A 131,023-nucleotide genomic window follows, 5' to 3' on the forward strand; every position below is an offset into this window, starting at 1 on the left:
CTTGGATGTGTGATGCACAGACCTTTTCCTCTGCTGTTTCTGAGCCCAGGAATTCTGTGGCTTAAAGGAAACCAGGGCACAATAGATGCACTTGGCAGAAGAGGTGTGTTCTCCTTGCCTTGTACATCTTTTTGGCCTGTATACTGGGAAGTGTTACGAGCACCCCTTGTGAATTAAGGATAACACCATCTGTCCAAGCCCCAAATGCTGTAAAGAAACTCTTTCTGCCTTGTTCAAAGGTTGAATTCATGTTTCTGAATGTTGACAGCAGTTATGAAGAGCTGTTTGTGCTAATGACCTTGGTGCTCCTGCATGAGTCTAGGTCTGCTAGCAGGATACAGCTAATGCCTGATTTGTGCTCAGCAGCAGGTGCTCTGCAAGACTGTTAAAATGCCATGACCATGTTGGGTGAGGAGTGTTATTTGTGACAGGTTTCTGGAGTCTTCCTCAAATAGGGAAAAAGCCACAGACAATGGCAATCACAATTAAATCCTGATGCTCACAAAATGGTAGAGAAGCTCTGTAGGGCCTTGTGCATGACCTGCTGTGTGGATATGTGGCATTAGAAGTGTCATGTGAGAATAAGGAACCTTCCTTATCCTGTTTTCAGGTCAGGGATGTAACACACATTTACCTACTGAATATTTGGTTTTCTGATTTTTCTGGTTGTTCCATTACTTGCTGTAATGATTATTGGACAAGCTGGAATACTTCATTTTGAAGTAGATTGCAAGGGTTTTGAGGATAGATCTTGTTACATAAGGCAGTTGATGGAGGCTGTATGTCAGAGTTGAAAGCCCTCTAGGTTCAGCTATTACCCTGAGGTTTGGAACCATCCCAGATGCTGACCCTACACAACTCTGCCTCTGGATCAGCACAGGAGCACAGCATTGACACTTAGGCTGCAAACCCACTGTAAAACAGCATTCTGAGCCTTTCTTCTGGCAATCTTTGCTGTAAGATCTTCAAGCAGCAGAGCCCAAAATCCAAAGAAAGTTTAACATAGGTACAGTTAAACATTTATGTCTGGTTTACAGTAAAGTTACAGAGGAGTTCCCAAGTTGTTTCGGTGAAGACACGTTTTTTTTTTTGTGTTTGTACTTTTTTGGTAAGGAAGCTCCAATAACCAGTAAACAGACAATGGTTTCCAGTTCTCTTCACAGTCACTGGGGAGATGATTCACATAAGCTTGGAGAGAATATCACATTGCAGTGGCAGGACACACTGGATATGTTTACATTGTAGTTGTCAGATCAAGCAGGTTTTCAGCTAATTTATTGATTGTAAGTTGTCCAAGCTCTTTGCAAATGCAGTGAGTTTCCCAGACCTTGGGAGAGAGGGTCCAGCACAGCACAGTGTTTATGCTGCAGAATAAAAGGATTGACAGCTCAGAAGCAGAGCAAGCATTAACAAGGGGAGGACAGGAATAAGCAGGAAAACAGAGTATGGAAGCCAGGATTTCTGAGTGGCAGAACAATGCCCCACACCTGCCCAGCACAGGCTGTTTCCTGCATTGTCACATGTGAGCCACTGCAGAGGCTCAAGGAACGTGTCTGCACAGCAAACCATGGTAAGTAAAAGAGCTGAGCCTGAATGCTGCAGCCCCTTGGTGTGCTTGCTTCTCTTCTTGAGAGCTTAGATGGCAAAAGTGTGCTGCCAACAGCAGGAGATAAGCTTTTCTTGATTAATGCTTCTCTTTGGATGCAGAAACCCACTTACAAACTATTTTTTCAGGAATTGGTTATGATTGAGTGCTATTGTGGGCCTGGGTGTGGATGCAAATCTTGTCTGTCATTGCTGAGTAACTCTGCTTGTGTCTGCACTAAATGCAGACTAAGGGTGTTTACAGTGGACAAATCTATATTTAGACAAGCCCTGGGTGTCAGCTTGACATAAGCTTAAAATAACCTTCCCCCATTGTGGGATCTTGCTTTCCCTTTGGTCTCTGCACTCACCAAGTTTGTCTTGGTAGTCAAAATTAAAGGATGTGGAGTTTTTTGGGGCTTTTTACAGACATTTGGAGTGATTAATTGTGAACTATTTCAGCATGTGCTGTATTGCCAACAGATCAATGCATGAACATAACCAGAAAACTGAGTGTAATTTGGGAACCTGATCATAGCCTGTGAGGACCCAACACTGAGCTGAGGGCAGCATTAGAAATAATGCTACATCTGAAGTGGCAGGACTGCCTTATACAGAAAAAAACCTGACAGCCTTTGCACTGAAACAAGATAGCAGTGAAATGAGTTTAGGTTTCTGGCTGTTTCGTACTGCTGCTATTATCCTCTCCATTTAATTGACAGGAAATAGATGCCTTCCTTGATACTTCAGTATGGTTAAATAAGAGAGGGAAAAGCTAACTCAGGTCTATTAAATGAACTTAGTACTTGAGCAAGATGAAAAGAGCATGTCTGTACTCTGCAGAGTGTCACAGGAATGCATTGTGCTGCTTCCTGCCCTGGTAAATGTGTGCCATTAAACTTCAGTACCCTCTGTTGGCAAGAACAGATGAATTTTCCACAGGGAATAAGCAAACACTGCTTCTGAGGAGCCATCTCGAGGATTGATGCTCTACCTGGTGACCACCTCAACAGAAATACTTGCCTTTGATTTGTTGAGGTGGCAAACATGAGCCAAACAGATGACTTCAGCTCCAGAGCAAAAAGATGTCAAAGTCTTTTTTGTATAGTCTTTGCAAAGAGTAAAAGCCACCCATGGGGAGAGAACCGAGGATTTCTGGAGCATGTGACTGTCCCAGCAGTGAATGGTTTGAGTCCCACTGGAGCAGCAGCAGCGTGTGATGTTGGTAACAGCCCCCTCCTTGTCATGTGCCAACAGGGAGAGCCTGCAGATAATTCTGTGTAAAACAAACGAGTCATTATTTTCCTCTAGGATGTTCTTTAATGCCTTTCAGCCACCTCACCATGCCCTCTGCCACAGCTCTGATTGCTGCAGCCTTCACTGGAGTTTGGGACATTTGGGATTTGCCTTGTTCCTGATCACAATGCTTTTCAGCAGTGCTAAGGACCAGTTCTCTATTTTCTGTCCGTCCACTGCTGAAAATGAAAATATGTTTAACCATTTTGGATCATATTCTTCCATAGAAGTGGTTATTCTAGCCCATTAAAGCATGAAGCTAATACAAAATAGAACTCAGAAAGGAGATTTTATATTCCAGATTAAGAACAAAAATGCAGAGATAGCATAAACCAGTCTGCCTCCCCCTAGTTAAACAAGCCCTCTATGTGCCCTAAATACAATAGCTCAGAAAGGAGTGTGATGGGGGAAAAGGGTAAGTTACTGAGTTGTTTTCTGAAAAAGCAATTTATTTATGTACTGTGATTTCTTTAATATGCTGGTACTTTCACTGTCATCTGGTTCTCTAATGTAACCATACATGCTCATATATACAAGATTTGCTGCTGTAAGAGACAGCTCTGACTCTTGCCTTTCTCTGTAAGGAATCTTCTGATCTCTAAAGAAGACGGAACCTTTTCCTAAAACAGTGAGTGCTTTCTTGAACTCTCCCAGTATGATAATGCACCACCCTAAATGGGGATTAGCTTTACTGTGAGGGGCATGTAACAGGATCAGGAAAGGGAAGTTGGGGTTGAACAACATAAACTTTGTATCTCAGTAGAAATAGCATTTGTGGTTTGTACTGGCATTGATCTTTGTGAATTTATGGCAAACCTGAAGGTCATGAGGGACCTCTGCCATAATAAAAATATCCTGCTAGATATTTCCTGGAAGAAAATAGAACTGATAAATCCCTTTGCTTAGAGATACAGGGCTAATTTTATTTCCATTTTTACACTCTGAGCAGATGTGATTCATGCTGTCAGCACTTACTTGTCATTACATGGTGCACTTTTGTATTTCAGTTGAAGTGTATGTGATTTTTAAAATAGCTTTAAAACAATGTGATTTTCTCTAATGTTCTAAATATGGAAAACTTCATTATTTGCCAAATCCAAATAGTTCCTTTATCAGTTTAGGGAATGCAAATATATGCAACAGATTAAGAAGATTATGTTGCATAAATATTGTTGCAGTTCTCTAGTTTGTTACAATGAACTTTTACTAAGAAACTCTACCTCAGACATCTTCAAAAAACATTCCTTGCAGCTGCATTGGTTGGTTGTGTTGTGTAGCAAGAGCATTGAAGTGATAAGCAAGTTAAAATTGCTTTGATTAAATGGCTTTTCCCTAGTTTGGTAATACCCTCATGAGGACATACAGGTGATGTCCTCGTTACCTACATGGGTAGTGTAAGAACCTAAAAAGCCCTTCACCCTGTTCAGTCATGTAAAAGTAAAGAAACAAAAAAGAAATTATAGACTACAGTTTTTTAAGCTAGATGACTGCTGCTTTTCTTTTGTTACAAGCTTAGCAGGTTTGCATGTGAGGTTTATTTTGCACATATGCGGACTTGAAGACAACATGGGAAACTGATTTACAAAGCAGCATTTGAATCATAGGATGGTTGGGATTGGAAGGAACCTTGTAAAACATCTAGTTCCACCTCCCCTGCTATGGGCATGGACACCTTCCACCACTCCAGGTTTTTCAGGGCTCCATCTAGCCTGGCCTTGAATGCTTCCAAGGATGAGCATCCACAGCTTCCCAGAGCAACTTGTGCCAGGGCCTCACCACCCTCACAGTAAAGACGTTTTCCCTATTATCTATTATACACCTCCCCTCTTTCAGTTTTAAGTCATTCCCCCTTGTTTTGTCCCCACATGCTCCTGTACAAAGTTCCTGTCCATCTCTCTTGTGTGCAGCTGACCGGTTTGTCAGACATGGTTAGACTGGGGACACAGTTCATCTGACCACACACTTCAGGCCTTACCCATGTTAGGGGAGCTCTGCAGAGGATGGTGGTGTGGAAACCTTGGATTTAATGTTATCAGTGACAGCCAGCCTGTGGGAGGGACAATTCTGCCACTATATCTGCATCTTCCCGGACAAAGTAGGAAATATTCCGTCAGTGTAGCTGTGATGGCACCAGGGAGCTTTGTGGTACTTTATTGGCTTCTCCTAGGAAATCTCTGTTCTTTGCAGCTGTAACAGTCTTCTTCCCTTTCACACAGATCTGAGAGAAGGTCTAGTGACCCTGCTTGAAGTGGTCAAATAGCACTTGACAAACCTAATGCTTCTCACCTCTCACATGAAGGGTTAATTTATAACTTCGGAAGCGTTGTCTTCTGTGGCTGCTGGAGACAAATGAGTGTCCTTTAGACTCTGTGAGTGCATCAATATTTAATATGTCTGCTTAAATTAAACTCCAGTCAGACTACTGATTATTCTCCTCACCTTGTTCCCCCTTCAATCATTAATGGACATTTTCCACAAGCAAGTTAACAAAACAGCTACAATGGCCTTTGCACATGCTGGCCTTACCCTTTCACTGCACACTCTGTCCTCCTATGCTGATTGCGTAAGGACTGCAGAGATACAAAAGGATGCTCCCCAGCCTGGACCACAGTTTAAAGGAGAATAGTTGATCAAATATTTAGAATTGGGTTATGCTTTGAGATTTTCCTCCACTGCAGAATCTGGACCTTTGTTAAAATCAAACAAGCAAGCAAACAAACAAAAAAACCCCAACCAAAACCCCCCAAACCTGCTGCCTCTCTACCCCCGGGTGATAATCCTTTTGATCAGATTGAGGGTGTTCAGCACCAGCTACATTCCTTGCTGGGAAGGACCCCTTCCAAGATGGCTGTTTGAATACCCTCTAATTTTCCTCTCTGTACCTTCAGGAGCTGCTGCTAGTGCACTGGCTGTGAAGTAGAGAACATTCCTCGATCATCTGTTCACTGGTACAGCTGCGAGTGACCCAGAACAGCACATCCTGCAGCCATGGTGTACCAAAAATCAGGTAAAATTTAACTAGCTGCTGCTCTCATCCCTGGTCATGCTACACAAGTACCTTTATCCTTTGGATTCTTAGACCCCACAGGCTGAGGGGAAAAGTGGCTTATAGAAATTATTCTGTATTTTACTTCATTTTCTCTTTTTAATGAGGATTTAAGAATTCTGGTGATGTGTGGGATGGAAGTGTGGTTGTGAACAGTGCAGTTATAGCACTGTTACAATTCACTGGGCCTTGGAAGGCCATGTAGGAAGGGTTTCTGAAGGGAAGAAATGAGAAGATTAACCAGTGATGTGTAATCTAAGCCAAATGGCAGTTGCCAAAATACTGTAGGCCAAGTGAGCAGAAACTTAGAGTTGAACAGAGCTGCATTGCCTGTTATGAAACCAGGGACAAAGGAGACATGGAGGAGGGACTATTTCCTCTAACCTTGTTTTCTGTAGCTTGTTTTCCCAGTTCTGTTCCTTCCCAGCAAGGTTGGCCTCTCAAAATTATGGTATGCACTTGACTGGCATGTTCATATTAAGAATGGGTTTAATTAAAACAGGGGACTTGTCATCAGGAGGACATCCAGAGAAGTTAGAGTAAAGCAATTAGGGTCAATATGTATTCACTTAAAGTGCTTAGTTATTCTCAAGTGGGGCTTCTTGTTCAGGGCCAAAGCTGCCTGTGATCTGATCTTGGTGTGGTTTACATCTGACTGGGCTTGCTTCCTCTGCATAAGGATCCAGGGAGTGCCAATGTACTCCTGCCACTGATGTGCCTTAACTCTTTTTCATGTGCCTTAACTATTCTTGTACAGCTAAACCATTGTGAACTTGTGAGTACACTAATTTTTTTCAGATGCTCATGACCAATTTTGCTAGAATGAAGTATTTCATTTTACAAGATTGTTTTTTAAGCTTCTGTATCAAGCACAGATACTTCTGTATCTGTAATGGGAACTGGAGCTTTAGATGCACTTGTTTGCAAAAAGGTTTTGTATTGAAGTGTAGGAAACAGCATATCTTGGACAGTTAGTTCAGAATTGTTTTTTCCCAGCCATCTCTTGTGTGGCTATGGGAGGATTTCACTTACCCTTTCAATTTCAGCCTGTGTCCTGAAGCCCAAGAAGCAATCAAAGTAAACAGTGGCTGTTTACTGTCTGGGCAGCTGTCTTCAGTGATTTGTTTCAGCAGCTCCAATGCACATGTTCCCAAAATGCTGTGCTTCCCAAAGAAATCTGTGCAAGCACAAGCTAGCCTAGCTTTTCCTAATATCTGTAGCAATTACCTGGGGTTGGAATTTAAGCCTACTCACCTCTTTTACGTGTCTAATGCATATATGCAGAACAGTTCATTCCTTTTGCTTCACAGTAACCTCTTACAGTTCTTGAAGCTCTATGATGTTTCCCCCGTTCCTTCTCTCTAGGTTAAATGCCATTTATTTCCGTTCTCGTCCCTGGAACAGTTTTCTAGAGCTCTTGGAGTTCCTGTTCTCCTTTCTTCCCCCGCCCCCCCCCCCCCTTCAGCTGGCTGCCCTTTTCGACATGAGATACACAGCACAACCCAACACCAGCTGGGATGTCTTAGAAGTGAGGCTTGAGTTTATGTCATTCTTCTCTCAGTCCTTCCAGTAGCAAGCATTAATTTTGTTATTTACCTGAATACTGTGAGGTGTGGATCGAGACACTTTCAGAGACATTTGAAGTTCACAAGCCTTTGTAAATATTGCATGAAGGAGTAAGTCTGGATTGCGGGTCTGAAAAGGAGAATGATGGCACACCTGTAGGAACTGCAGAGGCTGTGAACATCTGAGGTTGCATCAGAATTTCAGGTCTAGGAATATTTCAGCTCTCAAAATTTCACTCAGCTCTGGGAATGTTTATATTTCCACCTGCAGTGTGTGGGTTACGTGAGCTCTAATTGGGTAGAGGTAGCAGCAGAGCTGTCACCCTGAACACGCCCGAGGTAGGGGCTGGTACTTGCTGGGTGTTCAGTCAGCTTCTGCGGCAGCCTTTGCAGTCTGGAGGGTGAACATCGCAGGTGGCTGAACTTGCGCGACTTGACGACTGCCCTGCCGCCTGTGTGACAGCGCTGGACGTGCCATGCACACGGATCCGGGCCGGGGCTCTGATGAGCCGGCCCCAGAAGGCAGTGGGTGCGCTGACACACGAGTGAGTTGTCTCTCCTCTGAGCTGGCAGGCTGGGATAGCAGTGCCGCATGTGCGCTGCCTGCATCGCTGTCTGCAGCGCAAGTTTGCGGCTTTTTGGCACGGCTGGCGGCGGGAGCCAGCGCCCATGCCCGCCCTGCGGCCGCTCCGCCGCCCTGGGGACCCGCGCGGGTGCCCGGGGGAGCCCGGCCTGCGGCTGCCTCGGGGCAAGGAGCGGGGGATGGCGCTGGGGGTCACCGTGCCCCGGGGCGCTGACAGTGGGGGGCTGCGCTGGGGACGGGCACCCGGCAGGACAGGGCGGTGAGCGCCGCTCCCCCGCCGCTCTCGGGGCTCGGGGGCGGCTCCCGCTCGGCTCCGCTGGGGACGACCCTCGGCCAGGGACGCGTGTCCGCCTGTGCCCGGCGGGAGCGGGGCAGGGCAAGGCAGCGTTCGGCGGCGGAGGTGAGTCCGAGCCGAGCGGCCCCGCCTGCCCGGAGGGGCGGGGGGTCGGGGCGGTCCCCCCGCGCCGGGGCTGCGGGCGGAGGCGGTGGCGGCCCCCGGCAGCTCCTCCCCCGCCCGAGTTACAACCGGTTCGTGCCGGCCGCGGCCCGCCCGCAGCGCCGCGATGCGGGGCTGCCCCGGCTCCCCGGGGGCGGCTCCGGGCCCCCGCCCCACGGGCCGCCGGCCCGCAGGTAACGGGGCCGGGACCCGCGCTTCGGGCGGGGGGCGCGGGGAGCGGGGCGGGGGCCGCGGGGGCAGCCGGACGGAGCCCCCTCAGGGGCCGCTGCCCCCGCTTCGGCCCGGCCCGGCCCGGCCCCGCTCTGCGGCGGGAGCTGCCCCGGGGCTGGGGCGGCAGGGCCAGGCCGGGGGCCCGGGGCGGCTCTGCGCGGTCTCCCGGGAGCGGCTTCGGGAAAAGGAGCAGGAGCGGATCGTGCTTCCCACCCGGGGCTAGCTCATCCCGTGCGGTGCCCATCGACGACCACCCCTCGGTGTGGCTGTGGTGCCTCCTGGTGTGCCCTGTTGGTGTCTGGTGGGCACTGGGCGGTGTGCGACATCAGCACCTGCCGCGGGCACATGGCAGCGGGTGTCCGTCGCCATCGGTGTGTGCCCATTGCGGGAGCCCACCGACCCCGTGTGTGCTCATTGCGGGCTCCCCGTGTCACCTCGGCGGCTGCCCCGGAGCGGGGCACTGTGGCTCGGCCGTGTGTGCCATCGGCACGGCCAGGGCGACCTTCAGTCACCTCCTGGAGCGCTCCAGTCACTGCGCGGGTGAGCGCTTCCCGTCGGGACCGGCCTGCAGCTGGAAGGCGTCAATGTGTAACGCGGGGCTGTGGGCTGGTCCCCGAGGGCGTGGGGAGAGGCGAGGCGAACGAGGGGCTATAAGAGGCCGTCCATCCCCACGGAGACCCTGGCCGAGGGGCGCGCACGGACTGAGGGAGCAGATGCTGAAGGGAAGCCTCGCAGGTTGTGATGCGTAAGGCGGCGCACAACATCGTGCTCTCGTTTTGCAGAGGAGATCTCTGGTAAATCATGTTGGCTGGTGGTTTCTAGCAGCGCCGGCTCGCATCTGCCTGCATGGATGCGTGCTAGTGACCGACAGGCTCTAAAGTTGTGCTTTCGGGGGGTTTCCATCCGCTCTGGAGCAGTGAGGCTCTGGGAACAGGTAGGACTGGTTCTGCTGAGCTGACAGATTGTACAAAGCTGACTGGTTTATGTGCTGACCCACTGATGCTTCTTAATGTAAACTAATTTTGCACAATAGAAAAACATTATTTTGTTGTTGGTAAGTTTTGTTCTGGTGTTATGTTTTGTTTTAAATTTCACACTTCCGTCATCCGTGAGAAATAGGAGGAAACATTGATATTGACAACTCTCTTATTTAACTGACAGAAAGGCAAGTAGAGAAATGTGACAGGCAGACCTGAATATTGAGATGTAGAAGGCAAATAGATATATGTGTTCAGTGTCACACAGGCAGCTACTGTACTTAGAACACCAGTTAAAGTCAGATGTTGTGGAAACAGAGATGCATCTTCCAGTGAATTTAATACAATGCTTGTGCTGTAGAGTCAGTACACGTGCAGCTGTTGGAAATGATGAGCATGTTAAAAGCACCTATAATGCACCAGTCATGCTCTAGGTGTTACTTGCAAGCTAAGGGTAGCAGAAGTTTCGGATGATAATTGCAAGAACTTGCCTGAAAAATAAACAGAAATTTACAAGAAGTCTGATTCAGCTAAAATGAGGGATGCTACTTTTCTGGCTGGTACCGTCTTGATTTGTAGCAGTGCCTTGCAAAACTTGAGGAGCCCAGTGTTAATCACAGAGTGTGTCTGCTGACATCAGCTCTCTCTGCAGCCATGTGCTGCTCGCAGAAAGCAACACGCTTCCCCGGGCTCTGGCTGCACAAAGAACAAACTGGAAACAATCACATTGCTACTGTCTTTCTCAAGATTCCCTTTGCCACAGATTAATACAAGTTGCTGTGCTGAGGGCTAATGTTTCAGTGGTGCTCATGTTCTTTTTTTGTGCTCATCTGTCATCTTTAAGCCAAATTCTAAGATTTATAGGAAGGGAGTTCACTGTTGTGATAATGGTGCTCAGAGCAAAGCAAATAGTTGCAGCCAGACACTTCTCTCTTTCCACATTGAAACTGTTGTTCAGTTTGTTCTCTAGAGTTTCTTTTTGTTGTGGTTGGTAAAGGCTTTCATCGAGCAGCTCTCTTCCTCTGATTCTTATTCGCAGTGAGTACAACTCACTGAAAAGCTTTTTCTCACCAAATTTCAAGTTACTATTCAATTCTTTATGCTTCGTGTCTCTTTTTCAGTATTTTTAATTTAATTTGGTTTCCTGGAGCCTGAAACAGTATCCCTAGGCTGAGTGAACAGAACGGTTTGTGAAACTGCTCCCACCTGAATGCTGAATCTTAAACAGTTGTTTATCTGTTACCAGGATCACACAAGTCTTCCTGGTTGGTTCTGAGAAGAAACCCCACAACTATTGACTCCCCTCACTCCCTTCTGTGTGGGCTTCTGCTTCTTCGTTTTTGGTGCCCACATTTGTCTTTACAGTTTGTGTCCTCCTTCTGCACAGACAGAAAATAGTGAAAGGCACTTTGGATCCCTCCCAAGTCGATGCACAGATTTGGTGTCCATACAAATGAAGGTTTAATTCTCACTGTCAGTTCTTTTCTCTGCTACCAAGCTATTACAGTACAACTTACCCCTTTTGGAGAAGCATTAAATAATGTGCCAATAGAAAGTTGATATCTATGGTCCCAGCAGTGGCTTGGTTGTGCAGGACATCTTTGATTATCATAGCAGAGGGCTCTGGGGAACAGGCTCTTCATGCAGCTCTGGCAGCTCCCTGCTCTCTGTGGCCTTGAGCCTTCAGGGGAGTTAGAAAATGCCTCAGTTTAGGTATCAGGCACACAGCAGGGCGAGATGAAGGAATAACCTACAAAAACAGGAGGAGAACGGAAGGGAAAGCCAGGTCATTCAAAACTGACCCTGGGATTTTATAGACCTGTTATACCCCAAGGATGATTTCTAGGGAGGAAATGATGGTGATTTTTACTTTTTGCCTGACAGTTGTGGACTGTAAATGGCTTGGAACATTGAGAGAATAGAGATGGTTGGTACCTAAAGTTTTGTTATTTTGTTAAAAGATGCAAAAGAGATCTGTGATGCAAAATAGGAGTTGTCAGCATGTAGGAGGTCAGCACTTATACTGCTGTAAATTTGGTAGAGTTGGTTAAATTCAATTATACTCTGCATCATTGCAACAGGTGACAAACTAATCCAGAGGTTTTTAGTCTTTCTATTAGAGGAGACTACGTGACCTAAGTCTACAAAACCTTTTTTCCTCTCCTGCCCAGTCCTTGCTTCCTTCCCATGAAATGTTTAGAATAGCAGAACTGAACTCAAGAGTTGTCTTTGTGCTAAATTTTAGGGCACCAATATAATGGAAATCAATGTAACAGCTAAAATGTGTTTGTTTTCTAAAGTTTATTTTTAAACAAATATGAGTTGGGGCTATTCACTGTCTACCTCCATTATTGTAAAGTTTTTCTGAAAACTTCCTTGCTTTGTCTCATTGTCTGCTTTTAAAGCTGTTACTTATTTCCACTATTTTTTCCTCTAGGCAGGGACAAAACAAGCCAAGTGAAAATTACTTAATTCATGGACAGATGCATAGGTCAGCTCTTGGGGACTGCATTCAAATAACTCAAATATTTCATGCAGAAATACAGGGATTCCTTTTAGTGTAAAGGGTATTGTTATAGGAAAGTGCCTGTAACTTCTGGCTATCCCAGCTGCCACCCTTGCATCTCACAGGATCAAGGGACACTCACCAGGCATTGGAGTGAGTCAGAGCTTACATTTATAAGGTGAAACAAGTAACTTTGTAACATTTGTAACTGGGAATGTTGTATCTTCAAGGACAGTCAGTATATTAAAATTGTAAATCACTCCCAAAGGACCCAGGATGTCAAAATGTATTTTACATTAGTGGGCGATGGTTTTGTTATTTGAGGGCTCAAGGCTGCTGTCAGAGGTTAATTAATTGCAGGAGATCAGTACTTCTCCACTGAGATAACTTGTTTGCTTCTGAAGTTCCTCCAGGAAGATTTTAAAAAGAAGAAATTTCATGTGAAGCCACCATTTTTTCAGAGTTGTGTTAACTGTTGCAGTGATATGTTGGCTGAAAACTTGCTTTGTTGTTTTTCCGCAGGTGGTTGTCACATGAAGGCACATTTATAGGAAGCTGACAGATTTTTGCCATCATCTGTGAGTATCTACCCTCAAAGTAACATTTAAGTGCATTGTAAACTAGAACTGGCCTTTTTCATGTCTCAAGACAATTCCTCAAAATTTTATACTATAGTGTTTTTGTTAAGTTTTCCATGCAAATTCTTAAAAATTGCCCAAGAAAAGGGTGTGAGGATCTCAAATGGGAATTCTGTTATTGTCTGCTTGTTTTCCCCTTTGCTTTCATACAGCAGTAATTTTTTTACCATTTCCTCTGGGTTCCTAAGTCAAAAAGGCAGTGCAATGGATTTATTTTTCTGCTCTGCCTCTTGGGAGTCTCCCAGAGCAGAGCTGTTACTGCAGCAGTCTTAATGCTTAAGCTGCAGTGTGGAGATGGTCCTTGAGAATATTTCATAAAGGAAACAGGGTAAGATCTTTCCTCTTTCTGTCTTCCAGGGTGAAGGAAATGAAACTGTTGAGAATCACATATCTGATTAGTGGCAGAGCCAGGAGCAGAGCATGTGTTTTGTGTTCATCACTTGGGCAGATTGCTCCCTGTAGAGAGGGAGGGCAGACTGGCTGTGTGCACAGGGAGATTCCAGAGCAATGTAGCCTGGAAAACCTCTAAATATTCCAGATGTTAGAAGTATTGATCCCCACATTCACATGCTAGTCTTAAGAAGATGTGAGGGTGGTGGGTTATTTAAAGCCATAGATACACAGGTGATGGGTTGTGCCATGCCCAGGAGCAAGGTGGTGCTTCTGGGGTCCAGACAGTGATTGCCAGTTTGGGGAAGGCTGATGTGTACAGAGGGCTGACACTCTAACAGGTTATAGCAGATTTTTGTGTGCATGTTTGCTGCTGTCATGCCTTGGCATATGAGCCACACCTGTACACAGTCTTAGAGCTCACTTCACTAATATATTCAAAGTGATTTTTGGATGCAGCTCTCTACACATCGCTTTGTTGACAGAGCAGAGTACTTAACTGGTACTACTGCCAAAATGTCAGTCTTCCTCTTGATCTGCCCCTCTGAGAGTGCACTATCTAGTGGCAAACACCTTGGTAAATGGAAAGATACTGTGCTGAGAGTGGAACTGAGTATAGATTTTCTGCTCCTTTTTTAATATTCATGACTTTAACAGCAGGTGACCATGGGGCTCTTTTGCTGAACCGTGGCAGATGTTATTGCCTGAAGTTTTCACAGGGCTTATTTAGCACTCAGCAAATGAAATGCTTCTCTGTCATGCAGTGCTGGTGTATGTACAACTCGTGATGCTTTAGGTGCTGCTGTTCTGCTATCCAGCAGAGGTGCAGTGTGGCAGCTCCAGCTCCCACTGCCTGTGTGCTGCAGCTGTTCCTGCAGGATGGCTGAAGCCAGCCCCTGGCTGAATGTGCCATCTCTGCACAGCTCCCCTGTGCTCACAGCCCTGGTCAGGCACGTTTCTGACCCTGCTCTCTCTGGGTTTTGTCTGCACAGGTGCTGCCCTGCCTCTGACCCAGCTGCCAGGATGGCGTTTCGGAAGCCCCCAGACGGAGGCTGGGGCTGGGTGATCGTTGTGGTTTCCTTCTTCACCCAGTTCCTGTGCTATGGGTCACCGCTGGCGGTGGGAGTCCTGTACCTGGAGTGGCTGGATGCCTTTGGAGAAGGGAAAGGCAAGACTGCTTGGGTTGGATCACTAGCCAATGGAATTGGATTGCTTGCCAGTAAGTGCAGAAGCAGTATCTGTCTTAAATTGAAATGTTTCCAGTTGATGCTTTCGTCTCTTGGAATTGTATCAAAGATAGCTGCAAATGAGGGTGCTGCCTTTTTGTTTTAGGTTTATATTACATTTATAGTTTCCTTTATAGTTACATTTATGCATAAACCAGAGGAATATAGTGATACAAAGAGCAAGAAAAATATGCCCTTTAGAAAATTCAAAATTATTGTATTTGAATAAACTAGAAAAAGCCACACTCTGAGAAGCTGAACAGTAATTTTCTTGATGCATTTTTTTTAATGAGACTTTAAGACTAACATTTACATTATTGTCTTAAAATCAGAACAAGCTGTTAGTCCAAAATTGTTCAAGTGCTTTATGAAAAAAAGTCAATAAACGAGTTGCTAATTTTTCAGCTCTAGCTGTAAACCTACCGGTGAGGGTGAGTGAGGGCTTCTTTGCATTCTTTATTTGAGAAAAAGCTTCCTTTGAAGGCTGGAAAGTTATGGGTAACAGTAGCACTAAATAAAGCAACTTTCCCGGAAGCTTTTCTGTAGTAAAGCATTGTCACTTGGAGAGTAACAACAGAATTTTAGGGAAATAAGACCCCACCTTGAAAATTCCTAGGTTGTTGTTTTAAGATCAGGCATGGGTATTTAAGGGGTCATATCACTAACTTCTGTTTTTCAAAGATTTACCATGGGAACTATTATCTATTTGCTGGATCTGGAAAAAATTTCTTGTCAGCAGGGGAGCTGCTACAGGCAAAAGCAATAATGTGGTTTAATGGACAAAATGCAGCTCAAGATTGAGGAAAATCTCCACAAAAGAAAGTTGATGTTCCAATAGCAATACAGACCTGAATAAAGAACACTGCTTTGTATGGCCCTGGAACTGATCAAATACTGGTGTCACACCTGTGTTAGGGTTTTTTACCATCAGGCAGAAGAGAAATGGACAAAGGCAAGTGGATCACTAAGCACAAAAATACTCTGTCAGTCTGAGGGTGTTATTGGATACAGGACTGTAGATTGCTCTTCCATCATCCTTTTTTAATTTTCCTGTATTATGGCTATTAACTCCTGCTATTCATCAAGACCTAAATATACTTGAGTGAAAGAGTGAAGTGGGGGAAAATAATGATAAACAAGGTAATTACTGAAGGAAAAACTAGGCAGAAGGAAATTCAAGAGAACACCCTTTTAGGAGACCAGAAGTCTCTGGCTCTGTTAAGAGCCTCAGTCCCCTCTCCCTTATGTCAACATCGTGCTTATTTCCAGATGTTAGTGCCCTCTGACTTGCTGCTGTGAGCAATTCTCAGCAGTGTGCTTTGTAGCTGGCTGGCTTTTGGCTGGGGTAGAGTTTATTTTCTTCTCAGTGGCTGTGTTTTGGATATGTGCTGAATATAGGGTTGATAATGTAGAGATGTTTTTCTTATTGGTGAGCAGGGCTAACAGAGCCAAGGTGTTTCCTGCTGTTCCTGCTGCCAGGCTGGTGAGGAGACTGGGTGTGCACAGGAGGTCAGGAGGAGAAACACCCAGGACAGGTGACCCCAGCTGACCACAGGGATGTTCCATGCCATGTGACATCATGCTCAGAATATAAACTGGGGGGAGAAGGAGGAAAGGGGGGGATCTTCTGAGAGATGGCATTTGTCTTCCCGAGTCACCATCACATGTGATGGGGCCCTGCTGTCCTGGAGATGGCTGAACTTGCCCTGCCATGGGAAGCAGTGAAGGAATTCCTTGGTTTGCTTTGCCTGCATGCAAAGTGTGCTTTGTTTTCCCTATTAAACTGCCTTTATGTCAGCCCAGGAGTTTTCCAGCATTTGCTCTTCTGTGTCTCCCCATTCCTGCTGGTGGGGGGAGTGAGTTCGTGGCTGCGTGGGCCTGGTTGTGGCTGAGGTTAAACCATGACAGCAGCTATAATAATGATGAATAATACAAATCAATGATGAATAATACAAATCAAAGCTGCTCTTGTGACTGATTTTGGTATGGAATGATTAAATGAAGGTTTGACAAGTTAGGAGAAGTGCTGTCTGTCCATGTGATTTTATTCTTTCAGTTTGGCATTCAGAAGCTTAATAATCATTCCTACCTCTTATGCCTTCAAAAGAAAGTACAGGGAGGGTCCTTTAATTACATTGATGTTATCAGAGTTGACTGAAAACAAAAGTCTATGTTCCCAGCTTTACCTAAAATGAAAGTTCCCACCGTTTGTCAAGCTGGGATCTGACCCTAATGATAAATCTGCTAAATTTCCTCCTTAAAAGTATGCAATTTTATGATACAAGTTGTTTAGTTTTAGTTTTCAGCTGATGAATAATGTTATCTTTAAGTGGTATATTTTGAAGTGCCCCTTGATTAGTGTGATGGATGTCTAGAGAATGTCATCAAATTACTTCTAAATTTTCTTTAAAGCCTGTAACTTGATACAGTCTTTTTGCCAAGACTCCCACACTTTTAATTGAGACTCTACTGGAGAACCATTAAGACTCTTCTGTGGGCTTTCTTCAACTTAACATCACCTTTCTGAAGCTGTAGATGCCAGACTGGAAAAGGAATGACAATTATGGTAGATTAGCAGCCACAGACAGGAAATAAATCAGAGTCCATTTTCTTAGGAAGACTTTTCTCATTAATAGCACTGGCAATCACATTCACCAGCTTCTGTAACAGAGAAAGTTGGGACCAGTGACTCTGCTGTATTAGTACTGTAATTTTACCAAACCAAATAATATATATATAACATCTTGCACAGAAAAAAGTTCTCTGTCTTCTCCCCTTCCTTCTGCTCGTGTAATCTGAAATTTCTTTTTAAGCAGCTGATGCTGGTGAGCACTTTCATGTTTGCTGCATTGGTATCCTTACTAAAATGTTTACTTCTGACTTATGTGAGAGCTAAACTTAGACTGGAGACATAGAAACCCAGAACAGCACCTTGTTTATTTGGATCCATTTCCTGGGCACCTGGTGTTCGATTTCTGTCCTTTTGCTCGCAGCACAGACGGTGCTGCTGAGGCCAGTATCCAGCCTGAGCTGAAATGTTCACCTCCAGTCAGCTGGAGAAGGGAATGGGGCAGGGATCCTGTGAGCTCCTCCTCACAGGATGGCTTGGGTTGTGACTTTCTGTGATGAAACCTTTCAGAGCAGTGCAAGAAATGTGCCTAGAAGAGTGACAGACAAGCATCAGGGTTGTTGTGGAAGGCAGAGGTGAGAGCTGCCCTGCAGAATTAGGTGTTATGACATTGGTCAGGCTATGGTAGATGGGACACATGGCTCCAGGGCTTGTTTGACAGGAAGAAATTTACAAAGCTTAGTAGGTTTCCCTTACTAAAACAGGCCAGAGGAGGATATTTATATATACTCTTGAACATCATGTGCTTCTTCTGCACCAAATGTTCTTAATTTTGCATCCATTTGGAGCCTGAAATTAAATTTAATCCATGTTCCACTTGTTAAAAGCAAAACAAAGACCTTGGCGCCTGTAATTGGCACCACAGCTGTTTATAGTAAGAGTTGACTTCACAGTCCTTGGCATAGGAGGAGCGATGTCTCCATTGCCACTTCCCTTCATTAATGGAGGGAGAGCAAGGGCAGGATTCTCTCTTGAAAGGCACGCCTTGATAATTTGATGGGATGTTTCTGCTGATCTGAGGCAGTGCTAGATGTGTAAAAAGCTTAATTTTGTTTTTTCAAGCAACAGTTTTACTATGCTATAACTGCTTTTGCATCTACATATTTTTGAACACAAACCTCACACAGCCATGGCCCCCACTGTAAAGTATGGATGCTGTAAATAGCTTGTGCACAGGAGAGAAGGGTGTCCCCAAGATTCCTCTGAAGAGAAGCCCAGTTCATATAACAACTTTTTTTAGAGGGGAACTGTCTTTCCAATCAGTTGGGAGTGGGTTGCTGCCCAGTGTGAAAAGCCTTTTTTCTGATCTATATTCATATCCAAAGTACAGGCATTTGGAGAATGTTGTGTTTATTATAACCAGCTTTTAGAAATGCGTTTAATAAACAAAACATATTCTTGTACTCTGTCCAGTGGATTTTACATGCAGTCCATGACCATTTTTTCTACTCTACAGTTTCAACAAGCTCGGACAGATGCCCACGTAGGGTGGGTCAGATTAATGCAGATGATAAGAGAAAGAACTCAGTTGTCCAATATAGTTTGTTTAGCAAAAGATTTTGTGTATGAGGTGAAGGAAGGAGGATCCTTGAGATTAGTAAGTGGAGTGGAGGGAGGGAGGGAATGTTGTTTTGCAGGGTTTTTTTACTTTATGTGAAAATATTGAGGAAGTGTTAGTTCTGGATGTCCATAAAAAAAAACAACTTTGTGCTTGTCAGGAGGACAGCACATTTCTCTAGGTTTAAGTTCCTGAGTGCAGCAGTTGCCCTTGTTTTCGTGTCTCAGGAAGGGCTCACAGACATGTCCCCATCTCATTGAGGGTAAAGTATTTCATTCAAAATAATTTTAATAAAAATACCAATGTACAAATGATCCCTTCTAGGCATTCTTCCTCTTTGGTCCCTCTGTATGAAGATCTCCTGTGAAAACCAATCTTCATTCTGCTTCCCATTTTGTCTGGGGATCTTGTTGACTGCTCCCCTGATAATTGTGTTGCTGACTGCGAGCTGTGACAGGTTGTGTGCAGAAGAGCATTGTCTGTTCCTGTGCTGAGTCTTTCTTCCTAGAGTTAGCTGTCATTCCAGTAAACTGTGCTGCTATCTCTTTTTGATTGAGTTTGTTCTAGTTTTAAGATCCATCATTTGGAAAGGAAAAAGCCCTAGGGATTTTATTTGTAAAAGAGGTAAATATTTATCAATGTCATAAAAGATTATACTAGTTCCAGTGCTAACCCCTGGAGCTGCTGGCAAACTGAAGAAAATGCTGGCTTAAAAGCTATTTCTCATGCTTACTATTGAGGATTGCCACTGGGAATTTTTTATGTTGTTCGTATTATGGTGAGAGTCAGCTAATGAAAACCCTTATGCTGCCTGAAGATCTGTTTCCTATGTGGCTGTATGCAGACTCCTGCAGTCTTCAGAATGGCCATTTTGAGCAAAATCCACAAGACAGGTCTCAGTCCTACTCTGTGAAAAAGTGGGAAAATTCTAGTAAAAATCCAACTCTGTGAAAGTTGGATTTTTACTAGAATTTACTGCCTTGAGCCCATTTTTCTTCAAATATTTGTAAAGAATGACAAGTTTGTGTACAGTCAACTCCTGTGCAAATACCATGGTGATAACTGAAGGTGCTGTGCCTGGTGGAAAAAAAAATGCCAGTGCTATGGGAAACAGAGAAGGGGAAGCAGTGCAAGGAGGCAGAAAAGGACAAAGATGCTGCCTATCCAGGGGATTTTCTTTTGTGACTCATTTTCTAGCAGTGTGATGAGTGTGAAAGTCGTGCCTAGTGTGAATGGGAAGATGGAGCTGCTTTTCAGCTCAACTCAGAGACCTAAAATAATTATTTTAATGTTTACACTGGCGCTCCTTCTTATAAACAGGGCCGTTGCTGAGTTGCCAGATGTCTTGCTGTGTGAGATGGCAGATTAATACTGAGCTCTCTGGAGCAGGTTCTTCACTTTAGTGCAGGTTGTTTTCCATGTCAGAGTGAAAAGATCTCTTTGTACTCTTTGTTCTCCTTTGGGATTAGATTTTGCAAGTGGAGAGGCTGGAAGAGCATCTCCTTGGGCCTTGTCAGGGATGCTTTTGTTCATGTTCCAGTGGAGATGTCTTGTCAGGTTATGAAGGCACATCCTTCAGCTCTGTGTCTCTCTTGTTCTGGCTCGGGGTCAGAGGGTCCAGTTTCACCTGGGATGCTCTGGTAGGGGTCAGTGACGTCTGTACCAGCACCACCACCCCAGACTGGACAGACACCTTCTGAGAATAGCTGTGTCCAAATATAGAGAGCAAGTGAAGGGAAATGCGGTTTGTTTTAGCAAGGTAGTAGGTCAGAAATAAAGAATAGAAAGAGTGCAAATTCCTCTGCTTAATTGTATTACATTAACACTGCCTTATGTTCTTTTAGTGTAGAAGAATTCTTTATACAATAGAGAGTCAATCCTTTGTTCATTTTTAAATCCTGTGGTTTTAGGAAACATAACAATCTTAATTTGCCAGTTCTAGTAATTAATTCTAAGAATCAGCAATGTTCTTAGCCTTTGTTCTCAGCATGTTACCCTGCCCAGGTTATGCTGGCCAGCTTTCATTCCCACAGTGTGCTGACTCTTGAGAAGCAGTAAGTGCTTAGATCTTCCTTTTTCATTGCTTCCAAAATCCAATTAAACCTTTCTTTCCTGGAATATTTTCTTGATTCCTCTGTAACTCTGACTCTTTGCCTGGATAAGCACCAGCTCAGACTCACCCCCCTTTATGTTCCCTGGGCAGATAGCTCTAATGTAGGGCAAAAGTTCTGGCCTGCCTTGTCTCTGAGGATCATTTCACCTGCTGACGAGTCTCTGCTCCTGCCTGCCTGAACTGCTTGTCCCATGGCTGGCAACCACAGGAAAACCTTGCCTGCATTCCCAGCTGCTCTCTCCTGTCTACAAACCTAGGCAAGCACCATCCCCAGGCTCCAAGTGTTTACCTCATATCACCTTTCTGGGCTCACCTCCCATCTGCTGGGAATCTGTTACGTGACTCAGGGAGCACTAACCTTGACAAATGGCAGACTCCAAAATTACTGCTTGTGCAGATTGAATCGACCATGGCGTCTATGTGCATCGCTTTACATGAGATGCAGATGTTGTAAGGTGGTTTTTTTTTGTTTGTGTTAAATAATGGCATTCAGCTCTGCATCTAACTTCTAATCTCAAAGTTGCTGAGTTTAGAAATGAGGCTAACATCTGAGTTTATGTGTGAAGGTTTGGGACTGCAGGGTTTCAGATAAGTTGTCTTTGCAAGCCAAGTCTCTTGCTGGTTGATTATTTATGCAGGGCACCAAGCTTGCACGCTACTTAAGACTAAAAGGTGTATTCCAGGTCACACAACTGAGAATAAGTGCTTGTTCTACAATTTCTGTGAGGAGAGAACTGGCTGAATAGAGGCAGGGTGTGAATTCTGCCTCACTTGGTTCTTGTTTTGAAGAGTTAAGAGAGCTAAGAACTGAGAAATATTGGGGAGTGAACTTGAATGTTGTTGCGGCTGCTCCCAGTAAGTGACTTTTATTTTTTGTAGTTTTACAGGAGAGCAGAGATAGGTAGTAAAGTGTTCTTTGGTAGGGACACCTGACCAGTGGGTATTTAATTCCCTCAAAAATCAGGGTAGAGAGGTGTTTGTCTTTGCCTGGTATGCCAGCAGAGGTTCCCTCTGTGTAAGCACCAGGTGGCATTCTTGCTGTGACCACGATCCCCAGTGACTGCTTTTCCATTCCAGTTTTGTACATCACATACCAAGATGGATACAGATACTGTGTTTCTGAAACACAGTTTTTGTGCTCTGGCAAAAAATACCTGCTTGCTTAAGGCCTGGCTGATGGTCTGCCTTGGTTTTGTGTTTCAAGATGGAAGATTCTTTTCAGAACCTTTGTACACCTTAGTTCTGTGATGACAGTGTTACAGTCCAGTATGTTTTGGATCTCCCTATGTGTAAGGAATGTTTCCCTTGCTCTTTCCCTCCCAGCCCAAGGACCCTTTCATGGCCTTGATGTTCAGTTTCTCCTTGAGAAAAATTTTGCAAGCCTGACCATGAATATTTTTATAACTGCTTTAGAGAACCCTGTGAAAATGAGTACTCTGAATTGTTATCTAATATAATTATACGTGTAAATAGTTACCATAAGAAACGTTTCCAAAGATTGATATATTTTTAGAAGTTCTTCCTGGTGCTGATGTTTACTTGGAATGTTTTTCCTGTTTTTTCCCTCTAGGTCCTGTCTGCAGTATATGTGTATCATCTTTTGGAGCAAGACCTGTAGCTATCTTCAGTGGCTTTATGGTGGCTGGGGGCCTCATGATGAGCAGTTTTGCACCAAACATATACTTCCTATATGTTTCATATGGGATAGTTGTTGGTAAGAAACACCTTCTCTTCATTTTGAGACTTACTCTTCATTATTTTGAGTGTTGCTTTATGAATAGGAAATGGGAAACTGAATCTCAGGGGCAGTGGTAGTCTGGGACTTGATTTATCAAGGAATACTTGATTTTTGGGCAGGGAGGGATGTTGCACGGGCAGGCTGTTACCATGTAGTAAAAGATAAAAATGATGTAAATGTTCATGAGCGTTTGAAAACAGTTTATCCTCTGTTGACACAATTTGTAGAGATGGAGAAGCTGAGGTTTTACCTAAGGCCTGGAATCGAGCAAGTCTTCTGCTGGCATGAAATGCCAATCTTAAGGGAATAATATCTCTTCTGGAATTCTGTCATATACTCATTCTAATTTGATAAATTAGGGATCATTATGGAGCAATGCTGTTCTGCCTAGAACTGGATTGAACATAAAATGCTGTGCTGGAGGCATGAAAGTGCTGCTCTCCTGGCAGGTGGTGACCTGCCCTCTGTGCTGCCGCGGGTGGCTGATCAAATTAACTGTGTCAGGCACTTGGGCACCCCTGTGGCCAGCAGGGCACTGTGCCACGGGCAGGCAGCTCTGCCCAGTGGGCCAGCCCTGGGCTCAGAGCCCTGTGGCCATTCCACAGAGCACGGAGCTCGGCTGGGAGCTCCTCAAAGCCAGCCTGCTCCACCCTGCTCAGCAGCAGGGACAGGGAGGGAAGGGAGGTGAGACAGTGCTGAGCAGCGTTAAAGGTACCTCAGTACCCAGGGCACACCACGGCATCACCTGGGGGATAACAAAGGGGCATTCATTCCTAGAGGGTGTAGCATGTTTTATATCTAACTCTTTTTATGCAGGTCTTGGATGTGGCCTTTTGTACACTGCAACAGTTACCATCACGTGCCAGTACTTTGACAAACGCAGAGGCCTTGCACTTGGTCTGATTTCAACAGGTAGGACTTTTGTCATTCTCTCCAGCTTCTCAACTCTGATACAGCCACCCTTATCCTGGAAATAAAAAACCAGAAGATTATGTTTTTCTCAGTAACTTAAGAAAGTTACTACTTTCTTAAATCAAAATACCAGTAGCAATGAAGGGAAAAACTGAGGCTTCAGATAAAATAGTAACTAGACCTGCAGGTTTATGTTATGGGCATCAATATAGATGAGGAAAAGATAGTCACTGAAAACAGACTCATATAGCTTGGGCTGTGTGCCATGGATAATGAGGAGAAGCATTCCACAGTGTCCTCTTTTTCCTCTTTGTTCTAACCCAGGAGCAGAGGTGAGAAAGAGGTTGGAGATGCAGGATATAAATGCTGCATCACTTTTTAATGGCCTGAGTAGGAATGGTTACAGATGGCCCTTGTGCCATGCCTTGCTTTCTGTGTGCCATGGAGTGCCTGCTCTGACCTATTTTCTTGAGTAGCTGTCAGTGAGGAGACACAGGATCAGTGTAGTCAGTGGTGTGAGATACTAATACCTCATTCACACAAGCTGAGTGAAGAGGAGCTTTGCAGAAATGTTCCTTGGGATCATTTTCAGTGGCTTTGTTTTGGATTCCAGGTAGGTTGCCTTAAAGCCTGATCTTATTGTGCCCTGGTTAATTTTAATATCTGGAAGGCAAAACAAGCAAGGATTTTGTAATTGATTTTCCTCTGTTTAGCACCAGACAGTCTTCAGCAAATAATTTTAAAGTTTGTCATATAAATTGACTTGAAAACCAATGTTCTGTGTTTGTGAGAGGACACCCACTAGTTAAAATGGATATGTGCTCACTTCAAACAAGAACCTTTTCTTTAAATTACTGGGATTGCATTAAATTCTTGTCCTCCTAGTAATTTCTCACTCTTCAATGTTTTCTTCTGAATGGCCACATTTCTCAAATGCATGTGTAGTCCTGTAGAGCTTCATGAAATGCCTTTGGGGTAAACTCCCACCAGGCAAACCCTGCTCCTTAAACACCAGGCAGTCAAGGGCTGCTTCTAGGAGGGGTCTTGGTGAACTCCTGGTCCATTTCTGCCTGGGAGGAGGAAGGTGGCAGCAAAGAGAAGAAAGGGGATAATGTTGGCGTGGGAAATTCTAACTGCGCTAACTCAAAATGGTACCTGAAGGGATACTTGTATATGAGAGCAGGGCAGAAGGGTGGCTTAAGAGTTCTTTGATATTTTTAATCAGATATAGTATTGATCCTGCTTGTTTATGAAGCGTCTGCTAGTGTTATTTGTCACAAAGTGTTCAGATATTTTGGGACTTTTTTTTTTTTTGTTGTGTGGCTACTCAACAAAGAAACTGTAACTTCAGGAGGGATGGTGATTCACTGGTTCATTAAACTTGGGAGAGAGGAGCACAAATGAATTACCATTCCTGTGGCACTGTATTAATAGCTGCTGAATTGTGGAATTTTGTTAGAGTTGAAGAATGGTCTTGGTTCTTCAGTTTAAACCAAACTTATTTTTCTTTTACAGGCTCAAGTGTTGGACTCTTTATATATGCAGCACTGCAAAGAGAGCTTATTGAGCTGTATGGACTGGATGGGTGTCTGCTAATAGTTGGTGCCCTGTCTCTAAATATATTAGCATGTGGCAGCCTAATGAGACCTTTGGAATCATCCAGTTCTCCTCCACCAGAGAAAATGTTTGTAGACAAAGTCCCAGATCAATATTTTGTTTACCATGAAAAGGAAAAGACTGTTGAAGAAAACATTAGCATCCTTGAAAAGGGCTATATTGATGAAAAATCTGTGAACAATGTGCCTGATTGCAAACAGGATAGCATTTTGAATAAGAACACATTGAGCTCAATAAATGTAAATGAGAAAGACACTTACAAAAAGAAAGTTGTAGAACAGACAAACTTCTGCAAGCAACTCGCCAAGAGGAAGTGGCAGCTCTATTTGACCTACTGGAAGGAGACCATGGTTCTTTTCAAGAACAAAGTATTTTCAGCTCTCTTTGTTGCCATCTTGCTCTTTGATATTGGTGGATTTCCTCCTTCTCTGCTCATGGAAGATGTAGCAAGAAGTGCAAACATTAGTGAAGATGACTATTACATGCCCCTTATTTCCATTATTGGCATTATGACGACTGTTGGCAAACTTATTTTAGGAATACTGGCAGATTTTAAGTGGGTTAACACTTTATATCTCTATGTAACTACCTTATTAATGACAGGAGTGGCCTTGTTTGCAATTCCATTTGCCAAAAGTTACCTTACATTAGCGATGCTTTCTGGGATTTTGGGTTTTCTGACTGGGAACTGGTCCATTTTTCCATATGTAACAACAAAGACTGTGGGGATTGAGAAACTGACTCATGCCTATGGGATATTGATGTTCTTTGCTGGACTTGGGAACAGCCTCGGACCACCAATTGTAGGTAAGGGCAAGGAGTAGACATAAACCGAACATGAGCTTGTCACAACCAGACAGAATGCTTTTTGCATGTCTAATACTAATGGAAAGATAAAATTGAAATCTGTAACAAAAAATAAAAGTTGTTTGGCCGATTATGTTTGTAATTTGTCTTTGAGGGAAAACACATTCCATGTCTAAGAGGTCAGACAGCATTTTAGGTTCGGCCTATTTAAATTAAATTTTATTTTGTTGTTTGGGTGTTTTTTAATTGTTGTTTCTCTATGTTACCAGTGCTGTGTTACATTTCACTGATGAGCTTCTCTCTTATCCCACCCCCAGGCTGGTTTTACGACTGGACGCAGGAGTACAACACTGCTTTCTACTTCAGTGGCTTTTGTGTCCTGCTGGGGGGATTTCTCCTGCTGTTGGCGGCACTACCCTGCTGGAATGCCTGCACCAATCAGAGCTCCAAGCTGCCTCCAAATACTTACTCCTACAAAGTTGCATCTAACACTTAGGTGACAACTGGAAAACACTTTGCGCCTTTTTATATTATATAGCAAAGTATTTTAGTAATTTTCCACTTATTTATGAAGCCCACAAATCCTCTTTCCACTAGAAAAATTCCATTGTTGCTTGTTGTTCAGTTTCTTTTTCTTCTTCTATTTCTTTTTTTTAATGTTATTTTTAAAAACAGTCTTATTTTGTGTACTATGCACCGTGTTTTCAGCCTTTGTCTACTGTAATTTCCTTTCACCCTGTAAAGGGGGTGTTCTGCTCTATTATCAGCTGTACTTTTTTTTAAGGGGGGTTGGTATGAGGGGTGAACACTTTGAAGCAAAAATGAAGGCCTGTTCTTTATAGGAGAAGGCTGGCATTTCTGCCTCCTTCCATAGGTCTCCAAGTTGCACAATTAGGCTTTACAAAACAAGAATTTGCCTTATTAAAATGTAATACTGTGGCAAGGTGCTTTTAACTTCATGCTTAGATTAACTTTTTTGTCTTTTTCACGTTTCTCCAATTTATGATTAAGTGCCAATTGTGGGAGGGAGAAGAGGGGAAACAATCAACCTTGTGTTGCATAACTGAAGTGAACATTATGATGAAAGTAAAGATTCTTATTACCACTGCGACTAAGAACCATGTTTATAAATACTGCACATTTTGTGAAGCCTGTTTATAAAACTGTTGAACCAAAACCTTTTAAAACCAAGGAATAAATGTGATTGTTGAAACCGTGAAAGGAAATGCTGACTTGGTTATGCAAGTTCATAATCTTTTTATCAAGGTTGGAGAGATGCTCACTGAAGCCCACAGGTGAGTGTTTCTAAGCAGGGCACCCAAATTCTGGTGGTCCTGGGAGCCTCTCTTGTTGCACAACCACAGTTCAGTGGGTTGAAGCTGCTGCAGAAAGCTTAATAGGGCTTGTAGGGCTGTTAACAAGGTAGACCTGACTAAAAAGGGGAAAGTGTGACAGTAATATGTTATCTTTCCTTCTTTGGAATGGATATAGCAAGGAGAAAAGGCAGTAGCAGAGAGCAAGAAAAAGCATGGGGGAGGGCTAGCAGAAGAGGTTCAGAGAAAGCTGATGGGGAAAGAATTGCAACACTTGAACACCAAACAAGTCAGTGAGAGAGAGCCCTTGGAACCTCTTGTCTCTGTAGCTACAGGCCAGCCCTCCGTGCATGTTGGGTTTGGCTGGGGGAATGCTGTGTGATGATGAAGCCTTTCCTGAGCCAGGCAGGTGCTCCAGCAGAGGCAGGGTGACTCTGCTGCCTCTGCCCTGCCCCATGTGCCCTGTGCAATGGCTTTTGCTTACAGAGCTGCTCTCGTGCCAAGGCTGTGTCTGCACAGCAGTGACAAATCTCTCCATGGGTGGCACGTCCTGTGCGCTCTGGCTTCTCACTGCAGGTTTGACGTTTTGTGGGGCGTGTTGCAAGGCTCTGGTGGAAGCTCTGAGCCCTGAGTTACAGCCTGCAAATGTCCCAGTAGTTCTCAGCAGTGCTGTGGGCTTCAAGTGTGTGATGTGATTCTGGCTCATTAATAATTCTCAAGGTAAAAGCCAGGCATGTAAGGAGCAATGTGTGTTGTTGAAGTGCTGTGTACAGAGTTATAGTGTCTGCACACCTCATTAGGCAAGAGGGATGCAACATCTGAGTGGGGCAGACCTACGTGCAGAAATGTTCCCTCCTCTGGTCCAAGGCAGGAAAATCCAGCTTGGCTTCAAACAGTTTTTGCTGACTTTCTGGGATTCACTTATGTTCGTTTGTATTAAAACATGACAAAGATGCTGTTAGTTTGTCTCTTTTTTTTTTTCCCTTCCATTTGTCAGCTGTGTGTAACTACTGTGTGGGTTTTCTTCCTGATTTGCTTTTTCAGTGCATGTAGAAAGAATATTGAGTATTCTGGATAGCCATAAATGCAACTCCAGTCCTAAATTGGAGTCCTGGGTATCTGATTTGGATTTGCACCCATTTTATGTGCTCTTATGGCAGCTGTAGTTGTATTTCACTACATTTATATAAAAGTAATACCATGTTTTACACATCTTAAAGAAACTGTGGAGATATCCTGGGTATGATCAGGGCATGTATGCCTTCAGATTCTTCTTTTAAAAGCTCACTTCCTGCCAACAATACATTCTGAGTTCTTTAAATATGAAACTGATGTTGAATTAGTGGTTAGTCTGAAAAAATGCAGCTGGAATTAATGCAAATGATTAGGTGGTACGTAGCACACTCTTGCAATGGAAATGGAGTCTATTATTAGGCAGCCTGATATGTGTGGAAATATGACTAGTGATCTGTAACAGTTTCCTGATGTAACCCTACCCAGCAGTGAGGAAAGAGCCCTGACTGTTAAAGAATTTTATTTGCCACTGCAAGCAATATGTGCTAGGACTCCTTGCCCCAGCCAGCTGAGCACTGTGATTTTATTTATCTTGTCTTTAACTGGTAAACAAGACCCAAGATTTTAATGTTTTGATTTTCCTGTTCTAGTTTTGCAGGGCTCTTTTCCAAGAGGATATTTTCAGAGATGCTGGAACTTACATTTTATCTGAGAGCCTTTCCTTCTGTCTTCATGCTTCATTCAAATCATGAACCCATAGGTTCAAATGTGTTTTAGAAGGTGGCAGGACAGGTACAATGTGATAATCTGTGCCTTATTTGCTTGAAAAGTAGGTCATCAGCATTGACAGAGTGGTAGGGGTAGGTAGAGGTGGTAGAGGTCGGTAAACAGTTCTGCCATGCAGAATTCTGGATTGTCTTGAGTTGTATAGTCCCTGACAAACAGATCTGGAACAGATGGAACCAGATGCTTAAGTAATTACTCTTTATTGTACAAGATAAAGTTATTGTTTATTGCATAAATTATTCACTTACTGTGGAGTCAGTCATGAATAGAACGTTTATCTACTTCTTTGCAGATCCAATGAAAGTTTATCATAGTTGCTGAAACACAAGACAAATGAAACTGTGAAATATTATTAAAGTGTACTCTGTGCCTTGCTGAATTGATGGGCTTTATCATTAGCTGCAGAAAGAGATTACATTCCTTTGGTGGCTGTTAATTTGTCTACATCATGCTGATCCTGTATTCCTGCATCCAGCACTGACATTGAACAATGTGCTGAGTGAGGGCTATAAAAATTGATGGAGATGTTTGCATAGCATTAAACTGACATGGAGGTATTTTTTATTGGAGAGATATTTCGCTTGAGGTCATTCAGGAGGGCCTTTCACATATACATATGGTGAGTATGTTTGGCTGAGCATGCTACCAGCCAGATTAAAAATGGCAAAATTAGAAATTATGCAGAAATCCAGTTCAAGAGGACAGAGAAAGTAGAAAAAGTTGGTTTCCTATGAAACAGAATTTCTCAAACTCAGAGGACTCATTTCAGTGATGTTTTGCTGTAGACTCAATTAAGTTGAAGAGCGAAGGTAAAGACTTGTCAGTCTTCATACAAGAAACAGTCTTTAGAGATATGTCAATATGCTCTCTGATTACCACAATCCTTTTTTTCTTTTTTTGGATGAAGATATTTGTTCTTTTAAACGTTGGCTTTTAAGCAATCAAAACACTTCACAGGTGATACAAACATGCTCAACTTGAACTGTTCTGTATCATGCAATGATTTTGTTGCAGGAACTGAACCAGGGAATGATTTTAGTTGAAAGGGACCTTTAAAGATCCTCTAGTTTAAGCTCTCTGCCATGACATAGTGATTTCAAGTTTCTCAAAGCAGCTACTGTTCCTGGTTTGTTGTCACTCCCATGGCTCTGTGGGGAAGGATTGACTCCTTTCTTTTATGTCCTCATTTGGGATGTCCTCACATTTTCTGCAACAGCATCTCATGTTAACTTTCTTTAGAGTGTCCATAGCTTCTTACAACAACTCTGTTGGTCAGGTTTAACCAGCTGTGTTCGATGTGGAGTACTTGCTTGCTTGGGCTTTTCTCATCAGTGTTAAATAATCTCATCACTCCAAGCAGACTTTATTAGCCCTAGTGCCATTTCATGTTTTCAGAAACTAGAGGCCCACATATCTGAAATGAGAAACTTGCTGAAATTCTTGGCCAGAGCTATATAAAGAGAATAAAATATGACTGGTATGTACACAGATTTCTCTACTTTGCAGATGCTCAAGGCTTCATCTGCTGAGGAAAGGGAGTCTTGTGCATGTGTGATAAAGAGGAGCTGAGACAGGGCAGATCCTGCAGCTCTCCCTGCTGTGCTTTCTTCTCTTTGGGTCTCCTGTGTCAGGTCCAGGTGTTGTGCTGTGTTTGCTGCAGTTTTGAGGGGGAGAAGAGCACATGGCTGGAGTGTGAGGCTGAACACACAGCCCCATCCAGTCTGCTCACTTGGTGTGCAACAAGGAGCATCATGGAATGCTCAGGTGCTCACTGTGTGCCTCAGGAGGCTCCATGTGAGCAGCCCTGAGCCCAGACTGACTGAGTTCCCATGCTGCTGTACAGGGATTGGGTACAGTGGTTTTCCAGGCCATAGTTTTGCGTTTTCTGCCAGTCAAAGTGCTTGCTTAAGGCATCCAGCTGCATTGTCGTGGGTGCATTGCTGTAAATGCACTCACAGAACCTCAGAAAACCACAGAAAATGCTTTCTTGTTTTGTCTTCCCCAAGAGCAGCTGGATGTTTCTGTGGTGTGAGCTCAGGTGTAACTGCTGGCACAGTGTGCTGCAGTGTGCTGCATGGCTGGGAAGGACTCAGGGCAGCTCCTGTGTCAGCTGCTGTGCAGCCATGGCCCCGTGCAGTGTGACTGCAGCAAACGCTCCTCTCCTCTGCCTTGGCTCCAACCTTAATCTTACCTGGTCACAGTTAAACTTGCAAACTCAATTTCACTTAATTCAAATTAATCTATTTTCCTCCCTTGTTTCTCTCATTTCAAGCTGCAAAATTATCTGCCTAAACCCTTTTCTCCTTTCCAGTGTCACACACATCTCATGATGAAAAGTAACCACGTTTTCAGTGATTAACAACAGAGACTAGATGCAGCTGAGTAACAAGATGAATACCTACACCCTGTTTTGTAAATGGACAGAGCTCTGACCAACTCTGTATTTACAGATTGTATCTAAATTGTGTGGGTTCTTGTGGTTATAACTTTAAATTTTGATATGTGACAGGTATATCAGGATGGATTAGGTCATGCTGCCTCTCACTGGAATCCAATTACTTTGCTTTTTAATTAAAATGTCCCTGGGTTGGAGTGGCTTTGTCCCTGCTTTGCATTACTTAGGGGACCATCCTCCCAAATAGGGATAACTGAAATCATCTGGCATGTCTTTCTCAGATTCGGTGAATTACAATAAATGCTTTGTACAAGGTTGTGCAAGAGATCAGAAAAATGTTTAATTAAATAACATTTGCTTCCAGTTAAACAGAGTCACATGGAGGTACGGGGAACAAGTAGGGAACAAAAAATATATTTGTGAGACTAGGTTTGACAATCTGGTTCCTCCCTGATGTATCCATGATATGAAACTATTAAGAAGTCACTCTTATGGGTGTAGGAATTTTAATTACCACAGAGATTCCTGGGAGAGGGAGATGGGAGGATAGAATTCCCCCTGAGCAGACCATTACCTTGTTGTTTTAGAAACGGGAGACCTGAATTTTCACATGACAGACTGAATAACTCCAAATAGGGTTTTATCATATCTGAAACTGGGAAGATTGATGGAGATGCTGCTGCCATCTCAGTTCCACTGGGGGGAAGGTCTGCATTTTGAGATTCTTTCTTTGAGTTTTCTCTAATTTTGTTCAAGAATTAGTATCACAAAACTGCATAAAGCAGAGCTTATTGAACATAATAGGAGCAACTCTTTTGAAATGAACCATAAGGAATGGTTCTATGCCATTGGAGAACTACAAAGGAAAAACTGCCTATGCCTGACTTTTACATGGGCTAGGGCAGTGTCCATGGGGCAAGAGGATGCCTTACTGAGTGTACTCCTCCTTTTTCTTTTCTTTTTTTTATCCTCACCTCAGGTGCTGTGCAAGCTAGAGCCAGAGAGGAGGCAAGGACTAATCCTGTCTTACTTCTTTACAGCTCTTCAAAGAGGCAATTTTGCGTTGAAACTATTATTTATGAAAAATGGTAGCATATGGTGCCAGAGATAATTGCTTCAGCAAGAGATTAATACCCCATGAGCTGTCTGGAGCTGAAGCTGGAAACTGAGTCTCCCTTCAGCTGTGGGAAGCTGTCAGAAACCAGCAGCAGTTTGTGGATGGAGCCTCTGGGAGGTCTGCCTTCCTGGGAGGATGATTTGGGATGCAGAAACTGGCCTGGTACTTGCAACTTTTGCTGAAACTAATCCAACATTTCAAATTCCCTTTGAAAATGAGCAGACAGGAAGCAAACCACGATTGCAAAAAAATTGTGTTCCTTTGCGTTTTTCTTTTCATCTTTCTGTTTCTTGGAGGAATTAACCTGAAGTCAGCCAATTTCGTGATATAGACTGAAATATAATAGAAATACAGACTTCAAATAATTTGTAGGGCCTGAAAAAGAGCTCTACTTGCTTCATTATAATAGTTTTCAGCTTGTGGCTATTTTTGCTGGTGTTCTGCTCTTTAGCAACAACAACATGATAGCGCCTTTAGATAATGAAGCAATACTGCATTTCGAATGCTGACTTGTTTTCCCTGGAACAGCATCAAGAAAATGAAGAGGTTTAAGTGCCAGGTGGAGATTAGTAGAAGAAAATGAGATTCAAACCAGGAAGCAGAGAGAAGCAGGCTCCAAAACAACCTTCATGACATTTCACTCCAAGAGAGGGAATATTGGCTGTTATTGATCTCTTGCCTGCCAGTCACTTTCAGTTCCACAAAACTGCCAAGGAATTGTGCAGCTTTCTGCAGGCTTTTCAAAAGCCTTTAAAAGAAAGATGATGCCAGAAGGTTTAATGGGCTGGGAAGACCAAGAAAAAAAAAAAATAGGGCCAGCAAGCAGTCTGAGCTTTTGCCTCCCACTGTTTCATTGGGCAGTTCTCCACATGCCTGTAATTCAGCTGCCTGGAAACAAGCTCAGCTGAGCCACCTCAGGACACCAACACATCCCCTGCCAGAGATGGGCTCAGATAGAGAGAAGCAGCTCCAAGGCTGCCAGGTGCAGTGTCTCCAGTGGAAGGAGCCTTGCAGTGACTCAGGGATATGTGCTCAGGCACAGCTCTGCACTCGTGTGTGCCTGGTGGTGGAGAAGGGGCAGCTCCCCTGTGCCTGGCTGGCCCTGGCTCTGCAGGCACACCCTTCTCTGTCTTCAGGCATCCACTTCCAGAGAAGACCACCTGAGCAGCTGTGAGCAGAAAGCAAGTCAGAGGGGACGCTGCTGGGCTGACAAGGGCTTGCCTGGCAGGAGGTGTTGTGGTCTGTGTGCTCTTCCCATGGGCACAGCAAAAAGCAGTGCAAGTAGTAGCAGGGGAGAGCTGCTTTCTTGTCAGGACAGCAACTCTTCCTTGCTGATAATTTAACTTGGCGAGTAGGCATGGTTGGCAATCAGATTGTTGTGATGAAGGATGTGTGGCAACCAGTCCTTATGTCTCTGCTATGACTTTTACCAGCTAAAATGTAGGAAAACTTATATTGATACTGTAGTAATCAAGAGAGAGATGCCTCATTTCTTGCCAATGATTACCTAATATGAAAGGCATTTTTCCATGTCTACTTCTGTCTTGGTTGTAGCTCTTATTTCTATTTTTTCCTTTTGCTTGAAAAGCCCTATAGTTTATCTATCAGGTCCATATACTATAAAATGTGCAAATTTTCAGAACTTACCAAGTTTACTGTTTAGAGTGGCTCTGATGAATTGGGATAAAATTTACAAATGCTGTGTGAGATGAAAACCTGCTTTGAAAGCCAGTAATACAGGTTTGTCTGAGAGAATCTCAGCCGTGTGTATCATCCCTGACTGTTCTTCATGATAATTCTGGGATGCTTTTATGGGCTTAGCTCCCAAGGGTTCTCAAGGCTGAGGTGGTGCAACTGATGTATCACAGCATGACAGTGCCTCCCCAAAGCCTGCAGCTGGCATCAGCAGAGCTGCTTGCCCCAGTGTTTGCTGCTAACCCAGAGCCACCAGAGCCTCTCCAGCTGGGTGTGGGCCATGGCAGGACTGTCCACATCACATCCCTGGGGGCACGCACTCCCTGCTTGGCTCCTGGGCTTTCTTTCCTCCTTGCCTGGATGCTTGGAGACTCCTGAGGCTGAGACAGAGATCACCAAGTTAGCAGAGCAGGCAGCTTGCAGCTTTGAAGGAAAACTTAATGAACCATGAAGCCTCAGTTAATTATTTTTCTTGCTGCTATTGTTTTTTACTGCTGCTGACAGTGGATTTACCTCTGCCCTCTCCCACAGGGATCCTGCTGTAAAAACCTGGTTTTCTAAGGAGCACAACTAAACTTTTCTGTTTTCCTTTTGTGTTTATCCTTTCTCTTTTTGAAACATCAGCAATCCTCACAAGTGGCCCATTCAGCAGCTGGAGGAGCGGCCCCAGTGGAGAGAGTACAAAGGCAGCCCCTGGTGCTCGGCCAGCCCCTCGCACAGCCAGGCTGGGGCACTGCCTTTCCTCACAAGCCTTCCCCTGGGCAGCAGGGTGCTGCGAGACCAAAAGCTTTGCTTTTAATTTAGACGTGGCCCTTGAAGTCAGGGTGGCTCCTCAAAGCACCACACATCCTTTTCATACATCTGAAGTCCTGGAGGGGCTGACTTTGATCCCGAGGTTGTGGAGGAAGGGTTGGAATTTCAGCTACACAGTATGAGCAGTTATATGTTTAATCTGCGCTGCCTGCAGCCTCCTCCTCTTTTGTACAGCTGCGATGCGAGGAGAAATCATCCGGAGGGATGCTCGGTGCTGCTCAGCACGAAAGGAAAACCCTGTCCAGGGTCGGGCTCCTTGCCTGCCTGCAGTGGGGCTCGCAGGACCGCCTCTCTGCAAGGCTCGTGTGCCCTCTAGCTGCTGCATCCTCCGGGAGCCCTGCCCGAGCTGGCAGGCAGGACTTGGAAGCGAATTCTTCAATAACTGAAGTCGCAGGAACAGTCGAGACCAAGGGGTTGATTGCAGTGGCTGCTGCCTTGTTATGAGTCAACAGATAAAATTTGTGTTTGCTGCTCAGGGGGAGAATTTGTTGTTTGAAAGATGTTTGCCTACAGTTTACACGCTGAGCTGAAAGCAGGGGGAAGTGACATGTCAGCAGGATGACTCCTGTGGCACCTAGAAGATGGAAAATCAGAATGTGAATCAGAAGTATGTACTGTGGGGCAGGTAGCAAAGATTTAGAGAGTTGAACATATTTTGTTTCAATTTGTAGGTTTTGCACAGGCATTTTTGCGATGTGTTTCTCTGCAGAGTGCAGATCTCTGCAGGCTCACAAGCAGTCAGCTAAGGTGACTGAGTGCTTTGGTCTGTCCCAAAGGGACCCAGCAAAGGTGGGGGAGCTGCTGGTGCTCCTGCAAACACAGCAATTAAGGGTTCGAGGGCAGGGAGGCTGGGCAAGCACTGCTCAGGGTGGCTGCAGGGCAGAGGAGCTGAGCGCAGCAGGGAGGGGTTGTCACACCAAAATGCCCCCTGTGCCCTCAGCCATGGGCACAGAACACCACACTGCTGTGAGAGGGCACTCACACTTGCTTCTCTCTTTTGTCACTCACATTTAGCAGTGTGGGGTACAGCACCATCAGCCCCAGGACCTCCTGTGGGCCCAGCAGCTTGAATAGGCTGAGCAGCTGCAGCTGTGGTGATGGGCACAGCATTTCTAACAGGCTAAATTGCCACAGCTGAGGTGGTGGGCACAGCATTTCTAACAGGCTAAATGGCCACAGCTGAGGTGGTGGGCACAGCATATTTAACATGTTAAATAGCCACAGCTGTGGTGATGAGCATAGGCGGAGCTTGTTTGCAGAGACAGTCCAGGCTGAGAGGAGTATGTGGATTTTTCTGGGGCTAACTCCATAGGTAGAGGAAGGAAACCCTGAGCCACAGCATTTTTCAGACCATATTGTGGGATCTTGTGGAGAGGTAAGTGGGCTAAAATTCTGCACTAGTTTTTAAGTGGTATTCTTTCTGCTAAGGAAGAGGGATCTATGCTGTCTGTGCTGTACCAGTATGGTGTTGGAGTAACTGCTGCTCTTCTAGTGCTCCACCGAGGAGGTGTGGCTCAGAACCTCTGCCTTTTTTTTTTTTTTTTTGCCTTATGTGTTTTCATGTGTTTTGCTTCTGTTTCACATCTACCTGCTAAACTTGTGTTAAAAATCTCCTTCAATTAAATTTTACAGTGCTTCTTTATGACTTATTTCCCAGGACAAGGCTTTGTATCTGAAACAATTATAAAGTGTGTTAGGCTTAATTGGATCTTCAAATTTTAAAATAACCGGATGAGTCCTTGCCCATGTGTTGGCCAAAATGATTGTGTATGTGTTATATAAAAAAAAGTGACTGTAGTGTGTATACAGAGGGCCACCTCATAGTATTTTCCTTGCTGCTGTAGCAGGCAGGAGGGACAGCAGGGCAGTAGGAATATCTGCAAACCTGCACTGCAGAAACCCACTCAAGAGCAAATATCAGGCCCAGGATCAGTGTGGCTTGGGAAGCTGTGGCATTGTGTGTGGTAGGTGCCATGGAAACATCTCCTGGTGGTAACTCAGCCCTCAGCTTGTGAAAGGTGCCTCCATGGGGAAGTGCTGGCTGCAAGGAGTCCTCTTTTACTATGAGTTAATTTCCACCTTCTGCCGACTCTGGAGGGAAACCACTGATTAAGGCGATGCCTAGCAATTGTACTATGATAAGTTAATTGCAGAGGAACAGCCCTATGGCTGCAGTGAGCTCTGGCCAGGCTGCACGGCTCTGTGGAGGGGAAGAAAGGTGATGGTGTCTTGGAGCAGCACAGCTGAAACACTGGCACTCTGCTGCAACCTAACATGGGAGCGGGTGCCTCCCTTTCCATCTGTGTAAGTGAACTTAAATCTGGCTGCTTCACTCCTTCCTCATACCCTTCCTCCTTTCTGAGAAGGCTCAGCTGCATCTGAGAGGGGAAAGGGAGGGATTTACAGTCATGATGCACAAATATTTTAGAGGCTTTTTGTAACATCTTATAGCTTATATACAGAAATGCTGTAAAATGTGTTTGGTACATGCTGATATTTGTTCTTTTTCTGTAACTATTCATGCTGTAACACTAACATCACAGCCTAAGCTTTCCTATGTACTAAAAGAGCAAAATGGCCTGGGGTGTTTCGAGTGCTGTGTGTGCTTTTGCCATGGCAGCAGGGCTGGCCTGGAGCTCCAGCTCATGGCTTTGCTGCAGGCAAAGTGTGTGAAAAACAGCTTCACTAAGGCAGCTCGGCTTCAAACCCATAGGAAAACCTTTCTCTTTTCCTTCTGAAAACATAGTAATAAAAACATTGAAAAAGAGGCTGGTTTGAGATAATGCTACCAAAAAAAAAAAAAAAATCCCCTACAGGTACTGTTTAAATAGTCCTAGTGCAGAAATGGTAAATCCGGGTGTTCCTGGTTTGGACTTGTGTTCTCCTTGCCTGGTAGGAATGAGGATGGAATGCAGAAATTCCTGTGGGCCATGGCACCTGCCTGTCAGGCAAGCAAGGGGCATTGGGGAGCTGGGAGAGAGGGCAGGGCAGCCAGGACTCCTTTCAGAGTGCCAGGCAGAATTTCCCCTTTTTTAAAATATTCCTGAGGGATATTATTATTAAATATAGAGTTATTATATTTATTTTTAAATGTGCCTGAGCATCTATTTGGAAGTATGTTTTTAAACAGCCCCAGGTGGCCCTGAGGGCCTGCAGAGCCGCTGTGCCCGCCCAGGGCGGCCCCTGCCCTCACAGAGCCCCTCAGCCGCCCTCAGGGACAGGGCCCCCACCAGAGCCCACAGACTCCCCAGCCCACGCCCCGCAGGATGGAAAAGCAGCTTCCTCCATCAGACAGCATGAAAAGTGCAAGTTTTTTGTGATTATTATTTTTTTTTTTATGCTTTTGCATCAGTTGTTGGGGTAAGAAATTTGGAATAACTGGGCGAGCAGAAAGGAACATCTTCCACGGCTTGCACCATGGCTGCCGCTTAAATTCCACTTCAGGTTCCTTCATAATCTTGCATTTTTTTATCCTGAGGAATTAGGTAGAAATTCACAAATTTCATAGAGTTGGAAGGCTGTGCACCAGCAGGGGGTCAGCTTTTTCCTGACCTTTGGGGCTGTTTTGAGGGGTAGTGACCCCTCTCTGTCCCAAACAGACCATTTGCCTCAAAACAAGGCCACTTTTCCCTGACTGTAGGGTGAGGGGGCTTTACTGGAGTTCACCCCATCACAGGTCTCACCTCAGCTCTACAGAAGAATATTAGTAAGAATATGCAGTAGAAATAAAATCTGTACTAAGATGCTACAAAAAAGACAATAATTTTGTCCAAGCTGTAGATCCTTGGAGGTTAAAATAATAAAAAGCAGTTGATATTTACCACTTGATTGTTTTTATTCCCCAGCAATCATCCTCTTCTATACAAGTTAGGCACACAACAAATAAGGTTTCACCAGAGCTACAGTTCAGCAGAGAAGGAGGCACATTTGGTGTTCCTCTGGAAACCCTTGTAGAGGATGCAAAGCAATGTGGGGTTCCTTCTCTTGTGACACAGATGGTGGAGTACCTGGAGGTATTTGGTAAGTTCATATTTTTCCTGCTCAGCTTCTGGAAACTGATATTCTTTGTTTAAGCTTTGCTTTTCAGCTGTAAATGCTGAAAAATCCTTATTTACAATTATTGTGCTTTCTTAAAGGAGCTCTTGCTTTTTGAACTCCAGTTCTCAGCACAAAGATGTGGTTAAGTAAACAAGCACTGCTCACTGTTCTGCATTTCTTACACAGGTCTGGAGCGTGTCGGTATATTTCGGGTTGGTGGCTCAGCAAATAAAATCAAGGAATTGAGGCAGAAGTACAATCAAGGGGAAAAAGTAGACCTTATTAATGATGGAGATGTTGATTCTGTGGCCAGTCTCCTGAAGCTGTTTCTGAAAGAACTACCAGTGGCTGTTTTTCCAGACAATATTTGTTCTGGCTTACTAAAAACTTTCCAAGGTACAGAATGGGCACCTTCCAAGCTTCTGTCCATTCTCTGACAGTGACAGATAATGTGTTCATTACACTTTCTATAAACAAGGTTTTGTGTTTCCTTAACCTGAAGTTGATATTTAATTGCTTTGGAGGGACCAAGCATCTACAAACTTTTTTACAGTCTTTTTAAAATTCATTAATTCTTTTGGGTTCCCTTCCTTCCTGTGGCAATGAATCCTGCAATCCAATCCTGTTTTCTTTGAGAAAGCTCTTCCTCTGCATGCTTTCTTTTTTAAATTGTATACCATACTAGTTACTGAGATAATATTTTTAGTTTTAATGCAATCTCCACCATAATGCTGCTTGTGTCTTTATATAGCCACTGTCTCACTTGTCTCTTTTCCAAGCTGAAGCCTCTTTTTTTATTTAACCTTCCCTGTTAAAGGAGGCTTTTCTGCACATCGCTGTTCTTCTTGAGAACTGTGTTTTTAGTTAGCATTTATTTTTCCAGTCCTCTTATAATCTTGGACAGCAGTGTGGAGCAGGATGCAAAGCCCACCCAGAGCACCGCAGCAGCCTTCTGCCTGTTCCCTGTTCATGCCTGCAGTGGTTGAGCTCTGTTCTCAGTCTGACTGCTAGCTAATTCAGGTGTTTGCATACAAATATGTGGGCTTTTGTGGGTTACTTTGCAGGCTGCTTTTATTCGAGGTGCCCTAGTAGAAGTTTAAAACAAAGAGAAAGGAAGCAGTTTCATGAGCTGTGAAAGTCTGTGCAGAACAACCTATGGGGCTTTTGCAAGCACCTGTTTTTTTCTACCCTGGACAGTCTTGCTGTTATTTTTTAAAGTTATTTTTACCTCTTTGTCCCCCTTTCCATTTCACTCATTAATCAGTTGAGCACCATAGGCCTTGGCCTGTGCAGAATGTGTTTTTAAGGGCTATAATTACCCTCAAGGGCACGATTTGCTCATAAGCAATGTCAAAGCTACGCAGATGTGTCCTGGTGATCTATGGCAAATTTGAGCATCAGCTGCCAATTATTGAGCAGTACTGTCATCTCAATTCTAGTAACCAGGAGACTTTATCTTACTGATAGGGAACTGCTGATCAAATAGAGTTGTTTGTGAACCCATTTTCTGCCTTGTTACCCTTCTTTGAAGAATAAGAACCAAGAAAATGTTAAGTATCCCCAAATTAGAATTTTAAGCATCTCTTGTGTAACTGCAGTTGCATATTTATAGAGCAAAGATGTTTTGAGTCTGAGAGCTACCAATTAGTCAGGAAATGAAGATGATGTGGGGCTGAAAGGCTACAATTTCTCATTCCTCCTAATGAGAATCATACAGCATGTGTAAAATCTCTTGGGAGAGTCAAGGCTGTCAACCTTGCACTGTCTTTCAAGGCAGCTTTGAGGATTCAGGTACATGACTCCTGCTTGCAATTTCATCAGGAAAGCAGCAAGTGCTGGATGATTCTGCCTTAAGAGGAAAAATATCAGAAACAGTGAGTGCAAAACTCAATATCTGGAAAACCCATGGTTATTAAATATTTGTAAGTGAAAAACATATGCCAAAATTTAGTGTACAAAATCCTTGTTTGGGACCTATTTATTCTTCACATTGGTCTAATATATTTTAAAACTTTCTTTCTTACTTATATCTAATGTCTGTGATGAAATTGTGTTGGTATGAGGAATGTCTACATTATAAGTTTGGGTTTGGTTTTTTTTCCCCCCCAGAGCACAAAATCAACACAACAGAATGCATAGAGAACCTGAGACAGTTGCTCAGCTGCCTGCCCAAAGCCCACCAAAACCTTCTTCAGTTCCTGTCTGCTTTCCTGTTAAAGGTGTCAACCTACAGTGCAGTGAATTTCATGACTCTGGAAAACCTGGCCATCGTGTTTGGACCTGCTCTGTTCAAGTGAGTCCTCTCTGCTCAGCTGCCTCAAACAGCACAACAAGGTCACACCTCCCAGGGAGGCTTTCTGTTGTAACTCTGGGTCCAATAGGCAGTGGAGCATTTTGTAAGTTCAGTGTTTATATGATGTATTGTGGGCAGATGTGGCAGGTTCTGAGCTGGCTGATCCCTTTCATTCTGTTGGGCACTGACTAGACAGGCAAGCCTCAAGTGAGAAACTATATGAAGAGACATGAGGGATAGAGAGCTGTTTAATGACAGCTGCTTCTCTTTTCTGAGCCAAGATAAGTGCTGGCTGTGGGGGCTACTTAGTTGGATTTAATTCTGAAAAGCTCACCCCCACTTTGGCCTTGTAACAGCATTTGATATCAGAGAAATGAATCCCTGTTATCAAGAAAGAGAAGCAACTCATTCTGCCCTTGCCACTAAAATTCAAGTTGACATGCAAGCTGAGCAGTGAGTGCTTGGCTGGAGCTAGAGAAGTCATGTGTGGGGTGGTGGCGAGCGGGCACAAAACTGGAAGCTAAAAATGAGAGGTGGGACAACATGTCATACAAGTCAAGGTGATAAGAAGGAACAGCCTAGTGTGATCAGATAATGGAGGATTTTCCCTTTCACTGTTGACACTACAGGATGTTAAAATACCTGCTACAACTTGTAAATCTTTGTTCTAGTGGATCACAGCCACGCCAGGTTAATATGAGCTATAAGCCAATGACATTTACAAAATATATCTATTAGCAGGTAATATATTCTATGCAGTAAAAAAGCCTTGTTATTCAGTTGGGAGTTTTATGGCAAGCCAAGTTAATTTTAAAAGTATATATTCAGCAAAATTGGTGCCCAGCATCAATGACAGGCTTTGTTTTGTGGAAATGGACTTTTAAGCCTTGCTGCTGTTTCATAGGTCTCTATATGTGGTCTCTGTTTTCCTGCTCTGTGGGTTTATTGCCAGGTCTACCAGAATTTGACCTTTGGACTTGATACAAGTTCATGTATTTAACAAAAGCACAGCAAGAGAAGTGAATCTAACAAGATGTGGTGTGGTTGGAACTAGGCCACTCTGTCCTCTGGGGAAAAACCTCACCATGGAGGATACTCAGCAGTGCAACAAAGCAGTTTTGTAACCAGACCCCAAATTCCTTAGTATCTGAATACTGAAGTTAGTAAATGAGTGGAGACAGATGAGATTTATTTATCAGTGTTTGGATTAGTTGTGTGGTGATACTTATGAGCATTGGCTGATACTAAAAGGCCTTCACTAAGAATCTGTCCCTTGGCCCCCACATTAACACAAAAAGCACTTCACGGACTGTCACTTTTCTGCCATCAGGTGGCATTTGCTCTCACCTGGGGCTTCTGTGCATGCACGTGCATGCAAGAAGACTTTGTTCCTTTATCTCCATTCCCAAATTATCCCAATGTGTGCCCACTGATTCCTGTATCTGCACATAAGGATCCAGTGTGCTCCCTTATTGATTGATGAGCTGCTTCAGTTTCTAAATATCCCACTCTTCTGGGACATGGCCCAGCTACTTCTGAACATGTGCCTTTGCCTGGTTTTAAGGTACATTCAGTGCTAAATTGAGCACTTGTGGCAATGACCTGTCTGAGAAGCCTTCAAAACAATCAGCACGGGGTTTCCCTGCCAGTGACCTGTCAAGACAACAACTACCATAAACAGAAGTATGTCTGCCATATAAATGTTATCTTCAACTCTTTACAGTCATTCTGATCTCACCAGCTCTGGGAGACAACCCAGTAAATCTGAAGCTCAGTTTTTTTTTTTTTTTTGTAAAACATTTAACACCATGGTGCTGTGCTTGTTGAGTTACTTCCTAGGGTTATGAAATTCACCTTTTTGGAGGTTGGGCAGAGAGGAGAGCCTTGAAACTGGCACTATCAGTGAGATTGCTCTATACCACTTCCTGCTGAGTGACCTGAGGCCTTCAATGATTCAGAATAAATCACTGGTATTGTCCTGTATAGCAGCAAAATTCAAGGTAGTCAGCTGTGGCAAATCATATTGCTGACACAGGGGAAAAAGTCATAAATATCCTTTATGTCTTTCAGAGCAAGAATTAGTGCAATTATCTGGCACATTATGAAACATTTGGCAGCCAGAGTGTAGGAAATTGGGACATGTTGGGTAGTACTTGCTATAGTTGTTCAGTGTAAATGTGAAGGTTATGGAAAAAAACTGCTTTTAGATCTAATCTGCAGAAATGTGTGCTCCATGCAATTGCTGCAATTAACCTTCTGGAGGTAATGGCAGCTCCTCATACAGCATGAATTCATTGCAGGTGTTAAAACTGTTCTTCGTGTATTCTGGCAATCTGCATTTTTGTGAAATTACTTCTTCCTTCTTTGACATTGAACAACTAAATAAAGTTGTTTATGAGCCTTTTAACTTTAAATTTCTTACCTATTTAGATTCAAGTGTAAATTTTGTCTATGATTATCACCTATCTCAATATTTTGGCACTTTTATTTGTGAGTAGGAATATTCTGTAGTTAGAACATGGAACCTTCTTGGGCCTTGGGACCACAAAAGTAGAATATTGAACTTTGTACATTATAAGCCTAAAGTGCACATACTTCGTGATTTGTAGCTATTGTTATTGTAACACAAAAATTACAAGGCTTAGCACAGGTATTATATTGCAAGTCTAGTTAGAGGATCAAGGAAAACTGGTTTTGCTCTCCCAGTATCTGTAAATGCTTAGGAGAATGCATTTATCAGAGATCTGACTGATGTTACTTAAATTTCCATGGATACTTTGTTATGCTTCATCTTGGTAAAGAGATTTTTAGTTCTGGTCTCAGTGAGCAATTCTTGCATGAGTGCACAAGGACTCCAGCCAGCCAGCTGTTTGCTTCCACTCACTTTGACTCATTGTTTCTGTAAATTTGCAGCAAGCCTGTGGCGGCAGGGAACCTTGGCAGATCTCCTGGACAAAGCCAAGGCAGGGCACTTGTGTGGACTTTTTAGCCTGCACTTTGTGGCAAAGCAGCTTTGGAAGTTTTAGACTCACTCAAGAAAACCAGTAGCTAATTCCTGATGGTCAAGTTTTACTTGTTTCTTATTCACAGTGAGTGTTCTCCTGGGATTTGTACTACAACTGATTATGGGGCTTTTGTGGGGAAGTGCAGAATACACCTCAGCAGCTCTGCTCTTCCTAGGATGATGTGCCTGGATTTAGCAGTGGGGGAACCTGGCTCCCCCTTACTGCCACCCCAATAATGCGGTTTCTGGTAGCAGCAGAAGTATCTGAACAGGCAAGAAGTGGTTATTTCACGAAATTAATTGAAAGTCATTGTGGAAGGTGGCTGAAGAGAAAACTAAAAGTGTACTCTCTATATTTGGAATGCACACCTGTTGCCACCCATGAATATCTGCTGATGAGACATTGATATTTGGAGTCAGCTGTCTCCTCCCAGTCTATAGTTTAGATCTGTTTTAGGATGAAATGAGAACTGGGCACTCAAACCCAGGCTGCTAATAAGAGAAAGGAGGACTCAATGAGTGGTCTGGGAGCCATTTATCTTCCTGAATAGCTTGTGCAGTGCTCCTTCTGGTGAGGAGTTAACAGCTGGTAGAGGTGGATTCAGGAACACGTCTAAGCTAATAAAAGAAGCTGAAAAAGAAGACAAAGGACTAAAAATACTGCTTGTCTGGCCTGTGAGCTGAGGGTGTTGATGTTTGGTAAGTGATGAGTAATCTCTTAGGATTGTTGTATGCAGCAAAGGCTATTGCTCAGTCAACCACGTTTTACAAGCAGCCTTGTTTATTGTGGAGAAACTGAGTCCATCCCAAGAAAAATGGGAATGCAAGAAAGAGAAATGTTTGTTAATCCTAAAGAAGGAACTGATGACACAGTGGTTCATCCTGTAAATCTCTCTGTTATACCTGGCTATAACCCTGCTTAAACCTTCTGCTTCCAAAAGGAGCCCAAACTGAAGTCCTTACAGAAACAACAGTAAGTTTACAAAAGAGGAACACGAATGAGAGCAATTGGACTGGGCCCAATGTGTATATTTGTACTTTAAAATTGCAAATGAATAATGAATGTACTCATTTGGCAAAGAGAAGACTGGTGTATTCCTGCTCCACATTAGTCTCCTGAGTTTATGAATTTCTTGTTTAAATATTAATATTGTGCTGGGTGTAACAAAGTTGGTGCAGCATGGCTGGAGAAGCTCCATTAAGGGCACAGCATTTATGTAAATGTCATCCAAGCTTCCATATAGCTGGTGAGGGGAATACACAAGTCCTTCAGGGGTTGAGATTAAAATCCTATATAAAGAATCCTTTTAATTAAATTATTCTGACTTGATGGTGACAGTAAAAATTTAACTACTATTCATAAAGACCCCAAAAATATGGAGAGATCAAGCAAGAAAGGCAAAAACCCAACCCAAACTCAACATGGTTAATGGGAACATCTGGAATTTCCACTTCCTGATACAACTGATGTCTATGGATTTATAAATTAATACACTGAAGCAGTTTATTACCTGTGGGTTTGTTTTTTTTTTTCCAGACAGTTCTGGTAATAAGACATTCCAGTGATCAAAGCTCACCTTCATAAATGAAGGTAGAACAAAACTACTCTTTCCACCCCAATGCCAGTGAGCAATGGCAGATTGATAGGGTGCTTTTTGTTTGCCTGTCCTTTTCACCCTTGATTTTTCAAAGCTCGTGTCTGAGCTCCTGTCAGGTTCTTACTCCTTTGCTGTGCTGCCACAAGGATTCACTGGGTTGTGAACCACTGCAGCAAAGCTGGGGCTCTGTGCCTGTACAGGTCCTGATGTTTTGAACCCCCCAAGCTCCAGTGGTCACTGTCCCAGCAATTGCTGCTTTGCTGAATTACCCTGGCTACTGGGAGGGCTCCCTGTGTCACCCATGACCAGCCCCTGATCTGAGAGCTCCTAAGGTTAATCCAGCTCCTCTTCCTTTAGGATTCCTGTCAGTCCCTTGGCTTGTGAAGAACAAAGGCTTTACAATGGCCTCCTGCTGTATTTGCTCCAACACCAGGAGATGCTTTTTGTTGACCTGGACCCTTGCTTCTCACAGAGACAAGCAGATGGCCTTCAGGTAAGAAAGTTGCAGTAAGAAATCAAAAGTGCTTCATTAGTTAAAACCCAGAACTGGAAATACATTTGCTTATACATAGTGTAATTAATGACTGTACCTTGGAGCCAGCAATGTAAATACTCATGATATGCCTAAGCTGGAGAGGAAACGTGAGTTAAAATTCTAATTTGGAAAAAAGTAAGTGCAAAAGCAAAAGGTCCAGAAGAAAATCCCAAGCTATTCTACTTTAAATATATTAATGTCAAGCTTTGTTAGATCAAAGCCACTGGATTTTTCCTTGAGTGAAACACATTTTATTTTGTGTGTTTTGTCTATACATTGATGATGCAGGAAAGCCAAATCAGAAGGTTTGAAACCCCTCTCTTATTTTTTAGAACTTACTGTGTATGTTCCAGCCTCTCCTTGGGTGTTTTCTAAAACACTGCTAGCTCTTTGATTCCTTTTTTTGCCTCTTTGTTGAAAACCTCATGGTGCAAGAAACATGATAGACAAATCCTGGTTTAGAGAGAGGGTCAATATAAATCTTGTTTTCACTTGGTGATGTGGTGTATCGTTGCTGCTGAACTTGAAACTGATTTTTGGAAAAAGCCATGAAGGAAATGTAGCAAACCCTGCAGTTTAATATTTCACAGTGCAGTTTTGTGATCCTTGAGGTTCATGGTAAAGCTGGCAGCAGTGTGCCAGGTCAAGTGATGGACTGTGGAAGAGATTAGTGCTGCATGTAAATGTGGGTGATGGTATTTGTGTTTGACTCCTAAATTTTCTGGCTTCTTTCTCCAAGTATCCCTGTTAAGGAAAGTTAGCAGACTTTGTATGAAAAGTTAAAGTCAGTATTTAGAACATATTATGTATCCCAAAGAGAATATTGGGCCTGTAATGTTCCTTGGAAGCTTTCTTTGAAAACAAAACCTGTACAGACACAGGTATAAAGAACACGCTATACTGATAAAATGATGTTTCTAAAGTATTTCTTGAATGCACCAAGACATGGCCCCAAATGTAACACTAGGATTGTTTCACACTAAAACAGTGTTGAGCTCATGCTCCCAGCTCCCCTTTCTCTCTGAAGAAGTCCCATGTCACTGCCACCTCTGGGAGTTTCTGAAACCAGTACTCAAATGAGCACACGAAATAAAAATATTGGCTGTCCCAAGACATCTGTTTGCAAAGCTAGAGGAAGCATCAGCAGCTAAAAGAAATTGGAGAGGTATTAGAGAAGCCAGGAAACCAGGCTTTCACTTGCAGTGCTTTTGTTTAGAACCAGCTTCACTCCCTGTAATTCTGCAAAATGTCACAGTCTGTCTGGAATTGTGGTGATGTGGGAAAGAATTCTGCTGAAAAGCTGCTTTCAAGTTCTTTAATAAAGCCTCAGACAAGGCATAGCCATGGGGCACTCTCCTACTCTGAGGTAAGCTTATGAAAGAAATCCCATCTGTGGGTGAGAAGGGAATTCAGTATTCTGTGGCTGATCTTGTTTTTGTAATTTTTGGCAGGAAACTCAGCACATTGGATAGGTACCCTTCATCTTTCATAATATAACAATTGCTCAAGGCCCACTAAACTAGAAACATCAAAGTTAGGTTTACAAACTAAACATATTAGAAGTTCATGTTTTTCTTCCAGTAAAACAAGCAAAAAGTGAAATGGCAAACCTGGCTCAGATTCCTTGTTGCGTCCTGGAAATGAAACTTGTTTTTACTGGCTTTTATACAGATACTTGCATTTGGACTACTTAATTCCTCTGATTTTGTTGTTGGGTTGTCATTTAGCACTCTAGGCACAAAAAAACTCATTATGCTTTTTTCCACCCTGTTGCTCATCGTGTCAAAGCTAGTGCTGACTAGCCTCCCTTACTTGGTTAAAGTGTTGCTTGCTTTGGGGAAGTTGACTTTTGCAAGACTTGCAAGATTATGTAGAAGTCTGACTGTCAAGTTTTGTTAATCATTTACTTCATTATCTGAATTCAGAGTAGCACTAAATCCTTAATTGGTTAAAGATAAGGAAGGGTTCAAGCAAATCTAAGAGTAAAGGAAATCAGTATTTAACTAATAACACTACACTGAGATATCATGGGCTTCATTCTGACAGAAATAATGAATAATTAAAATATTGGACCAACACAATTAAGTATTATCTGGTAAAGCGAGTAATCAGCCAAGGATGTCATAGATAAAGCACCTAGTACATCTAAACCACCATGACAGTTCTTCAGGAGTTAAAAAGATGACATCATAAGTGTGCTGAGATTTTTATCGCTCCTACTTGCTGCTGTTAGTAATGTGTTCAGGAGCCTGCTAAAGAAAGCTCCCATGTCCTCTCTGGCCAAGCAGGTCTGGGAGAGACACCAGTCGTGACTGCCCCTATAGTGTTCTCAAGCCTTTAGGACAAGGCCTAGGACTTCAGACCAAGAAGTGCACAAGCACTAAGGCCATAACATACAATCCCCAGTACATTTTCTCCCACACTCAACCCAAGCTCCTGTGCAGGACTCCTTCAAGTACAATTTGTCTTGCTATTTGTGAGTCAGGAATGGGCACTCCATCCTTCTGCTTCCCTTTGAGGGCCTCAGTGCCTGCAGGAGGCTAACAGGATTAAGGGTGTTTTATCTGTCCCAACTCAGCTCTGCAGAGGTCAGTTCTCTTGCTAGACATGAATGTTGACATACACATTGTTACGTAGGCATTTCACCTCCTTCCTCAGGAGCAATGTCCGGGCTGCCCTATGAGACATTCCTAAAAACTGTTTAACTTTTATCCACTCCCAAGGCCTGGGCTGCTGCCATTAGGATTTGTTGTGGCAGCCCTGAACACATTCAGACCTTTTTTTTGCAGTAGGTGCTGAACACCCAGAGTTGCAGAGTATTCTTCCCCCAAGGGACTGTACACAATTGTAGGAGTGTGAGATATCATTATAGCAAACAGCTTGCATTCTGGAGGAGAGATAGAAAAATAGCTCTGTCTTATCCATAACTTGTCCCTTCTTTTGTGCCTTCACTAGTGCTCTATGACCTTGACAGAGAACTACTGTGCCATGACACAAGGCAGAGCATCACAGTAGGTGAAAGAAAAACTGTAAAGGCTCAGAAATCTCAGTTGTCCCCTACTCTGATGCAGACTGCAGGAAAATCACATTTATAAACAAGTAAACTGAGGAAGAGAAACAGGGAATCACCAGGTAGCAAGTGTTATCAAAGATAAGCCAAACCAGAAAGCCAGACTAAATGTTTGGATTTTTGTCTTGAAGATGAAGGCAGTAACAAGGAGGAGAACAAAGAGAAGGAAGCACTTGGTTGCACAACTCACCCAGTAATGCCACAGGAAAAAGCAGAACACTCCTAGGCTACTTATGCCAGAGTTCTTTGTACTCACCTTCCATCTGGCCTCTCTGGTTATGTTCCACTATGTTCCAACTCATCTCTATATTTGGCTTTTTCAGTAAAGCCACTGCCTGGAGTTTGTCTTGGCCAGGACAGCTCAGGTTTTCTGACTGTGTTGCTCTGCTCCTCTCCAGACTAAATTTTTCTCTCCTACGTTGGAAATGGCTGTGTAAGTGGAGATGACAAGTGCACACAAAAGGGGCAGAGGGAGCCCAGGGTCACCCAGGAGCCACTGAAGGCTGGTGAGGTGTCCTAGGCCTGGAGGAAGTTCTCATTAATTAGGAGAGGCAGGGCCGGTAGAGTCACAACAGAAATGCCAAGGTGTGAATGGAGAGTAAATGAGAGCCTGGGTGTAGAACACCAGGAGTGGCAAGTGTTGTTGACATTGAGCTTAGCTTCTCACCAGGACAGCAGCAGATCTAGGGGTAGCTCCTCCAGGCACTCAGAGTGGGAGAGAAGGGGCAATGAGGGACAAGGCAAGAAATTGACCACTGTCATCTCCGAAAGCATGTGAAAAGACACATTCATAAACAACCCTTGGTCACCAGGCTAAGGATGGAGGAGACATGACAGATCTCTAGCTGATGTTCCTTGTTCTGTGTCATGACAAGGACTCTCACCCCAGCCCCTGGACATAGGTCCTAGTGTCCAAATGCTGAACAGTTCCTTTGGGCACATGTCTCCTTCCTCGTGAGTATTTGGTAAGAGAACAGAAGCAAGTACAATCTGTTCTGTTTAACAATAAGGTCATCCAATTCTCTTCATGGTAAAGAATGCCTGCTCACGGCATGGCCTCTCCTTGGCCTGAACAGAATAAAACTCTTTGAAGCAGAAGAGGCAGTATTCCTGAAAGGATTCAGAAAGCCGACCATCCCTTGTTGCTGTAACACTTCTCAATTGTGTAGGAAACTGAGAAGAAGCTCTGCCCTTTTTATCTGTTCCAGAAGTCTTTGTAGGTGCTTTCAATGCCTGCTCTCTTAGTGAACTCCAAACATGTCTGAACAGCCTGGGTGGTTTGCAACATTCCAGCAATATGTCTGCAGGTGTGTGTGTGCACAGATACGGAGTTTTTCTCTCTGAGCTTGCCCTTTACTTTTATTTCTGATGCTTTTTACAGAAGAGGGACCCCACAGGAACTCACAGCCAATGATCACTTGGGATGACTTCCCAGTCCCTTCTCAGGCAGTACAAGCAAAGCCAGCTTCAAGTTCCCGCTTTGCATCTTGCTCTGAGTGGTTGTTTCTTAGGCAGCACCACCCAGAGCAGTTTGGGACATCCTGTGCTCTAAAGCCCTGTTACTGCCATGCACACAGGCTCTCCTGGTAACTTGCTATGGCACAAAGCTGGCTTTGCCTCAGCAGAGCTGGCTGATTCAGGCTGGAGACCAGGCTGAACAGCCTCTGTTTTGTCAGCTGAACTTTTGCACTCCTCCTTCAGCCCTCCTCAGCCAGGGCTTTATCTCACCGCACCCCGCGGGGCTGGCACCCTTCTGTCATCTGCCTGAGTGCCTGGCATGTGTACAGCATGGCTGGCTGGCAATGAGCTACGCCTGGCATTTGCCACCTCTAAAAAAGGGCCATAAGTAGGGCCAGAGGTGCTGCACTGTGCCATGTCTCTCCATAACCCGGCACATTAGCGTTATCATATCCCTTAAGCTCTGAGCCTGGGGATGGGGACCTGGCACTCACTGAAGTTCTTGCTACTTTTACTGCTCTCCACTCCCAGGCTCCTTGCTTTCATGTTCGGAGACTTGGAATTAGGGTTTGTGTGAGCAGCAAAAGGATGGCACATCATCTGGGTTTGTAATCTGCTAGATCATCAGGTGCTGGCTACTCCCCCCCCCGTTTTTCATTATTGCTGATAAACTCTGAATACTGATAGTTGTTCCCCAATGTTGCTCTTTTCATTGTAGGACTCCTGCTAGGGCGTGTCTGTAAAACATAGAGGGGCAGGGCAGCCTCCAGCTAACAACCTTCGGTGCTAAAGACCAGTTAGCAGCAGCTCCGGGCTAATAATAGCACTCACTAAGAGCTTTTCACAAGACTGAAAAAAAAAATAGCAAAACCTGTACAAATCCTTTTTACAGGTTGTAGGGAGAATTATAACCTGCCTGAGATAGATAAAGCTTGCAACAAGTCCTGAAGTGTGAGGGTCTAGTATCATAAATTACCTATTGGAATCCATGGATTCTGCTTCTGTCTTTTCTCTGTCACCACAAATGGAATGTTTCTCTATCTCAGTTTCTTTCAGTAAAACAAATGACAGATTTGTTTCTGTGCATTGAAAATGGAAGAGAAGGGACTGTAGGTGCAAAGGGTTGTGAGTAGTGCTGACTGACACCTACTGGTAAACCAAACCAGGCTGATAAGCTTGGCTGTATTTGTAGGGGGTTGGGGGATTTCTTTTGTGTTCCTTTTAAACATGAAAAGTTAGGCTTGCTCATTGTTAAGACTATTGGCATCGTGTTCTTGGAGAGACACGACCAGGAGCTTTCCATGCTCATGGCCACCCTGGTTGAGGCTGCTTATTGCCAATGCCTGAGCCTCCTCTCAGACATCACTGCCGTGCCCTTCCCGGCACACATCCATGAGTCTCTCTCTGCCTCACTTGTACTTTGAATTCATGGCTAGGACACGCCTTCCTTCCCCCTTGGCTCTGGATCAAGAGCACACACACCTGCCAGAGTGGGCCTCAGACAACATCCACTGCAAGTGCCAACATAAGTAACAGTGATAACTGCTGATATCTCTTCAAAGGACTATGCTTTTCCAAACCTCTTCCCAAAGATTTTAACCACTTCAAGGCACAGCTGGCACAGTGCAGTTTGTAAGGCTACCGGCTACAGATTGAAACAAAACACAATCATGCATCTTTTTTTTTGAGGAACAAATACTTTACTTTACCCATCAGACATGTATCATCTAAGTAATATCAGCTCCTGATGGGAGGCCTGACAACATGTATTTGAAAAGAAAAGGTGTATGAACTTACCATTTGGTGTATTGATGTTATTTTTCAGCCAGCTTGAAAACACAATTGACAATAGAACAAAGAACAGACAAGGCATAGTGGCATAAAAATACACAAGAAATATGAGATTAATGCAGGCACATGCCAGTAACAGAAGTTGTTTTACAATGAGAAGCACTAGCACTACTAAAATCACACCACAGGGGGAAGTGGTCTTTCTGCTGGGAAGGGGGAAAAGAGCTGACCTGGGAGACCACTATAGCCTGCAGTTCTTGTCTGATCACAGCCAGAGCTGGTCTAGGGCTCCTCATCATGGCAGGCTGACTGCTGTCCCCAAAGTCCAAGGGAGAGGAAGCTGCCAGGCTGTCCTTGCCAGAGAGTAAGGGAGAGCTCTGGCAAGCTGGTATAGAGTCTCCTGCCTTTACCAGAGACAGGCAGAGTGAGAGGCAGACATCTCTCACAGCTGCAGTGGCCTGTGGAGGCTCCCATGTCCTTTCTTTGCAGGGGAAAACTGGCTTCCCAAATTTCAGGCATGAACAAACACTGCATGTGAACATTACCATTTTGCTCCTGCTGCTGCCCTAAAGAGCAGACTCAGTGCTTGGGAGCTGGTTGTCTGATGCTCTTGGTCACCGTCCCATGGATCGGAGTTCAGCTGTCACACCTCTGCACTTCACCTGCCTTCCCTCATAGTTATGGGAGTCCCTGTGCAGAAAGGAGCAGGGGGTGAAGGTTATCTTCTGGTGTGTAGTGACAGGCAGGGCTCTTACACTGTGCTGCTGTGGCTGCAGCACCCCTGCCTCAGTGGGATGTTATCTGTCTGGCTGGTCTTGGGGTTTGGCACAGCTTGGAAGGGGAACAGAAAAGAAACACTGGGCAATGCAGAAAGGGAGGTTCTGAGTCACCTTCTCTGTTGAACAGAGCAGCTAAACAACACTCTCCCTTGTGAGAAATCTGAGGTTTTGTAAAGCCAAGCTTTACAGATAATAAATTTTACCTTCATTTTCTTGTCAGAACCCAATTTCAGGATCCTGTTACCCTCACAGTAGTTATTTCTAGGTTAAGAAGCTCAGTCTCAGCCAACAACATATCTTATACTGGCCACAAGCACAGGTTCAGCCACCTGAAGCAGACAACTGCTGGTTGGATCCCTCCCAAAGTGCCAGACTTAGTTCCTAAAAGATCAGCATCCCAAGCATTTGATATCTGTGCAGAACTCAGGATCTCATCCAGTAATTTGAGTCCATGGAAAAGGCAGACACTTTCAGAGACCTCAAAAGAGCAGCCATTTTTTTTCTTGCTTTGCAATTATGCCTTGGTATACTTGTAGTCTGCTCTGGAGCCAGGATCTAAAACAAAGTCTTACAAATTAATTTGTAAGAACCTTCCTCTGTGCCTTTCAAATCACAGAAGACCTGATGAATTGACTACAATGGGCTGTGTGCACTATTTGAGCCCATTATAGAGCACATAGTTCCTCTGTTCAAACACAGTTTAGCATATGAATTTTCTGTTTAATTAAAATTTGGAGGGGGGGAAAAAGCCTATTTTAGGAAGTTCTCCTGACAGGCTGTTTTCTTCTGAACAAGATAGTAGCTTCAATGCAGAGAGGAGGAGGAAATAAGCAACACCATTGTTCTGTTTTCAGCCAGAAAAGCTGAAGGTAAGACATTTTGCTCAATTCTGAATTCATTGGAACTGGGAATGAAGAAACATGGCAATATCTCACAGTCTTGTCCCCAACAGCAGGACCAGCTGATGAAGGGAAGTGAATCATGAGACTCTGCAGTTCCTGCCTCCACAGCTCCTGTTTGAAATCTAAGCTGCCCTGTGGGCTGGGCAACAAGCTCCTTCTCACAGCTCCTGCCGGGCCCTTGTAGTTGATTGACAGTCTGCTTCAATTTACAAAGACTATCTTGTGGCTGTGGCAGCCCTGAAACCTGGGCTATCTGAGGACAGGGCTCATCCTGAGGTCCTTCAGACACTGCCAAAGAGGCTTTCCCCAGAATGCAGCGACATACCCATCTTAGAAAAGGTGGCAATACAAGATGCCCCTGCACAATGCCCCTGCTAAACCTGTCACTGCACAGCACACTAAACAGTGTAGCACTAATGAGAACTGTTAGCAGTGGTCTGGTACAGCTCACATTTCTATTGGCTTTAAGCCTATGGAGCCTATTTGAGGTTAACTGTGGCAGAATATCAGTCATTAAGGTATTTGAAATAGATTTACAATGGCCCTGTAATAGCAGCAATAGCCTGCACCAATTACAAGGAAAAAGAGAAGCCTCAGCAAACAGAAAAATGCTTGGAAGAAAAGTATATTGCATGTGGTAAAAAAACTGACACTCATTTTCACAATATTCTTCAACACAAATGGTGTCAGCACCCATAACTGCAAATTTGTTTCCTTCACAAAAACAAGAAGCATCAAACTTCATAAAGGGGTGCTAGTTTGCAAGGTGCAAGAACCTTGAGATGCAATTTAAGGAATGTGAAAATAAATGACATATTTCTTAGTGTCAACAGCTATGTTAGAAATCATATAACTAGAATTTTGTTCCCTAACACTCAGACCTAGGACTCCACCAACTGCTTCTCATTTTAGAATATTTCAGACCTTCTCCCAATTACACCGGTGTCAACTCTTATTGTATCTTATTGTTATCCAGAGTTAAGCACCAGTAACCTCTTTTCTCAACACCTGAACCTAAGGTACAGAGAGGGTTACCAAGGTAATCTGGAAACAAACTACAACGGAGCAAAACTGGCTGTAACCAGGTAGAAAGAACTACATTTCTTCTTCCCATTTCACACTGGTGATTACATTCTGCTTTCTTTACATGACAGCCATATCTGTCTCCTGCAGACCATCGTGTGTTTGGAACAAGCTGCAATGTGCTTATCTGGACATAAATGGTCAGAGTTCTGGGCTCCCTACTTTTTGGGGAAGGCTAGATAAACAGTGTTGTGCCAGCCTGTTCAGAGGCAGAAACCTAATACATCACCTAGTGCCAAATTTCACCTCTTCCTGACATAGGGGTACAGGGGAGAAGGTGAAGGGGGACAGAAGTTCTAGCTCTGTGATGTCATATATCATTACACTGGAGAAGAGCATCCCTGATTTTTCACATTAAGAATTCCTGGCAACAGTGGTGTCTGTGTCCAGCTCTCTGGATTATCCTAATAGTGGGGGAACAACTGACAGTGACTTGGTACCATGGCAGCCAGACTGGGAGCACTGCTATAGAAGTGCATATCAGACTGGCTAGAGGTGCTTGGGCACCTGAGACCCCAGTACACTTGACTTGGGCAAGATGCGATAGACCCCATTTTGGGAAGAGTTGCCACTCGTGTTGTTTCTCTGTATGTGTTCCATCCCCAAACTTTCTGCTTCTTTTCCCAGCTGGTCTAGGCTCTGGGGGTGCAGCTCTTCCCGACTGGCTTCTTCCTCCTGTCAACAAGAAGAAAGTGTGACCTGCAATGTCAGGAAGCTACCAAGAAGTCTAGCAACACTGTAGGAGAGAGGCAAGGTGTGCATGATACTAAAATATCTTCCCACATTCTCTCAGAAATTAGAACAAGCCTGCCTGTCTATTAAAGATCTGATACACTGATGAATGCACACTCAAGCTTTAGACCAATAAGGAGAGATTCATCCCTTTTCATCCTTTAGAGCACCTTCACAGAAATGCTGTGGCACAGCAAATCTGCAAACAAACACTTGCATAAGATTTTGGTCATGTTCACATGAGTAGGACCTCCCAAAACACTCTTTCAGATGCAAAGAGATCACAGGACTACTCTGCAAAAGGGAGACTTCTTTCTGACTCTGCTAGGTCACTTTGTGCTGTTTGGCTATTCTCATTATTGAAGCCACAAAACCTTGGAGAAGTGACACGGCTCCCACATGCCTTGCTGCCTTTGACTTTAAAGCTGAAGATCCAAAATACACTGGTTGACTCAATATGGGCACCCTTTAGCAAAAGTCACAGTGTTATGCTATAAGCACACAGTTGGCCAATCTTCCACCACATGTGTGATAAGTAATCCACAGGCAAGAAGTTAAGATCACAGTCCACAACAGCCATGAGCTGCTTTTGCTGGAAAGGACAGTTTGATCATTTTAATGCCTGAGGATGAACAGCTAGAAAGCAACTGACAACAGGCAAATTTTACCCACTGCCACAGGGCTGAGGTTGGCCTCAAAGGAGCCAGAAGGTGTGTTTAAAGGTATTAGGGTTAACTGTGGGGACATGAAAACAAGAGGCTTTATGTCATTTTGCTTAAACAGAAAAGGATTGATCATACACCCTGCCCAAGCCTTTTTATCTTAAGTCAATGAAGATTGGAAAAGCAAAGATGATACCAGGCCCTTTCTCCCAGCAGAGCTAGTCACCTGATCTGAAGCTGGTTCAAATGCATGGTGGAGGGCTACCAACCTTGCTATCACCCAGTGGTTTGCCCAACAGATCCTTCCTCTTCAGCTCTTTTCTTTCTGGCACAACAAGCTTGTTCACCACTGCATCAATCTTGGAGCCAATGCTGTTTATGGAGTGTTCCAGTTGCAGCACACGATGCAGGAGGCTGAGGGAGACATGGAGAGCATTTGTAAGCTTTTTCTTGTGATGAGTCAAGGGATTTGCTGCAGACATCTCCAAGAGACCTCAAATAGAAGTGAATACTCCCAGATGACTGATTATGTCACCTACTGCTACACTGTGTTTTCATCTGTAATCAGTGGTTCTCTTTAGGATGGATCTAGACACAGCATAATTCCACTACTAAATATTGCACCTGCCTCTCCTTTGATATGGCCCTATGTGGTTTGCTCAGTGTTTCTCAGTAGCAGAATCAAGATATATTGATTCACTCTGCTGTGTTTATCCTGTGCTCCTCCTATGGACATAATAGCCAAGTGTTATTCTTGGACCTGAAGGATAAAGGCCAACTGTAAATCAAGGATATTTATTGCTACAGGACCTTCTGTAAAGGTATCAGCTTTCCTTGGCCCAGTTATTTGGGCCACCTTCTGACCTGAAACATGCCAGCATATTGCCTGTGGCTAGATGACAGCTGAAGAGGTTAATCAAGAGGCAGAAAGCAAAATTTCTTAACTCAGTCTTTTACAGGAAGAAGTAAACTACATTACTAGAACAGTCTCAGTTATCTCCTGACCTGCTTATTTACACATGTGCAAGATAAAAGGGACAAGATCTTACTGAAACTGCTCAGCACCACTGTAAAGAGTTACATCAGGGAAGGAAGCAGCAGGAAATTGGACCCCTCATTTGCTGGGTGTTTAAACTACTGACAGCACAAACATACACTTGGAACTCTTCTTTGGAGACCCAGGTGGCCTTATTAGTGTGGTTATTCCTTGCTTCCATGTAGGTCAGATTCTCATCCAGGTTGTTGTCAGCATAAGATTTCCCCAAATTTTCAATCTCTGTATTCAGAGCAACCTGGAAAACAAAGAAACTCCTGCAAATATGGATACTAATTCTGTTGCCGGCTTTACTGTCAATGACACAGAGCTTCACAGGCAACAATACACTCAGCTGCATGCAGGTAGAGTTGGAACTATATTTTAGTTGTCTGCTTAGTTTATACCATAAACCCAAAGATTCCTGAGGCCACTTTGCAGTGATGTCTGCCAAACAGAATTTTTTTTTCCTTGCCCATTTTATTTACCCTTTTTGCCTCTAGGTCATGCTTCATCTGCTGTTGCTCCTCTTCATCAAGGATGCGGTTGCCATCTTTGTCAAATCTAGAGAAAGCTGCAGTGATCTCATGGTCTGCATGGCCCAGTCTGCAAAAGAATAGAAAGAGAAAGCTCAAAGCATAGAATTATATGATTAAGCTGTAACAGAGTGGGAATTTTGAAATCAGTGTATTGTTTCCTCCTGCCACTGATAAACCTAAACATCCCAAATAGGCAAGAGATAGTTATACAAACCTATTTAGAACAGGAAATTAAATATTTGAGGAAAGATAATTTTTTTAAATCTTACATTGCCTAGATCTGAGCTAATCACTCTTCTTGTCTTGAAAAGCAGAAAATTTAAATTACCTGTATTACTAAGAGAAAGGACTAAGTGGACATCCCTCAAACTGACTCACTTACTCCTTCAAGCTGTTCTTGAAGTCTTCAAAGTCCAGTTGTTTAGTTCCATTCTGCAGGGCTTTCTGCACATCAGAAATCCGCTCCTTCTTCAGCTTCAGCCTCATGAGTGTCCGGTTGTAGCTCTGTGACCAAAGACACAGACACAGAGTCATGCACACAGAACAGTGAAAAGCAGAGCAGAGTGGGCAGTGTGATACAGGTGAGCATATGCTAAATAATAGCAGGAGTTTTCAAGCTTTCCACAAGCAAAAAACAAAGCACTGCTATAAGAAGCTCATCTCCAAACTAGAATCACACCTTCAGAGTGACGTTATCACGCTAATCTTCTGCTTTTCTCACCCCAGTTCTTCCTTTATCGGATTTCCCAACACATCAGCTGTTTAAGATAATGTCTCAAATACTATTCCTTGTAGAATATTGATCTCACAGCAGAATTGTGACCTTCCAGGAACTTTTCTGGAATTTGCCCATGGGAAAGACAGATTTAACCTGTTAGAATTGTGCCACTGTAATAGGCTCAACTTAGCACAGCAGGATTTGCCATGTTATCAATCAAAGTACATTTTATGAAGGACTGAAAGAGCTTTGTCTAGAGACCATACTGGGAAGAAATGTCTCTCAGAAACACTATATCAAGTAACAGGATTCACGCAATACCTGCATTCTCATCTTCCCATTGCCAAAGGGTCTGGGAGCTTGATTTATCCCAGAAAGGAATTGTGGCTCTTGTGCACACAAAGAAGGGGGATCTGGAGTTGGCAACCACTGTTTCTCTCTAGTAAATTCCACTTAGGTCAGGGACTTCCAAAAAATGCTTCATGATTTAGCTAGAAAGTAGCACAGCTTTCACTATTCATCACCTGCTTCAAGATGTCAGAGAGCTGCAGCTCATCCTTCTGGCTCGAAAGCTCCTCCTTGACTTCTGAGTAGGTGTCATTGATGATGGCCAGGAACATGTTCTAGGAAAAGGAGAAGCAGTGAGATGAATATGCATGAGACATCCTGCCTGCTCAGCAGCTGAAGCAGCAAGAAACAGACACAGATGTGCAAGACTTAGTTAAACAAGGAGTTGTTTCCCTATGAGACATCTCTTGGGCAAATTAAAGAGGGTCAATAAAAGGCCTACTTCAGCCACAACATGTTTTCTAAAGTTTTTGCAGTTAAAGCAGTGGCTGAAAGTACATTTGTTCCCACCTCAACTACTACCTTTGGTAGTTTCTCTTGCAAAATCTTAGGTTACATATGGACTCCTGACACTGGGTGTTTAACCTGGTTATTATGAGCATCTCTCTGCATCCATTGCCTAGGAAGTCAGTCAGTTTCAGTTTTACCTTAAGAGATGTTGGCCCTTAGTCACCCTAGTAATCAAATCCCCAATTGTAGTAACATACTCTTTGCCTACTGTGGTTGATTTGCACTGCAAAGCTGTTATAACTAAAACTCCTTTTCTAAGGATTTTCACCTAACCCAGGGGTTTTCAGGAGGGGTCTCTCAAACACTGCTTTCAGTACAGGGACAAGGAGGACTTTGTTGCTTACCAGAAGCACAAAGAAAACAAAGAACACATAGGTGACAAAGTAAAGAGGCCCAAGGACCCTGTTGGCATTGTCAATGGAATTGTAGTCAAAATCACCAAGAATGATCCGAAACTGGGTGAAACTGGGGGAAAGAAAGAGCACAGGGTCACACAAAGGCACACACAAACAGTCCTGAGGTGAACCTGAACCTCCCTGCAGCCCAGATGGGCACAGGCACAAACCAGAGCAGGGTCTAAGTCACTCCAGAGTGGCAAGTTAAATGCATCCATAGTATTTCAGGGGTGAAGTGATCTGATCTGGTTAGAGCAAGAGGAAAATAAAACATGGTTTCCACACAAATTCAGGTTGTCCAAAGTGTGTTTTGGTATAAATAGAAGTCAAAACCAAAACAACCTGAATTTTCCCCAGTTAAAGGCATTTGACTCAACAAAACCATCTTTTGCAAGAAAGTTTGTGAGACTCTGGAGGGACGTTAGAACTGATAGTGCTCTTCAACCTTTTGTAGTTCATAGCCCCAGTAATGATAGATGTTTAAGCGTATTGATCCTAAGCTTCCTTATCTCTGTTTTCTCTTGTGGACCCTTCAAAGGCAGGACCTGGATGCCCAGAGGTCTGTGGGACACAAGCTGAAAACCGTTGCTGTAGCAGATGCATCTATTACCATCCCACATTACCTGAGCAGGCCCATGGACTGCAGGATTGTCTGAGATGGGATTTTAACTCACTTCCCCAGCATTCCCTTCTATGTGTGCTCATCCACCTACAGGTCATCCTCCATCTCAGATATATTGATCAGTATCTGTGGGACTTCTATGGAAATAAATATCCTTACCAATATCCACCATATCTCTTGTCCTTACTGATAAACACCAGACAAACAGAAATCTGCCTGTAGCCCTCAGTTTTCTTATTGCATTCTTTTGTCCATGAAGATGTCAGTCACAACCAGAAGGCTGTGAGCAACTTATTAACTATTGTGGCTTTATTACAACGAGATACAACAGGTGTCTGATTGTCATTGAGATTTGCAACTGGGGGGAAGAGTGGAAAGCAGTTAAAATTATTTTGATAAAATTATGGAAACATGGTACTAACTTACACACTTACATGCATTTAACAAAGGTACTGAAGTTTTCCACTTGTGTCCCAAAAAGAAGGTAACCCAGCTGGGCATAGGCAAAGAAAACAATGAAGAACATGATGGCAAAGCCCAGGATGTCCTTGGCACAACGTGCCAGTGTGGAGGAGAGCTGGGTCATTGTTTTGTTAAAGCTAATGTACTTGAATATCTGCAGGATGGAAGAATGGGGACAAAGTTAGGCCAAACCATCAGCTAGGTCAGTCCCTCTCATGCATGCACATGCTTACTAAGACAAGAGGCTCACGACAGGACAAAAGTACTGAAGAGAAAGGTGGCTAGGGAATGGTGGCTTAGTCTTCAGGACATTTATGCCAGGTGTGCCACCATCCTTCTCTGGGTTTATAAACATATGACCTTGTTCCCTTTGTCAAAGAAAAATATAAACGGGGGCTGCTAGAAGAACAAATCTCTTAAGGCTGATGAGGAGCCCCTTGGTGGCTTTCCAAGATGATTTAGTTGAAATGCAAAGTCCATGTCAACAGATGAGTCATTTCCAGCTCTTGAATGATCATCATGGAAAAAAACATGGTTTTCAGATTATCCTCAAGAATACCAAAATAGTATAGGATGGACAAAGTTACATGGTACTCAGCATTTTCTAAAACCACTTTTACACCACAGTGTCTGAACCCATATCCCTGACTGTTACCTCTAAATAACCGACCTCAGAATGAAGGGTGAAAAGTTGCCCAGATTTACTGCAAAAAAGAGCATATGACTTCAAGGAAAATTCTCTGTTCTATAGCTGTTACACTCATTTACTCAGAGGGATGGAAGAGACAACCCTGAAGCTATCCAGAAGGAGAGGCCTGACTGGAGACCTGGCACCTCCCAGATCCCCTACAGTACCTTGATCCAGGCAAAAAATAAGTTGACTGCATTCATATTGTTGTACTGTGTCTGCCAGAATGCCAGGAATTCAAAGTCTGCGTAGGTGTTGGGGTGTTCCAGCAGCTCTCCCAGCAGCCTGTTCACCTCAGTGGTGCGAAAGATGTGAAACCCAATGGCAACAATGGAGAGCTGCAAAGAGGAAGAGGAGTAGTCTGCAGTCATCACTGTTCCTGTGCTTTCCATGAAAATTAAAATGTCACAGAACTCATTGCAATCCCACTTCAGAGCTGCAGTCTAGTGGTGGACTATGAAAATATGGTCTTGATGTGCTGAATGATACCCTGACTTCACAGTCTCTGGGCATCTCTAAGAATTTTCTCCTATCAGTTCTTCCAGACAGAAGACCATGTGTCCATTTACTCTGCTGTTCATTTTAGTATTAGAGCAAAACGTGCCAGTTCTTGTCTTATCTAGACTAATTTCCACTTCCCTTCATTTATTTTGGCTCTTACACACCTCTGCCATTCTTTCCCCAAAAAGTATGCAAGGATTCTCACCAGAATGACAACCACATCCAGAATGTTCCAGATGCTGGTGAAGTACTGAAACTTGTGGATACGGAGCTCCAAAGCCTCTTCCACCACATAGTAGAAGATGAAGACACAGAATACAATTTCACAGGCAACAATGAAGAAGTCCCATGTGCTGACGTATCGTATAAGCTTCACTGTCCGGATTTGCCAGGAGGGAATGGCACCACCAGTGGCTGGAAACTCAACCACTAACCTTGAATGGGACAAGGAAACAATTTCAAACTAAGGGATGGAAGCTCAGAGATAATTTTGAGAGGCATCAAATTCAGCATGAGCTATCCACCAGACCATGACTGGAAGCATTGTGTATGTGTTTTTGCAGCCCTATCTCTGCTGCTTCACTGCCTATGATAGGAAAGGGTGAAAGGTGACAAGAAGTGTGACTGGTTATTTCAGGAAGACCAAGACTTCTCACTAAACCATACAATTTCTACTGACATCACTCAGTAGTAGTAGGGGAGTGGTCACCACCCCACTGGTGAGCCATAATAAAATATTTGCATTTTAAGAAATAAATTGAGGCATTGAGGAAGATGGAAGAGGCTGAAGAATTTTCATCTGGACTCAGCTTACCTCAGAACACAGAACAGATTGATATTTGCATTATACACAGAGAAATCAATAAAGACAACTCGTGTTCCCCGATCCAGCCACAGTTTCTCCTTCAAGACCTGCAGGGCTTCAGCACTCTCTTCTCTGGTCATCTTGAGGTCTATGTAGTATCCTCCCCCACTGTAACTGGTTAGCCTTCCCCAGTGAGATGAACCACCCAGCTCCTCCTCAGAATGGTACCTCCACCTGCAACAGACAAGGCACAAAGAAAGGCTTCACCTGCCCAGGCTTGAATATGGCCTTGTGCCCTGGAAAAAAATATATCTTCAAGGGGCAGAGCAATTTTCAATTGAAGCAATTGAAGAATTGGCACTTAATTCCTACTCCTGATCTGACCCTACATAATACTGGTAACCATTATGGTTAGTTTTCTGGTTTAGTGCTTCCCAGCAGTGACACGACATGATTTGCAATACTGTGGAGGGAAAATGCTGGGGTTTGTTGGCTATATCAGTCTTGTTTTCATGGAAGTTATTCTCAGCATCTACTCTCTTACCTTCTACCACATCCCACACAACCATCTGCTTAGAACACTCTTGTACTCCTATTTCCTAATGAATAATAGCTTCTCATTCATGGATAAAGATTCACACAGAGAGAAGTGAGCAGAGATATGAAACTGCAGTTACCTCACATTATTATAGAGAAACAGGTTGTCAAGATGAAAGAGTTGCACTCCCTTTTCTCTGGCTCCTGAAATCCCAGAGGAAAGCAAATAGTAACTTGCCAGCTAAATGCCAGCTTGCCATTTGATGGATCTGGTCCCAAAGGTCTTTATTTATTCTCACTCTCTTAAAAATAGGCAACAATTTCTTCCTATATTCCCACTGGATTTTTTCATGGCTTTCCCAACATGAAAACTCATTCTGTTGTACATCCCCTAAAGAGACACTAGACATTATTGATAGACAAAAAGGACTTTCTGCCTCTGACTGCAAGGGTAATTCCAGCCTTATGTGAGAAACTCACCCCTGGCATCCTGCAGCTCAGCAGTTCTTATTTGAACAAGAAGAGACTCGTTTGGATTAGATGTACTTACGCCGTTCCATTGATGAGCCCAAAGGAGACCCTTTCCTCCTTGTCTTCAGAGTATACATCATAGCAGCCCGAGATTTCCTCCTTGAAGTCATCGTGGACCACACAGGAGTTGTTCTTCACCTTCAGCTGCCTCATGCGTGGGACACCCAGCAGCAGGTTCTCGTAATAGATGTATGACTGCGTGCTGTGCGCTGCCAGGGACTCGTTGTTGTACCACTTGGTCCAGTACAGGTTGTCCAGCAGGGGACCTTGTGCATACTGCAAAAGAGGCAGAGGAGAACAACTCCTTTGTAGCTCACACATTCTCTTAGTCTGGGATTGAGGTAGTGAGACCTGACCCACCCCTCTCTGATCCCCAAGATGGAAAGTAGCCAAAGTTTGTGTTGCATGTATGTTAAGGAGAGGAAAGACCAGGGCTGGTGGTAGAGGAGGGATGCTGGGCAGCAGGGTCATCATTGGTTTCTCACAGGCCTGTAATGTGTCTGTGGCACCTTCTGTACCTAATGGAGAGACAAAAGCCCTACAAGTCTCATTGTCTCTTCTACTTCAGTCAGCACAAGTCTCAAGGAACTGCCTTGGCACAAGTTGCAAATGATGAAAAGTGCGTATGCCAGTGTCCTGGAAACAGTGGTGGGGAAACAATAGAGCCGTTGTTGGCTGGAGTGTTTTAATGTGACAGAAAAAGGCAACTCTAATTGACAAATAACTTCTGGCTGTCAGAGATAAGTGGTTGCAATACCTCAATGGCCTTCACTGAGGCTCTTGTTATTCTTTCACCCATTCATTGACAGAAATATGTTAGACCCCAGATGTTTTTCCCCTTCACTCTCTTTGATAAAAGTCACTGCAAATTTTAATCCAGCTTCTTCCTAAAGAATCTATAGATTAGACAAGCCCAGGCATGAATTACAGGCAGGTTAATTTTGATGTTCTCAAAAAATCATGAAAACGGACATAGCCTATTACTAAGACACCAGCTTGAAGACATTGAACTCTGGGATTCAAAGCCACTTGTGTCACAAGGAAACCTGAAGTAAATCCCTTGTCTTCTCTAGGCAAGTACTTTCTATCTTTGCAATATCACCAAAATTATTTTTTATGTCCTGCCTGTTTTACTGAGAAATGAACTCTTCTGGGCACACACAAAACTTAGCCTAGCCAGTATTCTGGACATAGTGCTCAGGGATAAACTATACTTGAAATAAGTTAATATTTTGCATGCAAATGTTATTGTGACTATTGCTAGTAGCTGGCAAAAGCTTGTGGCAGCAAAATGCTGAAATCACTAGATAGTACTTCAGAGGGAACTGAATATCCCAGTCTAGCTGAGTTTCAGGGTTCCCCATGGCAGGCCAGATTTGTACTCACCACCCAGAAGTCAGCCATGCTGCCAATGGACTGGAAGGAGACACGGCCATCTGTAGAGGTCTGCAGGAAGAGCTCAGACATCACTTTGGTGTAGTAATAGGCATTGGAACTTGTCATTCCATATGTCACTAAGAGAACAAGAGGAGGGTCCTTTCTTATACCTGAGTACTGGCACCTGATATAACTGCATTTATATATTCACTTTCTGTGTACCTTATATTTTCACAGGTAAGCTAAACAAGACACAGGAGAATAAATTTTAGGGCTTTCTGCTTTCTTAGAGATTTACAAACTTATCTGCTCTGTGTTGCAGAGTTTAAATGGTCAGACTGACCAAATGTAAGAGTTAAGTTGTAAGAGAAGACCATTGGAGGATACAACTGAACGTTCTGGATAACAGTTTTTGTTCCCAGACAGAATTTCTGAGGGAAATTTTATTTCTCAGAACAAAGTCCATGACATATATTTTGAATTTCTGTTGTGAAGTCATGAAGGCACAAAGACCACCTTATTTTCCCAAGTGAAAAGCTCCAGGCAAGTTTTCATCTACCAAGAAACCCCAACAGGAGCAGGCTCTAACTTCCACAAACATGTTGTTTCAACTCTCCAGTGCCCCTTCCTTCAGGAAAACATCCATCATGGTGATCACTAAGAACATGTCCTACTCTTGAAAAGACACCAGGAGAATAAAGTACCTGCCAGTAAAGACACAACCCCCCACACCTCCTGGATGAGTCTGTGTGCGACACCGCGTACGTCTGTGTGCATGTCTTGGTTCTTTAGGAAGGGTGACTGAAGCACTGTCTCCCTGGCACAGCATGATAGTAACTTAGGGTGGAATTGTCTGTCCATCTCTCCTGCTGTTGGGTCCATGAAATATAACCCTCCTCACTGTCCCATGCCACAGGTGCTCACTGGTGATAACGAATGAACCATTGCAGAACCAAACAGCCATTGTCCTACTGGCACAAAGTCCTTATTAGCATTGCCATTCACTACAGGGACACATTACACTCACTCAAGAACAACAGGGTGAGCTGTCATCTGCTTTATCGCTTCAGCCACCCATCCAGTCTCAGAGGGGAAAATCTCCCTGAATTGTCTTTGCCACCAGGAAGTTTCTAGAGGTACTGTCTGGGGGTTGAGCATTTGCTGTGAAACTGAGAAAAGACCTTGGGCAGATTCTCCTAGGACTGTGGAGTCAGTGGCTAGAACTGATTATGCCAATCAGAAAGTACTGCTTAAGTCTAACCAACATCAGTTAGCACTGGTCAGTAATTTTACTTCTCTGTGCAGCATCAATTCTGTAAGTTAATGACAACTTCTTGCTGCTGTGAGCACCCATACAATAAATGTAACATTTACAGCAGAGCAAGGAAGACTAGTAATAAAATCTCACATTATTCCCCTCATGCTGCACACAGAAATGGTGCCTATGAGATATGACAGCTACTTACAGAGACAGATGTCCACCAAGAACATAACATAGACCAGCAGCTCTCGCAGGGTGGTCTTCACATACAGCTCCCTGTTTTCAGCTGTGTTCTCAGTGAGCGTAGTGCCCCACAGACCTGTTGGGTATAAAGAAGGAACTGTAGAGTTTTTCATGGCCATTCTCAAGGAGCTGTAGTCCTGCTCCAAAAAAGCGCTGTCGGGAGTTGAAGTTTTATGGCTTTTCAAGGCAAAGCCACTTTTCATTTCAAAACTTGTCCAATAAAAATTTGCTAAATACCCCTAAGAAGAACCATTCCAGCATGAATAAAAGATTTGCAGCTAACACTGAAATATACTGGCTTTTTATTTTGCTAAATCACTGTTTGATTTTATGTTTCTTCTGTTTTCTGTTCATTACAGCCTGATCTTTTCCTGACCGTGTTTCAGCTTACTCTTTGCAGCAGTTCAGTCTTTGTCACAAATGCTCTTGAAACCATAATATTTCATCTCAGTCACCCATGTGCCAACAGCTGACCTTCTGAGAGGTCTTCCACTGCAGAACTGCATCTGGTGTTAGCTTTACAACTATTACTCCTTTTAGTCTGAACCATTAGGCCCCAAATATTTGTCTCTGCTTACCTAAAAACTCTTGCAGTTTTCTTGTTGGTCATAAAAATCAAACAATACAACTCAGTATTTTCAGCACAATATTTAGAGCCAAATTATCTTCAGGACATCTAACAATGGAGCTTAGCTGAATCCAATACACTAATTGCACCAGCTAAAGATCCTATTTCTTCACACAACTCATTAAATGTCACCAGGGTTGTCAATAAGAGAGAAATGTTTCCTTTAAAAGGAGCCTCGATATTTTGTGTTTGATGAACCACCTAATACCATTAGCGTATTTGTTTGTTCTTTTTGTAATGGCTTTCTGTTGTGATTTCTGGAATGCTCCTGAAGTTGAAAGGCATAAGAACTTTCAATTGAAAGCCTACTGATGAAAGCCTTGTCAATAATTGTCATGGTCTTGCTGCTTTCTGCAGCTCCTAGAGAGCTCAGCCCTGATTCCTATCCCCAGTAGGATGAAACAACCTTCTTCCTGCAATCCAGGATCAAAGCTGATCAAAGGCCCCACACTTGAAGTCATCTCCGGCAGATGACAAACTTCTTTTTTGTCTGGAGTAAGCAAAAGTGTTCTAGTGGTCTGTGTGCATTTATCTTGTCATTTTGATAGCTCTTTGTTATCTCAAGAGATTAGACAGTTTTCTACACCATTAACTACCATAGTGATCATAGTGATGTTGCAGCATCTGCCATCACATCTGGGCAGACAAACCAGGAGTCAGTTCTGGACAATCCAGACCAGCAACAGAAATGAGGGCCTGGAGATGATCTTGACTAACTCCTGTGGAGGAGAAAGTATCATGTGATCTACAGGAATCTTCACAATGGACAAAAACATGGGGAAACAATTTGCCCATCTCTTCATATCACTTTTAAATTACTACCTTCATCCTTAGATATGACTACACCACAATCTTTTAACAGGTTTGTTTGGGGTTTTTTCCATGAGCAGGGAACCCCTACTATCCATATGTTTAGAGCAAATGCAAAGGCCTTCTTTACTTTTAGTACAGTAGTGTACTCAGGAACACCTAAATTCAAGGAGACTCTAATATCCTTGAGAACTTGGTTCAGACTCTTGCCCAAAATGATACCTGGAGGACCATGAGGCTGCTCCAGTCCTTACAGATTGCATGTAGTAGTTGTAATACTGTATCAGCTGAGGTTTATTTTCAGCTATGTCTTTAGGAAACATGGCAGGGAAATCTATCACCTCATACATGAAGCATGTCCCCATCTGCGTCTCCTTTGGCACCACCTACCCCCTTGGGGATGCAGCTATTTTGGACATGACATTTGGAGTAGAGGACTCAAGGCTAGAAGATATCCAGTCTTCCTTATGGCACCTTGAATGACCATACAGCACCCACGTGGCTGAGCAAAGAAAAATAACAGAGCCTAGAAAACAGGCTATGAATGCAATCCATTTATAAGTCTCACCTTCCTGATAGTTAACAAGTAACTGATAAGAATTACTGGCAACACCTACATTATCACCAGACTTGTGACCCAGGTGAGTGACTAGCTCACGGTCTCAGGTACAGCTGGAGATCCTCTTCCAAAGGCAGTGGGAAGCTGGGTATTCCTCATCAACCACCATACACCCAGATACCCAGCCAAGTCTGCCCATGGGCTGGCCATGAACCAGCAGAGGTGGCAGGAGGTAGGCAGGAACCAGGACACAGCGCTGCTTGGACACTGCTTAGAGAGGAACAGTCCTGAGCAGTGGCACTAGGTGCAGCAGCTACTCACTACTAACCCAGCACAGTAACTGATGAGGACATGAAAAAAAGCTTAATAATCAACTATTGCCTCTAGCTATGGACATGTAATCCCAGGAAATGGTTTTTAAGCAAAAAACCCAACCTCTTAGACTCTCATTGTTTAACTAACTTATATGTACTATTTCTATTTTCCATGTGAGACACCAAGGTGATTAAATGGAAAGGGAAAAGCCAGCAATGGAGAGGCAATGAAAAATGATGAGCACCTAGTAAAGATGCAAAGGAAGGAAGCAAATTCTTCAAGGAAAAAGTCCCCACTTCTGTGAGGCTCAAAGAGACCTTTGGTCTGTCTGCACTGGCCTTTGGATTCCCAGCTTTGGTATTTCCTACAGCCCTATTTACCACCCTTATTGTCAGGATACACCGCTGCAACAGTCAGAAGAAGAAAATGATGTGGTATCTTGACAGTTACCATCATTTGCATGCTCCAAATTCAACTCTGGCAGCTCACAAATGGAAATTTGATGTTAAAGTATGGATATGTTTTTCCATTTTAAGTCTCAAACAATGCCTAGAAGAAAGCATTTCAGAATAAACCAGGTAAATGATACACTGCCTAAGAGTAATCTGTAATTAGCTACCAAACCCACTCAGCACTGTTCCTTGGCCAGGAGAAATCTCTAAAGCCTCTGCTCTGAATTCCATGTGAAACAGTAGTGTTAGACTGTAATGGCAATGGCAAAAGCATTGATCACAGAGGGGCTGTGCAATTCAGGACCAAGCTATACTGTTTTCACCCACTCGTACTGTTAGAGGGTATGGCTCTGAGAGGGGTTCTTGCCTTCCAAGTGAGGAAAAAAAAGACAAATTGGCAAGAATTTTTTTTCTTTGCTTTATCCTTCCTGTTTTTAAAATATTGTGATTTTATGCCTTCTATAAGAAACTGTTCAAATAATGCCCTTACCCAGGACTGTATTCTGACAGGAGACTTATCTTGCCCCCAGGGTTTTGTTTGCCTCTGAATAAGCCTACATAATATTTTATTCCCCTTTGTCTTTTAAACTGGAAAATAGCACCTCTTTCAGCTATCTTCAAGCAAAACATTATTTGACACATTGCTGTAATCCCCTGCATTTCAGTCCTGATAGTGCTAGATTTTCTCTGGTAGATAGGGCTATAAGTTCTTATGTTACTGTAGCACAGGGGCCAGTACCATTCTATCCAGAAAATGCACACAAAGACAGAATAGTCTCATCACCACAGTGATGGCTCCTGGGGATTCAGAGCACCTAAGCTCTGCCAACAGATTCACTGCATGACCTTGAGCATGGGACCCACTAAGTCTCTTATCTTATGGTAAAGGTGACAGGACCAACCATGAAGCTATAGCAAGGCACACAGAACAAGGATACTCCTTTCAGGTCAGCCAAAGATGATCTCTGGAGTAATGCTACTGCATGTTGAACAGGTCCCTGGGCTACACAGACACTATGAGGTTTCTACCTTCTGCATCCCTTCTCTTCCTCCCCTCCCCATTGCTCTGAGGGCTAGTAAGTCCCTTCTAATGCGATAGAGATTTACCTCGGATGCCTCGGAAGATGTAGAAGCAGCACTTGAGGAAAGGACTTGTCTTCCCATTCACAGCTTTGCTCTGTTCTTCCTGGTAGGGTAGTGGATCCCCAACCTCTTCAAAATTTTCGTAGGGATTCTCCAGGACAGACTTGGGGTTGTAGATGGTTTGAATTTTCAAGGAGGTAGAGGGAGAGCCATTGTAAACAGGATTGTCCCAAGTTTTCTTTCCCACTGTCTCCAGTTCATGCACCTCTGATACTTTAAAGTGGCTCTCAGCTCTGTTCTTTAGGTGAGACAAATTCATGACTACTCACTGCCAGCAGAAGTACTTTTTAGCTGCAATTGTGACGATTGCCTGCCCGGATTGGAATTAAAAGTTAGCAGAGAGATAATCAGTGCCAAACAGCTTGTCTGCCTCAGCAGCCAGGAGAGGGCACACCAGCAGCTCCCCACAGACAGTAAGCATCCTCTCTTTCTTTTATATCAGCTTAGCTGGTGACACCGACCAGAGGGGTGGCACTACCCCTTGTTAGGAGCCACCGTCAGCCCTATTATCCCAGTCGCCCTGGGAACACCGGCAAGTCCAGGAGTCCTTCCCTGCTTCACAGCGGCAATGACAGAGGCGGATGCCGCCGTGAGAAGAGGAGGCAGCGAGGAGCGGCCCCGGTCAGTTCGGGGGCACCCGTGACACCGGGCAGCTCCGCTCGGGGCGGCAGCACCCGCACCTGCAGCCAAGGGACAGAAACTCCCCGAGGCGGGCAGGTGGCACAGCATCCTCTTCCTTGCTGATTGCAAAAGCAGGGGTGAAACGCGGGAGTAGCTGTAGCGGTCGTTTTGGAAACCAGGGGGTGGAATCTCCTGCTTTTGCTGTATTTCTACAAGCTCTGAAGTGCCTGCTAGCCTGAGGCAAGCCTGATTAAAAAAAAAAAAAAAAAGAAAGAAAGAAAAAAAATAAAAACAACAGAAAGCACCACCACCACCAAAAAACCCACAAAACCAAAACAAAATAAAAAACCCCAAACAAACAAGCAAAAACCCCAAACAAAGCGCTAAAAAAACAAGCAAAACCCCAAACAAACAAAACCCCCCAAAACAAACAAAAACCACCCTAAACGAAAACCAAACCCTACCAAACAAAAACCCCATTAAGATAAAAAACAAGCAAAACTGGCAATAACAGTGGCTGGGACTTGCCTGCACCCACCTTACCACTGGCCACCAGCGAGTAGACATCCCAGGCACCACAGGTCTGCAGGTCTGTGACTGTACCCTGAGGGGTCCCAGAGCTTAACCCCAGGACACCACACTTGTCTTGGTGATGAGACTGTAAAAGAGCATGTAGCCTGAGCCTGGTCCTTCCTCAGGTCTAAATACATAACTCAGAAGAGGTGCCTCTCCATGGGTACTTAGGGTTGCCGTTTTTCTGGCATTACCCAAGGAAGCCACATGTAGGCTCATGCTTCTCACACCTGTAGGCCCAGATGGGGGTGTTTTCTCTGGACTCTGATGTTGCCAAGCCACCTAGGAAATACAGAGATGTCCCCTAGATGTCACCTAAGATCGTGGCACTAAGCAGCTGCTTGAACAACAGTGAGACAAGACCTAACTTGGCACAGGGCACTAAGAGGGCACCCAAGGGTGCCCTAAGTGCACCTTAGGGTGCACTAAGGGGCTGGAAAGTCACTGGAGGTCTGGGTTGGGTCCTTTGACTGAATTTAGTATTATTGGGCCTGTTGTGTTTTATTACTCCCTCGCCAGATGAAAGCAGTGTCATGGGAAGTATCTGCAGAGCTCCCAGGCAGCAGCAATCTCAGGAGTGAGGCCTCAGTGAAAGGCCACCTGGCCAGAGCCAGCTGCCCTCCTGGGACCACACAGCAGACACCCCTGACCATGCACAAGTAGCCTGACTTACATGTGGAGTGCTGCTTTGGGGCAATGTGGGGTTTTTTTTCACCGTGCAGCTCTCGCTGCCTGTGGCACAGCACATCCCACCCCATCCTTCAGGAGCCAGGTGGAGTGCAGATCTGCCTTCTCAGAGGCTGGGGCACAAAGCAGGTGGTGAAAGGGGTGACATTGTCCTGTATTGAAAGACGAAGTCACCCACCTAGCCCAGAAGACAGGTCATGCCTGTGTCACCTGATTTTGAAGAGCCTAACACAAGGTAGAACCAAGAGCACTCTATAATTAAGGAAACACATGCAACACTTTACAGGCAGCATGAGGTGACTCAATTTATGTGGGTCTAAAACACTCCTTTCAGTAAACTTGAATGATAGGAGATGTGTCAGCTGGGGGAGAATATGATCCAGACTTTAGGACCTCATAGATCACTCTGCTGTGCCCTCTGTGGTGTTTGATGTAAGCCATGTGGAGCAGCAGTATTTCCTGGCTAAAGAACAGTGTAGGTCTGGTAGCATCTGTGAGCATTTACCTCACATCTCTTTTCCTTACAGTGCCTTGGACCTTATTTACCAAACTTTCATTCTTGTGAAAACCAGCCAACAGAATTTCTCTTCTCCATTCTTCTTTTTCCCTTCTTTGTTGAAATCCATTTTTCAGCAGGCCTAGAGGAAACCTTTCAGAGATGCCCAGGGGAGACTGTTTCTGAAACCAGAAACCACTATCACTACAGGATTCAGCATGTTAGAATAAGACAAAGTGCCACAGCCACTGAAGTTTTTCTGTCAGTGTGTCAAGCACACAGACCTTTAAACAAGATCCCACACTTAATTCCTTTGTTTAAAGAGAAGAGAGCACCAAAGTATTCATAAATTCCCCCCAAAAAAGCACTCTCAAACACTGAATTAGAACTACAAAGCGCTTAGATGTCATGGTTAGAAAAAAATTCCTATCAGTTAATAAGAGCAGTCAGTTGTTGGGACTGAAGGCAAATCTGCTCACCAGACCCAAGAGGTCAGGCTGTCCAGGAGCTCACCAGCCTCTGCTGAAGTGGCCCTGCCTGGTGGGAACATTTTCACCAGCTAGAGATGATGCTGGGACAACAGTTACAGATCAAATTTCTGTGCTGAATAGAGCTGGTAGAGGACCAGGACAGAAGTATCCAGCTCTATAACAGAATCAGTTTCAGCACAGGTTTTGAACAATACTTCTAATTTTCTTCCAGGAGCTTAATCATCATCATTGACGTTTAAAGATTTACAGATGCCTTGAGAAATCTTGTATATAAGTTTAGCAGTACACAGTATTCTATAGTCACTCTTCACTGCAACTAAAACAAACAAAGAAAGAGACACAACCATGCATAAACAATTCAATATCCAAGTTCCTGTTTTCTTACTTAGGGTGCTATGTTAATTCTCTTGGCAATAATCCATTTTCAGCAGGTTCTCATCAACACAAGCATTTGGTTCCCACTTCCAGGCAAGATAAACAGAGCTAGAGATAGTTGTTATCTCTATGGATTGCATCAGGAATAGGGAAAGGGAAAGTGGTGGTGACAGCACTAATCAACTGTTAAACATCAGAAATAAAAAACCAGACTTCCAAGCACAGTACCTTGGTGTTGAGTAAACTGTTCATGAGACATTTTGAAAAATTTCCCAGCACAGTGTATGAATGCTCATGTGTTTTCATTACTTTTCATTTAAATGAAGTCTTCTCTGTTGATCTCTTTTTCTGCATCAAACAGGTGGATTTTATCTACATTTTAATACCTTTCTTATTCTAGTTATGTTCAGAGGCTAGGGAATCCAGCCATCTCATGAGAAACTTGTTGAGGAACCAGCACAAAAGGTGCTTTCTGCAGATCAAGATATAAGTATTGTTTGAGTAAGCAGCCCTACACGTCTCCAATCTGTCAAGATAAATCTGCCTGAGGAGGAGAAGGTGAAGAGAGAGAACATTTTAGCTAAGGACAGATTGAAATTGATCTATAAAAACTTGTTACCATGATGTACAACTTAGCAGTAAGTTTTCATAAACATCTGTACAAAGACATATGTACTAACACTTACATATTTCCTAACACATTGGAGAGCTCTCTTACATTCATGTACCTGTGCAGTGGCCTTCAGTGGGGACTTCACTGGCTGGCTGCAAATTCACAGGGACTGTGCATGTGCAACTCCACCTGAGCAGAAAGAAGCAGGTATAGGAAGAAGCTATCAGGTCCTTTACAAGATAATGTTGATTTTTTCCTCTTTTTAGAACACAGAACTAAATTTTCTTGATCTCTAAATACAATTTTGATTACGAAGAACATTTACTGTCACTCTGCAGGGTGTTGTTTTCTTGAGACTTCACTGTGGTCCGTGCAGCTGTGCAGGTCCATGTGTGGGCATGTTACCCCACACACGTGCAGCAGACACGCTCTGTGCTCCCAGGAACTGTCTGGGCCAATTGGCACTGCTGGGAGAAAGTCTGTGCTTGACACACCGTGGGCAGTGATGAACGCCCAGCTGAGCACCACGCCTCACAAACAGAAGCGCCTCAGGAGGACCAGCTTCAAAACGAGAGGTATTTCCTCCTGTGCAACGAAACCCGCTCTGGGGTGGCAACCAACCCACAGTTTACGCCCAGAGGTGACCCACACTTGTCACAAGTCAGGAAACTTCCATCAAGGGGCTCAAGGAGTCACTTCTCATAAGCTGCTGTCAGTACCAGGGTGTCTGGATACAGGCTGCTCCTGTTACCCAGATTTATCACAGCCAGCAAGAAGAGGGACACGCACAGTCTGTGTCCATGGCATATCACAAGTAAACACCTGCCACTGTCCCTGCAAAGACAAAGCAGGACTCAGACCAAAGAGTTCTTCCCCAATCCAGCTATCTGCCAGATGCAAGAGAGTCTCTATATAATATCCCTGAGAACACTGCAGGTTGCAAGCTTGTGTTGAATAAGTGCAATGAGAAGAAGGAATGCTGATTCCTGAATCAGGAATTGGTTTTTGGAGAATGTTGCATTAATACATGTTGCATTAATGCATCCAGGAAAAAAAATAGCAGGATGCATCAGATATGAGAGATGAGATAGTCGTTGCCATCAGCTTTGTTAACAGAAGCAAGTGTGATGGAGAATGACAGTGCTACATTCAGTTTTCTGATGGAATGGCATAAGTCATATAATGGGAGACTAGTAAAAAGGTCTCTGTTGTGGAATTTTTTTCCCTCCTCCAGAATTTGTGTGCCTGCTGGTGTTCCCACTTTTAGATGCACCAGCACTTTTAAAAGCATTTAATCTCTGAAGTGTAGGCAATGCCTGTGGTTTTTTACAGTTTATTCACAGTAAATCTTGCACTGAAATATTGTTTGGTTTCATTAAGTATTATTTGTACTTCAGCACTTTTCATCTACTCCTCAGTTGCATGCTTATGAGTTCAGTAAAGCACTTAAACTCACTATTGTGACCACCGAGGTTTGCTGGACAGCGCTTAGCACATGGCTACAAACTGGCACAGGGTTGCCCTGCTTGAAACGGTGATGCAAGCGAGCTTATCTTTTCTGCCTTTTTGGAGGAATCCCACGAGGATGGTGCTCAAGTCTCTCAGCGATGGCAGTCCAGCCGACCTCAGACAGGTGCGCCCGTCTCAGCTGGGGTGAAATTCTTCAGCTGAGCGCCGCGGGATGCTCCGAGGATGCCCGCGCACCCTTCCGCTCCTGCCGCCGCAGCCCCGCGGGACGGGCCGGGCCTGGCCCCGCTCGCTCGGCCCGGTCCGGCCGCCAGGTGGCGGCAGCGCTCCGCCCCGCGCTGCCCGCGGGCTCGGCCGGCTCCGGGGCTGCTGCCCCAGCGCCCCGCGGCCCCTCGGGTGCCCCCGGTGCGCTCCCTCTCCCGGGCCCGCTGCCCGGCTCCGAGCGCTCGGTGCCTTCCCGGCGCGGCGGTGGCCGCACGCACCGACCCCCGCTGCCCTGGTGCCGCAGCTCCCCCGGGACAGACAGCGCAGCGCAGCGCAGCCCCGGGACATGCCCGCCCTGTGCCCTTCGTTCCGCCGGTCCCCGCTGCTGGCATTGCCCCCTCCTCAGGTGGCTTTCTGCCTGGAACTGCATTCCCCAGCAGCCACAAGCACTTGAAATCCCAGTCCCATCAGCACTCACCTTCCATACCACGCTGGGCTTGTCCTTTATCAAACTCAGTCAATTACTGCCTGTCACCCCGCTTAACAAGGACACCATGGGCAGAGTCAGCACAGCCTCAACAAGACCCAGCCTGTCCTCGCCAGGACAAAGCAGCAGCAATATCCTACAGCCAGGAGCAAGGCAGCCAGGCTTTTTTAATGCTCAGCAGAGCACTCACTATCAGCCATTCCCTCCTGAGGAACAGTGCAGGTGTTTGTGAAGGGAGTGCAATTTATTCCACCTGGGAAACTTTCTCTAGCTGATTACTGATCTGTGTATGCACAGATCAGTACAAATCATGCACAGATCATGCACAAGCTACAGCATGAGTGGCAGACACATGCTATGGAGGACATACCGCAGCCATCTGCTGAAAGTTTCCAAGCTCTTTGCAGTTTAATCATTGCACGTTGTCTTTAGGGATACTTCCACCTCTTAGGGCCTCTGGCAGGGGCAGGCAATGCCAATATCCCATGTGGAATAATTTAGGAGAAGTCCAAAGGGTGGGGCTGGGGGTATAAAACTGGATTAGCAGTTCAAACGTAAATCCTCAGCACTGGTTAACTGTCATGTAACTCATTCCTGGACGGGAAACTCACCCTGCCTGTTCCTGTCATGCCTGGAGCAAACTTTAGCAATAAAAGACACTGAAATCGGGGTCGTCCAGGGAAAAACATCAGGCATCTCTGATACCTGCTGCAGTAGTATCCCGCTCCCCCTCCTCTAGCAGCTGTCAAGTGTCAGCAGTTGACATTTTGATGTTTTTTTTCCCACAGTCTATGGCTAAGGCTCACATTAACACATGCTGAAGAGGAGATACCCTGTTCCCAGGGGTGAAAGAAATGGTTGTGATACATTCAGCAGCACCAGAAGGAGGGCAGGGTCCCTGCATCTGAAGGCCTGGCACTTCCTGAGATCCAGCTGTGAGCCCCAGAGAGGAAATGCAAAAGAAGTAATCCTGAAATCTTTGGAAACCAAGACAGGAATCCTCTGGATGCTAAAGAGCTGCTCTAGCTTTACCTCAGTGCATCCTGAGCTCACTCCACTGTTCTTCTGGGGAAAGGTACTGGCCCAAGTCCTGGCTAGAGACCAGAGAAGCAGATTCCTCAGGAGCTGCAAATGATTCTCTGGTTTTCTGTAACCAAATCATTGTTTAGATGATTTGGTTTAGATGAAAATAAATTGTCTGCAATGCAGTTATATCCATTTAACTTGCACAGTCCCATGCTGCAGAGTACGTATTTTTCTTTCCTTATTCCTCATCATGTAATTCCAAATAATCCATTAAGTTTATATTTTATAGGTAGAAAGACAAGATAGGAAAGGCTTAGGTGGCCATTTGAACACCAAGAGTCTGTCATCAGTTTTGGGATTAGGTGCTGCATGTGATAGATATCAGGGATGAGCCAATCACCTGATTAAGCTAGTTTTTTAAAGGATATACTTGAGCGATTGAGAAAGAGGAGGTGAAGAAGGAGTTGGGGCCAAACCAGTGTCTGGCAACATTGTGTGTTTGCACACCAGTTAGCTCCTGCCTGTGTTCCAGTGCTTTCCAGACTCATTCTATCTCAGCGTTCAGGCATGTTAGCTGGGATCCTGGAGTATCAGGCAGCAAAGGATTCTGTCTGGATTCTCCTCTGTAATATTTTTACTGTTCAGGGAGGCTCTTCAAGTTTTAGAGTTGCTAATCTTTACATGCAAATCCTTTTTCAGAGTTGTTATTCCCAAGGCACACCACCGAGTCAGCAGGCTATTTAAAAAGCAAAGTGGCACAGTGGACAAACAAAGAAATCCCTCAGGCCTTGGGTGTCCCCAGTGCCAAGCAGAACCAGACAGTCGCTCCCTGTGTCTGTAGTATGCCCCTATTTGTACACCTCCAGTTGGCCCTGCTTTAGTGTGGCACTGTGAGCACACACTCCACTGCTCTCCACAGACTCTTATCTGCAGAGCTGCTGTCTCACCACGTTACTCTCCCAGCGCAGGTTGGGATAGTTGACTCTTCACCTCAAACCACAGCTTTGTACTTGTCTAGTGAATTGCATCCTATTATTTAGTTCAGTCCATGTATCCCAGATATTGCCAAGATCTTATTGGAAATCTAAGCAGGGTGACCTCCAACACATTTTCTACTCTTCCTAGTCCAGTACAGTCTACAGGAGGAAGAAGTTTGGTCTGCCTTTCTTCATGCGCATCAGCAGGGAAATTCAAAGTACCTATGGATCCCAGAGTTGTTCCAGCAACCCTCAGACTGAAAGTGGGGGCTCTTAGCCCAGTTTCCCAAAACCTCCACAACCATCTTCATCTAGGTAAAATTAGGAGGATAAGAACAGTGGTGATAATGTCATGTAACTCTATACCAAAAGCCATAAAATTCTGCTAATTCACCCTTACCTTGCTTTCTTTTCTTGAAGAATCAGGAATAAAATCAGCTGGCATTATCAATTAGAGAAAATTGAAGTAATTTTCAACACTGGTTTTTCTTGAAGTTTATATCTGAATTCTCTGCAAACATAATCCTCTCAAACACAGCTCAGACAAAGGAAAGCACCTTCCAAAACATACCAAATGCCTGCTGTGTGAATGTGTGTGGTAATCAATCATTTGCTCACCTCTCCAGTGCCATGAAGACCTGACTTTGTAAGAAGCCTTTGCAGACTGACATTTTGAATGAGACTGCTGCATTAGTACTGTCACAAGACTTTAGAGACAAAATGAGGATGCTTTAAAAAGGGAGCATAAGTAGCTAAGAGCAGATCGTCATCTGCTTGGGCTGCAGAGTCCCCTCAGTGTTACCTGCTCAGGATTTCTTTTACACTTGCAACAGAACTTTCTCTCTCTTAACACTCCAGACACAAACACCAGGTTAATACGGGACATTTTTACCCAGCAAAACTAACAGGAATCCAGAAATCTGCAGCCCTTTACTTTAAGTGAGGATGTAGACATGGAAAGGCAAGAGTATTTTCAGCTCCATTCTTTAGAGGAGACAGGGTAGACAAGTTCTCTAAAGACCTGAAAAGGCAGCAAAACCAGGCAGGCAAGTAAAGGAGCAAGCAAGGAAATCTAAAAATGTTCCTGGCCAGAAACCTAACAACTTGTAGGACCTTTTGCTGGGCAGAAACATAACGGCTTGTAGGACGTTTCTCCTTAAGGACTCAAAATATCCTTTACTGGGCCAGCCATGCACACTGCTGCAGCCTATGCAACATGGTGGGGAGGCACTCTGCTCAGAGGGGAATCCTGAAGGATTTTCAGTTGCAAAGGGACGTAGACAAAGACAGGAGCACCATCCGTAGGCAAAAAAATATCCCCAAACCAATAAAATGCTGCTGACAATATATAGCTCTTCACTGGGATAAGCAGAGAGTGAAGAGAGGAAAAGCAATGCTGGCTTCTGGAGGAGTACAAAGCTCTCTGCTCTAGTGCTGGTGTCCAAGAGGAAAGAAAACATTCACTTTAAAAGCAACTGAGGTATGGATGTAGACAAAGTTGGAAGCAGCACACAGGGAGAGGCACACCCCATCTTTGAGATTTTCACCTGTATGCCATTGATATGCCTAGAGTAGGGAGCATTGGGTTGAGTGTCCAGAAGGTTTCTCCTTTGTCCTTCCTGCTTCTTATCCCAGCAGCATGTGTGCATTCTCAAGGCAACCCCACTCCCTGCCAGGGTATGCCTGCTTCTCCTAACAGGAGTCTATCAGAAACCTCTCCAGGATAAAAATGAATATCTGAGATTCAGCCAGCAAGTATGTAAGGGAGATGCCTCCCAGATCTTTAGACCCCAGGTTATTTTTAACTTTGGTAAACTATTTTTGTTCTCCTAAATGTTGGGACAGTCATCAAAAGGTCAGGCTGCTGTTGCAGCAAGCAGACAGGGTAGATGGCAATGATGCAGAGCACGCACACAAACAGGATAAACAGTGGCATGGGACACTCTGCCCTGCGCAGGAGGCAGCTGCAAACTGACCTTGGATGCGCCCCCGCCATTCCCCGGTGCTGCAATTTCCCCCTGTGCTGACTATGTGGCAATGTGTCCCCAGGGCTCACGCTCACAGCTACGCAGCATCTCGGCTCTCCCCACACGGGTGGAGATCCGCCCGCAGACGCAAGCGGGTGTCGCGGACGTGTGAGTGCATCTGAGCCGGGCTGACAGCACGGAGCACGGGACACTGCGGCACTGCCCCCGCCACCTCTGCTGGGCCAGATCTGCCACCAGGAGGGGGCATTCCTGCAGATCCCTGCTCGGCGCTCCCACGGTGCTGGCAGCAGGGAATGGGGTTCCTAAGGAGGACGGTCGCAGCCTGAAGAGAGGGGCAGGAGATGTAGGCTGCAGATGTGCGGAAGAAGGCACGGAAGGCCTGGAGGAGGAGACAGGCCAGCCGAGATGAGCCGAGCACGCTGCCACCCGAGGAAGGGAGGCTGCAGAGGCGCAGAGGTGCCGCTGCCCGGCGAGCATGCGGCTCCTTGGCACCTGGCCTGCCATATCTGATGTGGGTAGAAGGACACCAGAGAGCACCAGTGCTGAAGAGAGGGTGGCAACACAAAGACCGCTGTGTTCCTCTGGTCCCCATCCCCTTCTCCCCCTCCTCTCCCAATTTATTTACCCGAGTTCAAAAGACAGCCTCACAGTCCCGAGGGGCTGGCTGAAGTGGCCAAGGGGTGGGCTGTGAGGTCATCTTCAATGAGGGCAAAAATCCAGTATCAACAATGCTGCCCATTGTATGGCCCTGTTTAGACAATACCGGCTGGGTTCTTGCTGCTGGCAGCCCGAGGACTGGGAGCAAAGCCTGTTTGGGGTAACAGGAGGGGAGGAGGTGGGCAGGGTGTGTGGCACCGAGTCAGACCACAAGGGATGGAGCAAAGTGCAGAGACAAGCACCCTATCCCAGTCATCAGCATGTTATCAGCCTAATTCTTGATGCTGATAAGATTATCTTGACAGCTTATTCTCTCATCAATGACAGGGAATTTAGCCATCCTTCCATAGCCTGAAGCCATGGCCATCACCCCAGTTACATTTGCATTCCCTTCTAACCTTGGCAATGAGACAGGACTGATTTCAGCTACTTTATTGACTCCCTTTAACCCCACATTTCCCACTCAGCATCAGCAGGGTGGTCAGGTAAGCATCAGCTTCTTCTTCCAGCCCTTGCCTTTCCAAAGGCAGCTGGGGGTTTGGCCATTGATACTCTTCTGGGTGCTCCCACCTGAGGAGCCCAGGTAATCCATACTGAGCTTAGCCATGCTTGAAGAGTGAGGATGCAGCAGGGGATCTTATGGAATCTGTGGAAATTTATAGAGCAACAGTTGATGTTTTAAGGTGTGTGTATAGTGGGGAGAACATGACAGAAAGCATGCAAGTGACCAGGATGCTGCCAGTTCTTGTAAACATAAACAGCACTTTTGGTAAATGCCATGATACCAGGCTCCTCAAGTCACTGCGTCTGGAGCCAGGTGACTGACTAAACAATTCTTAGCTTTCCACTTCAAATATGAAAGCCATTTGCTACCTCTCCTGGACAAGGAAGAGTGTGTGAAAATATAACAAAGAATCATCACCTTCCAAAAGAAAGCATGGGGAGAAAACAACATCAAACAAGGGTGGTGATCCCATGAGCTGGTATCTGATCCCTAGCACCTGAACTCCTGAAACACACAACTCTGAAAGACCTGCAGCTGCCATCATCCTTCGAGCAGGCATTAACTATGAACTCTTGTAGACTGAGCCAGGTCCTGTCCCAACTCATTCTGAAGCCATGGTCCCCTACCCTATTTCTCTGCAACACATAACTGTGCCCAAAAGTCAACTTGTCAAAACCAGAGACACCATTGACCTAAGAGACTGCTGGCAGCAGTGGTGAATGATGCCAGTGTTCATCTGCTCTGCAGACTGGGCTCAACACCTTTGAAGAGCAGATTCTTTATGAGAGTAAGGAGGAAAGAAAGTGTTGGTGAAAGGATGGAAAGCTACCCCAGCAGTGCCCTTTGAATGGAGCACCCACACCCACAGCATGATTCTCCTATCTCCAGAAAAAGCTCTAAAGCTGGAATTGCTTCATACTTCTTCAGAAAATCAATTTTTGCAAGCCTTTATTTTTGTCATAGGGTTCATTTCTTTCCCCAGTTTTCAGCTTATTCCCTCATTACTTGAGTCCCCTCTTCATGTTTCAACTTCCAGCTGTGAAATATAAGACAAAGTGGGAGACAGGGAATGTTGTTAAAGAATATAAATAAACAACATTAAACAAACCTTGCAAAGCCCTTGCAGCAAGCATTTTTGAGTACACGGCTTTTTCAACAGTTTTGGGAGGGTAACTGAGGAGATCCAATAAAATTTCCAAGATGTCAACACCAGATGAAATCCCCTTGCAAATCTTACTGCTAAATGGAAAAGGTTTTTTTGGGGTTTTTTTGTTTTTTTTTTAGGGAAGACTAGGAAGGAATGTGTTATGGCAAAAGAATCTTAGCTTAGTTTTGATGTTTTTATCTGCATTCTGGCACTGTGGTAGCAAAACCAGGGTGGTTAGTGCATCCCAGGACTGGAATGTGACAGTTCTTTCTCTTAAAGTGTCTGCTCACTGATACTGTCTTGTGGTAAACCTCACTGCTGGTTTGTGCCTCGTTGTCCCCAGTCTTGATGAAAAACTGTGAGACCCTGTGACAAAAAGAATTCTGCAAGAATTTTTCACTAGCCCAGTGCCTCAGCTGAGTTGTGAATCTGTGGGGAGGTCTTAGGAAGGTGGAAACAGCCTTGCATTAGACCATGTATTTCCAAAGAAATCCGGTGCTGAAGTTCATGGCCTGTGCTGCCCATGACACAGCTCTGCTCATTGCTGCCATGCACCATGGCCCTGGCATTGCATCAGCTCTTTTATGAAAGACTGTGACCCTGGGCAGCAGTCATCAGATGCAGAAAAATTGAATCTGTTTCCTGAGGGCGATGGCTGAAGCCAAATCTTCATGAAGCAGAGTTGGTGCACACCACGAGCAATGTAATTCTGCTGAAGGCTCAGCTGGGAAGTTCTCCCTGGCAGGAGGGAAAAACCGGTCTAGAGAGATACAAACTAGAGCGGAAAAGCCTGATTTAAACTGTATTGCTGTGTTTATATAAACATTTCTGTTTTCCCACCTGGGCTGCCCAGTGCTCTCTCCACAGGAGGGAGCCTGGCTGGCACAGCATGGCCAAGCCTCTAGCCCACATAGGGCCAAAAAGCTTTTTGACAGCAAGGCCAGATCTGCAGCAGTCCAAGCACTGGAGAAACAAACCACACTGCACGCTCTCCACTTCCTCACCAAGGTGTCAATGCCTGAACCTCGTAGCCACATTCAGGAGCATTAACATGTTGCAAAGGTGATGAAAATGGCAACTGGAGAAGTTGGCCAAGCTGTGCAGGGCATTTCTCAGGACTGTCCTTGGCACAAAACACTTGAAACCTGCCAGGTGAGCACAGCCCCAATGACTGTCAAGATCCATCTTTCCCTCTATGCAAAAAAAAATTGTGCTGGTCACCCCCCAGGCTAACTGGGCAGGGGAATATGCAGAAAACTTATTCATGTTGTGAGGGAGCAGCCAAATGTGTTCTCGATTTTAGATGGTAAAAGTCTAGATGCCTTGTATAATGCCTCATAGTTGTACTCCATGTCTGAGGAAAGAAACCTGTGGAAAAGGAAAGGGCTCTGGTGGGTCTGAGTATCTGTAAAACTGCAAACCTTGAATTCCCCAAAGCCTCACTGTCACCCACCAGTAGCAATTCCAGGTCTGCCCCTGGTTCATGACATTGAGATTATTTTCCCCATGTGTTATGAGCTGGAGAGTACCTCTTTAAAATCATCAAGTACCACCTTATTTTTTTAAATTTATTTATTTTCTGGTTTTCTTTCAGAAATAGCAGGACTCAGGTTTCCTAGGGATAGTTTTTAGCTCAGTTGGTAGTTCTTTCAGCACTCACATAGAAAATAGGTAGAATCTTTAATTTAAACATAATTTCTCCTCAGTGTTGTTAACCAAACATTTAACGGAGAGTCTTAAAAGAGACGGTTGAAAGTCCCTCCCTGACTCATGTCCGCTTTCACCATCCAGGAGCATCTTCCGATTTGGGCTCTCTATTTAAATTGTCTCAAAAGGTAGGCATGACTCAAGATCCTAATATCAAATTTAAACACATACTTCTCACAGACCTCTTCATCCATCACTGTGAAATGAAAAAGCAGGGACATATTTTTGCCTTTGCTGGACACCTCTGAATCTGGAGAACAAATGGGCCCCTGTTATTTTTCATTCTCACTTTTCCCTTCCAGTGATTACAATGCAACTCACTTTTGACAGCTGCCACTGAATAAGTCACGATAAGTCTGAGCAGGATCAGCCCAGGCATGGACTCTGCAAGATCTTGGTTGTCTGTCTGCACCTCGTGTGGTCAGCTCCATCACTGCAGGAGGGCTCCAGACAGGATAAATGTCAGAGGATATGGGCACACTTTTGCCTTTTCACGTCCCTGCTCCACTCCCAAAATGACTCATGTGTCAGCAGGGAACAGAAACTGAACACGGGACACACTATTGAGTAGGGGAAGAAGCTACAAGAGGGACACACTATTGAGTAGGGGAAGAAGCTACAAGAGGGACACACTATTGAGTAGGGGAAGAAGCTACAAGAGGTCTTGGCCAGGGTGATGGCATTAGGGTACCCCAAGCCTTGGTGCTAAATGACTGAGGTGTCTGGCACGGTGACCACACGGTGGAGTTAGGAGAGCTGCCTCTGGGCTCTGCCACCGAAAAGGTTTGATTTGTAAGAGCGCTGGTTTTCACTTTTAATGGTGAAGGTCTCTGTGGGATAGAGTTTGAATTTCAGATAGATCTTGGATTTTGGATAAAGGCTGGATATTGCTGGCACCACTGGCTAGCAGGAAGGTTGTTAAGGAAAATAGCTGATGGCAAACTGAGCTACTACTTCTTCCTTCCATCCTCTGCTGAAGGCACTGTTTTCTGGGGACAACAGACAGGATTCTTTTTAAAATGTTACAGCCAACAGTTTCCAAACTATTTGTGCATATCGTGATGTACATCTACACAGACATACATGCTTATCTGGACATACGTTGTGGGCAGCTTTTCTCTGCAGGGATGTGTGATTTCTATACGCGCACACACGTGCAGATTGCACCCCAGACAGATCCCCGGTACAGAGCAGATGTTTCATGCTGAATCCCCTTCTTCCCCCGCCGCAACCCACATCCAGCTGGGGAAGGGGAACGGGGCTCCTGACATCCCTCACCCCTCGGGAGCCCCTTATTTCATCAGGGGCAGCCCTCGCGGCGGCGGAAGGGGCTCTCGGGGGACCGCAGCAGCCCCGGCGGGCGCGGAGCGGGGCGCGGGACCGTGAGCGCAGCGGGGCGCGCAGGGTGCGCGCCGCGGGGAGCGAACAGCAGATTGCGGGCAGCCAATGGCGAGGGCAAGCCGAGGTGGCACCAAATTTCCCGCAACCAATCAGCTCGCAAGGGGGAGGGAGGGGAGGAAAAAAAAAAAAAAAAAAAAAAAAAGGAAGAAAAAAAAGAAAAAAGCAGCCAGGCATCATGAGAGAGCCTGGCCCTCGTCATCCTCCTCTTCCTCAGCATCCTTCCTCCCTCCCGCCCCTCTGCCCGCTCCGCCCCGCCTCTCCCCCCGGCTACGTCGAGAGCCGGGCCCCCACCGCGATTCGCCGCCCTCCGCGCTGACCCCGCGCATCCCAGCCGCGAGCAGGGGGTCACCGGGAGGCCGGGGTGCGCAGAGTCCAGCCCCGCCAGCCGCCGAGCAAGCAGCCCCCCTTAAATACCTCCGCACCCGCCTCCGCGAGCTGCAGAGCTCGCCGAGCGAGGAGCCGACCGGAGCCAGCCTCTCGCCAGCGCCGGGGACCTGCGCGCCCGCGTACCGCGCCGAGGAGCAGAGACAGGGCCGCCCCATGCCTGCGCACTTGCTGCAAGAGGAGGTGAGCGGGGCCCCGGGGTGCGGGTGCTTTGTCTTCCCCTCGCCTCTTCCTCCTTCATCTCCGCGGCTCCGACAGCGCTGCGCTGCTGCTGTGTCGGGGAAGAAGGTGTGGGCATCCACGCGTGTCTGTGCGTGCACACACACACGTATTCATACGTGCGTGCCCGTGTCCTCTCCGCACCGCTTCGCAGCCGGGGAGGCGAAGGGGTTCAGTGGGAACGTAAAACATCGCCCATGCCTGGTGGGGAGCCCACGGATGAAGCGGAGACATCCGCCTTTGAGGTGATCTTCCTGGATCCTGTGCCCTCAGGTAGACTGAGCATAAAATACAGGGTTATTTTGAAAACACCCATCGAAACATGCTGGGTGCTTGAATAGCATGAAAGGCTATTCAAGAACATATTTTGTGCCAAGAAGTCCTAAGTTTTTTGATAATACTCAGATTGGGATTTTTAAAAAAAATTCTTAATTAATTTTATTTTTGATAAGAAAGGGGTTTTACTCGCAGTGTTTTAAAACCAAATACTGCAGCAGGAAGCGTCTCTAGGACAGACGCAAGGTGAAAGCCGGTTGCCCAGATGAAATGAATGACTGTGTCTGCATTGCTTGAGCCAAGCAAGCATACAATAGGGAGACTGCCCATTTTTGGAATAAGAAGGTCTGAATAATAACCTGACACCAGTTAAGACATGTGGAGCTGTTGGATTTTTAAAGATTTTCATTTTTATTTTTGACCCTTATGGCAGCCACCCTTTGCCCAAGGGGAGGAGGCAGGCATTTGATTCTGGTGTTTGTGCTCTCACCTTCTCATCCTTCCCCCCTCTGCCAATGCCTAGAAGTGGATGTAAATCATACCCCTGCTTTTTTCATGTCACCAGCACCCAGGGTCTCCCTTGGTGCTTTTGTACAGGTGCCATGACCTTCCAGGGATGCTGTGATGTAAAGAACTTTACTTTTCTCCCCTCCCAAAATGGATGTCAAAGGCAGTGTGTTCAAACCATGTTTCATGGTTTTGGCATGTATTTTGGGTCATATCCTGGAAGCTGGAAAGAATCCTGTCCCTGGGTCATGCTGGGCATATTCAAATATGCCGGACCCGAGATTCAGTGCCCTGGGGCCCATACACCGTGCCCGGTGCAGGAGCCTTTGAGCTGCAGCTGGTTGTATAAGCTGGCTGGATGCCAGGATCACCTATGGCATGTTCAGTGCTGGGGAGGTGGGGGTGTAGATGGGGAAACACATCTGTTCAGCAGATGAGAGTTGCAAAGCCATTCAGAAATGAGGGAAAGCTAATGAAAATTATTTAGCTGGCCTCCTCCCTCTCTCAGCCCTAAACTCCCGATCAATCTCCATCCCATTTTCCTGGGTAGGAGCCACTATGGTCATAAGGGGACAAAAATCTTCTTTCTTTCCTCGTTTCCCCCGTTTCTACCTCTCTCTCTCCCTCATCCCCCCATGCTCCTCCCACCAAGTTTGTAACGGTGGAGCTGTTTCACAGCTGCTTTATAGCCCTTTTGTTCAAGGTTAGTTTACATGTGAGAATTGACCAGCCTGATTATATCGGTGTAATTCCAGCAGCATAGGTATGCTGGTAAAATTCCTCATGTGGCTACTACAACTCCAGAAGAGATCTTTTTTTTCCTCTCTGCTGTTTTCTTTGCGTTTTCCCTCCTCCTCCTCTGCCCCCGTGTATCTTTGACAGTGACATAAGCTATCATGGAGGAGAAAAATGCAACTACAACCCCACATTCTTACTCTGGAAGCAGCATGTCCATATGGGGTGTGTTACCTGTCTAATTATACCACCAATCACTGCCGGGAATTTTTCCTGCATAGACAAGTCTTGGGTCTTTTTGGTAAATTGTCTTGCAGCCAAGAAAGAAAATTGTACCTTTCTGCCAAAATGCTAGATGAGAATATCTAACACTTGGGAACAGGCAGGACTTCTCCTTGCCCAGTCTCTGGATTAGAAGCCATTTCTCATGGCTCTTTGGGTGTGGGGATTACCTCTAAATTCTCTAGCAGATGAGAGTATCATACCCTTAAAACGTTAACTAGGAAAGCAGGCAGAGACAGCCTATAGCCAGGATGCAGAAGAGCCAGTCCCAAGCTCAGCAGCTTGCCTGCCTGCAGTGAAGGCAGCAGGATACTTTGTGTCCAGTTTTTTCCTTTCAAAACTTTGATTCCCAAGGAAAAACTAAAAGCGCTCCTCTATAGAGATCATTTTACTTCCCAAATGTGGGGAATCTGTCAGCCTTGCCAGCTCCTCCCCATCGGAAGGTATGTCTGTAACCCTCCAGTTTCAGCCCTTGGGAAAGGGAGGAGTTGGGGTGGCCACGTAAGCTGCCTGGCCTGATTTTAATGCCTCCCTCAGGAAACTAGGCCATGGCAGGATGGTGGTCTTTTATGAATCCTGAACACCTGAGTGGGAATCTGCTGTTAATTCAGCAGAGATCTCTACTGGGAAAGGAGCTTTCCCAGCTTGACTATGCTCTGTCCCTCAGTCTCAGCCCTCCTGTTCCTGCTGGCTGACCTTTAGTGCCCCTTCACCCATGGAGGCAGCAGTCTGGGGGGCAGAGGGATGTGTCCCGGGGGCAGGGGATGGGGCCATGCGTGTGGGACACACCCTTGCATCCCATGTGCTTGGCACCCCCGGGGTTGGGGCACCTTGGGCACTTGGGCTTGGAGCTGACAAAGGGCTGCGAGTACCAGCAAGCACAGTACCAGCAAGCACAGGCTGTCTGGATGGAGATGGAAATCGGTGATTCAGGGTTCACTGACCTGTCTCATTAGGGTCAGTCCTGCCTGCTCCTTTTGTCATGCATGCCTGATGGGGCAGGCTGTCACTCAGCCAGGGCAAACAAGCATGTTCTGAGGGAATGTTGTGTCACAGTTACGGAAGGGAGCCAGGAGCCAAGCTGAGCCAACTTTTCTGCTTAAAACTTCCTCTCTACATGCTGGTGGCCATAGATCAGAGGATTGTCTTCCCTTGCCTCAGTTTGCCTGTGGGTGGGAAATGAGACAGGGATAAGAGTCTTAGCAGCAGGCACAGGATAAGTAGCTGCAGTTCTAACTAGAAGTACCTCACCTGACTGCTTCCATCCACTGGTATTCAAGCATGTTGATCTTGCCACAACCCATCTTGGAAGGTGAGGCAGGCAAGATAAGGAGGCACCCCAGAGTAATCCCTTTGTGAATCTTCCTCATGTTCCCCTGTGATCCTAGGTGAGGTGACAAATAAGTAGGATTCAGGAGCAGCCCATTGATTTATTATAAAACTGTGTTTCAGACCATATTTCTTTCCCACCTATTTGTTCATTCACAAGATTTCCTTTATTGTTGTCCATTTATGCACAAGCCCAGACCACAAACCCACCTAAAACCATCCACTAATCAAACTGAACAAAAACAAAAATCCTTGCAGTCTGCAAATGATCTCACCAAAGCCACTGGTGGAAAAGAGACTGGCTTTCAAGTATTTTTCTTTACTTTTGGCACTCTACCTACCATTCACCTCCTCTCCAGAAAGACCAGGTCCCCGTCCTCTCAGGCCATGACTCCATGTGGCCAGAGCAGGATCTTTGTGCCAAGGGCTCAGCTGAAAGAATGGAGCCTTCCAGGGAAACTACAGACTGTGAATCTTACACTGCCAGCCTAGATGCATGTGTTTCTATTTCTTGAATTGATAACCACCAACTTCTTATTTTGTTTTCCCTTCTTTCCTTTCTTGAAAATATCCATTGCTGCCTCTTCAAGGAGTTCTCCTCCACCTCCAGCACCACTGCTGGTGGCACAGTCACCTCCCGGGTGACCAGTAAGGAGAGAGAGAAGGAGAAGGACTTACTCAACCACGAGGACTTGGCAGGAGACCGGGGCATGATGGACGATATCTTTGATGAGACCTACCGGGAGAAAGAGGGCCCCAAGCCCCCTCTGCGATACGTCTGGAGGAATATCATCCTCATGAGCCTGCTGCACCTCGGGGCCCTGTTCGCCTTGACGCTGATACCCTCTGCAAAGATCCAGACACTGGCGTGGGGTAAGTGCATTCCTCTGTCTGTTTCTGGGCATCTGCAACCCCCAAATCTGTTGGGTGGGGTTTTTTTTCCCTCCAGGCCCATAGACTTGGGGATGAGAGAAAAAGAAGCAGGGAGCTTCTAGAAGCAGCTCTTCAACCAGATTTGTAGCAAGCTGTGGAAGGACCTGCTAGTGTCTCTTGTAAGGTCACACATGAGAAGGAAAGATTTGGCAGGGCTTTGGCTTGTCTGCTCAAAGAACAAACTTGATTCACAGACGTTAGGATTGGAAATATCCTCGGATGTGTAGCTGCTTCTGGGGTGAAGCACAAAACCTGTTTGATAGAGTACTGTGACAGTGCCAGAAAGTTAGGAAGAAAGATGCTACAAGAGCACCTTAACGGGTTTTTAGGGAGGCAAGGTACAGAGCACTGCTTGGCATGAGACTGCTGCCCAGACATGAGAACCATTCCTGTCCTTACCAGGGAAGTGTAAATCCCACAGAGTCTCAATGTGTGTATGAGGGAAAAGAGACAAAATACAGTCGTGCTGAAGATAAAAGTCAAGAATTAAGTCTGAAGCTCAGGTCTTTTATCATTCTTAAAAAAGCACAGATTAGCCACTGTCATCCCGGAACTAAGCCTGACGACTTTCAGAAAATAAATAAGCATGCTCTCCAGGCAGCAAATTCCAGTGGAAAGCACAACCCAGCAGAAGGTAGCTAGGGAAAGCTCTGCTTTCTCAGAGATCTTGCCCTGGGTAGGAACCAAACTTCTCCTCTGACTGCTTGAAAGACAGCTGGGCCCAGGGCCCACTCTGCAGGAGAGCTTCGCTTTCCACGAGCCTTTGTGTGGACCCCTGGAGGAGTCCAGAAACCAAATGGCTCCCAATAGGGAGGTCGAGAGATTGTATCCAGCCCCTGCCTCCCTGTGAAACAGAACATCCTGAAACAAAAAGCAACAGTCTAGATTGAGGTCTGCTGGAGTCGCTTTTGGGTTCAGTAGTGCTCCCGCTTCCTGGTCAGGCTGGCTATGGATGGGGCCTGGGGCGATCCACCTGGTCTGCCACCCTCTCAAAGTCTGTGTTCCTGATGGCTGTGTGCAACAAGTATCACATCTGAACCGGGAAGGAGATGGCTTCCTGGATGGCCAGGCTGACTCTTCCTCTTATCCTTATCAGCCTCTCACAGGCAGGGGTCTGCCTCCTCACTGGAGGCAACAGCCAGGGTCTGGCTACAGCATCTGCAAAAGCAGAGGCCTTGATGTGTTCCCTTGTGCAGCCAGCATGGCCTTTCAGGGGGATGTTGTGAAGGAAGACTTTGCTGGGCCTTTCCCTTGTGAAAACCTGACAGGCTGTACTTTCCCCTGGCCTGGGCAGAACATGCAGCCTCAGCATCATGTTGGAGGAGCATTTCAGGGCTCTTGGTCCTGTTCTGTGTGTCCCATCCCTGGGCTGGAGGCTAAGCAAAGACTGCTGGCTTCTCCCACTCACTGAGCTGACAGCCTGGGTCCTCCAATTCCAGTCAGATAACCTCAGGATGTTGGGGCAAGGAGAAGGAAAAAAAGTGAGTTGAATTTACTGACTTTGTTTCAAGCTGCTGATATGCTCCATGATTTCCAAATCCATCCAACCCTTCTCCCTTGAGTGCCCTTGGGATACTTATGAGGGCTTGAGCATCTTTATCCAGAAAGTTAATGCTGTTTTGCATTCTGCTAAACCCCACCCTACCCCAAAATGGTCTCTGAGGCAGTGTCTTTGCAACTGTGCACCTCTTTAGGATGTCTGTATGGCATCTCATGGCACTTCCCAGGAATCTGCTTTGCTTTTTATCTGATGTCAATCTTTCCTGCTCTCCTCGCTCAGTCAACTCTGATGTGAAGTTGCTCTCCTGCCACTGTGAGGCACTGCAAGATTCCATGGTGGATTCTGGAGTGACATGTTCTGGGAATGGGAGAAGGACATGGTGTTTGGGGGAACTGCACTGTTCTGGACTGGCTGAAGATCTATCTGGCCTTACCAAAGCTGGAGTAGCTCCACCAAGCTCCCTGTTCTGCACTCCTGTTCTGGGAAAGGACCACTGTTCGTGGCACCTTAGAGCCAAGTCAGAGTTCCCTTATAGTCCATTCTCCTCCAGCACTAACTGAAACTGGAATACTCTGATCCTCCATGTGTCTCCCTTCTCAGCACAAGGCTTCTTGCTCCTTGCATTGCCCTTTTCGCAGCTCATACCTTTATTTGGCATATACAAGGCATCTGTGGCTGTGATGTCATGTCAGTGACTTGCTGTTTTTTCCCATCACCCTCTGGTAGCAAGGAGAGGACTACAGTTCCCATGTTACACACAAGGATAGTGCAGCAGAGACTTGGGTTGCTCCTGGCAGTACACCGTGGGCTCATGGCAGGCCAGCTCTAGCAATGGTAGTTCTGGAGCTGCTGGAGTTTTTGCTTGTTTCTTTGTTTTTCAGATAATTTCTTTCTTAGGTTTTGTACATATAATATGAAATTAGCATGGTCTCGGGTGTTCTCTGTTGTGTTGCAACAGGCAGCTGTGGGGCCTGGTAGCTCATCTACCTTCTATAATTTATCCATTGCTTATACCTACTTCATTCAGGCCACCGTCTCCTTGATGTTCCTCTCCCTTTGAAACCAGTTATATTGGTGACTGTCCTCTTTTGTTTTCATTTCTCTGTGTGCTGATTCCTCTTTGTCTCTCAAGCTCCCCAGCCCTGCCTTCATCATTGTTTGCTGTTCTGCATTGCTGTGTGCATTGTCTCCCCTGATCTCTTTCTGGTACAGAGCTTCCCAGAATGAGCTCGGGTTGTTGATCAGGTGAGAGCTCACCATCACAAGAGCTCTCTGAGCCTGTCCAGCAATGACTTTCTAGTCAGCTCCCCTTTTATTTACTGTCTTTTCCACTGCACTTCTCAAAGTCTTACTTAGTCTTTTCAAGGATCATGGGCACATTTTATGTCATTTGCTAAATGGCACAGAGACTGAGCTGAGTCTTAAAGGGCAGGATGCAAAGGTGATGGGCAGTTTCTTCTCTAATTGCTCAGATCCTTGCTGGAAACATGATTTGTGGGTAGTCTTTTTAGCCCTTAGATGCAGCAGACTGACAGTAATTGCCCTAGCTCCTGTTGGCCTGGACAGCAGTGTCTGTAAACAAGAATGGTTCCTCTCGACATGGTGCTCTGTCAACACCTCAGATCCCTGCAGTGCCAGAGGCTCTAGAAGCATGGGTTGATACCATATTTTGTTGTTGCTGTATTATCTTTGGACCAAGGTGAACCTTGCTGGGTAATTTAGGCAACTCTGACAGTCAGAAAATCTCAGCCAATACTACCCCCAGAGATACGACCAGCAAAGTGTTTACAGTGGTTTTTTTACTTTCCCATCAAGACTACAGCTGGCAACACCTTACCACTTAGTGTTCCCTCCATGCTTAAGTAGCAGGTGGTGTGCTTCTCTGAGTGTGGCAGGGAAGTTAGGTTTCAGTGACAGCAGATCCTATTGCTCCTCCTAAACACTGTTCCCTTTATGCAGCCTGTAAATTTCATTGCCCCTGGTATCTTTCTTCTGAGAGTAGCAGGACTCACCTGGCTAACAGGGACTGGGCAGCAAGGAGGGAACAGTCCTGCACAGAGCAAAAGCCTAAGGACATGCTGCATCAGGAGCACCTCTTTACATGTAAACATCCTTGGTGTTCACTGCAGGTGGCAATGCTTTCAGCACATTCCTGGTTTCTCGTCATAGCTTGGGTCTGAATCTGGGCCCTAAAGAGGTAAAGCCTAATGAGTCATAGCTATGACTGAATGCGGAATGCTTTCTGTTTAATTTTTGGAGCATTGAGTGCTTATTACTGTCAGTGGTCATAATTCCTTGTATTCCAGTTTAATGGGTCACTGGGAAAATCACCTGTGAGTTGTCAATGTTTTGAATCTCGTGTAGTTCAAAGCGCAGTATGGAAGATTACTTTGAATCCTCAGCTGATGGAGTCCCTAAGTCCTTCAGTTTGGGGCAGCATCACAGGGCAAGTGAGAAAATCTGTGCTACTTTATTTCACCTTCTCTGCTCTCTTTCCAATTGAATTCTTAGTGGATGATCTTGGAGTAGTTTTTCTTCTTCCCTGTGAGATGCTGATTCCCTGACTATGCAATGATTGATCATCATTGTACCTGTTTTGTGGGGGTGAATTCTCTGAATCATAAGGGTGCTGGATTCTTCTGTATTCCACAAGGATTTCAATCATTGTGCATATCCTGTCACTGTCACATAAACTCTTAGATATGGCTGATGGATCTAATTGTCTCCAGGTAGGGTCTGGCTTTCTGTGAAGCTGGTGCCAGCAATGCATAGACTGAGAATCAGTTGCTTTGCCACAGAAAGTGTCTGCCCCTTAGCTAAACTACAGCTTCTGTACACGGGCATGAGGCCAGGCAGCACAGGATTATAATTAGAGAGTTATGGCCATTGTAGTGACCTGGGATGCAGGTCCAAGAGAAGTCAGCATGAGCTGCTGAGGTTCATGGGCTTTGGATGGAGGCTGAGTTTGTTCTATGCCAGGGGCACCCAAAAGCAGTGGTACTTTTCCAATTTTTTTACAAAACCTTCCAGGAAAGGATACCCAAAAGCAGATACTGGGTTGTCTGGGTTTGGAGTCTGTTGGTGTCCCCATCACATCTCTTTTGTGATTCCCTGTGCTTGCTGATAATGTCATTGTTGCTGGTGTCATCTTTTCCCAACAGGGGTATCCACAGGCAAATTCTGAGAATTGTCTGTATAATTGTCTGTATTGGACAGCTTTGTGAGCTTTGTTCAGCTCTGTTGTCTCTTGCAAAGGCTGGATCCTGCTGTATTTGCATGCTTGGCTCTTCTGAAAGACTGCCAAGGTGCTGGGAGACACAAGGCAGAGCTGTGCTGGTCCAAGGCTTGTGCTGCATTCAGCAGCAGGCAGGGAACCAAGGGAGAAGATGAAGATGGGGAATCACGGTCAGACCAGCAGACAGGGAAGGTCACTCTTGTGCAGTGGGATGGAAGTAAGAAGAGTTCATGCAAGTTTAAGGGGCCAGAAGATGATGTTAAATCAGCCAAGACAGGCTTTTAGCGGATAAGAGATTAGGGCTGGGAATGTAGAAAAACAAAAAGGAGGTGACAGAAGGAAGATGAAGCAGGAGATGAGCAGAAATAAAGCCTGTATTATTTTGAATTAAAGAATCGGGCCATGCCTGGCACGGGTCTCAGATTTCTGATTCCAGACAAGTTTCTGTCAGAGTATCTGGTTTTCTGGATTCAAGATAAACTTGATTAGAGCCATTTGGCTGGACTGAATGGCTGAACGTCAAGTATGCTACCAGCAATTCCTATCCATGGACTTACATGAAGGAATAAGGAGCTCTTTTAATGATTGATACAATTGGCTGAAATATGCAAATTTATACCAGGAAAGTTTGCCCTGGGGGACTAGTAAGAAGGCAATGCTTCCCCCAGAGGACTAGAGGTGGATCAGTTGACCTGTTCACAGATGTGCACTCTTCCCTCTTTGTGTCTGAGCTTGCAGAGCAAACCAGCTGTTGAATGCTCTCTTTCTACCAAACTTCCTGACCCTTCCTTTAGAGGAAGAGTTAATTTGCAGAACCAATTTTCTTCTTACCCTACTTTCCTAGTGTAATGCTGCTATGAAACTCTTGGGATCTTTTCTCCATTTCGGTTTTAGGATTAGGTGCTGGAGCTGAGGTTAATTTCCAGAATTCCCAGGAGGGCAAACAGGCACACAGACCAAGGCAAATATGAACTCATGATGTATTGGGAGAGGGATGTGGTTTTTTACTAGATGCCTAAGGGGCAAGGAATTCCTTTTGCCCTGCCTGAAGAGGGAACTCATGAAGCAGCCTCAAAGCTGAAAAGGGCCCAGCAACATCTGTGTCTGCCATGGGCACAACTTGCAAGGAATCGTTAGCCCCGGGGTTTCCTTCTGAGAAAGATGCAGGAGTTGAGCAGAGGGAGGGATCAAAAAGACCCTAGGAACAGTAGCCCCTGGGCAGATTTTAAACCAGTGCTAGAGCTGAAGGTGAAGCCCAGACTTCAGCGGGAGGATAGGTTAGATCTTTTTTTTGCCAGCTTCTGCTGAGAAAGGGAGCAGAAAAAAAGCCTAACCCTGGGCTTGAGTTGTTCCGCTCAAGAATGCTAAGATTATCTACCATCTCTTGGTGAAAGTAATGCAAAAGAGATTTAGTGGGGATTGGTGAGATGGGAAAGCAAGAGCCTGGATTATTTGGGGTGGAAGGAAAGGGAGAAACTGTTCCCTGGTGGACTGCAGTGCTTTTATCACAGTGCTTTATGAAAGCAGCCAGTTTATACAATTTTGACTACTCTGCACTATGACAGATGGCACTATGCTGAAGAACCAGCCCTTGTGAGTCTTCTAAGGGGGAGCCTCCTTCCTTGTTAGAGATGAAGAGCTGAATTGCTTTGTCCACATTGTCTAGGAGGCCTGTGGTAGCTTGGGCAATCTCACATTGAGTTTTATTGCCCCAATCTGCTCTCCATGGATTCCTCTCTTGCTTATACAGCTTTGGGGGTAGGCCCACCTTTGTGTTGCTCTGCCTGAAGCTTTGCTCCAACTGCTCAAACACCTTCTTTTCCTTTGTAGCTCTTCTGTGTTTCGTGGTGAGTGCTCTGGGGATCACAGCTGGATCTCACCGCCTCTGGAGTCATCGCTCCTACAAAGCCACGCTGCCCCTGCGCATCTTCCTGACTATTGCCAACTCCATGGCCTTCCAGGTAAGCATTTCCTCAGTGTCCCACTGGTCCTCAGAAGGAAGTGCTCCCATGAATCCCTGTCCCAGACAGGGGACACAATCTGATGAAGAGGCTCCTCTCTCCTACTGCCTCTTGTTAGGAAGAAGACAGCCCTTTCCATCTAACACTGCAGTGCTAGAGTCTGTCTCGTTGTCTTTACCTTGTCCCATCAGAGGCTGACTCTGAGGCAAACCCAGTGTTGAGAGGACAACAGGCCAAAACCAGGGGTAGGAAATCTCTGAAGCAGGAATGTACCTTTCTCTTAAGGTGTGGTCTCCCTGTGCTTGCAGCAGGTCCCATGAAAGAGGTGTGGAAGTGTTAAGTGTTTTCCTGGTGTTGCCTCACTCTCCTTTTGCTGTGTGGCTGATAAAGGAGAAGACATCTGCTAAGCCAAGGATTGTAGAATTCTACAGGATGTAGAATTTGCTACTTCATAAAGACCAAGAACTTGTTGGGATTTAGGGGATGTTTCTCTCATTCAGAAGAGTGATATTTAGGACTAATCATGTTACAAATCACTCCACTGGCTTCCAGAGGGTTGTCCCAGGTCAGTGATATTTTAAGGAGAGAAGGGTTGGGCCCATTCAGAGTGGCACAAGTGACTGCAGGCACTGTTAAGCACCTTGGAAGATTGCTTCACCTCTCAAAGAGCTCTAAACTCAGGATATTGCCTAACTACTGTGAGAGTACTTCACAGTCCCCAAAACAAACAAAACTGCAAATCTGTAGAAGTCGGAGTGAAAACCCAGATTGGCATGGCACAGAAAAATAAATCCTCTCAGGCTTGCTGCTGTAAGTCAGCCCTAACAACACTCCATCCTCCAACTGTACTGAAGGGTTGCTTGTCTGTGGGAAGTACTCAGGAAGGTGTCAGAATGCAGCACTTCCTGCTATAAAAAGGTGAACGCGAAAGTATCAGTGCTGTGCTCTTAAGTAATTCTCCAGAGGATATTATTTTTTTTACATGTAATCAAAACAGAGTAGTTTTTTAAGCTTTGAAAAACTTTCTAAAACATCATTGAACTTCTTCTCTGATAGTACCAAACAGCTGTCTTTGATGAGGAAGGGGAGGGACCAAGCTGCTGATTCTAGCCAGTGGTCCAGTACTCAGTGAGGCAACAGGATGGGTTGCTGTGTATTAGCTAGTCCTGTACAAAGACCATCTTTCACAGGGTTATGGGGCAGAGGGGGAAAGAATTTGCTGAGCTATTGCTGTAGGGGATAGGAATAGACAAAGATGAGAGACAGACAGATATTTCAGCTTCAATAGGAACTAATCCAAAGTTTTAGTGAAAACTCGATACTATTCCCCATGGATTTTTTTTAGTAGTTACTTTCAGTGAGATCAAGAGAAGATTTATGTTGAATTTCTCTCATTCCTATTAGTGGCAGCAGAGGAGATCAGGAACTTTTAAGATCACGGAAGTTTATGGACTGTCTTATCTTAGGTCCTCCAGAAAACGCCTGTTGGCTGCTCAGAGACCTGTGACTTGTAATTTCAGAGAATTTATGAATTCTGCCTCTAACTGGCTTTTCCACCTACAAGACCTGCCAGCTGCAGCACAACAGAAGGTCTCATGGTTATAGCCTGTAGCTGGGATATGCCAAGAAGAAGACATTCTCCTTGGCTTTGCTTGCTCTTCTCAGAAAGTCATGATTTTCAGTCAGGGTTGCAGTTAGAGGTGGTCCAAAATAAAACCTGTAGAAAAGATAATGTGCTAAAGTTTGGGTCAAGATACAGATTTTTCAGGTTTGAAACTCCTGATTTTGTATGTAGACAGGATGTGGTAGATGAAGTCATACCATGATCCAGCTGTGTTACATGGTCTCTTTCCAAATTTGTGCCTCCTGCCTCCAGCAAGACAGGGAAAACCTTCCCATGTGTGCAAGCCCAAGCTGTCTGTCAACTTTCAGACTGGGCTTTCTCATGTTACATGGTGCTGTGTAGGGGCTGGGATGTGAAAGAGACTTTGGGTCACGGGTGAAACTTTTCCAGCATAGGTACTGGTTGAGTTTCTCTGCTTACTTAGATAGGGAGGGCAGCTGGGCCACTCTCTTCTGGGGGAATACTGAGTGACCAAGCTCTGGCCACAATCAGCAAGGGCTGCTGATACTTGGAGATATTTGGCTGGAAGGAAGGTGGCAGTTCCCACTATTAGGAAACAAGCAAGACTTTAACCTTGGCCCATGTCTATCATTGCCTTCTTGAATGGCCTGCAGGTAAATCATTTTATCTCAGGAAAGGAGGAGTGGTTACAATACCTGAAAAGGACTTGAGGAGTTGAGTCTCTGTTACAGGCTCCCTGTGTGGACAAGTCCCTTAGTCTTTCGAGGCAAGAAATAGGGATGGTTATGCCATTTCCCTCTCTTCAAAGTGTTTTCAGGAAAAGTCCTGGGTATGCAGGTGATTAAGGAGCCTCTTGTGTAATACAGGTAATAGAGCCATGGTTAGATCTCTATTTCATGTTTTCTAGGATGGTGTAATACATGGCTTTAAGCTCATTGAAATCTTGATACAAAGAAATGATCACAGGCTTATGAGAATCTATTCTTAAAACCAGCCAAAGCAATCATTTCATAATTCAAATGATAAAAGCGTTGACATGTTCCAAACAGTATTGATTTTGCTGCTTAAATTGAACAGTAATGGGGCTGAAGAGAGGTATTTTTGAGAAATGTCATTGAAAGGGTGTGTTTGTTCTCCTTCTAAAAAGGGACCTCAATTTTAAGACTGTTTGATCTCCAATAGAAAAAAAAATTTAAAAAAGCCTTGCCCCCCCGAAGTTAAACATCTGATTAGGCAATCCCAGGACAAGCAAGGCAGGATGACCTATGGGAAATGTCAGGTAGAGGGAGGGGGCAGGTCAGCCTCGCCTGGCACTGTGCAGGGATGGGGATGGGGACAGGGATAGGGATGGGACAGGAGCCGAGCATAGGAGAGGAGGCACCAGCCAGCCAATGAGAGTAGCTGCTGCAGGGGTGGGGCACAGGCTGACCAATCAGAGCCTGCAGCACCATGGGTGTGGTGAAACCCCCCCAGCCCAGAGTTGGCCAATCAAAGAGCAGCAATGAGGCACTCCTGGAGCTGCTTCCCAAAAAACTGGAAAGGTGCAGCCAAAACTCAACCTTTGTTTTAAGTTCAGAAACCTCAAACCCTAATGAGACATAATGCTACTGATACAAGTTCAGGTCAATAGGATTTAAGTATTCAAGCATTTCGGGCCACTTTGTAATTTGAAGGGAACATCTCCAGCCCTGACCCTAAGTTTTCACTCCTGCTGACTTGCAGAATGACATCTACGAGTGGGTCCGGGACCACCGTGTCCATCACAAGTTCTCCGAAACAGATGCAGACCCACACAACGCCATGCGGGGCTTCTTCTTCTCCCACATTGGCTGGCTGCTTGTGCGCAAGCACCCCGATGTCATCGAGAAGGGACAGAAGCTGGACCTCAGTGACATCAAGGCTGACAAAGTGGTGATGTTCCAGCGCAGGTGAGTAGTGGGGTCAGCCTTAGTGGGGAGCCATGGGGAGTGGAGCAGGGACAAATGGGCTGGGAACTCAAGTGGCTTTGATGGAATGTGAGAGGATTGAGGGCATCATGTGAGAAATGTGATTCTTCAGCATGCCCAAGGCTTTGCTGTGAGATGAGCTGTGAGAAATGAGCTGTTCCTCTCCTATGAGAAATGTTTAGAATCCAGTGCTACCTCTAGCCCTCCCACACCCTTCTCTTGCCTGCCTACCCTGTAGCATCTTGCCAGCAGTAGGCTGAGATTCCCACCACAAAGCCACTCCACACCTGCTCACCCCACAGCCCAGCTGCTGCTTTGGCTGGCCCAGAGCCCAGACACAGGTGCCTCTGAGACATCCTTGGAGATTGTACACCTTCCAGGCCATGTATGTGCCCCTCTTCCCTCAGTCTCTTGGAAACAGTATGGTGAAAGAAGGGTTGAAAATGGAGATGTGAGAGGTGCAGTATCTGGGAAGAACAGTCTTCATTCACTGGTGCCTCTTGGGTAGGATATCTCTCACCCATCTGGAGCTATACTAGGACACAGAGAAGGTGAGCCTATCACAAAGGCTGCAGGGATGTGGGACTTAACCCATATAGTAACCAGCCTAGTACAGTCAGGAAGGAAGTCACGAAGTTCCTAGTACAGTCCCAGACTGACTTTTCTTGTGGATCATCAGAGCGGTTCACCTTCCTCTATTCCCATTCTTCTAGTGTGAGAGAGCCCACATGCTCACCTGTGCCACTTGCTTGCACTTGTTGATGGGGTGTATTTGTAGGCAGAGCCAAGTCTGCAAGGAGGAGTTGCAGCACTGGGCCAAAGCCAGAGAAAGGACCATGTGTGGGACTCTGGAAGCACGGGGTTGACTTTATGGGGATCAATGTAGCTGAGAAGCAAATGACAGATGAAGCCAAAAGCAGCAGCTTTTCTGGGTGTCTGAGTGTCTGGACTCTCACTCACCCCCATGGTGATGGGAGCATTGCTTTGTGCAGATGTGAGGAGAGCAGGATTTAGTCTGAGTCTCTTACCTGATGATAGGACTTGGGAATCTCCAGGCATAGCTTCTGCACATCCAGAGCAAAAGATACAAGGCTCAGGAATGAGGCATTTCTGCACTTGATTTTCCCTGTATAGCTGAGCATGAATCCTTCAAATGGAGGACTGAATCAGTCCTTCCTGTCCTGCCTCTGCCACTGAACCCATTCCTCCTGGTCCCTTCCTTTCCAGATACTACAAGCCTTCAGTGGTGTTGCTGTGCTTCACACTGCCATCTGTAGTGCCCTGGTACTTCTGGGACGAATCCATCATCATCAGCTTCTTCATTCCAGCCATCCTGCGCTACACCTTAGGGCTCAATTGCACTTGGCTAGTGAACAGTGCTGCTCACATGTTTGGCAACCGGCCGTATGACCAGAACATCAACCCGCGGGAGAACCCCTTGGTCAGCCTGGGGGCCATAGGTATGTCCAACATCTGTGTCTTTGCTGCAGGGGGACTGTAGAACAGGGACTGCCTCTTGGGGCTGCAACTGCTTCTAGGAATTTCCATCAATCCAGGTGTCCCTATTTCCCCTGCACCTTTCAGCCTTTGCATCTGAGGGTGTTTCCTGTGCTGGCCAGTGAGTACATAAGGGCAGTGGGGTTATCAGCTCCCATCAGACTCTTTCCAGGCTGGAAGGACTCTGCTACACTTAGCACCTTCTTATCTCAATGACAATATTTTGTTTACCCTGTTCAGAGGTCTCTCTGCCACGTTCACTAGACTGAAAAATGTGTGCTGCTGTCACTGCATATCTCTCTGAGATTTGTCAACTTGAAAACCAGCAGATTCACATTTTGACATGTTCTCAGGACAGCTGGTGATTTTGGGGGTACTTGAGAGTAATACAAGATAGATGCTTTCATATTTTTTTACTGAAATTTTGAAGATCTAGTAAAGTACATCCCAGGATCAGCATATGCTCTTATCGGTTTTCCCCTGCCTAAATCCTCATCTGTTTTGCACCACTGTACCTCAGTGGGGCTCCAGTGATTTCCAGCACCAAAGGATCTGCTTGTGGAATTTTAGTAGAGAGGGATTTGAACTGCAGAGATTCAGGGGTAGGAGCAGGAGTCAAGGCAGTGTCTTTGAAGGGGTGAGCACTGAAGCCAATGTTGACAGTGTCCAGAACAGATAGTGGCTGAGTGGTGTAGATTACTTAATAGAAGTGTCTGCTTAATGTCTGCTTTTTTCCCCATGTGGAAATGTGCTTTGGATTTGACACGAGGATTGCCAGTGTTGTGGAAGTATTGATTAGCCTGGTTTGTTGGAGGCTTGCTGCTGGTCTAGCTGGTAGCTGAATTAATACTAGAAGATTTCTTGTGGTGGGAAGGGAAAAACTATTAGGAATCCTCTGTTTTTTTGGTGCAGCTGGGGAACCAGGGCCTTTCACTGTTCCCTGCCATATGCCTATTTTCCTCTAAAGCACCAAAAATCCTCTGTGATTGTCATTGTCTCAGCCCTGGCATGCTGGGTCATGCCCAGATGGGATGGGGTAGATTTCAGGAGGGTGAAATTGGGCTGAGAGGAGAGAGGAACCTGGACTCAATCCAGAGCCCATTACAAGAATATGGTGCTTTGAGTCAAGATAAAGGGTCTGTCACCTAGTGCTCTGCAACATCCTCTCCCTGATCATGTTTTTCAGGAGAAGGCTTCCACAACTACCACCACACCTTCCCCTATGACTACTCCACCAGTGAGTTTGGCTGGCGCTTCAACTTAACCACAGCCTTCATTGACCTCATGTGCCTCCTGGGGCTGGCCAGCGATCGCAAGAAGGTCTCCAAGGAGGTCATCCTAGCTCGGAAATTGCGGACTGGAGATGGAAGTCACAAGAGTGGCTGAGTTCCTGCTCCCTTTCACACACACATCCACACCTCTCCTTCCTCCTTTTTTCTCCCTTCCCACCCCCTCCAAACACGCTGGACAAAAGTTTAATGTTCTGTTAACTAACTACTGAATAATGCTACCAGTTTGCTTAAGATAATGATAATGAGTTTTAACGCCCCCCTCCCATGCTGCATTTTGCAGGATGTATTTAAGACCTAGGACTCTGCCATTATAACACAAGGCCACCCTTTCCCTCCTCTCCTTTCCCTTTCTGTTTTCCTCTCCAGCCTCTCTAACCTGTCTCCTGCTTTACATTTTCCCAGTCTCAACCTGGAAGAGAAGCTGGTAGGAAGTGGCCTGGGGAGGCCCATTGCAGTTGGCTGTGTACTATTTAGTTAAGGGAAGCCTGAACCAGCCAGATGAAGAGTTGAGCCAAAGTCAGTGACCCTCTCCCCACTACCTTCCCCCCAAAGTTTCTGCCACAGTCCCTTCTCTTTTCTCAAGGGCTGCTGACAGACATGACATGGCTAAACTGCTCTTCCTGGGAAAAGCAGCCCCATCCCTTGCTCTTGTCATCAGAAAGAAGAGTTGTTTCTTTCCAAGATGTCTCTTGGGAAGTGTTCTCCACTGCTCCTCACCACCTAGCCACTCTGGCTGGGGAGAGAAGAGTGCCCAGACTCTCTCACATCCCCAGGTCCACCACTGGCTGGGGGATGCTGTAACAGCAGTGGGAACTGGAGAGGGAGTACTGGTGGCCTTAATTTGCACTCCCTCTGGTGTCACAGCCTCCCTCCCTGCACTGCCCTCTGTGCCGTGAGGGACTGAAGGCAGAGCATGACTCTGAGCTCCACAGCTGTTTTGGAGAGCCACGGTGAGGAGGAGGACAGATGGAAGGGTGTGCCACTGGCTGCCAAGGGGCAGGACCAGCCCATAGTGAGTTTTGTTCACCTCCACCACTGCGATTTTTGCTGGCAAACGGGACTTTGCCAAAATGGAGAGGAGGAGAAGGATGTAAACCAAAGCTCCACCTCTGAGCTAAGCTGCTTTATGTGCTGGAGAAACAGGGTCCCTTCTGGGTGGCAGGCAGATCCACATCTTTGCTGAGCACAGAGACAGGACAAGGGAGCACCTGCAGGTGTAAGGAGGAGTGAAGGTGTCTGCAGGACCAGGTATTTTCATCCTCGGGGGCTCCACTCAACAAGTGCCTGAGAAACATCACTGTGGGGCCAGGTGGCACAGGGGGCTTAAGGAAGTTGAGACCTCAAGGTGAGAAACTGCCACCAATGTGAGCTACCTCTGTGCTTTCTTGTCCAGGGTCTGCTGTGTAGGTTTGCCATTCCCTGCTGCCTAGAGGGAGTGGGAAGGAGCTCCTTGTTAGTCCCTTAGCTTGCCTCCCAGCCCCCTCGGCGAGCCATCTCGCCACCGCGCTCCTTTGCCAGTGAGACAGGCAGCGAGGGCGGCTGAGCCTGCAGAAAGGGCAGTTACATCACTGAGCCGATGTGGGCATGCAGCTGGAGGGCGCTGGAGAAAAAAGTCCATGTGGGTGTTGTTTCCTGCAAGTTACAGAGACCAGCTTGAGTTCAGGCAGTTGGTTACATTCTGGATGTTACAGCATCACGCCCCTCACTGAGCTGAACGTGCTTTTTCCCCCTTAATTCTCCTAGTTATTATTAATTTTTATTACTATTATTGTTATTAGTTGTAGCAATAGTACTGTTTTTGTTGCTTCAATGCATCAATCAGAGCTGGAGGAAAGCACAAGAGGTAGCTGGAACAAAGTGACATTGGAGTGGGGTTTGCAGCATCTCCCTTATTCAGGCAGGCCAGGGAAGGCAGATACAGTGCAGATGCCAACTTCCTCACCTCAGCTCTGCCACGTCGCAGCCAGGGAAGCTTCACGGGAGTGAGTGTCTGCAGCTTTGCTTCTTCCCGCTGCAGTGAAACTCGCCAGGAGCCAGGATAGCTCTGTGATGTTCTCCTTAACAAGAACAAGCTTGTTACTCAGAAAATGAGCCTGTCTCCTCACCTTCCCCTCCCTGCCACCACCATGACCTTGTTTTTGCTCAGCAATGGGACCCTTTGAGTTTTTGAGCCATTAGGAGTGATGTGGTCTCCAGCCAAGAGGAACAAGGACAAATGGAGAAGAGAGTCCTTCAGCTCCTGGTTTCAGGAGACAGCGTCCTTACTGCTCTGAGGCTGTGGACTGCCTGGGTGCTGGCTGGACCAAAGGGAGTTGTGGCTAGAGCTGTATCCTACCATTTGAAAAAAACCAAAAAGCCCTCCAAAAAAAGAGAAACACTGTTAGCTCTGTAATTGTGGGCTGACTTTGCTCTAGTGTAAACCCCTCTGAACTCATCGAAGTCCCCAGAGGATGAATGTGCTCCAGCCAGTAATTTGAAAGGGGTGAGGGGAGGGGAGAAGGGGAGAATTATTTCCTTGCTCCTGGTGCCCTAAAGGTGTAGTGTGACATACTCTACAGTAGAGATGCGTGCTGTGAAATGCAGCTGTATTTCACATCCTCTCAGCAGAGAAGCAGGGCTTGACATCAAGGGTTTCTTTCAAATTTCAAGTGCTGATTCAGGTCCAGAATCTGGAACGAGAGTGGAAGTTGAGGAGCAGTAACCAAACAGTCCTGGTGTTTGTCCAGTCACTTTAAAGGTAGATTGGCAAATATCTCTGGGTGCCTTAAATCTTTCTTTAATATACATAGAAGTATTGACAGCTATTTGCCGTTTTGTTTTGTTTTTTTTTTTTGAGTTATGAACATTCAAGGGGTTTCTTAATTATTTAATTGCCTACATTGAACTGTGGGTGCAGGTGATTTTGAATGTACTTGAGTAAGAATTTTTGTTAGATTAAGAAACAGATACAACACTTTAAGTAGAACTTTGTTTGAGATATATATATATATACCTATAAATATATATATATTTTTGGTGGCATGTTTGTGTCCTGGACGCATCGTCTGTATGTTTAGCTTAAATGAGTCTGTGAAAGGTGGAAGCAGAAAAAGCAGCAGTGGGACCTCATGGCTAAAGCAGCTGGGACCCATTCCCAGTTTACCAACTCGCTCGCTGCGTGATTTGGGACGAAGTCACTTAAAAACACTCTGTGCCTCAGTTCCCCTGTCTGTAACGGGGTGTTACACCCTGCCTCCCAGAGGTGTGGGTGAGGCTCGCTGCTGACCAGCCGAGCACAGGACGGAACAGTACGAACCACACACACCGCTGCTGGCAGAAGCATGGACTGGTTTGTTTTCCGAAACCATTCCCAGCCCTGCTGGTATTGTGAAGAGCAGAAGTCTAAGTGTTGAGTGTTCAGGGAAGGATTGGAAAGTTGAATCTGCACATTGTCTAAGCTCTGTCACTGTTGAAATGTGAGTAGGATACGATTTTTCACAGTTTAGGGATTTCTGCATAGTAGTATCTCTGTTTTGTGTACTGGAAAAAAAAAAACTTTTTTGAAATAATTTCTACTAATATGGAAACAGACATCTGGTTGTGCTGATCTGAAATTTTATTTGTTCATAATAAAAATGATAAATGTTACTTTAAAACTTGTTTGACTGATGACATGGTGGGCAGGGCTTGGTAAAGCACGAGATACGCACGCCATCAGGACCGGAATGCTGTGCCTTACTGCTTCCAAACCCTTCTCTCTCCCAGGAGAACCAGGGGAAAAACGCCTCTGGCTCTTTAAGCATCATGAATGAGTGGATTATAATGGCTTTCATACTCCAGCGCAGGCCAGGCAGGCACACCCCGCCGAGGCTGCCCCTGCGCCTGGGGTTACTGCAGGTTAAATCCAGCCGGGGCCCCTTGCCAGGGCCTTGTGGCTGGCGGATACACATGCGGCACAACACGTAATACCGGCAGCCGCCCGTCGGGCGGGTTCATCAGCCTCAGCAGGGGAATTTTCCTCATGCAGCAGTGAATGTCCCTGCTTATCCCCACCCCTTCTGCAGCTGGAGGGAAGTGAAAGGAAAAGGGGGAAATCCCCTAACCAAGTATCACTTTAATTGACAGTATCTTCCCTGCACCCCCATCCGAATGCCTTTTGATCACAGTGGCGGGCAAGGCCGTCTCCGTGTGGCACCAGCTTGCTCCGTGCACAGGCAGGCAGAGGGGGTGGCCTTGTTTGTGGCATCTTTGCCACCTGCAGCACACTGGGACCCCTGGTCCAGCCCATGTTTGCTGGCACCGCCAGACCTGTGCAGCTGGGCATGCTGAATCCCTGGGAAAAAAAGGCCCATGCTTTGGTTTCCAGCTGTAGCTTCTGTTGCTGGAAAGCCCTTTGGTGGGAAGGCCAGAGCCAGCACACTGCAAATTGGACTGGGGGGTGAAAAGAGAATTACTCAAGACAGAAGGTTGAGGCTCTTCCAGCAGCTGTGTTCTTCCACGTGGAAGTATGTGACCAGCCCAACCAATTTGACACATGGCTGCTTTGAGCTATAGAAAAAAGCAAAGCAGATGCTCCTGCTCATCAGCTGGTCACAGCACCATGGCCCCGCAAGTGACAGAGAGGTGCTTCTTCTGGTAACCTGGTGCACTTTTGATCCCAGCTGTGAGAGCACAGCCCCTCCTAAAACAAGTGAAACAGAGAAGGCAAGTCTTCAAAACTCCTGATTATTCAGCCAAGCCTAAAAATAAAGTTAATGATCCCTCTGTCTAGATTTCATGAGTGCAACTCCAATCGCAACCTCTCCCTCTTCGTTAAAGACTGTTATTAAATCCCCTGCCCAAAATATGTTTTCCTACAGTATCAAGCCCTTCAGCAGTGCCAGCTCAGCATTTTAGGTCATTGCCTAGAAGTATTTCACGCATGATCATTCCTGCTTTCCTATGTAATCTGCACATTTGGGTTGCAATTCCAATGCACCCCAACTTTGCTCCTCTGAAAATCTCCCACCCACCAGAGGAGAGGGAAAGGAAGAGTTAATGTACAAGCAAGCTCTGCTGAGTAGGAGAGAGCAGGCAAACAAGTGCCTGCTTGTTCATACCCAAGGGAGGGGAGAGCAGGGAGGGCTGCAGGCTGTCAGGGGAGAGTTTGCTGCATCTTTTTGCTCTAAACACAACATGCTGAAGATGCCAACGTGATCCTTAGGAGAAACCAGGTTCCAGCTGCAATCCACTCACTCCCCAGGGGTGGGATGCAGTGAACACAGCTGTGGGGAACCCAGTGTGTCCAGCCCAGGGCCCTGGGAGCAGGACCAGGGAGGGTGCCCAAGGGAGGCAGCAATCCCCCCAGGAGCAGGACTGGGTACCAGCTCTGCTCCGAGCCATGCGCTCCAACCACAGTGAGAAAGCACCAGCTGCAGCCGACCCTCCATGCGGGCCCCACAAGCCCGTGGGGACTTTCGGAAAGAGGGGAACAAAGTCCCAGGAGAGCGCGTGGAGGAGATGGCACCACAGCAGCCGTGCAGAGCAGAGGGATGGATGGAGCGGCATGTGCTGAAGGGCCAATCGCCTCAGCGCAGCCCCTGAGGGAGCTCCTGTCCCGGGGGGCCGCGGCAGCGCTGAGGGGGCGGTGCAGGCCCCGGCGCAGGCAGGCGCCCTCGTAGGCGGGGAGGCCGGGCACAGCCAGGGCCAGCTGACGGTGCAGGGCCGGGATCGGGATCGGGGGGAACACCCGCAGTGGGCTGGGCTTCCCCGGGGTTACTGCCGGTCAGCGGGGCCCGGAGCCGCGTGTGTGCAACAGCCCACGGCGCCTGACCGCGCCGGGCCAATCCCGCCCCGCCGCCCGGCCCGGCCCCGCTGCCGCCCTGCTCCAGCCCCGTTCCCAGCTCCCAGCCCCGCCTCTGACCCTCGTCGGACTTTCTCAAAAAAAGCGCCAGATGCTGGAGTCGTGGGAAATGCGAGCACTTCAAGTCGTGTTTAAAAATGAGCTCCGGTTTTAGCTTTAAAAAGACGGTAGAAAAAAATCCGGAAGGCAAATCATTGTAATTCAGTATGCGTGTGGACGCATGTAGTCACACTCAAATACGGACCTTTATGTACGTACACATAAATAACCCAAAAGTATCACTCATAAAGCAGAATACTTAGATTTGTGGGAGAGGCTTTAAAGTACGATTTTCATGCATATAAGCATTAACTGTCTTATAATCTGGTAGTTTTGTAACTGTATTTTGAAAGTTGGCATTACATGAAAACAAGCAAATCCTCTCTCACTTTTATTCAGTTAATTCTTAACTAAAGAAAAAAACCCTTCTAAAATTGTGTCTTGCATTTCTTTTTAAACTGCATGGAAAGATACAACACTTTGCAGAACAAATAGTATTTCATAATAGAGAACACAGTGACGACAGCTCTTACATGCCACTTTGGCTTTGTAACAAACACAGCTGTTTGTTTTACTTTTTTTTTTTCAGTTCTCCTAAAATAGCTTTTTATAAAACTCTGGTCTTAATCACTTAAACAGAAAAAATGCTTATCCCTTTTGAAAATACCTATGACCTTCAGGCACCTTATATGCTAAGTGAAGTTCTCATTTTGACAAAATCATCCTAATTACGTGATCCTTACGTGTTCCTTCATCTACAGAGCAGTCTAACGTTCTGTCACATTTACAAAGTGATATAAAATTAAAAATTTCTAAGCTAATCACATAATTCTGGTAACCCCTTCCATGTGACTTTTAATGTTCAGAAACAGGAAGACACTACAATCATAATATTTCTCTTCTTCCTTGTCTTTTTGAGTTGCCTAATTACATACTGGTGATTCAAATATCACACATTTTACTCTATATTATCAGCTAAAATAGATTTGGCCTGATCCTGAATCCCAAAGAAATGATGCTTGGATATGTTGTTCTTGGGTGGTCAGTGGTAAGTGCATCGTTAGTAAACAAAGATAATTATTTTAAAAGCCTTGAATGACTACAACTATGACTGAGGTCAAGATGTTTTCTCACCTCAAGCAGGTGCAGAGCATCAGGCTGCTCTTCACTCACCTGTCCACTATCCCCCTTCAGCCAAAAGTCTTTCAAGATGACTCAGACATCATGTGTCTCTTTTCAAAGGGCAAAGATGGTGGGGAGAGGTTTCAATTAACTTCAGCAATTTTAAACATGTGTGAAATCCACTTTGGATTAAATAAGCATCCTCTAGTCAGAGGAGACACGGAGGTGGTGCTCACAGTGACTCACAGCAGCAATCTGAGACACCTGTTTTAGAAAAGGGTGAATCATCAGCTGGTGGTGCATCTGTAACTTCTATATACGGATACCCGGATTAGTTTTTGGATGCCTGTCTTTTAGATCATGAGTTTGGTGCAATGAGTTCCACACCTGGATATTAATGAGGAGAGCCCTCAACTCTAAGCATGGGCTCTGAGTGCTCAGAGTGAGAAATATATCATCTGAGGCATCTTGGTGGCTTTGACCTATGACTAAGCTTCTTTGTTTGTAGCTAAGGAGTTTTAAAATGCCCCAAGAATTACTGGAAATTTGAAATGCACTTGACATATAAGTATAATTTGGTTTTTTTCCTACTGGTGGTGATTAACTTCGGGAAATTGTTTCCAATTTCCACAGCATCAACAGGTTCACCAGTGCTTTAGGGAGACTTACAGCAAACAAGGTCCATAACCAGATGGTAAAAGCAAAGATGTGCCCTCTGACACACACAAAAGGTTCATGGACACAGGTCTGAGTGGAGCAGACCTGGAACAGCCTCACCCAGCTTGCAGGCTCTCCTAAACATCCTCTCTGGCTGCCACCGATGGAAAATATGCCATGTCAGGCTTGTACAGCGGGATCAGGAGTAGTTGCCAGTAGTTACCCTGCTCTAAATTCTGCTTTCATGAGAGTTCCTGTTACAGCATGGGGACACAGAGGGCTGTAATCACTGTGGATCCCATGATCCCCCCAGCTTTGGAGGCAGCACTCCCATTCCTCCACGTCATTTCTTCCAGATCTTCCAGGTCTCTTCTCAGGCTTTGTTTGAGAACTCCAAGCCTCTAAGAAGGCCAGCCATCAAATTATCAAAATGTTTGATGGCACATAATAAATACTGCATCTTTGGGAAAGAGGCTTATAACTGAGTTAGCCACTCCTGACTAACAAAGCCATCTCAGACTCATAAATGAATATGTCCTTCAGACTAATGGCCACGTAACATACTGGAATTGATGCTGTGGAAGATTCTGCAGACATGAGAGTATTCAGGAAAGACATCTCTAGAATTGCAAGTAACAATGCAGTAGCTTTGTTTTAATATTTGTGTGGTATTTATTTTCTGTGTTTATGAGATTTTTTTCTTTGTCTCTAGTCTCTCTAATGCCAGTTAAGCTGAGTCATATGCTGGCGGAGCATAAGAGGTTAAAATAGAGAAGCATCAAAAAGGGAAATTTTTGTTTCACAACTAGCTTTAATTTGGATTCAGGAAGGTGAAAAATTGAAGAAAAAATTTACAAAAACTTTTTGGATTTATCTGAAAACAGACAAAAAGCTCTCAGCTTTCTTGTGTGGTTGATTGTTCATGAGGCAGTTTCAGCCTTAAGTGTTTGCCTTCGTTTGTCTTTGATTTGTTTCTGTCCATTCCATGTAATAGTAAACTGAAAATATTCAAACCAGGAAATTTCAAAATGCCCAGAACATCTTTTTTCTCCTTCTGGTTTCAAACAGTGTTTCAACTATGATGACCACATTTTCTGCTGGCAGGTGGCTCTCTCAGTGGAATTTATCCAGTCAGAAGGATGATACAGTTTTATATGGGCTGGGCCAGCCTCTAGTCTGAATCACTACTAGTGAATTTATTTGGTTCCCACTCTGCTGTTGACTTCCTACGTAATGATGTGCAGGTCTCTTAATCCTCCAGGAACTGGGAAAATTCTGCTTTCCTCCTTCCCAGGTTTTCTGCTGTCCTCTGTGGACAAAAGTCTTCATGTTCCACATTCAGCACAGGGAAGCCAGAGCATGGTTAGGGATGTTTTAAGACAAAGAGCTGTCATAGAAACCTTCCATTTTACCTGCTTTACTTAGAGTTCAGCCATTCCTGTTTCTCCAAAGTTCACAAGGCAGGTCCTCAGGCCATCCCTCAGTCTTTGAGGAAAACCAGAGCACAGTATCCCATCCTTTGCTACTACAAGAAACCCTTGCCATAACAAAACTCCTTTGCAATGAAAGACACTGAAACAGTGAAGCTAAACCACCTTATCCCAGGATCTGCATGTAGAGGTTTTCTTTCTCAAGAGACTCAAATCAGTTCCAATTGCACATTTAAATACATAATGCTTTTGAATGATTTGATGGATTGAGGCACAGCTCTCCTAGCTTGTTCTATGCCCTCATCCTTATATGGATGCCTTGAGCTAACAGAACAGCACAGACTGATAATAAATGCTTCTGCCATGAGAACTGGACACGTTTAATTTCTTAACAGCATTCTTAGCTCCTTCTTCTATCTGAGCAGGTACAGGACATACTGCAAGGATCACTAATTTCTTGACACGTCTTTATCAGTAACCCCTTAGCTGAGTTTTCCCTGCCCTGGTGAGTTACTTTCATTGAGCTGCAGTATGGGCTGTGCTGTGATAGATTCCTGTTTGGCTGGAGAAACACTTCTGCGTCTCCTGCCCAGTGCTGCTCTGCCATGCAGCAGTAGAGCCACTAAGCTGGGGCACAGGAAAGCTCTAAGCTCAGCCTCTTTGCCCTTTAGTTGCACCCTCAAGATACACCTCCTTCCCATGTGGCCAGCACATACAGACATTTCCAACCCAAATGTTTGCCTGGGCACAGTGCATGGTATCAGTGCCAATGGCCTCCGGCCTCTTCTGGTGCCCAAGAGACAGGGCAGAGAGCTTTCCTGGCCTCGTGACATCAGCTCTAGCACAAGGGTGGTACCACACACATCCTTATAAATGTGCTTGCTGTTCACTATCAGTGTTCAAATGCATAAGACTTTATGTTCCAGGCACATAAAATAGCATACAAATTAGTAAATATTTATAAGATCAGTCTGTGATCAGGTATTGCAGCTTTAACACAAACCCCTTCAGAGGACATTAGCTTATTAAATGCACTCAGTTCCATTCTGTGAGGAGACTACTGCAGAGAAAGAACTGATTCCTGGTCATGAGGAGGCCACAGTGCAGCAGTAAAAGAGAACAGGGCTCTCTTAGAAAGTGAGTTAGCTTAAAGATAATTACCTTCATCCTCAGTGTAAAGTATGAGACACTGTAGACTAGCTGGCGTAGATAAGGCACCTCTCAGTAAAAGCTCAGATTTAGAACAACTGAAAAAGTGCCTCCTTTCTGGTGTACTTGCAAATCGCTTTTACATGGCTTAGAGGACAGGGTTAGGCAGCTCTTCCTGTTGGGGGAGATAGGGACATTGATACAAAAGTGTTCTCACTGCAAGATAGTGATTACAAGAGTACCATTGCAGAGAAAACAGCAGCAAAGGCTGAGAAATAACCAAAGAGCTGCCAAAGAGCTGTTTGACTGAACCGGCAGGGAAAAGTGGGTGGGAGCTAATTCCAGTTAAGGGCATGACTAGTAACAAATGCTTCAGTTGCCATGGCTGGCAGGGTGTCTATGACAGTGACAAATAAATAAAGAAGAGAAGGCACTTGGCACTGCAAACCCCCAGTGAAGTCAATGCAGAGCATGGTCTGTCAAGAAGGGCTGCATGTGCCTCTGATTTCCCAAATGACAGCTCTGTAGTAACCTGGGTAAGAAACTCGGCTTTGTGAAACAACCTGTAGCACTTCACTTAGCACTTAAATCCACAGCTAGTGACTCTGCTTTACTGACATGTCAGTATGGCCTTTTCACACTTTCCTGCTGGTTTATACTTTTTATCATATGATACACAAGCTACCCCATGTTTTAAATTTATAGTTGTGTGGGGGACTTCTGAATGTTGTCGCAAACTAACAGCAAATGCCAGCGAGGGAAACACATGGGATGTATGCTAATCTGCACACCTGCCAACTTCACCTCCCCCATCACAGGGAATAGCTACACAGTGAGCTGTCATACACAGCAGCACAACCCTCTTGTTTTTCTTCACTGGGCTATGGTGGTGAATGAATTTACTAGTTCAGAATGTTTCTCCATTTTGGTTCCTCCTAAAAAGCCCACTTCTCCTGTTTCCCTGGTTACAGTAGTCAGATTCCCCCATGCATCCTGGCTGCCCTGCAACTGGCTGTGATGTGGATCAGAGCATCAGGCTGCTGATAGATCAGATGTACTGGGTCTGCTGCAGCTGCACTGAAAGCCAGCCCTCTGGGTAAGATGGGGAACAAGATCTGAGGGATCCTGCTGTAGGAAAGGGCCCATGTAATGGTGATCAAGAACCCTCAAACTTCTCTATCTCAGTGCTCCTTTAACCCAACCCTTATTCCCATCCACTTTGGCTTTTCAGGGCAGGAGCCTCTTCAGAGGGCCAGACTCCATGGAGGTGAAAAGGCAAGGCTGGATTTAGGAAGAATGTCAGAGCACTTACCCTTTTCCTTCACTGTGGGCACCCAAGATGGTAATACTCCTTTCTTCAGGCTACCTGCTGGCTTTACATTCAGGCTGGCCAGCTCTACTCCATCTACAGCTCAGACTTCTTTGGAGATGCTTGCTGTGCAGCCAGGAATAGGGTTTTTTCTTTCACAAGCAGAAGATCAAGACTCATCTGGGCAAGACCACAGAAAGCCAACCAGGAGCACTAGCAAAAGCACCAGTGTGAGCCAGTGCTGCTCAAAAAGGAGCCAGACTGAGACCTGCTAAAGGAGCAGACTGTCTCATTAACCACACATCTAGGAAAGCCCCAAGCAAACCTATTCATGAGTAACCAGAACTGCATGCCATATGGCTGGGATCCACAGAGCTCTCTCCTGGTTTGAAAGCTTGGGCCATCCTGCTCTGGTAAGTTCCCATATAGGGCAGAGATGTAAATTGGTATCTACTGGGTGCTATGCAATTACACTGCTCCTCCCTAGCCCTTCTAGGGTCTGCAGGGAGCTCTGTTCTTCACCATGCTGGGCATTACAACACAGCTGTCAGAGGAGGTCACTGCTCCATGTATGAGAGAGCTGGAACACCAGGGGATCCCCAACCAGCCTGCAAAACATGAAGAGGTGCTGTGGCAGAGAGTCTTTCTATGTGTCACATACAGGCTCTTAAACCAGTTGGAGTAGGTAAATGTCAACTCCATCCATGGGAAGATGACAGCATCAGTGTGCCCAAGTACTGGTATCCATCCAGCTTATTCCAAATGAATTTGAGCCCACCTTAGGCCACAGTATCGCATATTCTGCAGAGGACGTACATGTTCCACCACCACCCCAGTTAAATACTATCTCCTGGTATCATAGAAGCCCCCTATGTACAAGTTTGTAGGCTTCTATAGATTCAGGTGTGGAAATAGTTACCGGGAAATATTACAGGACACAGTCAAGATAGATATATGCTAAAAGATATTATATGAAAGTTTCCTAGGGGCTGATAAGCTTCAGAGATTACTAATCCTCATGCAAGAAATTATAAACTTAGACCACCAGTGTTTAATGCTCTACAAGGCTGCCAGCACACATTAGAACCTGCAACAGGTTGTATAATTTGGATCACACCAGGAGGGCAGCGGCTGCTCTACACAGATTAAGATTACAGAATTATGTGTGCAGGTGGTGAAACAAAGTGTCCTCTGAAGGAATTTCTAAAGACCTGCCCAGAAGGCAGTGGTGAGCCAGGATCACCTTCTGCTTCCAAGCATTCACATTGGGATTGGCCTTCTAATGGCTGCTCCCACTAACGAGTGAACATGAATGAGTGATGTGTTGTGTGAATAGCTATCTGCTTTACTAATAACACCTTGATTCTATTAACAGCAGCTGATGAATAAAAGATATTTTAAGAAATAGCAGTTGTAATCGGAGTTTTTCCCCAAGAGTATTCCATATAAAAGAAAATAGGACCTTATACAACCTGTTTGGGAAAAACATGTTAAAGAGAGTGTGGCAAGCATAACTCTTCATGGTGGCACCTGCAGATCCAGCTAGGACAGACAGTGCTAGCACAGGACAGCTTCTGTGACAAAACAAACCACGTGGAAAGCCCAGTGAAACACATGCTACTGTTTGCCAGAGAGAATTGGTGGCTGTGGGGAACGTGTTCCTCCCCCAGAAATATACTATAGGAAATTCAGTCAAATTCAGCCCTGTGGAGGGTCTTGACAGGAACCACGTGCATGTCTGTAAGGGCAAGATCTCTTCAAAAGGAGAAGGTCCCACGTAAGAGCCAGCTAAGTGCTTTCTGCTCCACCACCCACATGTTGTCTTCCCTTCAAGCTTCAATACATGCATGGCTGGGGACCATGAACTGGCAGACCCAACTCTGCCACTTTGTCACTCTGCAAACATGGGCATTGCTCGAGTCTGCTGTTTTACTAAAGTATCTCCACATACCTTGTGGCTTCCACAGATGTCCAGAGAATCTGCAAACTCATCACTTCTAAAGCAGAAAAGTAACAAATGTTGGAAGTCACACTGCTGCAAATAAATGAGATTCCTGACAATTTATCTTAATAAACCTCCCTTTTAATCTGCCTCCAGGTAATCTGCATTCCCATCTCTCCAGGGCTCTGAAGTTTGTACCTCCAATTAAGCAACAGTCAGATTTTTCCATCTATAAAAAGAATGTGAGGTTGTTTGACTACCTATTGCAACAAAACTAGCTTTATTGTGTCAGACCAAAGGTATCCTTTGACTAACCACCACCAGCAGCAGATGCTTTGAAGATGCTATAGAAGAACAGCCAGATTATATCTGGACCTCTATTTTTAATAACTACAATAACCTCACTTTCTGTGAAGCACTCCTTCCATGTAAGTACTGAAAGGTTTGAGCAGATCACACAATCTTGCAGCTCCTCCCCAGAGAGAGTTTATAACCCAAGAGGTGAAATCCCCATCTACAAATACAGGCACAGGACTTCCTTGCAAGAGGCAGCCCAGAGCATTCATGGCAAAGCTGAGAATTAAATGCAGTCTCTTGCCACTAGGTTATATTTTCAAAACTATCTGTCCAAAACATGACAAAAGTGATTAAACTAAAGAAACAAAAGCTTTGACAGATGAAATCTCCTTCCAGATTTTCTGGTGCTGTTTCAGCCTGATCACTGAAATCCCTCATGCACACCTGACCTTCAAGCATGCAGGAGCACAGTGCTAGCTCATGCCAAGCCATTCAAGCAAAACTTCCTGCTTGATGAGCTTATGGCCTCCAGTAACTCCTTCAGTACCAGCACACTGATATCAGCAACATTATGATTTATTAAGACATGCAACAGATTTTTCCAGTGTTTTCCCTCTCCCACCATTGTCCTCACTGATGAGGTTCTGGCTCTATGATCTTTCTGGGTGCTGGCAGCTGGAGCTGGCAAGCTGTGGTCAGCAAACATTTGCAATCAGCAGCTGACTTCCCACTGTCACCTGCCTGCATGGGCAGATAAGGAAATGTTTGCTTTTGTGCCGAGTACCTCATTTGGAGGGCAAAAGAAGGCCCTCCAGGCTGTGGGACCTCCTGAGCCTACACATTGCTTACAGCTGTTGGATTTGTTTAGTGCTCAAGTGAAAGAAGCCAAATAGTGTGTGATCGAAGACCAGGGAAAATGAGCTGGCTCAGCTATGCTTTAATGATATTACTAATGAATTTTTACTCACTCAATGTTCTCAATTCTTGCTTTCCTTTTTCCTCTAATCTCCTTCATCTGTGTCAAATGGGTGGTATCAGTCCCGCTGAGACAGTCCTGAAAACTTTGCTTAGCTTTGTTACTTCCACTTCTGCCTCAGACTTTAAGGAAAGCCTTTGGGGTGTAAGCACATGTAGAGCTAGAGGAACTAATTTCTAATCCTCTCTACCAGTGCCAAAACATTGTCAAACCACCACACTTCCACCAGAAGCCTCCCAGGTTCAGAATGCAACATGCCTTCACCTCTGCCCTTGCACCGGCAAGTATGGCACGGCTCCAGTGCCCTCTAAAGCTTCCCCACTGCTGCTGCCGGCAACCTAAACAGAAGTCACCTCTTGTGGCATTTAGAAAGCCTTAGGGCATCAAGTGAGAGCTCTCCAAGGCTATATTGCCAGAAATGCCAGAGGGGAGCCAGCAAGAACACTAAGATTAAATCCCATCACTTTAGAAGATAAATTAATTACAGAGCAAGGAAATCTGTATGAGGTAATTTATACACCTACTCAAGTTAAACCCCAGTTACATCCATTCCTTCCCCTTAGAGAAGTGTCTCTGGTCTGGCTCTGTATGCAACAAGGTGAGCATATCAGCTTCTCCATCAATAGGGCAGAAATTTCCCACTCCCCTTTACCCCTGTAGAAGTCTAATGAGAATTTTAAAAATGTGGGGTTTTTTCCCCCCTGATGCATAAAACACGAACTGGAGCTTATTCTCACTCTGCCACTGATCAGCTGAGTAACCTCTTCCATATCTTCCTGTTCCTTCTTCACAAGAAGTACTAATCCCACTGCACCTAGCCCTATGCAACAAACCCCTGCTGCAGCCTGTGATCCTGCTGCACCCATTAAAGGAATAACTGGACCTATCCTATATGGCCAGAGGCTTGGCGGAGCAGTTGGGTTTGAACCATCCACAGCCTATTTGATTCTGCAATCTTGATTAAGATCTTTTTTGCAAATGAAGAAAAAAGTCAATTGTGGGCCCAAAAACCTTTTAAAAATTCACATCAGTAAGTAATAAAAAGGTTTGCAAACTGTTTATTTGCCTAGGGATGAAAAAGCAGGGGTATAGCTACTGGTAGCCTTTCAGGTTAATACCTGCTTTTCAGATATCAGAGATATCTGTTCAGATCTAGTAGGGGTCCCAATGGACACTGTTTGAAGATCAAACTCTCATTTTCCCTCAGACCAGTTCCTGTCAAGCCCTGCAGGGACATGGTCACACTAACACAAATGCCAGATTTTCTGTTTGGCTACAAGCACCAGGGAGTTGCCAAATCTTTGGCTGAGCACAGAAACCTGAGAACAGTGACCCTCAGATAAGAGTGGTGCCAGGCAAATGGCTGTTTGATACAGTCCCACATGCTCTGACATGTGAGGAACAAGGGGTTACTTCAGTGAAATGTCCTGACCAGGCACTGCCAGCACACCAACCTTCACTAAGGATGACATCACCCAGCCAAGACAGCAGGTCAGTGACAGACCTCATCCAAGGATGGCCTCAGTCTCCAGACCTGTGATGGCACTTCCTGGAGCTCTGCCCCTCCACCCCTGTATCTGAGAGGTCATCAGCTGAGAAATACTCCTGGCTTGCCCAAAGAGATCCCACAGCAGACCTGCTCTGGCACAGGGAAGAGCCTACCAATGAACTATTAAGATGTTCAGAGACCTAAAAGCCATAGCTTTCCTGTGCCTCTGGAAGAGGGAACAAAGGCACTTAAAATAGCATACTCATCCAAGTATGCTTCCCTCCCTGAGAGCAGACCATGCATTGCTTTGCTGCCCTTCCCCTCCATGGTACCAGTTATAATAAGTAGTATTCAAATTCATCTGTTTCCCCTTTTCTCTAGCAGCTGCTTTAGCCTTAAGCAATGGCCTAAACCACAGAGTTTCTGAGGCCTAATCTCCAAACCTGCATTACAGTTTTGCTGCAACCCACCCTTTCCCTAGCACATATCATCAATACCCTACATGCCCGCATCCCCCAGTCTTCCAGAAGTTCTACCCCCATAGTCCCCTTTTATAGGAAAGTCCAACTGCTCAGCTGCCCTCTATTCCCTAGAAATCCCCCCACCTGAAAGGAGGGATAGGGCATAACTGAAGTTCAGTGGGAGTCAGTCTACCTTTTTTCAGCAGAGTAGTTTCCAGCTTGTGCTACTTTCAGTACAAACTCTAAAATGCACAGGCTAAGCCCCTAACTAGGCCTGAAAGAAATTTATTAACATATTTGACTGACCATAAGAGAATGATCCACCATCTTAGCCTTGCATAAAGGACACCCAGCCCAAGGCTTTTATATACAGGTGATTTTGGAAATCCTACCAAAGACAGTGTGAAGCAGAGTTTTCAGAGCGGAAGGACTCTATTTTTCAGAAACCAGAAATTTTTATGACTTTTTTTGTTGTTGTTTTTGTTGTTGATTTTGGTTTTTGTGGGTTTTTTTGGGTTTTTTTTAAGATGTTTTCTGAGTTTTGCCCTTGGAAACTTGGTAGTAATTGCTAGTTCCTCAGGAATTCTGGCTTTTGTTCTGTCAAGATAGCCCAGCAAAGTGGGAGGAAAACCAGCTCCAAATTAGCATTTAGCTGATGCTACAAACAACATATTTGGGGCCACCTTCTCCCTGTTATTATAGGGCTCAGCTCATTTTGAATGTGTGTGCTTTGACATGCCTCAGATGAAGCCCCAGCTGTGTCTCCTGGTGGTCCAAGCCAGAAGAGTCACTCAGCTCTCAATGAGAGGCATCACATCTAGGGCACACTGGGGGTAAGGTCACAAGAGGACAGGGCACTGGACACTGTTCCCATCTGTTGTAACATTGAGGGAAGAAATCTCAGAGGACTGAATGATTTTTTGGAGGTCCTACAACCTCCCTTGAGGCACATAAGGCACTTGCTCCTTTGGTGTTTGGGAAGATGGTGGACATGACAGGATGCTGCTGAATTCTCCTCTACTACATCATTAATGCAGTTGTTTTGGGAGAGAAGGGGAAAGAGACCCCTTGTTTAGTGGAAATGCTGATAGAGTCCTGATATCCAGATGCTTCCTCTGAGAGGAGAACCTGTTACTGGGGTCAGCTTAGCAAGCAAGATGCCATTTGATTTCTGGCAGTAGGGCCAGAAATGACTGCAAACTGCTTTGCCTTTGGCCAGACATTTGAGAGATTACCACATTATTTATCTAATAACGGAGTGAAGAAATCTGAACTGGATAAAAATAGCAAGGCTTGGATTAGAAAGTGGCTGGCTAATGAGGAATAGAGGTTCACTGTTGCTTTGGTATGCCTATTGTTGCCAGGAGGATCCTGCACAGTGTGGATATGTGTCTATTGAGCTGGAGTGGAGGAGACACATAAGACACCAAACTGGCCTAAGGAAGCACTACCAGGTCTTTTGAATGACTGACTGATATCTTGGTTAAGAGAGGTAGTAGTACACCAATGAAAAAAACTCTCTGGTAGAGGCTGCACACAGATCTGCTCCTTGCAGCCCAGCAAAGCTGGAAGACATACTCTTGGAGGTGAGGTACACTGGGGGTCTGCTCTTCTGCCACACAAGATGGAAAGTTCACTCTCTTAATTACGGTGAAACACTATTAATGGTTCTTACACTACTTATGCTCAAAATCTCTCCATTAAAATGTCCTTTGTGAGATTTTTTTAGTCAAAAGGAAGTTTTCCTTTAGAACTGATGCTCTCTATCTCCTGTGGTGTTTCTAGCCTGGACTTAAAAATGGAAAAGGGACTAGAGGGCTGGAGGGTCCAGTCTCCTAAAACCTGCGTTTTTGCCCCTCCTCAGATGGGTAGAGTGTTCCCTGGTAAGGGAAGAACCAGTTCCTTCTCTGGTGCCAGTGTAGTACTCAGCTCTCTAAGGAGCTGCTCCCTGCAGAGCCACAATTGCTACAAAATTGCCCTTTGGGATCCAAGACTTGGAGTTAATTTCTTTTCTCTACTCAGTAGAAAACGTCTAGCAGGCAATGGAAATGGCACATACATTGTGGCTGAGGTGCAGCGCTGCCACTTGGAGGGCACCCACCTCCACTCCGACTGCAAAAGTTACATCTTCAGTCATTTCAAAGACATTAAATGGCTTTACATACACAGTTTCCTCTGTCACTTCTTATCATGTGTCTGATCTGGAGTCAGTATGGCCAAAGGATTGTTCAGATAAATTGTTTCAAATATAGACTCGGATGCTTTCATTAAGATAATGAGTGAAGTCTGCCATCAAGATCAAGATCAAGGTCTCCATTGTTCTGGGTGCTGTACAGTATCAGTACTACATTCTGTATTTCCACGCTATGAGACACGCACGGTCTCCAAAAGCTTAGAGTCTAAATAGACATTTGGATGGGGAGAGAGATTGAGGCATGTGAAAGAGGAATAACTTATCCATGATCAAAGGCTGAGCTGGAATTAGAAGAGCCTGTGTCCTGGGTGGGATCTGTTATCTCCTCTTAGCATAACCAACTACTGACACCATCTGTAAATACTCATAATAAGAACATCCCAGGAACAAGACACATGTAATTTCTTAAGACACTCTGTTCTTCCTCTGGTTACAATCCATGGGCAGGTAAGGGCTGTTGCAGCTATATGCAAGGCTTGGGATGCAGCAAAACCAGGCAGATCGTGGTTGTAAGAATGACTCCTGCCATATGCAATCATCTTTCAGCACACCCAGTGTGCTAATAAAAAAATCCTTTCACAGAGTGCAGTGTGCATTCCTAGCCGGAGTAAGAGCTGAGGCAGCATCGCCACCCTGGAGTCGGACAGGGAACTGCAGGCGCAATGTGTCTGACCTACAGATTCCCCTTCGGTCACCCAGATGGCATGAAGTCTGAATTATGTTGCCATATTTCTCTAAACTGAGGAGAGGAAAGGTTGGACTCTTGTCTCCAAACTGGTACTGCAATCTGACAAGACAGAGTCTGGGAGTTATCTAGTCTTTCACAGTGGCAATGGGTAAGGATAAAGCTACAAAAAGTACATTATTCCAGAAAATACCACCCTGTGATGGATAAATATGAACATTTGTATAAAGAAACTATATAAATAGTGTCTTCTAATGTGGTGGTTGGGGTTTTTTGCTGCCTTCTCTCATGGCTTTGTCCTCCACAAAGTAGGGCTCATTCCTACTTTGCATATGTTAATGTGAAACCAGTGCAAACTCTGATGTTTATTTTCATTCTGACACCAGATACAGGTCCCCATATAAATGCCAGTGTTTGGGAAAAGCTGACTTTATTCAGGATCTTCTTGTACTCCTGAGGCAGTGCCATCCCAGTGTACTGGGGTCTCAGCTCACAGCAACCTCTGGCCAGAAGCCAGGATGTTCTTGCATCTTCTGCTATAGGGTACCCTCCTTCTGAGCAGCAATTTGTTGTATGGGCACCCTCAGCTCCCTCTTCTCATTATTAACAGACTGTATCCTGGTTTGTTTTCAGCTCAGATGTACCATATGAGACACCATTGGGCTGCCTGAGTCTGGGCAAGTCATTATCTATGTCATGTCTCAGTTACCAGCCTCTAGTCAACAGATGACACTTCATAAGTATACTTAGAGGTTTCAGTAGCCCATGTCCTGGGATGCTGCAGTGATGGAGATGAGATAAGAATGACTTTGTAAAAGATTTATACAAAGTAGGCTTGACTGCTGTCAGTTGTGACAAATGAACATAACAAGCCAAAAGTTTGTCACCAAGTATTGACTCCCCTCAGCAGCACCTGACAGCACAGAGCCCTCTTTCCTACCTGTGATTCAAGCACTTAAAAAAAGCTTTTTATTTCTAGCCACAATTCTCTTTCCCTCATTCTCTGCATCTGCGGTTTTTAGGACTCAGGGAAAATCTTGATTAGGACACAGACCATCTCTTAACTTACAACTGAAATATCTGGTTCATTTTGGATGGGAAAAGAAACATCTCCTTCAGAGAGTGTTGTGCTTCAATAAAGCACCTCTTTGTGGTGGCCCACATCAGTGGTGAAACCTTGTCCAGGCTGGCAGTATGAAAGCCAAGGGGCTTGTTCCAAACAGGCAAACAAGTGTTGGTTTATTGTTTATGCCTCTTTCTTGGGACACTTATAAAAGGGGTCAGGGCTGTCCAACAACAGCCTGTCTGTAACATTTTTCCAACAACCATCATTAAAAGTGCTTCGTGTTTTAGATTGTGACAGAAAGCCTGATAGCGGCTCTGTCAGCAATGACATTTGCAAAGGATTGGTGACAGATTTTGTGATCCCAGTTTATCCTGACCATCTTGGAGCTGTTTCTTCATCTTGGCTGCCTGATTCAGCCTCCAAGCTCATCATCATCATCATCATCACCATTTATTGGGACTGGCTGACTGTTCTGACAAAAGAAATAGTCCTAGTCAATGCAGATGACACTGGGGAACGCTGGAGCTGGAGCCAGATCCTGCACCCTGGGTTTTATGGGGAAATGATTCAGCTTTCCTTACAGTTCACTTGGAGCCACCGCACCCCATGGGCTGATCTGATGTTCACCACTAAAATGCAGCCACTCCCAATGTGAGGAGTAGCAACAAGTATTACACGCAAGGTCAAGAGGAGTCCTTGGCCAAGAACAGAGCAAAATGCATCCAGTATTTTAATGTACAAACACTGAACGTGTGAGATCTCTCAGGCAAATAGCCTGGACCCACACTCAGCAAGTTTTGCTCAACACAGAAAGGCACTCAGTGTCACTACCCCCATAATTTCTGGCAAGCCTTTTGACATTAGGTGTTCATTGGAAAGTCTGATTGCCTGGAGCCCAGCTTGCCTTTTTTTACGGGAGAACAACATGTTCCCAGCTCTGCCATTTCCAGAGGAAACAAGCCCCAAGAGTACATTAAAGACTTGGACACAAATAGCTTGCACTGTGTATTATTTTCAAGCTGGTCTCATGATTTTACAGGTCTGACTCATTCCAGATAAATGCAGAAGGTTAGTCATGATAGTCAGCTGTAGGCAAAGAGGAAGGACCTCACTGGACTTACCCCAGTGCAGTTTTCATTGCTGTTGTAGGGCAAAGAGCTGAGCCAGATTTGCTGGTCCCTGATCCTGGGTTTGTCCCAGGACCTGTTAAGGGGCACATCAGTGAGAAAGTGTGGACACATATCTGTGCATACTGCTGACAGCCTTACAGCTACTTTCCTGCTGAGAGTTGGGGAGCATCTGCTCGTCCCTGAGCTAAGGCCAGGTGTTGGTAGGGGTCTCATTGGCCACCACAGTGGCTGGCTGTGGGAAGTGTGCTGCAGCACACAGGTGGCAGCTGCACTGTGGCACTGCTGTGACCTCCAGCTGTGGGCACAGCCACCAGCAGCTCCACACCACTGCTGTGACACAACCAGTCTGACTCATCTTTGGACTTTACCTACTCTGAGGCCTCAAGATACTTGGTCTGGAGAAACAGGGAGGAGAAAAAGAGAATTTTTATGCTTGGATCTTGTGCACAGCCTGTTGTCTGTGCTGGACATGGCCATGTCTAGAAGAGCAGCATTTCCCTGCACCCCTACAATCCAGGGATCCTCTTCCACAGGAGTGCTGAGCCGCAGCATTTCCCTGCACCCCTACAATCCAGGGATCCTCTTCCACAGGAGTGCTGAGCCGCAGCCCAGCTGCAGGCCAGGCTGGGAGCACCATCTGCTGGCTTTGACACAGCAGGCTGGCTCATCAGAGGGACAAATTACAGGGTAACCCAGAGCTGCACAGTCATTAGACTGCACAGCAAATCAGAGATGAAAAAATCACAGGGTCGGACAAATCCCTCAGCTAAAGATGCTCCTGTCAGCCTCAAAAAGGGGCTCCAAACCAGTCGGTCATTCTGCACTAGAGCCAAACAAACTGATTTGGGTGAAGGAGATCCAGTTGTAAGTTAGCTGGAGTTATTTAGGGCTCTTGCAGAGCTTGCTAAAGAAAAGAAGCTAAAGCTAAACTTGCTTCAGCTAAAGAAGTTTGAAGCATGTCACTGAGCAGTCTTTTAAATTCTTCATTCTTACAGTTCAAAATGTAGTTTTGTTTACAAGTATTCCCAATAATAATAATATTGAAGGGGGCATTGAGAGCCTGAAAAGGAAAGAATATGTACATCTCCAGTGCAACAGTGGGCCTGTTAAAGCAGCTCCCAAGTAGATTTTTCTTGGGTTCCTCAGGTCAAGTCACTTCCTCTGATGTATGATGGATGTGTCCCATCCCCACAGTTCACTGCAGTGGACAAGGATCCACTGAGCTGTCCCTGCATGAACCTTACAGAGAACCTACAAATGTGAGGATCCTCTCAGCACTGGTAAAGCACAAGCAGACCTCACAGGAGGCTGGTCTGCGTGCGTCACCCTTGCACAGAACAGCGTAGGGGAACAGTGCTAGGTTACAAAATCAACCTTACAGCAAAGAGGTCGCACCACTGTTGGCATCTTCTGGTGTGTCAATACTGTCTTTAATGGCACAATCTCAGACTGGTACAGCTAAACACAAAAATAAACAAAGAGGCTTCTGGGCACACCAGCACCTTTCTTGCCTTTTCAGAGCCAAAATGCTAAAAATTCCATGTTTATTTCCATTGCATGGTAGTTGATCTCATGAAAGCTATTGCATTTCCCCAGCCTTTATTTGGCTTTGTGTCTGGAGCCACTTGACTGAAGAAGCAGAATAGCACAGGGCATGTCCAGTACAGGACTGTGAGCAGCACATGCTCCTTCTTGGGGTGCTGCTGGATGTTTTGACAGACTTTAGGCACTATTAAAGATGTATTTAGTCGGTCCAAAAGGCAAAGCTACGGTCAAAACAATTAAAATTCACTTACTGCACTGGAAGCTGGACCTTCCTGAGACTATTTCAGCCCTTTCAGGTTAGAATTCTGTATGTCGCCTACATAAGATTAATGTCCTTTTATTTTGATCTCATACCTTTTATATATCTTTTAACAGAAGAAATGTCAAATTCTTTCTTGACCTTTTTAATGCCCATTTTGTTTTAACAAATCTGTTCTTTGGACACTTTGCATTGACACCAATAAACTTTTGAGATATCTGTGAGCCAGACTTGGAATTATTACCCCCACTTCTTAACCTCCTTTTTCAAATGCATCTGTTGCATTGGTACTGGGGGAAGGAAGCAGGAGTGTTAAAAGGCCTTATTTTTCACTTTTTCTCTGACTTTTGTGATAACTTGTACAAGTTATTTTAGGATAGTTAGGATTTTCTCTGTACTCTGGAAATTAAACTTCAACATTTTATATTCAAATTTGGTGCTTTTTTGTTTTGTTTTGGGGTGGTTTGTTTGGTTTTTTTTCTTTTTAATAAGCTGGAAGTAATTACTGCAGATGGTGGCAGGTTCTCTATCTGCTGTTGTCCTCAAGCCCTGCCTGCCATTCTGGGAAATGAACAAATAGTCAAATACACATCACACTGCTCAGTGCAAAGGTCAGAAGAGATCTGTATTGGCCAGTGGGTCAAGTGGGGTGAGGTACCTGTTCTGGCCACAAAATGTTTTTTACTTCTCTCTGCATCCATTTAGTAAATGTACAGAGCTTTTGTCAGTAACAATACCAAAACTTGAGGAACATAATAAACAATTTTGTATCTCATTTCTTTACATAGTGCTTCTTTTTAATAGCTTTTGAGAATTGTAAGAAAATACTTTGAAATATGTTTGGGACAGTTTTGTTTCAGACTTTGCCTCCAGCTTCTTTGGTTTGAAAAACAGGCTTGTTTCCAGGAAAGTAAGTATTGCATTTAATTGGAATTAGATGTTGGCAGAGGAGGCTGATGTTTCCAAAGTTGCTGGTGCTTCTGTGAGCTTGGAGAACGGCCTGGGTGCCTCTTGCAACAGTTAATAAAAACAATTAATTGCATCTGTTTATTTTAGATCCACCTACTATTATTTTTTTTCTACTATTACTTTTTGTAATCTTCTTACTTAATTTGTCATGGAGCAACAAGTACAGCTCACCCCAGTGAACCCAATGGTGTCTTTACTTTCCAATTGGTCAAGAGATGTCTGAAGTGTTGCATGATTTCAAAATGCTGTTGCTGCCAGACCTGAGAAATGTGAAAACTCCAGCTCAAGAATCCTGAAACAGACAGTTGGAGACTTAGAAGACACAACTGAAAATTCTTCCCCTTTCTACCATCAGAAATAGATGCCAAATGCAGGACAGTGGCATCTCCTGCATCTCAGCAGTGCTGTCCCAGTGGGACTGAGCCCCTTGGCAGACCCTCAGCTCCCCTGAGGCAGCAGCAGCCTCTGCAGCTGCTCTCTACACTGAGTCCAGTTCAGCCTGGGAGGGGGAGCACAGCCACCTCCACTACTTGAATTAGACCGCCAAAACCATTAAACTGTGCTAAACACCACAGCATTGAAATTTTGTTTCAATATAATTAATAATTAAAAACAGTATTCTTAAAAAATAATTTAAGAATAAATAAAGGGCTCATTTCCCTCACCTTTCAGTTTTTGGTGTTTTATTTTCTACTAAACAAATTCTCAATCTTTTTCTCACCATACTTAACACCTTAGTTTTTCAAATGCTTGGGGCTCCAGGACCTGGGGCTTTAATGAGTGCAAATACCATCAGTCTTGCTGTAATAGGACACAGCTGGGGGCACAGATAGCCCTGGGATAAATTGCTGCCACCTGCATTTTCTTCTCCTCTAGGTGCCCAGAAACTGCCCAGCCACCCTTGGGGTGAGGGAGTGCCCTGGCTGGACAGGCAGGGCTCTGCCCAAAGGTAGTGTTTTGGCAGCAGTGTCCTATGTGCTGTGCCTGGCCAGGGCTCCCTGACTTGAGCACAGCTGGGCTCGGTGTGAGACAGCCAAAATCCATCAGAGAGCAAATCTCTGCTGAGCAGCTTTCCTTTCCTGAGACTCTGGAACCCAAGAGGGACTTTGGTCCACCTGAAGTGTCCCAGAGCAAAGCTCAACCTGCTACCAGCTCTGCCTGATGGCTCAGCCACACGGTCTCAGTCCTCTTCAAATCCTGCCTGGGTCCAGCACTTCTGCTTGCTAGCTGTGCCCTGGATGAAATGAGTTTGACTGGCCTCAGCCCATGTTTTGGCTGATCATGTCCACAGCACAAAATTCAACTGCATAGTGTGGAGAAGCTCTCCCTATGGCTTTGGGACATGGGATACAACTGGTCATGTTGATTTAGGGCCAGTCAGGGTATCTGTGGTGGGTGCTGTGACAGTAACTGGGATGTCCCGTGTGGCTAGCTGCCACAGACTGGATGCATTTCTAAGTAGCTCCAGCAGCTGTGGGCCTGGGATAAGCCCTTAGTGGGAGACTGCTAACCCTTCCAAACCAAAGACCCTATCCCATGGACTTTATAGGAAATGCCAAAAGCAAAAAATTAAGGGGGAATAGGAAGGTTTAGACAGAGGCCTTTCTCTTCTGGGGTGAGGATGGCCTGACGCAAACAGGAGGTGGGAAGAAAGAGCAGGTCACCATGATAAAGGAGAAACAGATGGAGGGAGGAACTGGCCCTGATCCTCCTTAAACTTCTGGGAGAGACTGAGGCAAAGACAATGATCTCATATCTGTGACCCAAGCAGCAGATGCAGACAGCCTGAGCCCAATCCTCCCCCACCAGAGCACCCAGTGCACCCCAGCTCAGCAGTATCTCCAGTGGAGGAGGAGTGAGGACACTTCAAAAGCAGCCCTTCCAGTTGCCTTTGCCGGGAATGGAGAGCCAGAGCAGAGCTGGTGGAGATTGAATCTAGTGATTACTATAAGGGATTTGCTGTCTCTTTCTT

The 131,023-nt window shown here is 45.2% G+C and overlaps 4 protein-coding genes across 11 annotated transcripts; 3 read left to right on the plus strand and 1 right to left on the minus strand.

Moving 5' to 3' along the window:
- Positions 1 to 5,827: 5,827 nt before the first annotated feature.
- Positions 5,828 to 28,116, plus strand: SLC16A9 (solute carrier family 16 member 9). 8 transcript variants are annotated; one of them, XM_036386031.2, is made up of 7 exons: positions 5,828 to 5,887; positions 12,747 to 12,802; positions 14,245 to 14,471; positions 22,349 to 22,492; positions 23,333 to 23,428; positions 24,944 to 25,852; positions 26,170 to 28,116. In XM_036386031.2, the coding sequence occupies exons 3-7, from the start codon at positions 14,276 to 14,278 to the stop codon at positions 26,346 to 26,348; spliced, it is 1,524 nt and encodes a 507-aa protein (XP_036241924.1). In that variant the 5' UTR covers positions 5,828 to 5,887; positions 12,747 to 12,802; positions 14,245 to 14,275; the 3' UTR covers positions 26,349 to 28,116. The 8 variants fall into 8 exon arrangements, with proteins under 8 accessions (XP_036241924.1, XP_036241922.1, XP_036241926.1 ...); XM_036386029.2 differs by lacking the exon at positions 5,828 to 5,887 and adding an exon at positions 7,924 to 8,036; XM_036386033.2 differs by lacking the exon at positions 5,828 to 5,887 and adding an exon at positions 8,456 to 8,474.
- Positions 28,117 to 37,208: 9,092 nt separating this feature from the next.
- On the plus strand, positions 37,209 to 56,828 carry LOC118688484 (protein FAM13A-like). The gene is made up of 6 exons (XM_036386127.1): positions 37,209 to 37,289; positions 38,831 to 39,005; positions 39,210 to 39,419; positions 41,133 to 41,316; positions 46,276 to 46,411; positions 56,164 to 56,828. Exons 1-6 carry the CDS (start codon positions 37,260 to 37,262, stop codon positions 56,170 to 56,172), a joined length of 744 nt encoding a protein of 247 aa, XP_036242020.1. The 5' UTR covers positions 37,209 to 37,259; the 3' UTR covers positions 56,173 to 56,828.
- Positions 55,323 to 71,791, minus strand: PKD2L1 (polycystin 2 like 1, transient receptor potential cation channel). The gene is made up of 15 exons (XM_036386128.2): positions 71,372 to 71,791; positions 67,463 to 67,576; positions 66,006 to 66,133; positions 64,639 to 64,895; positions 63,561 to 63,785; positions 62,952 to 63,180; positions 62,413 to 62,583; positions 61,530 to 61,711; positions 60,423 to 60,543; positions 59,745 to 59,843; positions 58,885 to 59,006; positions 58,452 to 58,569; positions 58,086 to 58,222; positions 57,200 to 57,344; positions 55,323 to 56,211 (listed from the first exon to the last, which is right to left on the minus strand). The coding sequence occupies exons 1-15, from the start codon at positions 71,664 to 71,666 to the stop codon at positions 56,026 to 56,028; spliced, it is 2,529 nt and encodes an 842-aa protein (XP_036242021.1). The 5' UTR covers positions 71,667 to 71,791; the 3' UTR covers positions 55,323 to 56,025.
- Positions 71,792 to 87,013: 15,222 nt separating this feature from the next.
- SCD (stearoyl-CoA desaturase) lies at positions 87,014 to 108,146 on the plus strand. The gene is made up of 6 exons (XM_036385615.2): positions 87,014 to 87,396; positions 91,152 to 91,434; positions 98,061 to 98,191; positions 101,499 to 101,704; positions 102,950 to 103,182; positions 104,406 to 108,146. The coding sequence occupies exons 1-6, from the start codon at positions 87,370 to 87,372 to the stop codon at positions 104,603 to 104,605; spliced, it is 1,080 nt and encodes a 359-aa protein (XP_036241508.1). The 5' UTR covers positions 87,014 to 87,369; the 3' UTR covers positions 104,606 to 108,146.
- Positions 108,147 to 131,023: the final 22,877 nt, after the last annotated feature.

This window comes from Molothrus ater, chromosome 8, assembly GCF_012460135.2.
Source record: "Molothrus ater isolate BHLD 08-10-18 breed brown headed cowbird chromosome 8, BPBGC_Mater_1.1, whole genome shotgun sequence".
Classification (NCBI taxonomy): Eukaryota; Metazoa; Chordata; class Aves; order Passeriformes; family Icteridae; genus Molothrus; species Molothrus ater.

Bases quoted from the DNA above. Each gene is read 5' to 3' on its own strand.
- PKD2L1 (XM_036386128.2), bottom strand. From the start codon at position 71,666: ATGAATTTGTCTCACCTAAAGAACAGAGCTGAGAGCCACTTTAAAGTA. The intron at 64,896-66,005 runs GTGAGTACAAAT...CCTCTTTTGCAG, and splicing joins GCATGGCTGACTTCTGGGTG to TATGCACAAGGTCCCCTGCT. The intron at 60,544-61,529 runs GTAAGTGTGTAA...TCTTTCCCCCAG, and splicing joins AGTACCTTTGTTAAATGCAT to TTTCACCCAGTTTCGGATCA.
- SLC16A9 (XM_036386031.2), top strand. From the start codon at position 14,276: ATGGCGTTTCGGAAGCCCCCAGACGGAGGCTGGGGCTGGGTGATCGTT. The intron at 23,429-24,943 runs GTAGGACTTTTG...TTTCTTTTACAG, and splicing joins ACTTGGTCTGATTTCAACAG to GCTCAAGTGTTGGACTCTTT. The intron at 25,853-26,169 runs GTAAGGGCAAGG...TCCCACCCCCAG, and splicing joins CCTCGGACCACCAATTGTAG to GCTGGTTTTACGACTGGACG.
- LOC118688484 (XM_036386127.1), top strand. From the start codon at position 37,260: ATGGGAGCGGGTGCCTCCCTTTCCATCTGT. The intron at 39,420-41,132 runs GTACAGAATGGG...TTTCCCCCCCAG, and splicing joins CTTACTAAAAACTTTCCAAG to AGCACAAAATCAACACAACA. The intron at 41,317-46,275 runs GTGAGTCCTCTC...CTCTTCCTTTAG, and splicing joins TTTGGACCTGCTCTGTTCAA to GATTCCTGTCAGTCCCTTGG.
- SCD (XM_036385615.2), top strand. From the start codon at position 87,370: ATGCCTGCGCACTTGCTGCAAGAGGAG. The intron at 87,397-91,151 runs GTGAGCGGGGCC...TGCCTCTTCAAG, and splicing joins CGCACTTGCTGCAAGAGGAG to GAGTTCTCCTCCACCTCCAG. The intron at 101,705-102,949 runs GTGAGTAGTGGG...CTTCCTTTCCAG, and splicing joins GTGGTGATGTTCCAGCGCAG to ATACTACAAGCCTTCAGTGG.